General features: G+C 36.1%; 11 protein-coding genes and 1 non-coding gene across 19 annotated transcripts; 6 read left to right on the plus strand and 6 right to left on the minus strand.

Moving 5' to 3' along the window:
* Positions 1–17194: 17194 nt before the first annotated feature.
* LOC132186361 (MADS-box protein SOC1) lies at positions 17195–40839 on the plus strand. Its single transcript, XM_059600295.1, has 9 exons — positions 17195–17338; positions 17563–17641; positions 17724–17928; positions 37903–37984; positions 38890–38951; positions 39066–39165; positions 39245–39286; positions 39447–39488; positions 40434–40839. Exons 3-9 carry the CDS (start codon positions 17747–17749, stop codon positions 40575–40577), a joined length of 654 nt encoding a protein of 217 aa, XP_059456278.1. The 5' UTR covers positions 17195–17338; positions 17563–17641; positions 17724–17746; the 3' UTR covers positions 40578–40839.
* A 1376-nt stretch (positions 40840–42215) lies between these two features.
* Positions 42216–46688, minus strand: LOC132187300 (probable fructokinase-7). 5 transcript variants are annotated; one of them, XM_059601572.1, is made up of 7 exons: positions 46609–46688; positions 45455–45696; positions 44861–45073; positions 43649–43846; positions 43395–43535; positions 43048–43164; positions 42216–42478 (listed from the first exon to the last, which is right to left on the minus strand). In XM_059601572.1, the coding sequence occupies exons 2-7, from the start codon at positions 45593–45595 to the stop codon at positions 42332–42334; spliced, it is 957 nt and encodes a 318-aa protein (XP_059457555.1). In that variant the 5' UTR covers positions 45596–45696; positions 46609–46688; the 3' UTR covers positions 42216–42331. The 5 variants fall into 5 exon arrangements, with proteins under 5 accessions (XP_059457555.1, XP_059457552.1, XP_059457551.1 ...); XM_059601569.1 differs by lacking the exon at positions 46609–46688 and adding an exon at positions 46475–46577; XM_059601568.1 differs by lacking the exon at positions 46609–46688 and adding an exon at positions 46472–46577.
* A 929-nt stretch (positions 46689–47617) lies between these two features.
* LOC132188331 (agamous-like MADS-box protein MADS3) lies at positions 47618–53531 on the minus strand. Its single transcript, XM_059602753.1, has 8 exons — positions 53174–53531; positions 49775–49850; positions 48911–48972; positions 48649–48748; positions 48464–48505; positions 48250–48291; positions 47976–48127; positions 47618–47897 (listed from the first exon to the last, which is right to left on the minus strand). The coding sequence occupies exons 1-8, from the start codon at positions 53359–53361 to the stop codon at positions 47792–47794; spliced, it is 768 nt and encodes a 255-aa protein (XP_059458736.1). The 5' UTR covers positions 53362–53531; the 3' UTR covers positions 47618–47791.
* A 16990-nt stretch (positions 53532–70521) lies between these two features.
* Positions 70522–74815, plus strand: LOC132186043 (histone deacetylase complex subunit SAP18). The gene is made up of 6 exons (XM_059599823.1): positions 70522–70685; positions 70795–70827; positions 71026–71136; positions 72637–72732; positions 74214–74285; positions 74547–74815. Exons 1-6 carry the CDS (start codon positions 70569–70571, stop codon positions 74577–74579), a joined length of 462 nt encoding a protein of 153 aa, XP_059455806.1. The 5' UTR covers positions 70522–70568; the 3' UTR covers positions 74580–74815.
* Positions 74816–76085: 1270 nt separating this feature from the next.
* On the plus strand, positions 76086–84320 carry LOC132186042 (polygalacturonate 4-alpha-galacturonosyltransferase). Of its 2 annotated transcripts, none has more exons than XM_059599822.1 (11): positions 76086–76410; positions 76502–76657; positions 77647–77681; positions 79677–79736; positions 79864–79992; positions 80121–80184; positions 80333–80379; positions 80546–80880; positions 80998–81355; positions 82856–83443; positions 83636–84320. In XM_059599822.1, the coding sequence occupies exons 2-11, from the start codon at positions 76516–76518 to the stop codon at positions 83909–83911; spliced, it is 2034 nt and encodes a 677-aa protein (XP_059455805.1). In that variant the 5' UTR covers positions 76086–76410; positions 76502–76515; the 3' UTR covers positions 83912–84320. The 2 variants fall into 2 exon arrangements, with proteins under 2 accessions (XP_059455805.1, XP_059455804.1); XM_059599821.1 differs by having other exon boundaries at positions 76087–76410; positions 77638–77681.
* A 6965-nt stretch (positions 84321–91285) lies between these two features.
* Positions 91286–92695, plus strand: LOC132188021 (gibberellin 20 oxidase 1-D-like). Its single transcript, XM_059602441.1, has 3 exons — positions 91286–91821; positions 91955–92276; positions 92384–92695. The coding sequence occupies exons 1-3, from the start codon at positions 91286–91288 to the stop codon at positions 92693–92695; spliced, it is 1170 nt and encodes a 389-aa protein (XP_059458424.1).
* Positions 92696–100070: 7375 nt separating this feature from the next.
* Positions 100071–103002, minus strand: LOC132188749 (glyoxylate/hydroxypyruvate reductase HPR3-like). The gene is made up of 3 exons (XM_059603284.1): positions 102414–103002; positions 101210–101754; positions 100071–100870 (listed from the first exon to the last, which is right to left on the minus strand). Exons 1-2 carry the CDS (start codon positions 102903–102905, stop codon positions 101230–101232), a joined length of 1017 nt encoding a protein of 338 aa, XP_059459267.1. The 5' UTR covers positions 102906–103002; the 3' UTR covers positions 100071–100870; positions 101210–101229.
* A 1230-nt stretch (positions 103003–104232) lies between these two features.
* LOC132186913 (glyoxylate/hydroxypyruvate reductase HPR3-like) lies at positions 104233–107039 on the minus strand. The gene is made up of 2 exons (XM_059601031.1): positions 106452–107039; positions 104233–105032 (listed from the first exon to the last, which is right to left on the minus strand). Exons 1-2 carry the CDS (start codon positions 106923–106925, stop codon positions 104508–104510), a joined length of 999 nt encoding a protein of 332 aa, XP_059457014.1. The 5' UTR covers positions 106926–107039; the 3' UTR covers positions 104233–104507.
* A 1837-nt stretch (positions 107040–108876) lies between these two features.
* LOC132186365 (UTP:RNA uridylyltransferase 1) lies at positions 108877–117462 on the minus strand. Of its 2 annotated transcripts, XM_059600300.1 has the most exons (7): positions 116134–117462; positions 115399–115767; positions 112815–113038; positions 112473–112536; positions 110519–110715; positions 109383–109641; positions 108877–109237 (listed from the first exon to the last, which is right to left on the minus strand). In XM_059600300.1, exons 1-6 carry the CDS (start codon positions 117370–117372, stop codon positions 109431–109433), a joined length of 2304 nt encoding a protein of 767 aa, XP_059456283.1. In that variant the 5' UTR covers positions 117373–117462; the 3' UTR covers positions 108877–109237; positions 109383–109430. The 2 variants fall into 2 exon arrangements, with proteins under 2 accessions (XP_059456283.1, XP_059456281.1); XM_059600298.1 differs by having other exon boundaries at positions 108877–109641.
* Positions 117463–121349: 3887 nt separating this feature from the next.
* Positions 121350–121422, plus strand: TRNAA-UGC (transfer RNA alanine (anticodon UGC)). The gene has a single exon. It is a non-coding gene; the product is annotated as a tRNA-Ala (tRNA).
* A 12175-nt stretch (positions 121423–133597) lies between these two features.
* On the minus strand, positions 133598–134308 carry LOC132188022 (uncharacterized). The gene has a single exon (XM_059602442.1). The coding sequence runs from the start codon at positions 134306–134308 to the stop codon at positions 133598–133600; it is 711 nt and encodes a 236-aa protein (XP_059458425.1).
* A 4459-nt stretch (positions 134309–138767) lies between these two features.
* Positions 138768–143632, plus strand: LOC132188166 (L-type lectin-domain containing receptor kinase S.4-like). Of its 2 annotated transcripts, none has more exons than XM_059602569.1 (2): positions 138768–140779; positions 143419–143632. In XM_059602569.1, the coding sequence occupies exons 1-2, from the start codon at positions 138778–138780 to the stop codon at positions 143550–143552; spliced, it is 2136 nt and encodes a 711-aa protein (XP_059458552.1). In that variant the 5' UTR covers positions 138768–138777; the 3' UTR covers positions 143553–143632. The 2 variants fall into 2 exon arrangements, with proteins under 2 accessions (XP_059458552.1, XP_059458553.1); XM_059602570.1 differs by having other exon boundaries at positions 143422–143632.
* Positions 143633–144179: the final 547 nt, after the last annotated feature.

The raw sequence follows: 144179 nt of genomic DNA on the forward strand, positions 1-144179 counted from the left end.
TGATATATATTCATTTTAATCTTGTTATTATATATATATAAAACTTGTATCTAAACCAATCTATTAAACTGACATGTGTCTTTAGAGTATGTGATTCTCACATACATTTTTAATAGATTATCCACAATTATCTCACAATGTTGATGTGACATTTTCATTATTTATTGTTTAAAGAAGGGGAAAAAAAATCTAATAATTGGTTGTGATTGCCACACCGACATTGTTTGATAGTTATGTGATATAAATGTGGTATATAACATTACTCTTTTTAATAATGCATGTGAGAACCATATTGTAATCCTCCCATGATTAACATCTATATTTCAAATAATATATATTCAATGATGGCGAAACCTAATTAACTCAATCTCTTACACGATTTAAATCCTTTTCGAAACCATTTATTATTTAAAAATAGAACTTCTATTTCACTAATAATATTATTTTAAAACTAGTCATGTGAGACACTTCAGTCATCCTTATCCCTTAGCTTGCCTATATCAAAGGCATTACGTCCATTAGCCACCATTTTCACCCCTTGCAGTCTAGAAAACCCTAGACCTAAAGAGAGAGAAGAGGAGAGAAAGAGAGAGATTTTGCCCCTCAAAGCTTGAAAAACCCTTATTGGTAAGGAGCTTAAACTATGCTTCTAATCTTTAAATTTTTCTTTGCTTGTGTTTAACTCTTTTTGCAAATATCAAGAACTTAACATGATAATCTACCTTGAACATGAATCCCATTGTTCATCTTCGATTTTATCATACGCATTATTACACAACCTAGAAAAATTCTAAATCGCTGAGAATTGTGACATCCGACCTTTAAATAATAAGACATAAGTAGAAATATCTAATTTCGCATGTGGCATGACGACATCAGAGATAAAATCTCACCGCAATTTTTTTTTTTTTTTTAAAGTAACCCTTACACAACACATTTGAGCTGACCGGATATACCTCAATTTGAATAATTATTTTACATTGTATGTGTTACATAATAAATACACACTAAGTGCATCAAGTAAAAATAAGTGTCATAGACGTTATATAAGCAAACATAATTTACACGATACAAAATATAAACTAAAAGAATCATATTATACATATCTAGAGGAAACAAATTCAAACATTTAAACAACAGAGTTATGATTCCAACCCCATTCTCTCCCTTTACTAGCAGTACTGGGGACTCCAACTACTGGACGACTGGGATTAATTACACCCACCTATTATATTCAGAAAAAGCTTTTTGAAAAAAAAGCTTCATTTTCAAACTTTTTTAAAAGTACGTTTTAGTTAGTGCTAGCAAAATAGATACCTGACACGACCTGATTACGACCTGCGAGGACCCGTTATACGATTAACTTATACACGAACACAACCCATTTAGCTAAACGGGTTAGCAGCTCTGACACGATTATAACACGAAAAATAGCCGAGTAACCCGACACGACCCGTTTAAAATAACTGGGTCATATCGGGTAAACACGACCCGTGCTCTTAAAAGGTAACCCAACCCGACCCTTTAAAAAAACCCTAAACCCTAAACCCTAAATTTTTATTTATTTTTTATTTTTTTTGTTTTAAAAAAAAAAATGTAATAATAATACATTAATGCCAATGCAATTGTTAATAAAAACATTCACAAAATTAGCAATTTTCAAAAATTAATTTTCAGATTGTTATTATTTTATTTCAATAGTATTTTGTGCATCATTCAACTTATTTCCAACAACTTAAACTATACAACTTATTCGCATCAAACCACCAGTTTAATTTGAAGGAATTGGACCCAATAATCACAAATGTCAACCACATAGAAGGTAGCTCTTAAGCTGACTTTGATACCACTTTAGAGGAGATTAACTCTTTGGAAATTTGGACTCAATTGAGTTATATTAACCAATTACTCTTATAATATGTTTCCACATAAAACTTAATTAATTTTCATTCGCATGCTTATACTCTACAATTTGGATCATTAATTTTGTTAGCTATCAAGAAATCCCCATGAGATCTCTAATATCTCACCGCTCTTTATCTGCATAGGTACAACAGCAATAAGAGGAAAGACAAAAATAATAAAAAACCATGAAACACACACAAAAATAATTTGCGACTTTTAGGGTTTAGGATTTTTTTTACTTTTTTACTTTTTTTTTTTTAAAAAAAAAAGGGGTCTAGCGAGTACCTGTCAGACCTGAACAATAATCGGGTCAGGCGGGTCGACCCGCCAAACACAAAACTAACCGGGTCTTAATTGGGTAGATCCGATTAAGACCTGAACCCAATAAGGCCAAAACTAATACTTGTTTTTTGGTGTTGTGTTCGTGTCGGGTTCGCGGGTTGTGTCAAAATTGCCAGCCCTAGTTTTAGCTTTTTTTTAAAAGCAAAAAAATTAAAAAAAACGTTATCTTTTACCAAATATATCAATTTTTACTTTGCACAACTTTTACGTATTAAAAATACTTTTTAAGCTCCTTAATTATTTCACATCGACTTCATGTGATTATAAAAAACTTTGATAACAACTTGACTAATTATGTTGAATTAATAGTGCACGTGTAGTTAACACTTTATTTGAATCGTAACAAGTTAGATCAAAGAAATTTACTTTTATCCTGTTTGAAAGAAAATTTTTGTTTTAAAAAATAAAACAGAAAGGCAAACAAAAATCTTATAATAATTCATCGAAATACAAAATAAATAAATAAAAAAAGAAAAATAAAGCAGTAATGACTTCATCAAAAAAAAAACAAAAAACAAAAAAACAAAAAAAGAAAGAAACAAAGATTTAGCCACTAAGAAAAGCTGACGGCAGCGGAGTTCGAGGAAATTACACGTTAGTCAAAGCCAAGAGCTTCTAAACACCACAAACCCCGAGGTCGAATCTGGACCCTTGGATGTAGAACCCCCTGCAATATACAATGAGAGGGAGCATTGCACGCCATGTGGTCCCCTCACAACATACCAAAGCCAATGCACATAAATGGCACCAAACACCCCACTTACTGACAGGTGTCGGCCCGGCGTGTCCAATAAAGTTGAAGTTTGAGAGATATAAATGGGAAACTACTTTTTGCTCATTGAACTCCAACAAATTTTTACTTTGCCCCCATAAATTACTAACTCTTTCATCTGAACCTATGAACTACCATTTTGTGCACAAAACTCTCATTTCGTTAGTCAAATGTGTTAACTCAGACGGTTAGAGTGACAATGTGCTGTAATTCATAGGGGTAAAGTGATAATGCATTGTAGTTCATGGAGCAAAGTGACAATGAATTGTAGTTCATGGGAACAAGGTGATGGATAGACCGTCCGAGTTAACGTCTTTGACTGACAGAATGAGCCTTTAACTAACAGAATGAGGGTTTTAGGCATAAAATAGTAGTTCATGGGATCGAGTGTTACAATTGGTAGTTCATAAGAAAAAGTGCCAAGACGTTATAGTTCATGAGAGTAAAAAGTAGCTTTTCCCATATAAATTGTCACACATTATTTTAGATTGAATCTCTAGTAATTAGCTGATCCAACGGTAATAATTGGGACAATTAATGTGAGGGGTTTTACATGGGATTGACATTCTCTCACATATTTTAAAATTTGAGTCTTCTATTTTATCTAACAGTTTAAACAAACGTAAAAGTTTGTGTGTTAATGATGTAATTAATTTTAATTTTTAATATGTCAAATTCATTTGCCTTGATAACACAAACTTTTACATTTGTTTAAATCGTTAGATGAAAAGAAATGCTCAAATTTTAGAATATAAGAATCTCATATTTTAAAAAATATAAGGACATCCAAATCCTTTTACATGAGATTTACGTGTCCAAATATTCGAAGAGCTCAAAATTTATTTGGATAAATAGATACTATTTGAGACTTTTCATATTATTTATCTAAATTATTAGTAATTCGAGTACTTAATAATTATGAAGAGATTTTTTTTTTTTTTTTGCTTCCTAGCATTCATATTGCATACATCTATGTCGAGTTTGCATACTTCATCCACCTTTAATTAAAAGATAAATGGGTTTCCAAAAAAAAAAAAAAGTTCGGCTTCATTCTCCTATACTTTATAAGAGATGTGCAAATTTACCGTTGTGAGTCCCACATACTCAAGAGAAATTATTCACGTCAATACTTTTTTCATCTCATCTTATAAATTCAATAGATCAATCATTAAATTTGTAAACTCATGTAGACCATAGTCCCCACACAAATTTAATGGTGAAAATGATGGACAAGAGATGTAGGAGATAATTGAAACTTAAAAGATGGTTGAAAAATGAATGAATTCTATAATTCCTCCAAATTCAATGGTATAATTAAAAAGAGATGGACAAGAGATGTGGAAGACAATTGCATCAAACACATCTCTAATTAAAAAAGAAAAAAAAAATCAATGATAAATGAAATTTACTAACTCAACAAAAATGGGTACGAGATAAATGCAAGAATACAAAGAATCATATGTTACATATCCATCTATTAAGAGCATTATTAACAACCTCATCAAAACCATATATATATATATATATATATATATATATATATATTGTTATTTTTGTGAAGTCATTTGGTGAATATGCTTAAAAACTTTCATTTTCAACCTCACCAATTTTTTTTTAAAAAAAAGTCTTTAAAGCCTTATCCATATTTCCGTGCCACCAACCTGCAAAGCCATGTGGAAACTCTTTCCCAGTTGTCATTTTTCGGGCTGTGTTAAACGATTCTGTTCACTTTACACCACTAAAGAATTGTAACAGGAAGAACATATGTTTGAGAATATGTTTATCCGTACAATCGACCATGGAATCTATGATATTACAAATTTATTCATTATTACTTCCGGCTCTTTTTCATTATTATTATTATTATTTTATTTTATCAAATAAAATTAAAGGTATTTTCGAGATAAATTTATGAGTCAACACGTCAAAACAAATCGCTCAAATTTTTTTATTTTTTATTTTTAGTTTTAAAAGTCTAAGTTTATCGAAAATGTGCAATAGATCATTCCGTTGATTTTCTGTTTGAAATTGTGCCGTCCCTTACTGCTCTATGTAAGCATTTTTACCACATAACATTAAAATAATAATTTAATTACAAATTAATTTTTTAAAAATAAAAAACAAAAACTAAATTTTTAAAAACAAAAAAGAACAAAAATTGAAGGGGTGACCAATGGTGGAGTTGCCAACCCCAACTCCTATGGGATGGCAGCCGACCACCCCCAAACCTCCATCAGGGTGGCTTGTGGCCACCCTAACAGCCCTAGGGGTGGCGGCCCCTCGCTGGCCATTCTTTTAGTTTTTTTTTTTTCTTTTTAATTTGTTTGTTTCTTTTTAAATAATTTTTTAATTAAATTATTCAAAAATTATTATTTTAACGAATGACACAATTTCAGACAGAAAACCAACCGAAAGATCTATTGCACATTTTCAATAAACTTAGGCGGTTAAAAATGGAATAAAAAAAAAAAACCACTTAAGGTGTAATTTGTTTTAGCGCGTTGACGGAGGGATTTATCTAAAAAATGCCCTAAAATTAATTTTTGTTAAGAAAATATTATTTATGATTTATAAGTATAAAATTGTAAAAGTAATTTATTTAGTTAGCTTAAATGAAGTAAATAAAAAAATGGTCATTATTTTTAAAATAAAGTAAATGATGAATTAAGAAAGTTTTACAACAAACTTATAAATCTATGTAGTACGCCTATGTAACAAAATTAATGATTTATCCGTACAAATTCTAACCATTTTTCTCATAAAATATTTATGAACCAAAGAGCAATTTTGGGTGATTCGACCACTCCTGATAGTAGGTTTGGTAGGGATGATTTGGCTAGTTCCATAACAGACCTCGAAGGGTGGTCGATGAACCACTTTTAAGGCGATCACCCCAACAATGAGTCAAAGTGGTGACATGTCACAATTAGCACGCCACTAAAAAAAAATTAGTGATGTGTTAAAAATTAACATGTCACCAATATTTGGTGACGTTTAAAAAACCTACATTGTAAACACGTCACAAAATCCTCAGATTTTTGTAGTGTGACTAGCCACAACCCAAATTATTTATTTTTTTAAAAAAATTGATGGTAACTTTTTAATTTCATAAAGACTACGTAAAAAAAAAAAAAAATCGATTTGTAATTTTGTAGGTCAACCAACAGTTGTTTGGTTGGGTCTCAGTGAAGTCCCAATAGTGGCTTGGCCGGGTCTCGGAGGTGTCTTTACCAGGTCTCGACAATGTCCTGAATTTGGCTCGGCCAGCTCCCCACAAGTCCCATCCAAGTCTAGTGAGTCTCGACCGGGGTCCCGGTGAAGTCTCGATCGAGTCCCGGTGTTGTCTTGATTGAGTCCCTTGACTAGGTCCTGGTGGTGTCTCGAACGGGTCCTGGTGGTGTCCCAACCAGGTCCTGGTGGTGTCTCGATCAGGACAAGCCTGATCAAGTTCTGGCGGGTCCCGATGGTGGCCCGGTGAAGCCCTATCGGGGTCTCGGCGATGTCTTGGTTGGGTTTATCGATTTGAGAATGAAATGCTTAAACTCGAAAAGTTGTTTACGGTTTTCAAAAATATAAACAATTTTTTTAGAAATTAAAGAGGTATTTTTGGTCAAACCGAAAATATTTTTCATTAACTATTATTTTTTGTTGCACCAAATACCAAAAAAAAAAAAAAAAAAAAAATTCGGAAAAGGAATGCTAAGTTTACAAATCTAATTATATTGTGTGACTGTGTCTAAGCCTAACATTTTTTTTTTTTTTATAAATTATTTTACGTTAAAATAAACAAAGCAGTTACCCCACCACTTGGTGTTGGTTTGATCCACCTAAACAATTATGTTTAGCTGAATCTTTTCTTCTACGAGATGACAGTTTTCTCTTTCCTTAAATTAAAATGAAGGGTGTTGAGTAGAGTAGTTGAGTAGGTACCATAAATTTTAAAAAGATACAGTAAAAAAGTACCATTAATTAATTAAGTTTTGACTTAGCCTTTGCCTTACCGCTACACGATATAGGATTTATTTTTTTGAGTAATTATCTATAAAATATATTCTTTTTTTTGTTTGTTATGTTCTTTAAATAAAACTCATGGTCCCCTACAGTTACCTGCCCCAGCTCAAACCCAACCCAGTCATTACAAAGAAACCTCCTTTACTTTTGAGAAAGAGACAAAGCGTACTTGCCACGTGGCATGACTTGCACGTGTCTGTGATCTTACCCTTCAACATTGTCCCTAAATTTGTTCAGAATAATTTTTTTTAAAGAATATCAAACTATGAATATTGTATTTTAATCTATAATTATTAATTTTGACCTCGATTTTTTTCCTAATTAGTTTATTGCGATTTGTTTTTTCAATTATTGAATAAATCTTTCCATCGACATTTCTAATAGAATCTAATTTTAATTATGTTTAGAAAACAATTAACAAAAAAGAGTAAATAAGAAAAATTTTGGTTGCAACCATAGGTGAACTAGGGCCACCATAGAGGGTGGTTGGCAAATTAAATGCTCCAGAAATGGAACAACCTACACAACAATAACTGCAACAAGCCAAAAAACGCACCACAACAAATGAAATAGCACTGAAAATCGTTGGATCGGAGCCACTGAAGAGAAGCTTAACTACAGTGTTCGATAAGAGAGGTACCCAGTAGGGAGAGCTTGGTGGACACCAAAACCGATATTGCAACTAATTTTGGGATTCTCCAAAGACAAAAATAAGGTATGAGCTTCGGAGATCCAATGAGAAGGTAAAGGGGAAGCTTAACTACCATGTTCGATATTGCAACATGCCTCCTACTCTTAGCTTCCGATCCAAGAAATACAAGTTCATCTCCAAGCTTGGCTACCATGGGAGGATGGGAGCATCTCTATGCCTCCATCCTCCCCCTCCCGTTCTCCAATCCGTCGCGTCGTTCATTTCCTCCACCGCTCCTCTCTCTGTCTCCACTGCTATTGATATTGACTTGGTTTTTAAATATGGGTTTTTTTTTTAAGCTAGATGTGTTATCATCTGTCAGTTCAGTCCACCTTTCGTGCCTCTGCCTGGCACTCATGCGGCCCTACCTGACTCTCACGTGCCCATGTGATGCAACATAGGATTGTAGTGAATAAGAAAAACAGCAAGTAGAAGAGATAAATATTCATAAGATTGTGAGATTATCACAAGAATTTAAGAAATCTTCTTAAAAACTAAAGCATATTTAGGGTTTAAGGAAAAAACACAAAGAAACTCAACTCTGAGTATTATTATTTAACAAAACTCAATAATAATCATAAACTGAATTATAAAAGGCTATAAGCATATATTTATAGCCCAAGATTCCTAACCCTAAAATAACAATGAAATAAAGTTGGTTTAGAAGTCTATGAAAGAAGACTAAACCAAATAAAAGACTAGCAAAGAACCTAATTCAAAATGAAAGACTGAAAGATAATATAGAATAACAAACTAACACAGAAACCTGGTTTAAACAAAAGACTGAAATGTAAAATAGGATAAGATAAGATAAACTGTTCTAAACTGTATCTGCATCATTCTCCCCACGTTGGAGAGAATTCGTCGTCGAATTCGGCTAGTTTTTTCCATAGTTCTTCGGATGCCCAGTCAACTCATTCCACTCACCGATCCTCAAGATCAAGACGAGGTAACATTCCACAATAAGCGTGACGCTTCTCATCATCGAAGTACCTCGATGTTTGTCGTGAAATCCACACACACCCCTTTGATGTGTAGACTTGTCATGCTTCTCTCGTGCTTTGCTCTTCTCACAAGCCATGAGAATCCCCAAAGAACTCATAAAGACCCTTTCAATCTTCGATAGAAAAGTCTTCTCCACCATATAAATCTCATCACAATTTTGGTTAGAATAATTTAATAAAATAGCATCTATCCCAATGAAATCAACATAGTCAATTGGCTCAACACTAAAATCGATGATTTTATCTTCGGGGCTCTTATCAGGCACATGATATGTAGAATTGTCATCAAAAGTGCAAAACTATCCGAAAGATTTACCTCTTCCAAGGGTTCCTCTTCTTCATGAAAAATTGCAAAACTCTCCGAAAGACTTACCTTTTCCAAGAGTTCCTCTTCTTTATGAAAAATTGCAATACTCTCTGAAAGGTTTACCTCTTCCACTTCGTTCCCCAATTCTTCAAGCTTTTTAGGACTCTTGATGTCGTGCAGATGATTAGTAACATTAGTCCTCGGTACCAAATCAAGTTGAGGTTGAATGTCTCGCAATGATGGCATTGCTTTCAGTAATTCTGCTCGGACTATGTGTCGACAGCTCCTTTATCGGCCCCGGTACCTCTCCCTTGATGCCGCTTTCCTTGTCCGTCAACTCCTGCTTGGCTACAAAGGATTGACCATCCCCTTGTGAAGGTTTTGGCTCCGCCCATGGCTATGTGGCAACGTCAATTTGGTTTTACTAAACATGAAGTTGTATGTGTTCTTTGTTTCATCATGGATAGCAGCTCTATCATATTTTCATGGCTTTCCCAACAATAGGTGACACATATCCATGTCGACCATATCACACCACACATGATCCACATATTTAGCTCCAATAGAAAAAGACACTAGACAACGTTTAGAAACTATTACCTTGTTTCCTTTTGTGAGCCATTCCAACCGATAGGGAGTAGGTCTCAAGCCCTAGCTTCTGAACCGCTTCCTCCGAGACTACATTCATACTATTCCTTGGATCGATGACATCGTCGGTACGTACCTCCAATGTATCGGGACACTGATTGATGCTTGACCTCTGCCATCTCCCAAGACACCTTTTTTTTGTAGGAATTTTCTATTTTTTCTTTTTGGGTGTCGAGCTTGACGCTTGTGTCCTGTGATACAACATGGGCTTGTGCCGTTGAAAATTTCTTCCACACTCTATGCCCCGCACAAGGATTGACAGGTTCACCTTCGACAATAAATTTGTCTTCCGCCCCCGTGTATCTCGGTTTTGGTTGACGATGACGAACGCTCGGACCATCTATGTCAGCCAAGTGATCGGTAGGGACCCCATGTTGGGTGCATGTACACCCTTTTTTTTCGCACGGTTAGACCACCAAACCTCTCCTCCATATGTCGCAAACAAATCGCCGGTTGCTCCTTACGTGCTGCCTCTGTGCACAGGTGCACCTCGTTCATGTCTGCCAGACGGTCGCTCCCCCCCATTCATGGAAAGAAAGCTAGAGCTCTGATACCAACTAATGCAGCCTAGGATTGTGGTGAACAAGAAAAACAGCAAGTAGAATGGAGAAATATTCCTAAGATTGTGAGACTATCACTAGAATATAAGAAATCTTTTTAAAAACTAGAGCCTATCTAGGTTTTAAGGAAAAAACACAAAGAAACTCAACTCTGAGTATTCTTATTTAACAAAACTCAATAATAATCATAAACCGAATTGTTAAAGGCTATAAGCATATATTTATAGCCCAAGACTCCTAACCTTAAAATAACAATGAAATAAAGTTGGTTTAGAAGTCTATGAAAGAAGACTAAACCAAATAGAAGACTAACAAAGAACCTAATTCAAAATAAAAGAAAGATAAGATAGAATAACAAATTAACACAAAAACTTAGTTTAAACAAAAGACTGAAATGTAAAATAGGATAAGATAAGATAAGATAAGCCGTTCTAAACTATATCTGCATCACCATACGTCCCCAACACCTTCCTTTGCCAATGTTGTTGATTTATGAGTTTGATGTTTTATTTATGCTTTTTCTATGTATTTCTGTTGTTGTTGTTACCCAACATGGGTTTGCGTAGAGTTGAAAGATATTTTGAGGGTCATGTCAATTTATGCATTCCCTATTTTGGAGGTTTAGGTAGGGTTGAAGGGTCTTGAGATTGTCATCTCCCTGCCCGCGCAGTCGCACCTTCTGTTTTGATGCGCTTACCGCTTTATACAACCATTTTATTTTCGACCTTCATCAATGCCTTCCTTGCTGTTATGATTCTCTTTGTGGTTTGCTGTTGCAGCTGTTTCTATATGGAGGTTTGAGAAGGGTTGATAAACCTTTCGAAGTTTGTGTCCCTTCTCCTGCCTCTTGGTTGTGCCTCCCCTGGTACACCATGTCTAATCGCCTAAAAAGTCGATCATTTTTCTTGGTTTTTATGCTAAGAATTTATATGACCATGTCATTCATTTAATGCATTTCCTTTTTGACAAACGCTATGCAGGTGTATATCACACAATATGCGGAATTAATAGATAGCAATCTATAAACAATCAATCACCAAAATAATCAAAACAGTAAATCAATCAGACAATGATTTTGGTGACGAAGAGGAAACCTTTTAGAAATAATTCTAAAAGTAAAACCTCTCCGGGACAGCCAAGGGGAAACACTTACAACCTTTTGCAAGTTATTGGCTCTGTAAGATCGAGAAGCCTCAAACTCGTCTCCTTGCTCACAATCTTCTTCACTCATGATTCTCTTTTATCGGACCATTCCGATAGACTTCTCAATGAAACAAAAAATTCAAACTAATAAATACTCTAAGAGGGACGACTTAGCTCACAACATAAACTTTCTCTTAGCACAGCCTCTCGCGAACTCTCTAGTGAAAATTCGTACCTATACAGATCTGTAGAGATCTATGTATAAAGCCTAAAGACCCCTAGTCTAGTTCGAACCAAATTACATTGTAAAATAGACCTAGAAGCTACGGGCCGTCCGAACAGTAAGTGGGCTCGTCCGGATGGGGCTTGAATAACATGATAAAACTGGTTCTCGTACACTGCCGTCTGGACAAGGAGTATGTCCGTCTGGACGGGGCTAGGGCAACATCGCTTCGTAGCATCTCTTGGTGCAGCGCATCCAGACGGCTTGCAGATGAGATTGCAGACAAGGCTCTCGGGTTTTCTTGTTCATCTATCTCGTTCGAACACCATGCAGACAGTCTGGCAGATGAAGCTCTCGGGTTGAAGAACCACTTTGCGGCATTGATGTCTGTTCGGACGGCTATGCATCCCGTCTGGACGCCCATGTGATTTTTGGCACTTTGAACACCATTTCTCACACCAAATTTTAGCCAACAAATAAAACTAACAAACTCCCTCTTTGACAATTCGGTGACAAAATGTCTCATGTTTCTTGAAACACTCACAAAATACATCAAATATATGTGGAGCAAGAAAAACATAAACACAACTCATGATCACAGATAGGAAAATGCATGAAGTATGATGCAAGATTATGAAGAACAAAAACTCCCCCTCAATGTATGACCAATATCAACAAAAAACTTTTACGAAAAATGTTTCTCCCCCTCAAAAGTCAAGTAAACACATATGATGCATACATCAAAAACTCATATTTTCAAGCAATGAATATCCCAAAATATCTTAAAATATTTAAAATATACATGAGACTTGAAAAGACAAGAACACGTTTTGTTTAACCCAAGCAAAGAAAATTGTTCCATTCAACCCATGCTTGTGTGTTGTGTGTGTAAGCTATCCATTGAGTAGAATTAACAATTTATAAGTTGAGGAGAAGGTTTCACCAAAATAAGAGTTTTGACAAGCATATCAAATCAAAAGTCAAACCTTATCATATTAGGGCCTAGCCACTCTTATCCAATACATTCCTCTTTTGAAAAATAGCACAAGCTTGACACTGTGAAGTAAATTCATTTTAGAATATGATATTTTGATTTCTTGTTTCACAATTTTTCTTCATGAGAATGTGTCTTTAAACAATTGGTGCTTTCTGAAATGCTGAAATATTAAGCCCTATGTTCAACTAGTGTATGGTCAATTTGAAAGATACAACTAGTCAAAAATTCTCATATAGTTACCTTACACAACTCACATTTTAAGAATAAACTCAATTTAAGCTTAAATGTGCACAAAAGTTTAACCATAGACAGAACGTACCACTTAAGATTAGGCTTTAAATAACCACAAAAAATAGTCCATTGAAACAATTGGTCAACTCATGCATATTCAAAACATTCTAAGACACAAGGAATTAAATCCATGGAAGAAGCATGAGAAAATAATGGACTATCAAGGTGCATAAGACAAAAGAAGGAGGAAACTAATCAAATCAAAATATTTTTGTCTTTTTGAATTTTTTCAAAAAAAAATTGCACAAAATATATATATATGCAAAGCAAAAAGAAAAGTAACATGCTCTAGGATATGCAAAGATATGCAAGATAACCAATCCTAGGCATGTTATTGACTTACCTAACATAATGTGAGATCACTACCACTCCCCCTCAAAGGGTGAATGGTATCATCCTTCTTAACCCACACTTGGGTGATCTTAGGTCTAGGCTTATGGCCTTTTTTGAATTCATCTAACCTAGATGGCACTCATTTCATCATCATGACCAAACTCTCACTCTCTTTTCTAGAAAATGAATTTTCATTTTTATGCACATGAGATTTTAAATTAAAACAGCTGGGTCGAATACCAACTTTTCCACAATGATGACATTTAGGGACAAACCTTTGAGAAGATAATTTCCTAGGAGGATGCACGACTCTAGGCTTAAAGTAAGATGCATGAGGCTCAACCAAAATTTTCTTACCTTTCTTACCTTGTAGAGTCTGAGCAACTACTTGATGTGCATTAACAGAAACTTCTTCTACTTTCACAGGTTTAACAAAAACATCTTTGAAGTAGAAACAAGATTAGAAGACATATGAGTAGTTTTATTAAATCCTAAACCAGATCTATCACTAGAAAGCTTCTGAAACTGCAACATTTTATTAAGCTTTTCACTAGAGAATTTACTCAAGTGAGTTCTAGATTCAGTCAGATCATTTTGTAGGGATTTATTCTTAGCAATTAACACATGGTTTTCAAATTTAAGAGTATTGCAAACAATATGTGAATCACTCAAGGATTTCAACAAATTATCCATTTCAAATTCAAGATTCTTAACATCCTTAGCAATTTTCAAATTAGTGTTTCTAAGCATAGAAAATTTTTCCATCAAATTGTCAAAAGAGTTTTGATGATCACTTACCCTTTTTGATTCATTATCAGATGCAGACTGTACATTTGATTGTTTAGAATCATCAGTATCATAAGACACATTAAACGCTACATAATTAGCATTTTCCTCTAGGACTTCCTCATCGGTGTCACTCAAGGTAATATTTAAGGCTTTTTGGTCTCTTGGCTTATTACTCTTAAGGTTAACACATTCCTTGTGCATATGACCATAGCCAGAACACTCATAACATTTTGGACCACGTGGGTCACTTTCATTTCTCTCATGAGTACCTTCTTTTTGTTTTCCAAATCTCTTGGAAATTCTATATTCATTCCTATAAAGCCTTTTAACTATCGAGACAAGTTCCTCATCAGATAGCTCATCAGAGTTCTTCCTAAAACCTTTTATTTCACACCAGGCTAATGTAGCCATTGAGGTTGTGTAGTTTACAATAGTTTAGGCAATCTTGTGTTTTATAGAAGTACTTTAGGCCTTTTACATGGCTTTTTACTCGAAATGGGATCAGATTTATGCATCATCATTTGGATTAGTATTCAAGGAAGGGTGGAAATCAATATCATCTATCATGGGTAGCTAAGCATATCATTCTTAACTGGAATATGCAAATGATGTGTCAAGCTTTTCATGAAATGCACTTCTCTATGATTTTTTTTTATTTTTTTATATATATATATATATAATGAAATGTACTTCTCTAAGGGTAAGATCCTTATTTTTCTTAGGTTGAGACAAAGAAAACTCATAAGTTAGAAGGACACCAACTAACTCTTCTATCCTCATGGTTTCAAGATAAGTGCATGACTCAATATCAATTACCTTCATTCTGAATCTTTCAGGGAGCGATCTCATAACCTTTCTAATTAGCTTAGTGTCAGAAACTTTATTTCCTAAATTTATCATGAAATTTCTAATTTTACTAAGTTTACTAAAAAAACTCATTGAATGTCTCATCCTCTAACATTTTAATATCCTCAAACTAAGAAACTAACATTTTAAGTTTTGAAGCTTTAACAAGATTGGTTTGTTTATAAGTAGTTTCTAGGATCTCCTATGCATTTTTGGCACTATCACAATTTGAAATTCTAGGATCTCCCAAGCATAGAGCATTCAAAGCTTTGTCATTCGTCATACGAGTTTGTTTTTCAATATTAGACCATTCGACCGTTGGCTTATCTGGAGCTTTAAATCCATATTCAATGAGAGACTAAATGTCTATGGATTTTAAGAAAAATTGCGTATGGGACTTCTAATAGCCATAATTTGATCCATCAAAATTAGGCACAGTGTTAAGGGTTTGAGACATCTTGGACATGAAACAAAAATCACACTCAGGAATTTAATCCTTCACGGAGTGAACCCGCTCTTATACCAATTAAAAAACGCTATGCAGGTTTATATCACACAATATGCAGAATAAACCGATAGCAATCTTTAAACAATCAATCACCAAAATAATGAAAACAGTAAATCAATCAGACATAATGATTTTAGTGACGATGAGGAAACCTTTTAGAAATCGTTCCAAAAGTTAAACCTCTTCGAGCAGCCAAACCCAGGAAATCACTATAGTAATATATTCTGAGATTATAGACATGGGGAAACACTTACAACCCTTTGCAAGTCTTTGGCTCTGTAAGATCGACAAGCCTCCAACTCGTTTCCTTGCTCACAATCTTCTATACACGTAATTCTCCTTTATCGGACCGTTCCGATAGACTTCTCAATGAAGCACACAATTCAAACTAACAAATACTCTAAGAGGAACGATTTAGCTCACAACATGAACTCTCTCTTAGCACAGTCTCTCACGAACTCTTTGGTAAAAATTCGTACCTATACAGATATGTAAAGATCTATATATAAAGCCTAGAGACCCATAGTCTAGTTAGAACTCAATTACATTGTAAAATAGACCTAGAAGCTATGAGCCGTCTGGACCGTAAGTGGGCTCGTTCGGACGGGGCTTGAATAACACGAAAAAATTGGTTCTCGTACATGGCCGTTCGAATGGGGAGTATGTCCGTCTGGATGGGGCTAGGGCAACATTGCTTCGTAGCGTTTCTTGGTGCGGCGCGTCTGGACAGCTTGCAGAAGAGGCTCTCGGATTTTCTTGTTTATATATCTCGTCCGGATGCCATGCAGACGAAGCTTTTGAGTTGAATAACCACTTTGCAGCACTGATGTTCGTCCATACGGCTATGCGTCCCATTCGGACGCCCATATGATTTTGATACTTTGAACACCATTTTGATCATTGAATTTTAGCCAACAAATAAAACTAACACTTTTAATTTCTTGTTTACTTACACCGGCCTAATTATTTTAGGACTTATTGTTGGGCTCTTCCTTGCTATAATTTTTTTTTTTTGTTTTTTTTTTTTATGTTTGCCACACATGAGGAGAAAAGAGGAACAAAAACAGGGGACGTCTGACGCGGCACACACACAAGACACAATAAGTTAATGTGGGAACTGTCCCCCACACCACACTCCACTCCACTCCACTCCTTTACCAAAAAAGAAAAAATCTTCTTCTTTACCCACCACCACCCAAAAAAAAAAAAAAAAAAACTGACCCTACCAGCTACACCCCTCTCCCTCCCCTTCCCGTAATATTTTTATGGCAAAGAAAGTTAATGATGAGAGTGGTATGTGTTTTCGCCTCCTCATTGGTCCGCTAAGTACGTCATTGTACGGAAGAGGTTGACGTGTTTCTAACATTGTACTATGTTTTATCTCTCTCTCCTTTTTTTTTTTCCATTTCTATTTTTCTCTTCTTTGCTTCACGACTTTCGTTTCTCGTCTGTAGTTTTCAGTTAACTGTTACGCAAAAATACCAATAAAAAAGACAACAGTACCAATAATTATAGTCCCGCAGTCTCTCTCTCTCTCTCTCTCTCTCCCTCTTTTTCTTTTTTCTTTTCCTTTTCTATTTTAATCGATATTTCTTTTTCAGGTCCGTATTCTGGGTTTTACCAAAACAAGCAAAGGATGAGGTTTTCTGTTACCAAATTTCAATTTTATAATACTGTCTAGTATTACACATATATAGGCCAAGTGGGGCTGTAGAGAGAGAGTGAGAGAGAGAAGAGAGACGAATAAGGAAAGGTGGATGTGCGTCTGTGTTTCGCCTCTTTGGTGGTGACTGAGAAGAAGAAAAGGGCTTTAACGAGTCAAGCAATCAGGAGACACCCACCTCTACTTTTTTTTTTTGTTTTTTTTTTTTTTTGGTTTTGGTTTTTTGTTTGTTCTCAAGATTTTATTTTTTTAGCCTTCTTCTTCCTCTCCACTTGGGTAAAGCTTCCTGGGTTTTTGCCGATTTGGTAAGATTTCCCTTATTCCCCACTTTCAAAGCCGTACAGTTTCTTGGGTGGTTGACAACTGCTTGATCAGCTGAACAAGATTTTGGTTTTTTGTTTTGTCTTGAGGGATTTGAATCAAACCCCACACCTCTATTTCATCTCTCTTGCAACAAAAGCCTTCTGGGTTTTTTTTTTTTTTTGGCAGCTATTAATCTGTAATATATTTCTTTGGTCCCAAACCTCAGATTTGGTTCGTCTTCTTTCTTCGTCTGGAATCTTCATCCTTTGATTTCTCATCAAAGGTTTCTGGGTTCTACTTATTTGGTACGAATTTTTCATTTCCTGTCTTAAAATTTTGTACGCTTTTTAATATGCACTGAAGATTTTGTGTGTGTTTGTGGTCCAGTGAGCTTCATTTTCTTCTCCAAGATGGTTAGAGGGAAAACTCAGATGAGGCGCATAGAGAACGCCACAAGCAGACAGGTGACCTTCTCCAAGCGGCGAAATGGGCTGCTAAAAAAAGCCTTTGAGCTATCAGTTCTTTGTGATGCCGAGGTTGCACTCATAATCTTCTCTCCGAGGGGCAAGCTCTATGAATTTGCGAGTTCCAGGTAGAACTAATGTTTCATTTTTCATAAATTATTTGTGAAATTATGTCTTCTATGTTATTTTTAATTTTCCCTATATATATATGGGAAGTCAGTGGATTCTTTCACTATTGTTGTGTTCATTTAATTATATGTTATATAATCATAAGCCTCATGCATATGTTTGTGTGTGTTTCTGCACTTTAGGGTTGAATGATCTGAAGTATACTTTCTCTCTATACAAGCCATTAATGCTTGAAAGTTCTCTCTCTCTCTCTCTCTCTCTCTCTCTCCCGCTGTGTGTGTGTCAGACATACGCATCTTCTTCCCTTTTTCAAGTTAAAATGATCTTAAAAAAAAAAAAAGTTAAAATGATCTTATGAATCCTCTCTGCCTTCCACTCCCAAACTCGCTTTTCAGTTGTCTTGTCTATACTCACGGGGAGAGAGAGAGAGAGAGAGGCAACTAAACCCAGGAAGAAGATGATTTTTAATTTCCTGGCTAGAGTTTATATGAATTCAAAAAAAAAAAAAAAAAAAAAAAAAAATCATAAATGGGTTTTGGATCATAACACATCCCATTCTAATGACAAGAAGTTTACAATATGTACTATTTTTTTTATCGGGCAGGGTTACAAATTCAAATTTTACAATTTACAGAAGTGTAACGATCGAGGATTAAGTATTAATCAATATCTTAGGCTTATCATGAATAAAGTAGATAAAATAAATTTGTACTTTCTTTGCTTGATTAGTGGAGCATAGTACATGCAAAGTTACTTGGGTAGTGGGTCAGAGTGCATTAGGTGTTCTAATCACTACACTAGATGCTGGAGAGAGAGAGAGAGAGAGAGAGAGAGAGAATATATTGAGCAGAAATCCTCAGCAGTTAGAATCCAATTACTATAAATATCGGTTGCAATGGAGTCATGTCTTAATTAATCTCTCTCTTGAGAGTTGAAATCTCTTCTTTATATATCTATATTATGAAGGAGAAAAAAAATCAAAATATATCTATATTTTGATTTAGACCTTAGTAATAATACCTTTTGATTTATATCATGTGAGCTTGAAGTTTTAACATGTGATGATAAATTTAATAGAAATTTTAATATATATTAAATTTTCTCTGGTAGAAAGTGAACTCACAAATGTTATACTCTATTAAGATCAATAGATTGATTAGAAAAAAAATATTAAGATCAATAGATTTATCAGCGTACAAGACGCTAAAATAATAGCTTGCAGCCTCAAAGTGAATGCATTTATTCTTTCCTTTTTTCTCGTTTGAATTTAGTTGGGCTGATTATTACAGTGACTCAATCACAGCTTGTAATAATAATAGTATTAATGACAAAAAACAATGATAATAATACTCTTATTCTATTGTTGTATCAGCATCATTGATAAGTATGCCTTAGGTCTTCTCTCAACTTTGTAAGTTTGAAGCTAATTTAAGACCTGTATATACTTCTAGGGTCTCAAACCATTCTCACTTAACCTACTATGTTAACCGTTGGGAATATATCTAAAAGATACAACGAAAAAAACTCAAGAAAGAGCATCTTAAAAGCATAGCATAAGATCATGCAAAACAACAATTTGCAAAGGGTAGAATACCACCTTGCACAATGATGAGGCTGATTTGATTCCTCTTGTTTCTCCTCAATCCACATGTATAGGTTAGGGGTTTGAGATCTCTAAACCTTCTCCTCAATTCTGATTATGAGGCCAAGAGAGTGTTCTAATGCCTACACAAGCTCTCTTTAAATAGGCGTGTATTTCCAAGTCAAGGTGGGACTAAGTTTCATTGTCAAAGTAGGACATGGAAAACCTAGCTACAGTCACTATAATACATGGCCACTAGATTATTCTCCTTGTGTAATTAGGTCAAGGCCAATAAGGGATAAAAATCTGCTTGGGAAGGAATTTAAAAGGAACAATAAAACTAGCTCCAATACTCCTAGGACACTCATCATCTCATGACTTGTTCTAGGTTACTATTACTTACAATTTATTCCACTAAAAAATAATAATTACACTCTAGTATTGATTTTAGCTAATCAAAACTCTCAATGACATCTTATAATTGCAATTGACCGTTCATGAAATATTATAGTCGAATTAAAGTCATAAATAAAATGTCACTTTAATTTACTATTTCTTAATTTTTGAGTACCTGATTTAATCTTTTGATTATTCTTGTACTCGTGAAATCATATTTTATTTAGTACACTTAATTTTAATAACTCTTTACTAATGTATACTATGGACAATTTCCCATTAAATTTGTCTCAAGTGGATATTTCATGTCGCTTTGATTAAATCCATAGATTATGGATTCCATCTTGAGGAGTAGTATTCTTACAATGCTACATATGATTACTCAACACACCGAGATTTTGATCGTAAAATATCTCAATCCTGTATGTATCAAAGTGACATCTACTTCATATTTGAGTTTACATTTCTCTTAGGATTGAAAGTCAATGCTACAAGCGATCGTGAGTTCAAGTTATTTATATTGATAGTAGTTATAGTAGAATAACAACTCAATGTGGTCTGCTTAGTTCATTGTAATTGCACCAATCTATCAATCAGAAGTTTCCACTTCTATGATCAAGATAGAGCATCATGATTGATATGCTATATGATTTATCATGATTGATATACTATTGTCTTATCAAATAGAATGCTCAATTCCATTGACTACGGACCATAGTTTATAAGTTATGAGGTTTACGGTCTAGATATTTTGTGTGATAATCTCATTAGTACACTTCATATATATATATATATATATATATATATATATATAAAATAGCCGAATCACTCGTTAGAGGTAGTCTAGAATTGCGACATGTGGCGTGAACCCATTTTTTTTAAAGGCTAAACCGGTTTTTTAAGTTATAATTTTTGAACCGTTCATTAAATTAGCTTAATTAAGAGCATTTAATTATATTTCAATAGATTTCATTAAGCTCAAAAAGTTAATGCACGATATATATATATATATATTTTTAAATTAACTACTCTCCAAAACTATAAAAAGACAGCATTTAAAATTTAAAAACATACTACATTAACTACTCATAATCGGCATATCGGCCATAAAAAAATAGAAAAAATCAGCCAACAAGCCCATTTATTTAAAAGGTTTTTTTATTTTTTATTTTTTATTTTATTTTTTTTATACTTTTCATTTTAATGTATGCCTATGGGAACTAATTTTCATTAAAAAATTGTTTATTTTTCTATGTATTTTTTTTTTTCAAATGTGCAAAATTATATACGTTTGATTTGTATTGAAATATTATAGATATCACACTAACAATATTAAATAATCATGCTAATTTTCTATATTATAATTGATGTATTCTTCTTGCTAATTTGTTTTTCTTTATACTATTCATTTTAAATCATATATACTTATCGGAACAAAGATTTATTTATTTATTTATTTTTTAAAGAGGTGAGATATATTTTTATACGTCTTTTTTAACTTATAATGAAAAATGATGCATTTAAATTTTAAAATTAAATTATAATGAAGAATCTCGGGCGTAGCGCGGGTAATAAGCTAGTTCAATATAACTTAATGACTACATGTAGATATACAAAATAATATGTCCAATGTTCTCATATAATTTAGAAAATAAACAACTCTATTTAATAAACCAAAATATCATACAATAAGAACATAAACCCTAACAGTAAGTGGCACATTTCTTTCTCATGCATATGCGGCTTTTTCTAATTGCATAATGAAGACAAGTTTTTTAATGTTTAACACTTGAGCCTAAATTAGTGTATTGGAGGCTTTAGCCCAAATACGGGCACAATTAGTTATCATTAGTCATAGATGATTAAAGGTAATGACTTCTTTTCATTGCTAGGACTCTTCAATTTACAAGGTTGGTAGTGCGAGCATCTTATTTGGATTATCTTTTTTTTTTTTTTTTTTTTTTTTTTTTTTTTTTTTTTTTTTTTTTTTTTCTGTTAATTCATCTTGTTTTGATTATCATCAGTACTATTGTTAATAGATAGTTTTCTCATGAATTAATCATATTTACCCTAAAGTATACTGGATACAGTTTTTCTTATGATATGTTTATTATTAGAAAAATGCTAGTGCTATCTTACTCGAAAAGAGTTAGTAGTTAATAAGTATGGAGAATTGGGAGTATGTGTAGCATTCCTCAACACTAAATAGCTGAAAATGAAATAAAGTCTCCAAAACTAATAGAATATTAGGTCTAGTCTAAATCATCTAATATTAATTTCAAACAAAGCCAAATGGTAGTTTACCAATCATAAAAGAATTCTCTAGATACTTTATGAAGTTTCTAATAAGAAGGATTTGTTTTGGAGTAATTCTAGAAGGCCTACTTGTGTCCTACTAAGAATGATATGGCTATTAAAATCACCATTGAGCTTGCGATTGATCATTATTAAGTTTTAATCCAATAATGATTTTAATAACCACATCATTCTTAGTAGGACATAAGTAGGCTATTTAGAATTACTCTTTGTTTTGAGTCATTTGAAAATTTTAACACAAGTTTAATTATTTTTACCTCCATAAATAGAAGTCGTTCATCTAGGTGTGAGATATAGACATTTTATGTAACACTCTCGAAATTAATTAACTTGGAGTAGCACTTGCAGCTTCTCCAAATTAATTAACTTGAAGTGTCGCATGTATTAACAATTATCATAATTAAAACAACAGAATTGTAACATTGACCTAAGATGAAAGTCTAGATACCTTATACAAACCAAAGCCTTTTATGTTTAGGCGTGATTTGGTGATAAAACTCAAACACCAATAATCACCTTGACAAAACTCATAACATGTAACATTTATGTCCAGGCGTTCTCATGTAGGGTTCTTGATGAAAGCAACTAGAACCTTCAAAAATTCACATTTTTCACACCAAACCCTTTTGATATAAAAAGAATATCAAGACTATTTTTAACAAACCGAATTGGGCAATTTCTATAAACTAATAATCTCTCCCTTTGGCTATTCGATGACAAAACTCATACATCATAGAACCAAGAAAATTGCAGCAAAATCCATAAGATTCAAACCTATGTAGCCTAACTAAACGCAACTAGACTCATGGAGGATGTAAATGAAAACCACCTTTTTTTTTTTTTTTGGAAACATTAGCAAACTCATTACAAGCATTGAATTATAAAAAATAGAAGCACAACAAAAACAATATCACAGAACATATAATCCATGCATGAGTTTGAACCATAAAGAGAACGCCACTTCCCCTCAAAACAACAATTACTTCTCACCCCTTTTGTCACAAAAGGACAAAGGAAACCACTTAACAAATACAAACAAAAAAAACTTGAAACCTCCCCAAATACAATTCCAAAGAAGAGTAGCAAATGTGTAAGTCAAACTGATGTAAAAGCATGGGCATATGAACCAAGGAACATGCAATGAATTCATCACAAAACAAAAACCTAATATAATTCAATCACCTGAGCGAAAGTGATGCCCAAACCACAAGAGTACATATGTGTGGACAATTAACCATATACTTAGGTTAGGACAAGACTAAGTGTAACAACCTCTCAAACTAGAACTCATTCATCAACCCTAGGAAGGAATGCATGAGATGATCTAAAAAATGAGACCACAAGTCACAAGTTTTGAACTTGAATGAATGATCATAAAAGTTCAAATAACAACCACAATGAGACTCACAAAGCCAAAGGCTAAGAAAAAGACAATTTTGAATCCTGATGGATAATATCATGTCCTAGAATATAATAAATACAAATTCAAGGAAAAGAGAACCGAGAATCATTTAGTCCCCAAGGTTAACTTTGTAAACCTAAAGATATGCAAAACAAGATGGATGCAAACCTAGGTTCTAAATAGCATAAAGATGGATGCAAGGCATGATGAAAACTAACGCATGCACATAATTAACAAAAAGGTTTTGAAGTAAGAACACATTTTTTTATGAGAGAGACCAAAATTGAGGAGGGAGAGGGACAACTCAGCCATATTTTGAAAACAAATTTATCTCTTTTCATAAACAAGCACATGCATTTTTAAAGACACGCAATTACACATTTAATTTGTGACAATCATATACAAGGATGCACCAAATATTATCACAATGTGCACCAAAATATACAAAATTTTCTCACGTCTTTTTTCAATACACTCAAGGCAATTGTAGAAATTGCAAGTATAAGGCATGTCATCTGTTAAGTGTGTGACAAATTTCACAAGCAAGAACAACACAAACTTACATGAGCAAGAAGGTATACTTACATAATCCCCATAGCAGAGGGATTAATTTTCTTAGGCACCAAAGTTAAGATTGTAGCATTTACTTCCTTAAGAAACAAGCTAGTGTCAAAAAAACCCTTAATTACAGCCACCACCTCATCACCGACAATTGATCAGGAGGACTTGAAAAAATCATAAGAAAACCCATTAGGCCCAGGGGCCTTATTTGCTTTCATGTGAAACAATGTAGTCTTGGTTTCCTCAGTTGTGACTTCCTTTTCCAGCATAGCAACCTTCTTAGCAAGAATAGACACAAAAGCAAGCTGTCTAACTCTAGCAGCTTTTGCCTCATCAAAATGCATCTGATTAGAGCCCAAAAGCTTAATATAAATATCCTTAGCAAACTTCTTAATCTTCTCCACTTCTTCCTCTTCATTACCATGCTCATCCCACAAGTGAGTAATGGTATTCCTAGCATTTTGAGCTCTAAGACGACGATGAAAATAAATATCATTTTGATCACCTAATTGAAGCCATTGATTTCTTTCCTTTTGCTTTAAGAAGGCCTCCTCAGCTTTGTTATAGAAACATAGGCATGAAGGCACTCCATTTCCTTAAGCATACAGTCAGGTCTCCCAAATGAAGCAAGAACATCCTTTTTCTTGAGCCTGTATAACTCTCTGCTTCAGATCACCAAAACAAACCAGATTCTGCCTTTTAAAGACATCTTTAACAGGACGAAGTTTCATACACAATTGATACATAGGAACCCCATCAACCTGCAAACTCCAACCTTCCCTTACCCAATTCAAAAATTCTTTATGCTCCATCCAATAGTTCTAAAATTTGAAGGGCTTTGGACCAAAGCTCTTCAAAGTACCTATTGAAATGATAGTAGGAGAGTGATCCGAAATAATCCCCATTAAGAAAATCCACAATAGTTTTGCCAAAATTGCTTATCCAATTTTCATTAACCATCACCATATCAAGCTTTCTAGCCACAAAACGAGGCTCTTCACTCTTATTAGTCCAAGTATAAAAACAACCACTAAATTAAGATCAAACACCTCAAGGTCATTCAAACAAGCCCCAAACTCAACTTCATAGGAATTGAGCTTATCCGAGCCCCACTTCTCAGCCACAGTTTTAACAACATTAAAATCACCGCAAAGTATCCAAGGATTATTAGCCACTTTCAGCTTCAAAGAAGCCAAACTATGCCAAAGCTTCATTCTATCTAAACCTTTGTTAACACCATATACAAAAGATTGAAACTAACAAAGATTTTCCTTGGAGTATTGAATTACACGTACAACTAATGCTCTGATCACTCTTGTCAAGTACAGTCACTTCAAAATCAGACTGATTCCAACAAATCCAAATTCTACCCAAGACATGCTTCTCATAGTTAAAAACAAAACCCCAATCTGGAGCAATTGAGGTTCTAAGCATATCAGCCTTTGCTTCCTCCACCCTAGTCTCAATCAAGCAAACTAAGCTAATTTTACGAAGTTTTATCATTCTTTTTACCTCCCTTTGTTTAGAGGGGTGATTTAATTCCCTCACATTCCAAATGAGAAGATTCATATAGTTGGTGAGAACTCTCTCATCAACATTCCCCCATTTTACTCTTACCCTTATCCATTGTCCAGAATCCCAATACACGAGAGAGTGACTGTTTTCTTAGGAATCCTAGACCTAAGCAAGAAACAATAAGGTGGAATGTGACCCTTTGTACTACAAAAGTGGCAAGTAGGAACACCTGAAGAAGATGAATGATCACTCAACTTCGTCTCTAGTTCAATAGACCTATGGCCAAGGGATTCTAAGGCTCTCTTTCCTTTATTCTGTTTACTAGACACAAGACGTGAAATATCCACAGCAGAAGGGGTAACACACGGAGACTTCCCTTGAGAGCTAGGTGGGTTTTGAGAAGAACATGCTTTTTCTTTGAAATCCAATCTGCACCTCTCTTATGGGGTTTTTGAAACTCATAGTTTTATCTAGCTTGTTACTAGATTCAAGACAACAAGAAGTTTACCGCTTGCCTCCAAGCTCAACAATAGTCTTCACGTGCACTTTCTCACCGACCATTCGGTAGACTTTTCGGTGGATGAAGGTAATGTTTGGATGTGGTTCGATCAACGACAACAACACTTACAGAGAAGGGAAGCTCTTAGCTTAGTACATCATCTCTTGGAAAACTCAAAGAATAAGGTATGAAACTCAACGCCTCAAGAGAATGAAAGCTCGAAGCTTACAATACATCTTCTATTGGAATCAAGGAAGTAAGAGCGCCTCTAGAAGCTCACTCTAGGTCAAACTTAATCACCTTGCTTATTGAACAAAAGGGCATAATGTTCTATTTATATGGAAGCCCCAAAGTCACAAGAAACCCTTCAGATTTAGTGCAAATGGTGGAATTTCGTCATGACGTCTTCATGACAAAATGGTCTTAAGGCGTCGTCATGATGGTAGCCCAGCATCGTCCTGTTGAAATGCTAGGATTTCATCGCTAACTCTTTGACACTTGCCAGGACCAGGAGATTTTTGTCATGACGGGATTTTGACGTTGTAATGACGAAAGCAACCTAAGAGTTCTAAGGTCTTCCATGACCTTCTTCGTCATGCCAAGTTCATGAAGGCTTCTTGACAAAACCTCACAGAGAGCACACGTCCAGCCATGATTTGTCATGGCAGCCACATGATGGCTTCCTGACGAAAACATCTAGAACCCTAAAAAATACACATTTTTCACACCAAACCCTTTTGATATGAAAAGAAAATATTAGGACTAGTTTTGACACATGGAATGGGTCAAATTTCTATAAACTAACACTTGAAAGCAAAACCTAATTTATGCTTAAAAACTTGATTTACACATGCTGCCCTAAAACTTTTGAACATTCCTTGAGGGTTGGAACGGTGCTCGACATTGTGTGAATGATTTTGTCTTGGAGTGTTTTTTCCCAACTTTTACTCAACCAAAACCTGATGTACTACGCCCCCTTGCCTCCAAGAGGTTTCACAATCCTCTAAGGTGTTCGCAAAGCATGGACCAACTTTGAAAACAAGCAAGGTTACGTCTTACACCAAAAGCTTCAAAAACACAACTTTCCTCCCATGTTCACATCCTCTTGTTAAACCACCTAAGAAATGTTCTAGAAGGGTAGAAAGGTGAGTGTTTGAGCATTGACCTAGGGTCAAAACGAGATCTAGTTCTCTAAGTCCTAATCTTTCATGTAAAATTCAAGTACACCTAGCTAAAAGACCTAACTTTTAACAATATTAAGGAAATTAATACTTAAAGTATATAAACTTTTATGAAAATCAAAGCTTTAGCATGAAACACAACACATAAAATCTTTTTTTTTTTTTTTTTTTTAAAAAAAATGAGTAATTGGCCCCCAAGGGAAGGGGAAAGAAAAATTCAAATTAGTGACCTCTACTTCATGAGATATGGTTGACAGCCATTGAACGACCCCTTGGAAACACAACACATAATTTTAACATTGGATCAAGCTTTATACCTCAAAGGTGGGAGCTTTATGCCCTAAGTGCACAAAATCCCAAGGAAAAGCCCTTCTCCTAACTCTCTCTCACTTTCTCTCTTTAGGGTTGATTTGTGCAAGCCAAAATGGGTTTCCTTAAGCTTATATAAGCCCTCCCCCATGTTTCCTCTAAATTTGGACGTATTATAGTCGTTTGTACAATGTAACCGTTCAAATGGTGATCCACAACTACTAAGCATCGTTTGAACATTTTGACGTGGCAACATTGGGACGGTGCTAGGACCATTTGAATGTTGCACATAAAATTTAACACCCGTTTTTTGAAAATCCTAAATTCTCCATGCCCTTAAACCGAGCATTTCAACACCTTAGAACTAATTTGGGAGTTTTATAAAACACAACCCAATCTTATATATATATATATATATAGTTTCTGAAATATAACGATTACAATTTCCAATGACAAACCATTATACGAACTCAAAAGTATAAACTTAACAGAATTCGTAAACAATATTAGGTAATTAAATCGAGCTTTTCAAACAACAAAGTAAAATATTAATTTTCTTGGAATTTTGTAACATTTATTAAATATTGTTTTTGCATATAGATAACAGTATATTGTTAACAACAAACCAGATATAGCGTGACTTAGTGAGTTGCAGCGAAGAACATCAATAAGCAGCGGATAGGTATTTCTAGATCTTGATTCTATCAATGATCTAAGAAATCTTCTTGACAAAAGCTAGATACTCTCTAGGTTTTAAAGGAAAATAGAGGAATAAACTAAACTCTGAGTATTCTTATTAATCAAAATCAATAATAACAACAATTGCCTTTCTATGGAGGCTATAAGGATATACTTATACCCCAAAACCCTAAACCTAATAAAATATGACATAAATACCCCACAAATTAACCTTAAACCTAATAAAATAACGAATAAAGATTCTCAAAACCCTAACCCTAATAAAATAACAACATAAAGTCAGCTAGAAAATAAAATAAACTGACAGTGCCCATCCGGACTGCAACGACACTTAAACGACAAAAACATGAAATAACATATGGGTTCGGAATATACTCCGATCTACATCATTATCTCCAGGTTGGAGAGAATTCGTCCTCAAATTCGGCCAGTTCTTCCCACGGTCCTTCGGCTGTCCAGTCAACTCATTCCATCCCCCTCTTCTCAAAATCATAACAAGGCCACACCTCATAATAAACATGATGGCCCGCACCTCACCTTGCCGAGTAGACTTGCCAAGCTTTGCTCGTACCTTGCCCTTCCTAAATGCCATGAGAATCCTCAAAGAACTCACAAAGACCCATTCACTCTTTGATAGAAAAGTCTTCTCCGCCCCATAGATCTCATCACAACTTTGGTTAAAAGTTTTTGACAAGATAGCATCTACTCCAAGAAAATCAACTTCCAAATCAAAGATGTTTGTTTCAAGACTTTTATCAAACACTTGATGTATAGAACTCACCTCTTCGTCGGGATAGATGTTATAGATTGGTGGAGAGGCCCAATCTACCGAGCAATCTTCTTCAATAAATCCATCATCCTCAACCACAACTGATTGATTCCTAATCTCCCTCGCCTCTCTAGGCACCATCTCCGCCATCTTCCTAGGTACTTCTTTTTGTGGAATTTTTTATTTTATTTTTTGTCACCAAGAACTCTTTGGGTTGCAAGCAACCTTGGGATTCCGGTACATCGAGTTTGAACTTGCTCACCCGCCGATTGGCATGAGCTTGCGCAAGGTGCTGACGTTCGTGCGTTCGGCGCTTCGCAAACAGGTTTCTAGATCCACTCCCTTTGTGACCACACAGGTTGGATATTCCAATAGTGAGGTCTTCAACCTCATAGCCGTGAATTGATCATCCACATGTTGCCAACATTCAACAATAGATTTGCCTTCTGCTCCGCAAATCGTATAATTGGTTGGTGACGACAATTGTTCGGCCCACCACCCATATGCCGCAAAGGAATCGCCGGTTGCTCCTTACGTGCTGTCTCCGTGCGCATGTGCATCTCGTTCATGTTTGCTAGACGGTCGCTCCTCTCCATTCATGGAAAGTAACTTGAGCTCTGATACCAGCTGATGCAGTGTGACTTAGTGGGCTGCAGCGAAGAAGGTATTAATAGATCTTGATTTTATCAATGATCTAAAAAATCTTCTTAACAAAAGCTAGTTACTCTCTAGGTTTTGAAGGAAAATAGAGGAATAAACTTAATTCTGAATATTCTCATTAATCAAAATCAATAATAAACAACAACTGCCTTTCTATGTAAGCTATAAGCATATATTTATACCCAAAACCCTAAACCTAATAAAATAACGAAAGAAAGACTCTCAAAACCCTAACCCTAATAAAATAATAACATAAAGTCGGATAGAAAATAAAATAAACTGACGGCGCCCATCCAGACGGGACATATGGCCGTCCGGATAGCCACGACACTTAATCGACAAAAACATGAAATAACATATGGGTTCGGAATACACTCTGATCTACATCATTCATCATAATTCCCTAAATTAACAAACCTCATCCTTAGGTAGTTGCATATATACTCTCTTTCCTATGAATTAGTGGACTGATTTTCTAATCAGACCCTAAATCACATTACCCCTTGAATTGGAGCATTGGATTTTGAATCAGACTCTAAATTTCATCCGCACTTGCCTTGGGCTTTTCCAAACATAAATCCAAGTGTTCACACTGATATACACAATGTTTTTGAAGTATGCATATTCGATACATCAACACTAACTTTGTTCAGAATCATATATCCCTCATCAATATAATTTATAAAATCAACATATGAACTAATAGTTCCATAATTATGCATTAAATTGCATCTCGTTACAAAAATAAAGCTTGATTTACACTATTCTTTTGACATGAACACAATAATTATTTATTTTCACTCTATTTAGAAAGCCAACATTATAATAGGACATAAAATATAAAAAATATTCAATGATTTCTAGAAACTATACTTCTTTACAAAAGATCACATTTTGTATTTTAGAAAAATCCAAGTTAACTACATCTATTTATTCCCAAGCATGCTTAACAACCAAGATTTTTTTTTTTTTTTTTTTTTTCCTTTTAAACCAATTCAATTCGATCCTACAAAAAGATAAATTCAAATATCAATACCACTACTTTCTCCAATTAATTACATATTTCCCTTAATTTACTTTTTATCCAAACCTAATTTCCGTTCAAGCAAAGTTAGATTAGTAGATGGTCTTAATAACTCACTTAAGGGCTTAGATTTTATATGAATTAACTCCATTAAAGCTATAACTTATAGTTCTGACTGATATTTTAGTTTCCCATATTTTTCAAATTAATCACAATCTACTCAAATTAAACATCTAATTACACAATTTTTAGGCAAGAGCTGATATTATTTCCGCATTATTAGTTTCGTTCATGGTATCCTATCAGCTTAAGCTTTTGGGAAACGGGTGATTTAACATGATATCAGAACTAGAGGTCCTGGGTTCTAACATTGACTTCATCAAATCACTTCCAATTAAATTAAATATTTCACATGTTGGGCATTACCTATTAAAATGGAGTTTGAGCCTGCATGTGAGAGACATTGTTAAAGTAATGATTAAGTAATTAAATTTACATTTTCTTATAAGCTTAAGCTTTTGGGATAAGCGGTGATTTAATATAGTATCAATGCCAAAGGTTCTGGGATCGAACATTAACTCCGTCTATTCACTCCTATTTAAATTAAATATTCCACGTGTTGAGCCTCACCTGTTAAAAGGGAGTTTGAGCTTACACGTGAGGAGGAATGTTAAAGTAATGATTAAGTAATTAAATTTATCAATTCCTATAAGTTTAAGCTTTTGGGATAATTGGTAATTTAATATGGTATCAGAACTAAAGGTCCTGGGATCGAACATTGACTCTGTTAATAGGGAGTTTGAGCCTATACGTAATGGGGAGTGTTAAAGTGACTATTAATCTTAAAATCCATGACATACTATAATGTGGAATTTAAAATTTAAGAACCACACAAAAATTCACCAAATATAATGAAAGCGATAAATTAATCAACAAAAGCAAATTTGGTGACGAAGTGAAAACTTTTTTAAGAACTCTTTAAAAGTAAAACCACTTTGAGATATCCAAACTCAAGAAATCAATCCACTATAGAAGAATGAAAATACAAGAAGTTCACACTTACAAAAACTTTGAAGTTGACACTCTCTTTCATTAGACAAGTGACCTGCTTGTCTACTATCGTAGTAGTTACCTTAGACCGTTTGGACAAAGTCTTTTACTTGATCTCCTTTACTGAAACTCTTATAGGCTTCAATTGTTGTTGATGAACGGTTGTGATATATAACAAAGACTTTAAGAGAGGAGCAATTGAAAGCATAGAAACCTAGATTTTCTCTCTTAGCACATGAAGGAAAAAATCTTTTTTCTCGAGAAATAAAACCGAGCTCTAAAATCCCTTAAATAGACCTGAGAAAGTGGCCCTAAAATCATAAATTCGGTTACCCAAAAAGTGCAATTTTATGAGTCATTCGGACTAGTAAGTGACCCGTTCAAACTGGAGCATGTTTAATGCGATTTAGCTTTCAGTCTTTTCGTCAAAGCCTGTTTTGACCCTTAAAAGTTGGAATTGGAAACTTTTCACGAAATAAAAATTGCAACATTTTGAATTAGCTTTCTAAAGACACCAAGTTTGAGTTTGTTGGATTTCGGAATCAAAAGTTATGCTCGTTTTACTTCAGCTGGGTCAATGCCAAAACTACATGTTCGAACTTAAATAGATCGACACAACAAATAGAACCGCCAACTTTGGAAGACTTTGGTTCAAACTTGATGCAATATGACTTAGTGGGCTGCAGCGAAGAACATCAATAAGCAGCGGATAAATAATTCTAAATCTTGAGTCTATCAATGATCTGAGAATTCTTCTAAAAACAATAGATACTCTCTAAAGTTTATAGGAAAAGAAGAATAAATTCAACTATGAGTATTCTCATTAATCAAAATTCAATAATAAAACAACTACTCCTCTTCTCTGGAGGCTATAGCATATATTTATAGCCCCAAACTCAAAACCTAATAAAATATGACATAAATACTCCCAAAACCCTAAACCTAATAAAATAATGAAATAAAGACTCTCAAAACCCTAACCCTAATAAAATAACAACATAAAGTCAGTTTAGAAAATAAAACAAACTGATGACTACGCAATCTGCATCATTCTCCCTTTATTAGAGAGAATTCGTCCCCAAATTCGGCCGGTGCTTCCCACTGTCCTTCGGCTGTTTAGTCAACTCATTTCATCCTCATCTTCTCAAAATCACAACAAGGTCACACCTTATAATAAACATGATGGCCCGCACCTCACCTTGCCGAGTAGACTTGCCAAGCTTTGCTCGTACCTTGCCCTTCCCAAATGTCATGAGAATCCCCAAAGAATTCACAAAGACCCTTTCACTCTTTGATAGAAAAGTCGTCTCCGCCCCATAGACCTCATCACAACTTTGGTTAAAAGTTTTTGACAAGATAGCATCTACTCCAAGGAAATCAACTTCCAAATCAAAGATTTCTCTTTTAGGACTTTCATCAAACACTTGGTGTATAAAACTCACATCTTCGTCGAGATAGATGTCATATATTGGTGGAGAGGCCCAATCTACCGAGCAATCTTCTTCAATAAATCTATCTTCCTCCACCACAACTAATTGACTCTTAATCTCCGTCGTCTCTCTAGGCACCATCTTCTCCATCTTCCTAGGTACTTTTTTTTGTGGAATTTTTTTTTTTTGTCACCAAGAACTCTTTGGGTTGCAAGCAACCTTGGAATTCCGGTACATCGAGTTTGAACCTACTCACCCGCCGATTGGTATGAGCATGCGCAAGGTGCTGACATCCATGCGTTCAGCGCACCGCAAACGGGTTTCTAGATCCACTCCATTTGTGACCACACAGGTTGGATATTCCAGTAGTGAGGTCTTCAATTTAATCCCTCATAGCCATGAATTGATCCTCCACGTGTTGCCAACGTTCAGCAATAGATTTGCCTTCCGCCTTAGCAAATCACGGTATTGGTTGGCGACAACAATTGTTCAGCCCACCACCCATGTGCCACAAACGAATCGCCGGTTGCTCCTTACGTGCTATCTCCGTGAGCAAGTTCATGTTTGCCAGACGGTCACTCCTCCCCATTCATGGAAAGTAACTTGAGATCTGATACCAACTGATGCAGCATGACTTAGTGGGCTGCAGGGAAGAACATCAATAAGCAGTGAATAAATAATTTTCGATCTTGAGTCTATCAATGATCTGAGAATTCTTTTAAAAATAATAGATACTCTCTAAAGTTTATAGGAAAAGAAGAATAAATTCAACTATGAGTATTCTCATTAATCAAAATTCAATAATAAAACAACTACTCCTCTTCTCTGGAGGCTATAGCATATATTTATAGCCCCAAACTCAAAACCTAATAAAATATGACATAAATACTCCCAAAACCCTAAACCTAATAAAATAATGAAATAAAGACTCTCAAAACCCTAACCCTAATAAAATAACAACATAAAGTCAGTTTAGAAAATAAAACAAACTGATGACTACGCAATCTGCATCATTCTCCCTTTATTAGAGAGAATTCGTCCCCAAATTCGGCCGGTGCTTCCCACTGTCCTTCGGCTGTTTAGTCAACTCATTTCATCCTCATCTTCTCAAAATCACAACAAGGTCACACCTTATAATAAACATGATGGCCCGCACCTCACCTTGCCGAGTAGACTTGCCAAGCTTTGCTCGTACCTTGCCCTTCCCAAATGTCATGAGAATCCCCAAAGAATTCACAAAGACCCTTTCACTCTTTGATAGAAAAGTCGTCTCCGCCCCATAGACCTCATCACAACTTTGGTTAAAAGTTTTTGACAAGATAGCATCTACTCCAAGGAAATCAACTTCCAAATCAAAGATTTCTCTTTCAGAACTTTCATCAAACACTTGGTGTATAAAACTCACATCTTCGTCGAGATAGATGTCTTATATTGGTGGAAAGGCCCAATCTACTGAGCAATCTTCTTCAATAAATCTATCTTCCTCCACCACAACTAATTGACTCTTAATCTCCGTCGTCTCTCTAGGCACCATCTTTTCCATCTTCCTAGGTACTTTTTTTTGTGGAATTTTTTTATTTTTATTTTTTGTCACCAAGAACTCTTTGGGTTGCAAGCAACCTTGGAATTCCGGTACATCAAGTTTGAACCTACTCACCCGCCGATTGGTATGAGCTTGCGCAAGGTGCTGACGTCCATGCGTTCAGCGCACCGCAAACGGGTTTCTAGATCCACTCCATTTGTGACCACATAGGTTGGATATTCCAGTAGTGGGGTCTTCAATTTAATCCCTCATAGCCATGAATTGATCCTCCACGTGTTGCCAACGTTCAGCGATAGATTTGCCTTCCGCCTTCGCAAATCACGGTATTGGTTGGCGACGACAATTGTTCAGCCCACCACCCATGTGCCGCAAACGAATCGCCGGTTGCTCCTTACGTGCTGTCTCCGTGCGCACGTGCACCTCGTTCATGTTTGCCAGACGGTCACTCCTCCCCATTCATGGAAAGTAACTTGAGTTCTGATACCAACTGATGCAGCATGACTTAGTGGGCTGCAGGGAAGAACATCAATAAGCAGCAAATAAATAATTTTAGATCTTGAATCTATCAATGATCTGAGAATTCTTTTAAAAATAATAGATACTCTCTAAAGTTTATAGGAAAAGAGGAATAAACTCAACTCTGAGTATTCTCATTAATCAAAATTCAATAATAAAACAACTACTCTTCTCTGGAGGCTATAAGCATATAATTATAGCCTAAAACTATAAACCTAATAAAATATGACATAAATACTTCTAATACCTTAAACCTAATAAAATAACGAAATAAAGACTCCCAAAACTCTAACCCTAATAAAATAACAACATAAAGTCGATTTAGAAAATAAAACAAATTGACAGCTATGCAATCTGCATCAAAACTGAAATGGAATGGGACTTAGGATGGAGCTCTCTGGAAGTCTTCAATGTGCTCCTTACATTGTCTCATTCAAACTGATAAATGGCCCATCTGAACTGAACTATGTTAAACCATAAAACAAGATTTTTCTAGAGCGGCGCGTTCGACTTGCATTTGGAACAGAACTTGGAACGGATTCCATTCGACTGTAACTTGGAACGACCAATAGAATGGAGCTCTCGGTCAAGCTTCATTTCATCCATTTGGACTTGGAATAGAAAGGCATTTGGAACAAATCAATCTGTGCTTCAAGAAATAGTCTCTTCTGTCGACTTGTTCCAACTGACAAAGTCTTCGTGCTTAGTCTTGATTCAAACTAAGCACTGAAAAACTTGATTTTACAAAGATTCCTAAAAACATTTTGTCTAAAACCAAATTACATCAATGTATTTTGGGCATCGAATTAGCCATCACTAAAAACCTAACAAAAAATATGATAGTTTTTCTATGGCTGATAGATTGCCCTAGGTTGAAAAATTAGAGCTGGTTCATACATGTACGTGGGCCTGCACCAATTTCATCTCTTGGAGGCTCATCTTACTATGTTACCTTCATTGATGACTCGACCAGGAAAGTATGAGTTTATTTTTTGGAAAATAAATCTGATGTCTTTGATACTTATAAAAAGTGGAAGGCTATAGTCGAGACTGAGACATGGTTGAAAGTAAAGTATTTCAAGTTCTGATAATGGAGATAATAGGTTCAAAGAATTATGTGCTGTTAATAGAATCAAAATGGAAAAGACTTTTCCAAGGACACTGCAGCAGAATGGCGTTACTGAACATATGAACAAAACTATTAATGAGTGCCCGAAGCATGAGGATACATGCTAGATTGCCCAAGATGTTTTGGGCTGCTGGAGTTGACATGTTGCATACCTAACTAACTGTGGACCATCTGTTCCTTTGGATGGACGAATACCAGAGGAGAGTTCGAGTGGAAAGTAGGTAAGTCTTTCATGTTTGAGAGTGTTTGGATGTCATATGTGTATATATAGACTTTGATGCTAGAAGTAAACTTGATCCAAAATCCAAGAAATGCACTTTTATTGGGTAGGGGCCGTAGGGCAATGATGAATTTGATCATCAATTTTGGGATGATGAAAATCCAAAAATCTTTCGAAGCAAAAATGTCATATTCAATGAAAAGGTGATGTATAAGGGGATCTATAAGGACAAATCTACACAAGATATTGAAAAACATGAGTATATTGAACTAGAAGACTTTGGGAGTGATGTGCAAAATAAATTTTAGAGCAGTCCAGAAAGTGCGGTTCCACCAATGGAACCAGGCACACCTACTACTGAGCTTAAAAGATCCTCCAGAGTTAGTAGCTACACGGTGGTATTCTCCTTCCTTGTATTATTTGTTGCTATCTGATAATGGTGAGCCAGACTGTTGTAATGAAGCATTGCAAGTTGAGAATCCATCCAAGTGGGAGCATTTGAAGATCAAAGAAGAACATGATGGCAATAAGCGGTACAAAGTTAGATTAGTTGTGAAGGGTTTTCAACCGAAGGAAGGCGTTGAATTCAACAGTGAGATTTTCTCTCTAGTTGTGAAGTTAAGTACAGTCAGATTGGTCTACCAATCTTCGGAATTATGGTTATATATATAGGATTTGCATCTTGATCAGTTAGATGTAAAAATTGATTTTCTCCATGAAGATTTGGAGGAGGATATTTTACATAAAACAACCACATGGATTTGAAGTATCAGGCAAGGAAGGATTGGTATGTAATATCCTCGTAGAATAAACACATCTACAATGGGAGGCATGGTTAATTATGTTTTGCTATGCTAGATGTTAGTGCCGCCCAAGTGAGTAGAGCAACATTGTTGCACCTCAACATTAGATACTTGATAAAATTGCATCACATTAACATCATGATATGTAAGTTTGTTTTTAGCATTATACTTCATATTTTCAAATAGACAACTATGTTTGTATGAAATATTAGTTGATTGTTATAGTAGAAGCTAGCCTGTTTTTATTACATAGATATTAATTTTGACATTCCCTGCCTCTCTTTATATATATAATTCAATTGATCCTAATTAGTATCAGCAAAAGTAGAATGAATAGGCACTGATTACAGTCATGGGTTTATTCTTCAGCATGCAGGAGACCATAGATCGGTACCGAAGGCATACAAAAGACACTCAGAGCAACAACAAATCGGTTGAGCAAAACATGCAGGTGGTGCCTTCTTTTCCGCGGATGGTACCATTTTTCTGAAATTGTTTGGGAAGGAAATGAACATTCAGAACAGCATCTTGAAGAAGTAATATGAAACTGAAAAAAATTCCAATGGCATCTAACTTAATGACATCTGCATGTAACTTGGTTGGTAGAGATATGCATGCATGTAACTAGCTTGTCGTTTTCTTTCTCAGCAAAATCATTTGAGCTGGCCATGTCTTCCTTATATATGTTCATTTGCTTTTAAGATCATATTTTGAAATCATCACTTATTTTAAAAACTTAAACATACAGAAAATGATTAATTTAATCATTTAATTTATATTCTAACATTTTCCTTACTTGTGTTTAATTGAAAAAATAAAAGAAGAATTGACGGAGACAAAGTTCGAATTTAAGATCTTTGCTTTGATATGATGATAAATCACTATCTAAAAAACTTAAGCTTATTAGAAATGATAAATTTAATCATTATAAAAAATAATGAATTTAATCATTTAATTTATATTCTAATATTTGACAGCCCCAAATAGACTACTATATCAATGTTGCACCATAAAAGCTACAAGCGAACATGCATCACCTCTGATATATGCTTTGAGCTACAATCTCTTCTCCTGTGATGCCTATGATTATCTGCTATCGTATAGAACTTGCCTTTGAGAGAATATGAGATAGTTGACATTGCCTGTGAACATGTTTTTTACTATGTCTTTTTGTTTTTGTTTTTATTTTTATTTGTTTAAATTTTTTTGCAAGTTTTATAAGATTGATACGTTACATTATCCTGTATTTTTCATCAAGAAGATACCAGATTTTCTGTTCTTTTTGTCCTCACTACATCTTGGCATGTGCTTGTCACACTGCTTTTCTTGAACTCTTGACTTTATTTACAATGGCAGCATTTGAAGCATGAAGCAGCAAACATGATGAAGAAGATTGAGCTTCTTGAAGTTTCAAAACGGTTCCTTGCCTAATTTAATTGTTTTTGTACCTTTCGACATATTGTTTGAATTCATTGAAATACTATGAATAGATTCAAAGGGTTTTATGAACCTTAAATTTTGCTTGCCCTCAGGAGACTCTTGGGAGAAGGTTTGGGATCATGCTCCATCGAAGAACTACAAGAGATAGAACAACAGTTAGAGGGGAGCGTCAGCAAAATTAGAGCAAGAAAGGTTAATTTCTAAAGCCATCAAAATTAAGTTTTTATAAATTTTATGAAATAAATGCTTAATCTTGGTCTATACTTTGCAGACTCAGGTTTTCAAGGAACAAATTGAGCAGTTAAAAGAAAAGGTAAACTGTTAGATTGATTGATATGTGGGCCTAAATATGATTTTGTTCTTGGTTCTTTTCTCTAATTCTCAGCTCCCAAATTGAGCACCACAAGATTTTTCTCAACAGAATGCTTCATTATTTGATTACTTAAATGCTTTATTTTGTAATTAAAATTCAGGAGAAAGCCCTAGAAGCTGAAAACACAAGGCTTTGTGAGAAGGTAAACTTTACAAATTTTTACTACTAGTACTATTATCATTATTGTTCTTAAATTGAACTTCTAGTGCTTTTTTTGGAGACTCTGCTGCATATTGCTCCTTGTGGTAAGGAAAATCACAAATAACATAGATGTTGAGATCGCTTAGACATTTTACAATTTTAGCTAAAATTAATGGCTAATGATAAGGTCAAAAAGCACCTCCATCAACTTATTCAAAAGCAAATGCAAAATCTGTTCAAGAACAATGTCACGCCACATTGTTCGTGAACCCATCTTCATTTTATTTGTTTCTCTCTCCATCTCTCTTTCTTTAACATTTTTTTCTTCTTCCTCTTCTCATTTCTCATTTTCTTTATGTTGGATCGGGCATTTGACCATCTTATCTAAAAACCAATATAATTGGTGTTTAGTGAGGAAAGTCAAATTTTTTTATGACATTCGAAATCGCACTCCATAAGGTATGTTCTAAGAGCCATCCAACTAAGCAGAGTGACATTGTTTCATCTCAACACTCTACACGGCGTTCCTGAGAAGATTCAATGGAGGACCACGAGGGGCACCGCTGGCTGAAGGCCCCGGATTCCAATGTGATTTTTTTGGTGGTTGGTGGAAATCGTTTGATTTTCGTCTGAATAAAAAAAAAAAAATTTAAAAATTTAAAATATTATCTTAGTAATTAGAGAAGATTTAGATAAGCTGTTGGATGCATGTTTAAAAAAGTGATTAGCTAAAGTAGAAAAAAATAGATTTTAGTTAACCATTTTTAAGATTGAATATTTTGAACAATTGAGTATGGAGAAGTAAAAATAAACCTCAGCCATCTGCTTTATAACTTTCTACAGACAAGAACCAGATGCACTGCTCACTTGAGAAACTTGGAGCAATTATTGTCAAACTCTTTAATATGGTTTTTCTCTTTATAATTTTTTTTTCTTCTGTTTGCAGTTTGGTGTCCAGCCGCAGCAAGGATTGAATGAGCAGAGAGAAATTTTACCTTACGAAGAAAGTAGTCCAAGTTCAGAAGTGGAGACTGAATTGTTCATTGGACTGCCAGAAACAAGAGCAAAGCGCTTTCCCTCAAGAAATTGATGGTGTTCTTAATTTATGCAAGGTCTTCCAAGAAAATAATATATTATTATCATAGTCAGACAGACTATTTCCAATAATCTGTATTAAATTGTTGAACAACTGAAATATTATTGCAGTCCCTCAAGGCACAAGCAATTATATACTGGTTACTGTAAGAGTTTGATATTTCGTGTGCTGGAAGTAACAGCTCTTATTGTGATCAACTTTTTACTATCAGGATATTGTATTATGGTGTATATTTCATTTTATTACAATTGTCCAATGGTCTTTTTGTGTGTGTGTGTGTGTGTGTGTAGGTTTTCTTGTTTCCTTGAGTTAGATGGCATTTGGCTTGATATGCAGGGGTTTTTTTCTCAGATGAATCAAATGGGTGCATGCATCTAGCTAGGGTTGCTGCCATGCATGTATCCTCTCTGAGGCCGGTAGCAACTATAATTGAAAGCAAATCCCGGAAAGTTTTATGAGGTTTTACTGCAAAAATGGATGTTTCTTAAGCTTTAGGAAGTCAGCTAAAACATGTTTTTGAGAATTTTGTTTCCAGAAATGAATTAAAATGGCCAAATATTCAAAACTCTTCATTTTAACATCCATTCTTCTTCCTTTCTATACTTCAGATCAGAAGATGTGGCAGTTGTCCATGCAAATGGTCAAGTGGTATTTTCAACTACCACTTGACCCCCACTTACTCTCCAATACTGTTCATGGTGAAAATCCTTTACTTGAACATAACTCCCATACTTGTACAGTCGGACTGGCATACCTTGGATTCCTTTGCCCATCAATTTTCCCTTTTTATTTATTTATTTTTATTTCTTTTCAACGAACATACAACAACTAGGTGTGAGACTAACAAAAAAGTACACTATCCTTAGCAGCAGTACAAAGTGGCTTCTATCAAAAGCCCATAGGTGATCCTCATGATGGAGCAAGTGAGAGGGAATGCTGCCGGTGGAACTGGTTCTAACAGTCCTATGTGTGTAATTGTGAGTGCGGCTGAAAGCACTCATATTCTTCTTGGTTTCTGTTAAAGAATATGATAAGGATAATTTTGAAGGAACTGAGAGTACTTGAAAAAAAATTGAACTATCAGAAAAGGGATTCCCTACAAGAGTTGAAAGAAAAATAAATTATGGATAGTATATAGAGTGGTCGTAATATGGATCTAGAGGTCTTCATATGTGATAAGGAGGAAGGCGAATAGTTAGAGGACACTAAGATTTGCCGCATAATAACAAAAGGAGCGTCGGCGCGTGCAATTCACGTGCACCACAACGGTGTAGGGGGGCACGCTCAGAAGTAGAGTTAGTCGGAGGGTGAGGAGAGCACACCTAGAAGTAGAGTTAGTCGGAGAGTAGAGAGGCGGGTGGTAAGAGGTGGATACAGGAAATGCAGTAGATCTGGCTATTTAAAATCATGTAGCATGTGCAGTCTTTAGTTTTTAATTTATCCTGGCCGGATTATTGTAAACAAGCATTTTTTTCCACAAACACTCTAATAAACATACACATCATCCAAGCTAAAGACTTAAGTCATGCAATGGGTACAAAACAAGATTAGCCAATCATCAGATCAATCCGATCTCTCTCTCTCTCTCTCTTGCACAAAGGCAGTACCAGCAAACTTCAAGGGACTACTAAATATTATTAATTTTTTTTATTTGGTTTTTTTTCCTGGTCTGAAGAATTATTACCAAATAAATATATACAAAACAACTAAAAGATCAAATGATTGCGTCTTGAGAACCTACACGTTCCTCAATGTTGAATCGAGTTCAGACTTTTTGATATAGTTTGGAGAACGGCTTCTTTATAGGGCAGTGCAGGTATAGCTCCTCTCTTTGTCACTGTGATACCACCGCAGACATTTGCAAACAGAAGAGCCTCCCTCAACAGCTTTTCATCCTGCAGAAGAAAAACCAAAGAAATTATGTTTGTGTGTGTGAGAAAGCGAGAGAGAGAGAGAGAGAGAGAGAGATAAATCTTGTAAAAAAAAAATGAAGAGAGCCCTTTCTATCCGGATGTTGTGTAAAACCCTATTAATTTTACAGCATTCAATAGAAATTTAACACATCAGCTAAAAACACTAAATACAATAGAGATGAAAACACTGCATCTTTAATTCAAATCAGTTCCATGGACTTTTCTATTCGTTCTAACTCAACACCCATCACCGAACCCTCTCACCCACCTCCGAGCCTTTAACACCGAAGTCACCAAAACCAACCAAGACGGTGGCTCCGATGATTTTATTAATAGGTATTTTGTCTATGAAGTATTTTGTTAAGAGAATGAAAATTATTTGGTGTGAAGGATTATATTATTTTTTGGTGTTTTAAGTTGATGTGTCTACTTCCTATTAAAGGCGTGCAAAATACCCAGTTTACACTACAACCTAATTGAAGTTATTCTCAAAAAGGAAACAAACACTAGACATGTTATATTACTCAAAATCCAAAGACATTGAATTGTACCTTAAACAGATTTGGATCTGAAGCCAAAATGTTCACTATCCCACCGACAAAAGAATCTCCTGCACCAGTTGTATCGATAGCATCAGCTTTAAAACCAGCAACCTTGCCCTTGAATTCCTGCACAACGGTAAAAAGGAAATCACTTCTGTTGAGATGGAAAAGCAAAGGTACAAGCTAGCAATCTGTTTGATTAATATGGCAACATATGTCATCAATTAGGATCTAATCTTACATCACATGGTCTTGTAAAGCACATAAAAGATGCTGAAGGCTTAGAGAGACTTGATTATTAGAAAGAGAACACAAAAGATTTATAATCGTTGTTAACCTAAAATCTGGATGCTGACCTTTGTATAATATCTGCAGCCTTCTACCCCTTCAGTTACAAGCAAAAGCATAAGGTTTGGGTGGAAAAGCTTCTTTACTACCACATCATCATCATAAGGATCATCACCTCCAGTCAAGAATGCAGTTTCTTCCTCATTTATCTGCATTTTCCCCAAATAATTCCACAGTGCATATGCACGCACGTACTTGTAAGATGAGAATTTAATTTAATATAAGACATCAAAAACTAGTGACCAAATGTTGAAATATGTACCTTTATAATGTCAGATTGGTTCCATATGCTCATAATTCCTTTTCGAGCAGCCTCTGCAGATGGCCAGAGTGGCAGCCTCAAATTTGGGTCATAAGATAGAATACAACCAGACTTCTTAGCTATGTCCATGGCAGCAAGATGAGCAGACCTACAAGGTTCCTCAATCAAACTAATTGATCCATAATGAAATATGCTTGCCTGCATCAAAGATTATCAGAAAGAAACAATTTTCATATCAGCTGCAAGTTATCATAAGGATGTTCCATACCAATTTTCAGATTGTAAATAAATAAAAAAAAAAAAAAAAAAAAAAAAATCATGAGGTTCTTTACCGAACATTTAACAACCGATTTCTATCTGAGAGTAAGGAATATGTTCGGGTTTAATAAGCTCAGCAAATCCATTTGATGGAGTAATTGAAAGAAGACAGTATTGAAAAGTTCCAAACAAGTCATTTTGAAGTTGAACAATGTTATTTTGCAAATGACTAGTTTGTTGATATGCTTGGTAGCTAAGGATCTTGGGTTGTTGTTTAGCGTTGGCAGTTTCTTCCCTGTTTTGTTCTGTTGGGTTGTTGGTTTTGTTTGTGTTGCTGGCCTTGGTTGGATGTTTTTGTAGCTGGATAGTTTCTTGGTTGTCATAAGTTGAGGGGTTAGGGAATTGTTTGCTTTGCTTCCCCTGTGCTTCTGTAGTATTCTTTGGTTTTGATTTTGTTAGACAGAAAGGGACAAGTGTCCCTATTCTAGAAGGTAGTGAGGTGTCCATATGAGATGTCCTAAATTTAAAACATTTCATTTACTCCTTACTGTTATATGAATGAAAAGATTATGAATTTTGGAAACACTATATTTTCTTAACAGTTATAATAAAGCTTACCTATCCAAAAAAGAAGATGAACATCTATATTATGTGCAAGCCTACTATATTTTCTTAACATGTTTTTCTTGTCATCCAAAAATACTTTTAAAAGTTTAATATATAAGAAAAGTATTGCCAGTAAAAGACACTATACTTTGTTCCAAATTGATCGTAAGAGTTGAATCAAGACCTCACTTCCTACTCAATTGATGCCTTTACCACTATGCTGCTACCTAGTAATGGCAAAAAAAAAAAAAAAAAAAAAGAAACTAAACATCCAAATGAAAGAAGTGATAATGCAAGCCATTTTCATTCTACATACTTTTAAGTAGAATGCTGGTATAGGTGTTATACCTCCTTAATTAAGTTTCCTTCAACTTCGTCTTCGCGAAGAAGCATATCAGCACTTGGGTTGCGATAGAACATGAATTCACGCTCACCATCATTTTTCAGAGTAACAAATGCTAGTGCCGTCCTTGCATGTGGGTCAAAACGCATGCCAGAATTGTCAACATTATTTTGATTCAGAATGTCAGCCAACATGAAGCCAAACTCATCTTGACCTACCTGTGATGCAGATGGTGGAGAATCCGTGGTGAAAAAATTGATTTAAATAAAGAGCTGAAATGCAGAAAAGAGTACAAAGCTATAATATGTCAATGTAATTATTATGGATGAACAATTGGAAGAAAATGATGCCAATATGAGCCAAATTGTTTAAATGTGGTCTCTGTACACAAACACGAGTCTTGGAGTATAATAAAAAATCAAGATACAGAGTCCTGATTAGTAAGAACTTAGGTTGAAGTCTTCACAAAATTTTGAAGTAGGTATCAGACATAATATATATCAGCACATAATACTCAATGAAAAGATCTTTAAATGATGAGGATTAAGCTAGAAACTAGCCAACAAGGAATCAAAAAGCCATGGAAACTTAAAATGCACCTTGCCAATAAAAGCTGCTGAGCCTCCTAGCCTTGCTATCTGAACAGCAACGTTAGCAGGAGCTCCACCGGCAGCTTTCTTAAAACCAACTGCTTCTGCTAGGGAGACTCCAGAAACAGTTGGCACAAAATCAATCAACATCTCCCCAAAACAAACAATCCGCGGTTTTCTCTCCTGAGCCCCTTCATTTTTATCAACAGGTTGCGGTTTAGATGAAACCTTTGAAGAAACTTTAGATGAACCTACACGAGACAAATTGTTGTAGATGAACAAGGGATGAATAGAAAATGGTTCTAAATACCGATATTAATATGAGATTGCAAATAGATATGAATGAGATAACATTTAATTGAGATCTAAAACTGATAAATTTATAAAGGAAAGTTGATAAGAGACCTAATTGAGATATCAAATTTAAATGAATGAATCAAAGCCCAGAAACCATTTATCAGAATAATTATAGACAAGATCCCAGTCGAATATAAGGGTATAATTAAGAATCCTGACAATTTACCCACCTAGAATTTTGAACAGAATGGTTTAAAACTTATTCTTAGATAAGTTCATTTACCCACATAAAAAATTGTGAACTAAAACTGATTCAAAACTAACAAAGTCCATCAAGATTAACCATTTAGCTGAAGAATCATAATGGGTTCAAACCAAACTCAAGAAACATAAAAAAAAATTGTGAACTAAAACTGCCTAACAAGGTCCATCAAGATTAACCATTTAGCTCAAGAATCGAAATGGGTAAAGTGAAAATAAAACAAAAACCTATACAATTGCTAACGAATACTGATGGAAGCCCAATAAAGTTCATCAAGGTTACCTCATTTTACCAAGGAATCAAAAAAATGGGCAAGAGTAAAAAGAAAAAGAAAAAAAAAAAAACTGGGGGAAAAATGTAAGATATTCACTTGTGAACCAAAACTGATTCAAACCCAAGAATGACCATCAATCTAGTTCAAGAATTTAGATTGACATGAATGAAAATCAAAGGAAACAGCTGGATACCACCATTAGAGGAACTGTTACGGGACTTCTCACGTTTCACAGGAAAGCAGCAAGCTGACATCTTTTAGCAAAAAAACAAGTATATAACGTAGTACTACAATTACTTGAATGAGATTATGGGAGACAACGAGTAATACCTTTAGTGCCCCATGTTTCACTTTATACATCATCAACAATTTGTTGTCAGTTTCCTCGTACGCCGCAGAATACTGTGGAGAAAACAAATAATATCTCTCTTATATTTCTGATGTTCGTTTGGAATTTCGATTCTTGAAGCTATTCTTCTGGCCGATTCTTTTCGTCTCGCTCCAAAGTTTATGGGATTACAATCGTATTCCTTTTTTATTTTTATTTTTCAACATATTACAATCTTATTATATTTCCACATCATTAAGTGGGTCTAGACACTGACATTTTTCATATTTTATGAGGCACACACAAATATCTTACGTTTTATTGATGGAAAAATAATAAGATACGGTGGATGTAGTAGGAGAGATCCATGATAAGCCAGCTCGATATATTTCTAGGCCTGAGACCATAAATTTAAGTAGATTGTAGAGTGTAGATCGATCAACAGTGATGTGCCACCCTCTTCAAGTGATAGCTTAATTGATTGAAGATCAGTCTCATGAAATGGAGGTCTTTAGTTCAAATTTCTTTTCCTTTCCTTTACTTTGTACGGACATGTTAAAAAAGAAAAAAAAAAAAAAAAAAAACTAGAAATTTTATGTTTTTGTTGAATAATAAAATTGTTTGGAAAAAAATTAATTTTTTGTCAATAAATTAATACTAATTATATAAAATGCTACTAGCTAGCTAGTCAATTGTTACGTACGTTGTATAATTGGTCAATGATTACTAATTATTAAGAAAATTTGTTTTTGCTTGTGTCGGTTGAGACTTGAGAGTATAAAATGATCTGATTATAAAGTGAATTGAAGCTGAAAGTCTTTGATAAATCAAGTTCTATTGTTCTTTTATTGTAATTTTATATCATAGATGATGTTTCTTTAATTTAAAAATATTTTAAATTAAATGTTTACTAGAAATATGCATATGGGTATATAAAAAAACTTTAAGAAAGAGAAGAATAGAAAACATTTTATGTAGATCATTTACTACTACTACTAGCAATTAATAGAACACTGAATCTCAAAAGAGTGCGCGCGGCCCACACTCATGATCGATGTTTACAGTCATGCTGATTAGTGTATGCTAATCCCCATTAGAGGGATGGCAGGTAGACTTTTGTAACAATGCAAATCCCAATACAAAAAGCCACCATTACCAAGACAATTATTTGATCAAATTATACTTCTAAAACTTAAAGGGTGTTGAAAGAGCCCATCCTGGAATGAAGTTATCCCCACCAGCCATGCTCTTTGCAGCAGACGATCCCTCAGATGGATCATAGTGATTGTACCTGTTCAAACATCATCAGATGCATGCATGCATGTATGTATGTATGTATGTATTTGAAACGAAAAGAAAGTAAATATACCCTATTTGTAAGATAGGCTCATGAGGATGGTACTCCATGGGGTTGGTTTGAGAAGGATGCACATGCTGATGATGAAAGTGGTTATTCCCAGCTGCAGAACTAGAGATCCATAAGTTTTGGATTGCCTTGAGAGTGTATCCTTCTGCCTCAAGCTGAAACATAGATTACAAAATCACTTTTACTTTGAAGGGTGCATGTAATTAATTAAGTGAAGTTTCCTTATATATAATTTATGCAACAAACAAAGGGATGATAGAGTTGAAGTATATATGACCTTGGTCTTTAGCTGCTGATTGAGGTCTCCAAGGTGCCTCTCCTGCCAAATTGAATGAGAAGCCCCAATAATAGAAAAAATATTGAATGTTAGGGCAAGTTTCTTTCTACTATATATGGGTAAGATTAGTGAAAACCCTATTCTTCAAATAAGATAATCCTCATTATTCTTATCAATCATTTGAAGAAAATTATCGACTCTGCTTAGTAATTACCTTTCTGCGGAGATCTTCCATTTGTTCTATCATAACTTGTGTCTGCAATTAAGAACAAAAGACATGTTTTGAAAAACCTCCTACGTACTCAACTTTTTCTTTATCTTGTGTCCACCAATATTGCAATCACTAAAAGAAAATTAATGCCACAAAAGTCAAGAATTTAACTAAAGATATTTAATTACCTTCCTTTGCCTAGCAATTTGCAGAGATCCTTCAAGCTGTTTCTCAAGGTTTTGCAACTCTTTCACACTCAATGGTCCAAGATCTTCTCCAAGCAAATGCCTTTCAAAGCAGTACAGAAAATCAAATGTTAGCAGGGTGGTGCTTGTAATTATGATCAGGACTGTCAACAGATTTGTTGAAAATCCAAATTGAACCCACAAAATTAAAGGTTAAGATTCTAGTGATGAAGATATATTCACATGTAATTAGAATGGCATTAACCTTTGAGTTCGCTGAAGAGATTCATATTTAACCTCTAGTTTTGATATTTCCTGGTACCATTTCTGCATTAACAAACAAAAATATAAAATAATGCATAAAGAAAAGAAAATCTTACGTATTTGATTTGATAGAGAATAAACAACAATAAGCCCCAACTCTAAATGCCTAGTACTAGTGTATAATTTTGTAAGTCTCCAAGTATAAGTGCTGTCGCCTACATCCAAATGTAAGGAAATCTAGATCGGATAGGGTTTAAATATTAAACCCAATTAGGGATGAAAATTTGTGTTCACGTGTTAGATTCGTGTCAAAATATATATGGTATAAGATTATATAGTTCAATTATAACTTGACCCATTTAATTAAATGGACAAACCCTTCAACCCCAATTTGTTAATTTCATTTTGGTTGTTTAATTCTCACAAAACAATGACAATGTACCCCCAATTTTAACAAAATGACAAAATTACCCTTACTAAAATAAAAACAAAAATACTAAAAAAATTTCTTTTCAAAATTTTAAAGGTATTTTTGTCTTATTAAAAATTCTATAGGGGTAATTTCGTCATTTTGCTAGCATTGGGGGATACTTGTCATTGTTTTTATAGTTTCGAGGGTAAATTGTCGTAATTGATAGTTTGGGGGGTAGATTGTCATTGGAGTGGTAGTTTGAGGGGGTTAAGTGGACTTTACCCAAGTAAAAATGAAGAGGAAATAATATAAGGATCAAAGAGCAAAGTTCAGTTTAGTTTTGACTTTTTTTTTTTTTCTTTTATAAACAATAAATATTTACAAGATCATAGAAAAGATTTAATAAACTAAGAACAATTAATATAAGTTGAAGAGAGAATTTTCGTCACAAACCTGTGTTTCACGTTCAATGCTGTTGTCCTGAGGATTGAAGCAACAACCCTGGTATCGCTCTAGTGTTTTGTTTATTCTGCAAAAATCAAATACTAGGTAACTGGCAACCTGTGTCAGAACAAGGGTTTGCTTAGAGCCTTACCCGTAACAACATTAATGGTTAAATCACCGCTTTAATTAAACTTATCAGAAATGATAAATTTAATTATTTAATTAACGTTCTTAATGATTAAAAGCTACAACAACTTTGGGGGATAAAATTATGGTATATAGGTCTAAACTCCCCCTTAAAAGTATGAACCCAATATATAGAATATTTAATTGAAATAGGAGATAAATGATGAAAACAACGTTCGAACTCAGATACCATGTTAAATTAATTACTATTTATCTCAAAAATTTAAACTTATAGAAAATAGTAAATTTATTCATTTAATTAATATTTTAACATTCATTAAGAAACAAGAAAACTAAAAGGGCCTTATATAGATATACCACTGTTACTATTTTGGAAACAGCAAGCTGACTTTTACTAGATTGATCATCTTTTAAATTTTTATTTTTTTTTTAATTTTTTTTATAAGACCTGACCTAGCTAGGAGCTGACTTTCATGCATAGCTACATTATTAAGTTATATGGCGGTCGTATAGCATTAATAGTACTCTTACTGTAATGTCAGTTTAATTTGTCATATAGAAGTTTTTTTTTTTTTTTCCTCAACATTCTATATTTTCTAATGCCCTAATTTTTTATCACCAAAATCAAAATAAAAATCTACTTTTTTTTTTTTGGTATGTCCACACAAGCAGAGTGAAAGGGGTGAGGGAGATTTAAACTAATGAACTCTGTTTTATAAGAAGTAATTTTCAACCGATTAAGATACCTCCCCTTCGGGAACAAAAGAAATAATATCTTCTATTATACAAAGGTGTTTCGTCTATTTCCAACTACATATACAAGGTGTATTGTCTATTATCATTAACTAGCTTATAACCCGAGCAATGCGCGAGATTCTTCATTACAATTTAATTATAAAATTTAAAAATATTATAATCGTACTTTAAATAAGTATTATGAAATTTACTTTTCATAATTGCAAGAGGAAAACTTAAATTTTGCTTAATCAAAATATTAATATAAAATTAGAAAGAATCTCTAATATTATTGGTGTAATACTTATTAGATTTCAGATTTCAACACAAATAAAACTCAAAATTATGAACATTCGAAAAAGTACTTTGGTTGTAGAAAAAAATATGCACGAGATTCTTTGTTATAGTTTAATTTCAAAATTTAAACACATCTCTATCGAACTTTTCATCATAGGTTGTAAAAAATAAATAAATAAATAAACTATCACGCCCTTTTAAATAAAAAGACATACTAAATGTTATACACCAATATATTACTCACCATAATGACACACAATCATACACAGAACATTGTATAAATGTATAAGTTATACAATAAACCGGTTCACTCTTAAAAAATCGGTTCACAAATTATGCCTTAAAAAACGGGTTTAGCATTAAAATAAAAAGGGATCACGCCACATGTCATAATATTAAAGCACTTCTAAGAGTGATTCAGCTTATATATATATATATATATATATATATATATATATATATATATATTCAAGAACATTTTCTTTTTCTTTTTTTTTTTAATTAAAAAAAATGCCTGATCATATATATTCTTTTCAATGGTGATAATTTACCTCAAATTAAATGAGGATTTTTCTTTTTTTTGGGGATAAATTAATGGATAGACCGGCAAAACTTTTTCTTTGTTATATAATCTTCAGAAAAGAAAAAAACGGATAGACCGGCAAAATTTTTTCCTTGTTATATAATCTTCAGAAAAGAAAAAAAGAATACTTTTTCCTTCTTTCCTTAAAAATCAATTTTGGAAAATCCAAACCAAATATTATACATTTTTCACTAGAACAACCTTAATGATGGGAAGGAAGCAGGTAAAAAATATGAAACAAAATAGAAACCAAGAAACGAAACATGCAAAGCCTTTTTGGTGCTATAATAGGCTTAATAGCTAGCAGCTGGCCGGTCTCATCTTCACTGAAAGGTTAATATTGAGAGAGAGAGAGAGAGAGAGATTTTTTCACCAAAAAAGAAAAAGAAAGGAAACTTAATGGGAGCTGTGAAGCTGATGTAGCATACATCAGAATGGAACATAGAGTACTCAGACCAACATCTGGACAAAATATTAGCACCAATTTTTGCTAAGAACCTGAACTTCAGTACTCACGACATAGAAATTTAAGGTAAGATTTGAGTGAAGCTATGGACTAAACGTAGTCTCCTAAAAACTATGATGACTTCACCATGACTCCGGCCGTCACCCTTTGTTAATCTTTTCTAAATTCTAATGAAGAATTAGGTAGATCATCACCATAACTAGAGAGAGAGAGAGAGAGAGAGAGAAGGAGGTGAAAGAAACTAAAAGATGTGAGAAATTAGATATATAATGAGAAAAATTCAATTTCTATACCTTTTTCTTTCTTTTGTAAGTAATATCTATATTCCCAGATTTAGCGAGAAAATTAGAAATAGCTAAATAAACCCCAAAAATTAGGATGTTCTTGATTTACAACTGTTAAATCATTTGGAGAGAGAGAGAGAGAGAGAGAGAGAGAGAGCAAAAAAACTCAAAAGAGCTGAGAATGATCAATCATGGTAAAACCAAAGGATCAAAGGATCAAAAGGTATGAAGACAAATTGGCATTCATTGGACACTGGGCAATCCATTTGATTTGCCACCCAGCGACAAAGCTTTAACCTTTCGGAAGAGAGAGAGAGAGAGAGAGAAAGAGACATGGAAAACCCTAGATCTTACACAGAGGTCCAAAGAGAGAGTTTCCTTGTCAGTAGTTGAATCATATGAGGATATTTCATATGAAAGAAAGAAAAAGCTTCTACTATTCCATCAAAAACTTCATGAAAAACAAGCACACAGAAAGTGAGGGTCTGAAAGAAGGGTGAAACGTGTCGATCTGTGATTGGAAAAGAGCTGATAATCTCTGCAAGTCATGAACCCTGTGCAGGAAGGTTAGAGAGAGAAAGCAAGAACAAGCCGGAAAACAAGTTTGTTTCGACATAGGTAATTAATGGAAGAGAAACGCATAAAAAAATCTAAAAAATATATATAGAAACGAGGACAAGAAATCTAAAACAATCTTTAAAAAAAACAACAAAACATTGCTGAATGAAACAGGATTTAGAGTACTATCAAAAATGTGTCAACCAAAATGACAAGGAAATATGTTGAACAAAAGAAAGGGAAAATCCAAGAGAAACCCAGAAATCAATAAGCGAAAAAGAGTTGATGAATGCATGAAGATTGAGAAAAATTGCAAGAGAAAGCTAATTATTAATTACCCAGCGTTGCAGCTTCCAAACTGATAAAGCTTGCCATGGTTAGAGAAAATGATGAGAGCAATCTCAGCATCACAAAGCACAGAAAGCTCATGAGCTTTCTTGAGCAAACCAGTCCTCCTCTTTGAGAAAGTAACTTGGCGGTTGATCTTGTTCTCTATCTTCTTCAGCTCAACTCTCCCCCTCCCCATTCTCTTCACCCTTCTCTCTGTCTGCAACTTCTCTCCCAAAGAAGAACGAAACTTGTATTGCTTTGAAGTTTACACAAAAATGGAAAAAGTAGTGATAAGGGGACCAGTCTGAGAGAAGTGAGAGTTTGTAAGAGAAATGAATAATGTGACACTGAGATCTTCTTTTACCACAAAATGGAAATCCTTTTTTCTCTTATTCTCTTTTCTATTTTAGTTTTTGCTAGCCTGTGAGAGAAGAGTTGCCTCCTGTTTTAAGGTAATGAAAACACTCATCCCCCACGCGCTTTTTTTTAGTGAGCTTCACGCTCCCAATCCTTGTGGAGGTGCTAGCTAGATTTATTAGAGAGTAGGGGTTGCAATTTTGGTTTTTGTGTCAAATTTGAGTCTTATATAGACCAAGGGTTAAATACACTCTACTTTCAAAGTTTGATATTATTTTTAATTTGATTTTCAATGTTTTAATTTCATAATGCATTTCATCAAAGTTTCAAAATTTTTCAACGTGGCACATCCGTTAGCCACAGTCATCTTTTATGACAAAAATAATAAAAAATACTAAATTGTCCCTACAATTTTATTTTTTATTTTTTAAAAAAAAAAACAAAAAATGGGGTGGCTGCCCTTTGGCCATGGGGGTGGCTTGGCCACGTCCCCCATCTAGTCAGATTGGGGGTGGCCAGATAGGGGTAACTAGGGGTGTAAAAAAATACTAGGAAACCAGAAAACCAATTGGGAAAAACTCGTAACTGGGGTGCCCGATTCCTGTTGCCGGTTTTGGGGTCTTTAAATATCTGGTTATAGCCGGGTAACCAGGTATGTGTGTGTGTGTGTGTATATATATATATATATTTTCAAATTTAGTATATTTATTATTATTATATTACTATAGGGTTCACAAAAATCGTAAATCACTTCTATATTTTGAATTTATTATTTTTATTAATATTTTTGAATTGTTTTTCTTTTTTAAAATGGGGCACAAAATGGTTAAATTAAGCCCAAAAGTTAGGCCAAATACCTAAAATAAGCCCAAAATGAAAAAATTAAAAAAAATTAAAAAACTGGTTATCCGGTTCGGATAACCGGGTACCAACGGGAACCAGCTGGTTATTGTATAACCGGTTAACCGAGTACCTGGTTCCGGTTTTCAAAAATGAAAAACTGGGTACCCCGGTTTCGATTCCCGATTTTAGCCAATAACTGAAAAACGGGACCGGATTTACACCCCTAGAGGTAACGGATGGGCCACATTGAAAAATTTTGAAACTTTGATGGAGTACATTGTAAAAATTGAAACATTAAAGGTCAAATTGAAAATGAGCTCAAACTTTGGAGGGGTAAAGTGTAATTTTCTCATAGATTAATCATAACCTAATTCGTTTAATTAAACGGGGTAGACTCATCAATTGTAACCCGCTAATTTCATATTAGGTTCACATATTGTGTCAAAAATAGTTAGTCCCAAATATCGAGTGGCGTGTCAAGGTTGGGTCATATTAAAGCATGAGTATAAAACTATATATATATATATATAGGTCAATCATAACCCGACTTCTTTAATTAAATGAAAAAAATATCATTTGGTCCCTTCAAGTCAATTAACAGCTAGACTTTTTTATTTTGTCCCATAAACTAGCAGCTTTGACGCTTATATATTTCAAACTACTAATATATTGCAGTTAAGCCGCTTTGTTACACTCGGCCATCTATTTGGATGGAAATGTGGTGGATCAAATTCTGCTCATTTTGCCCTTGTGATCTCCATCATCCTTTGTTAAAAACCGCGTGCATATATGGCTTTTAAAAACCATGTGCATGGTAACAAAACAAATCCAGGTCTCCATTTTTGAATCCTTGTCTTTGCTGTTGGAGCTGCAACGATATGTCAAAGTTCTCGAGTGATGTGGTCGACGAAGCTAAAGAAATTACACCGATTGTGCGTCTTCTCTAGTAAGCATAGCCAAACTTGATCACAAAAAAATGTATGCGGTATAAAAGAATCAATGAAGACTTCATTGACGAAAGAAAATTTTGGAAGAAAATAAATACAGGCCAAGTAGAGATTAATCCTTTCTTTTAATTTTAGATTTTGTTAATGTATGTTGGTATATGGATTGGGGTTTATGTGGTTTTGTGAATAGGGTGTTATTGTGCATTTGGGGTTTTTTCGAATTGTGTTTTCTGCAAAATGTTTTTTTTTTTTCCAAATTAGGATTGTAATCGAATTGGGGATTGGTCATTGTGATTATTTTCTTTGGCTTAATGAAGACATCTATGAACATTGTAAAAGGGTAATGTCCTGTTCGGGATTGCGTTTGAGAAATAGAGCTTTTAAGTTAAAATGAGTTTTTGGCTAAAGCTTCATTTTTAAGCTTTTAACAAAAGTGTTTTTTTTTTTTTTTTTTTTTTTTTTTTTACAATTTTTAAGCTTTTTGGACGGTTAAAAGCACTTTTAATTAATTTTACCAAACGAGTACTTCTTCAAACAGACTTTTTAAGTATTAAAAGCACTTTTAGGCTACTCAAACGTAATCCCATGCAAACAAGCCCGAACTCGACTTAGAAGCTAAACTTCGTATGCCAAAATTTGATGCAGAAATAACTCGGCACAAGAACACAATAGACATTGAATTGGCGAAAATACATATGCAATTAGAGCTTGAAAAGAGTAAATACAATGCACTTGAAAAAAAACACACGGATAACAGGTGTGACCCTTAAATACATCAAACTATAATTTTGTTGCAATTAAAACTTAAATCAATCGACAAATTCAAAACTGAAAACTCTAATAAGTCCACTTTGATGAAAATATATAGTCCAATTTAATAGACTAATTAACGATCTATTTTAGCCCAAACCGTTGAATTTGCTGGATTTCTCTTTTTCTTGATGAAACCCACCTTTCAACTCATAATTGGTTGAATGTCACCACCACTTTCCACGCGTTTCTATTCCTTGGTCAAATTTTGTTCCGTCAAGAAATCCAATTGGTAGATATGAAAGATGACGTCCGAAATTATAATTTCCACTGCTTTTGTCCATTCCTCTCTTTTGACATTTTATATAGAAAAATGCTATTACGGATCGACAACCGAATTCTAGCAATCGGTAGGCAGAATAAAAATATTGTTTCGACATCGGTTCGATATGTGGTATTTTTTTTTGTCGGTTAACTGACAATTAACCGATTTTTTAAATGAATTTTAAATTTTATCTGGTAGGTTTATTTATTGTGTTTATCTAGTTGATTTGTGGTTATCCTTTTATAAGATAAAAGTAACATTTGGTTCTTTCATTGTGAATGCTCTTAAAAGAGAGCGAGATATTCATGCCTTAGTATTATAAAAATTCTATATTCAAGTCATTGGTGGTATTTATTTTCTATATTCTTAGTATTATAAAAATTCTATTATACACTTTGTATTATTATTTATCCAAAACAAGAGCTTAAATTGTGATTATTTGGTGTGAGCTGATTGCAATATTAAGAATAATTGTTTTTTTTATAATTATTTTTTAAATTGCGAAACCAACACAGGGGATAAAAGATTGAAATGCAACAACACAGAATAATAATAATCAAGAGGGTAAAAGTCAGAGACATGGATTATTAGGCTCAAAGCTTAGTTATTCTCTATGATTAAGCTAAATAAATTAGAGAGTCATCCTTTAAAAAATTCATGACAACATATGGTAAAAGGCTATTTGTTACTGAAGTTCCAATTAATTTTTTCAGAGTCCAGAATAAGTCAAATGAGCAGAAAAATTGCTCGAGAATACGGTAACAATAAAAAATATTAATTTACTATATGAATTGGAGTTGTTGGCAGATTTTTTTTTTCTTCATTTATAAAGCATATTCTTTATTGATTCTATAGTTACAAGGAAGTTGATAAATCTTAACATAAAAACTTGTAACCAACAATTAACACCACCTATTAATCGAAAAAATCGAAACTATTCCCTGCAGTCGGTATGAAGTCGGTTAATTAACTGACTTAACCGACTTTCACAAGGTGGTAGGCGAAAATGTCCTACTAATTAACACCGACTGAACAGATATCCACCCCTAGGAACCATAGCAATTCTCTTACATATATTCTTATTCTGCTAATCTTATGAAGAAACCTGCGGTAGCAATTCCTATTATCTCATGTGTTTTTTTGGCTTTTCCTCTCTAGGTAATGGTTTTTATATATCTATTCTCAAGTTTGAATATCTTAAGAGATACTAACCAATATGGCAATTTCTAAGGTGATTATTGAGACCTTTTTTTCTTCTTTTAATTTATTTGTATATCGATCCCTTTCTAAGAACTTGAAAAGAGAACTACGATCATCCAAGGATATACAATTAAGAAGATTAAGAGTGCATTTAGCCTCACAATTTGGTAGGTCAAACATGTGTTTTTAAACAAAATTGCAAAAAATGTCATGTTTGGGAGTTCATTTAATTAAAAATGTGAAAAATTCACATTTTCTCTCAATAAGCAAGTAGGGGGTGCATTTTAAAAAGCGCACAATTTTAAAGGAAAAACTACGATTGTCCTAAGTAATTAACTGCATTATGAAATCATTATTTTTTCAAACTGCGTATTTTGAAATGGTTATTTTTTCAAACTGCGTATTTTGAAATCGTTAAACCAACCAGATACTAAAAACCTCAAGTCCCCCACTATAGTAGCTAGCATAGTCTTTTTTTAATAAAGATTTTCCCTAGAGCAAGGTTAACTTGTGAGTTAAGATACGCAATAATCTATCTCATGTAACCATTTTCTTATTTAATTAAATAATAATAATAATAATAATAATAATAATAATAATAATAAAATTTTTTTAAAAAAAAGCGGAATAAGCATCTTCTTCATACAATCTTTGGTTTTTTTTTTTTTTTTTTTAAGGAAAATCATTCTTATCTCATTAATAGAGGAATCAAGAGCATTAAAACTCTTACAATCACAGAACATAGCGTTCTGAAAGATCCTAGCCGAATCTAAAAGATCAAAGTCGTAACTAAAAGATTACACATCAAAGACGCAAAACATCCACTAACCTATAACTAATCTTCAGTTGGAATAACAGATTTGCACTAGGCAGACACAAACTAATGCATAGGTAGTTCTTATTCCTCGACCCTGGGATCAAAAGGACCCCATGCCGACACACATCCTCCTGAACCCAAAAACCAGGATATCGTTCACATCCACAACCCCAGGGGTCTGGACCAAAATAACAAGCGAGGAGATCAAGAAAGAGGACATGGTCTTATTACAAGCAGCAAGAAAAACAAGAAAAATACAAGGAAAATCAAAGCAATATAACTAAAAATTTAAAAATAGGAGCACACTAGGCGGATGACGGCAGCCGAAAGAAAAGCCGATCACGTGCTTGCCGGAAACCAATGCGTAGATGGCGTTGGAAGCACATCGCGGTGGGGACGCGTGAAAAGACCAAATAGAAGACAGTAAACGGCAAAGCTAGCGCGAAGGAGATCGGCAGCGCACTCAAAGAAATTGGGGGGAAGTTTGACTGAATCCCCCATGAGCGGCACCCACAAAGTGTGCCCAAACAAATACCTATCAAGAAAAAATAAACAAGCAAACAAAGAACAACAACAGGGAAAAGAAAGCGAAATCAAAAAACAAACACAAAAAAGAAAAGAAACACAGATCGGGGAAGAGAGGAGGGAAGGAAAATGGGGAAGGGAGGGGGAACAGATCAAGGAAAGAGAGGAGGGGTGGAGGGGGAGAAACCCCTCCCCCTCAACTGTGCGGCACTTCCTTAAGCTCTGCTAGGATTTTTTGAATATCAATCTTTGGTTTTTTAATATATAATCTTAGTCTTAGTCATGATTATTAAATGTTGCATGGTAACAAACTATACTGTTAGTTGTATTTTTTCACCAAACAGATGGAAGAGTTTGCATGTCAATTAGAAATCCATCAATCAAGCAAAAACGTCAAATACCGAAATTGAGGTTGAACAACTAGTTAATTAATTATATGATGATTGTTTATTAATCCAATAAAGAAGGTTTAAAATCATGACTTTTTTTTTTTTAAGAAAATTTCAACTTTTATTAATGAATCAAACAGGAGAAGTAAAAAAACTCCTCCTGGGCTATCACGTGATTACAATCCAGAAACATCATCATATCCAACATCTCTAATTTCTCCCAAATGGTCTACCAGATAACAGAATAGGCCACCTCTAAGGCTACCCATTCCACTGCCCCCATAAGGTTCTTCAAAATCAGAAGGTGGACAATCCTAATTTCTCCTTCGCAGCAGAAAACTCGAGCATAGCGTCTCTGGCCTGTCTAGCCAGAATATTCGGATGAAGGAAAGGCCCCCCAAACACAACTTCATTCCTCCGGAACCACACTCTTCGTGCTATCCCTGCAAATAGACACATCTCCTCCTCCGTCCAATTCTGGAATATATGCTCCGCCACCTTCCTAAATGTTGGTTCACAACAAGAACTCTTTTGAAATTTTTTCAGGCTCCCACCTCGGACATCTCTGGTTGAAGGACAGTCCCACAAGATGTGGAAACACGTCTCCTCACCTAGGCCACAAATAGGACATAAGGCATAAGTGGTTACCTTCCTTTTAAAGAGACTTGCTTTTGTAGGGAGAATTTCATGGCAAGCTCTCCAAATAAAATTCTTCTCCACATTGGGGATTGGTAGCTTCTACAATGATCGCCATACCTCATTATATTCTACGCTATTAGAACATCCGGTTTTCACCTGTGATTCCTTTGCATTGGCCGCATGGTAAGCACTCTTGATTGTAAAAATGCCGTTTTTCGTTCCCCTCCAAATTACACTATCACTCTGGTTTGGCCTAATAGAAACCGACAGAGTTGTGTTAACCTCATCAATGGAAAACAGGCTCTCCAGCAAAGCTTTGTTCCAACCATTTAAATCTCTATCAATGAGCTCAACCACCTTTGCATCTTTGTCTAGCACTCGTGGGGCAGATTGGATGGCAAAAGTTGTCGGTATAGGGACCCATTTATCACCCCATATCTTTGTATTTTCCCCATTCCTGATCCTCCAAAATAATCCCTCCTTTAGGAGGTCACATGACCCCAGGATACTTCTCTATGCATACGATGGTTTGTTCCCCAATTTTGCCTTTAAAATGGAACTATAAGCATAATACTTCGCCGTCAAAATTCGGGAGACTAAACTATCCGGCCTATCCCATAAACGCCAACATTGCTTGGTAAGGAGGGCCTTATTGAAACAGGTGAAGTCTCGGAAACTCATCCCCCCTCTTGACTTCGAGATGCCCATTTTGCTCCAATTCATCCAATGTATTCTCGTTACACCCCACCAAAACTTTTGCATAAGAGAATTAATCTTCGAACACAAAACTTTGGGAAGCATAAATATACTCATACAATATGTGGCAATCACTTGTATCACTGCCTTAAGCAAGATTTCCTGCCCCGCCTGAGATAGGAATTTAATTTTTCAATCCTGAAGCCGCTTCCACACTCTATCAATAATACCCTTGAACTCCTTGGTGCGAGATTTCCCTACCAAAGTTGGCAAACCCAGGTAAGTATCATATCATTGTGAGCTCGTAATTCCCGCCACCTTAAGGATTTGTTGCCTCGTTTCCATAGGGGTATTTTGACTGAAATAGATGGCCATCTTGGAATTGTTCAATCGCTGTCCAGAGGCTCTTTCGTACATCTTAAGGAGAGTTGATAATTTATTCCAATGACCCAAGTCCGCTCTGCAAAACAATAAGCTGTCGTTAGCGAAAAATAGATGATTTAGGCGAGTGTCTCTTTTTGAAGTAGGAACCTCCTCCCTATCCGCTTTTGCAAGTAACGAACTCAACACTTCTGCACAAAGTAAGAACAAGTATGGGGATATAGGGTCGCCTTGTCTAATACCCCTAGTTGGGATAATCCTCCCCGTAGGAATGCCATTCACCAATACCGCATAGTGTGCCGAAGACACACACATTATAACAAGTTTGATCCAAAGAAGAGCAAAACCCATCTTGTCCATAACCGCCTCCAAAAAAACCCCATTCAACCCTGTCATAGGCCTTGCTCATATCAATTTTGACTGCCATATAGGCCTTCTTACCCCTCAATTGGGTCTGCATCGTATGAAGGGTCTCATATACTGCCAAAATATTATCGGAGATCAGACGCCCCGGGATAAAAGCGCTCTGGAAAGGGGATGTAATATGGGGTAATATCACCTTGAGACGATTAGCTAAAACCTTTGATATAATTTTATAAAGAACGTTGCACAGGCTAATCGTACTGAACTCCATGACAGATGTAGGATTTTTTTATCTTGGGAATAAGTGCTAAAAAAGTAGAATTCAGTTCACTATCTAGAACAACATTATTGAGAGAAAAAAGAATAGTTTTGCAAACCTCAAGTCCCACTATGTCCCAATTTTTCTAAAAAAAGCCGGCATTGAAGCCGTTCGGTCCAGGGGCTTTTAGGGGGGCCATCTAAAAAAGCACAACCCTCACCTCATCCTCCGCAAAAAGGCTTCACAAGAGATTCATTCATAGCATCCGAAATCCGCCCCTCCAAAACTCCCAAGCAGTCATCATAGTCCGCAATACCTCAAGAAGAGAATAAATTGTCAAAATAATTTTCAAAGGCCCCCCCAATCTCCTCTTGAGTCTCGCATAATCTATCCCTTTCATCCCGGATTTGGCTAATTTTATTCACTAATCATCTTTGGTTAGTGCAAGCATGGAAGAACTTTGAGTTTCTATCCCTGGATGTGAGCCAATCTAATTTAGCTCTTTGTCTCAATTTTAACTCTTCTTGCTCCATCAGGATTGCTAGTTCCTTTTGGAGTTTGAAGGCTTGCCCAACAGCCCACTCATCTTCTTCCCCTTGCAAGACCGCCAATTTTTTACATTGCTCTAAGTAAACGGTTTGGTTTGCCCACTCATCACGTTGCCACCTCACCAATGCGTTTTTACACTCCTCCATGGGTCTACTTGGTTTGATAGCCCCTTCCACGTATTTTCTATTATACCTTGGCATTTTGTATGCAATTCCCAGCCGGCTTTAAACTTAAATTTTCGTGGCCCCTGCTGGCCTTTAAACTAACCATTTGGGAACACAAAAAGTGGAGAATGGTCAGAACTTAATGAAACCCCAACTAAAACCTCCGCCCTTTGGTACAAATCACACCACCCCCAGTTGGCCACCATTCGGTCTAATTTTTCCTTGGTGAAATCAGCCCCCACTTTTTCATTGTGCCATGTGTATTTTGGTCCCTTATAACCCAATTCCGACGAACCACACACCTCTAGGGTGTTTTGAAAATTTTCCATTAAACCCCTTTCGGCGTCTGCTCCCTCCACATTTTTCATCAAGGCTAAGGATCTCATTGAAATCACCAAGACAAACTCAAGGTATGGGGTCCATCTGAGCAACATGTCAAAGTAAACTTCATGCCTCAGTTCTCTTGCTAGCCTCGGCGTGGCCGTAGAAACCGGTGAATTTCCTTGGCGGGTTAATCGAAAGGGAACACACCGTCGCATTTATATGTAGTTGGCTGTAGTTTTGGATTTGTACCCCAGAATCTGTCATCCAAAGTAAAGCCAGCCCACCACTTTTGCCCACACAATCAACCCCCAACATGTGCTCAAACTCCAACTGAATCCGCATCCTTTCCATCTTATTTGCACGTAACTTAGTTTCCATTAAGAAAACTATTGTAGGCTTCTTATCCTTCATCAAACGGCGAAGTTCCCAAATTGTCCGAAGGTTTCTAAGCTCTCAGCAGTTCCAACTTAAAATACTCATTATGGTTGGCGGGGCTGATTGCCAGCCTGCGCCACTTCCGATCCATTTTTGTCGTGTTTAATACCACACCGCCAAACTTCAAAGAACGCCCTCCTTTCATTCGTACTTTTTTCGCCACATCCTCCCCCCCCCCCATTAAAATCCCTTATCTTCCGCTTACCATAGTTCTCCCCACTTGAAACCACAAAGAACTTCAAAAGCCCCACTCGTTCACTATGTTTCCATGTGTCATCATTGGTCTGTCTTGGTAAATTTATGTCATCACCAATAGCACCTTTCATTTTTTTCTCTACTTCAACCATAGTAAAAAAACTACTCTCCGATCCTGTTGACCTTCCTGCCCCCCTTCTTCCATCATCACCTTTCCAGCCATTAGAATTACTAGCTTGCCCTCCCCCATCCACGTGCTCTTTTACTAAAGCTTCTTGTCTTGCCAACTCATCAAGGAAAGCATTATGGGTGCAATAGTCGGTCCATAGATGTGCGAATTATCTCCTTCCGCCAAGCTGCCCCCTAATTTCGTGGGATTCTTCTTTGACCGATCATCATCATTAAGGCATCCATGATTTTCTTCCCAATCTCCTCTCATCTCATCGCCCTGATTTACGGCATTCAAATCCCTATCCACCTTGCCCTTAGCTGGCGCTTTAACTTTGTTTGTGGAAGAAAATTTTGATTTTTGAAAATTTCTTTCCATTGGTATCCTACCACTGCTTTCTGCCATCCCTAAATGCACACCACCCACTTCCGGGCTTCGGTACACTGATCTTTGCCTACTTGGTGAGTAGCAGCGCCCGTAGTCTTGTCTTCCAAAACCACCTCTGTTGTCACGCTGGGACTGGGGAGGGTCTCTTCTATTAGTCACTTGACCAAGCCTTCCACCAAAAACCCTTTTAAGGTAACCATGACCCATTGATTTTTAGCATTATCCCCCTCATCAAAGGTTTGTGCAGGTTAAGAGTAATTTTAACCCTCAGGGATTCGCCTCATCCTATTCCCTCCTCATCAACATCCACCTCTTCAACATGACCCATTGAAGACCCGATTTGTTGTCCTACAGTCAGACTCATGCATGCCAACAGAAGACCATTCATCCGGACCTAGAGCACTGCTTTATCAAATGGGAATTTTGATGGAGGAGTTAACCCATCATAGTCCTCGACTGGAAGTAGGTTACCCTAAAAAACCCAAGGTCTCCCCTTCAGCACTCTTTTTTTGTCTCCCTTATTTGCGAAATCCACCAAAAACAAGTTGTCCCCCAGCACTTTGAATGAGGGTGTTCTTGACGGCTTCCAAATCCGGGTTAAAGTGGTTTGTATAAACTCCTTGCTCACCAGATGATCCGCAATCAGTTTCCCAACCAAGCAGGTTTTTCCCCGATTGGCTCCATCCTCCCACGCTTGATTTTGGATCTCCATTTCAGCCCCCTCCACCTCCGAGAGGGAGAGACTCCCCCACATCCGGCTGAGGTCATCCACCATCTTTGATTCATTCATCGCCGAAAAAACAATAACAACGAATACTTCCATAGCCGTAGACTCGCCTGGAAAACTAATCCTTCTGCCCTAGGTTTCAGACTCCTAGAGAGAAAACGATATCAATGATACTTTGAAATAAAATGCCAAACAATCGCCAATCTTCACTCTTCAGACAACGATCTAGGCAACCACATGCACTTTGTCGCCATGGCAGCGCGAAAAAATCATAATCAAGATGTTCTAATTGTTTGTGGAAGCATGTCATATTCATTCATTGATAAAAGTCGCGAGTAAAAAGCTCTTGAGTTCTTCCATTTCTAAGCAACAGTTATCGTAGGGGCATCATTAGGTTCTCATGACTTTCTAATACCATGCTAGACACCACTTATATCAACAACCTTAATTAAAAATGGAGACAAACTATAGAATGCAGGGTCGAATTGAGAACGTGATCAATTTTGATACTATGTTAAATTATCAATTATCCACAAAATTTAAGCCAATAAAAAATAAAAAATTGGTTAGTAACAATCATTATGATATTGTAAATTATTGTGCTGTTACTTGCATTGAATAACCTAACATTATAGAATCAAGATTATTTGCATCGAATAACATTACAGTATTGAATGAAGATTGTTTTTTCTTATAAATGATCGAATAAGTATAAGAACAACGTTATAGATCTCGATTCTCATTTGCTACTAAAAGGACGAGATCATCGATTACTTTTTTTAGCATTGAAGAAGAGATGCTAATGGGGAAATATAATGATGAAATTTATTTAGTATAAAATATCATCTTTTTAAAAGGTAAAACCCTTTTTTTAATAGATGAGTAAGAATAAGTATAAACAAACAACACAGTTACAAAAAAAGAAGATTATAAAATCTAAAATACTAAAGCTAAAAAAAATAATAAAATCAATCTTGACAACGATCGAGCCACATCTCTGGAAGGAATTCTTGAAGGCGCAGAAGGTAATTGAGAATGATGTTAGTTAGTTGTAGCAGTCCATATATGGTGGACACTATGGGTATCAACAAAGAAAACCCATTTTTACTTAACTCCTGACCTGCTTATGAAAGAGCTTGGGGGACTAAAAGGCAGTTGTATAGTGGTGGAGGATACACCATATGGGATGATGGCGTAGAGGACCACCAAAATCAGATATTTTTGGGTTCATATTTAGATATGAAATTTCAGGTGGACCAAAAGGGCTCTACAAAGGAGAGCTAGATGTATTGTGATGGAGGAAATTTGCTGCAGGAGATCAAAAGGAAGGAGAGCCAGATATATTGTGATTGAGGAAATATGTTGCAGGTCTTCAACTGGCTGGAGGGGGTCGATGGATGGTTGAGCGGCGACCAGCAATGGAGGAGGAGGAGGCTCGCGTGGGTGGTGGAGGTTATAGGTTTAGTAAATCTAACCTCTAATAAAACAAACGAAAGACTAGAAAAACTAAATGAGAAGAACAAAAATAAAATAAAATAAAATAAGAGAGGAAGTAACAAAGATGAGATGGTGATCAAGAGGAAACATGAGGGTTGTGGTAGGGAGAAGCTCTTCCCTCGTCCGTGATTGAGATTTGAGAGAGAATGAGGTTTTTGCATAGAGCTTTTATTTTGAGGGAGAGGAGTTGATGTTTGGTCTAATGTTAGGTAAATAAATGTAAAGAGAAATGCTAAACATATACCTAAGTGTTCACTTATTGATGTAGCAGTGAAAATTACCACTGGATGTTAGATGTACTTTCATTTGTTATTTCATCCGATGGTAATTTTCATTACTACGTTATGGAGTAAACACTTAGGCTCTGTTTGTTCAAACGTACGCACTCTTTCTTGTAGTTCATTCTCTTTCACTGCTGGCCGCTAGTCGCCAAAGCTTTTCGAAAGCTGTCATCACTGTTGCGGTTGCTGATTTATCATATGAACCGAAAGCCAAAAATTGCTGAAAAATAATTTCACTAAAACACAATTCTAACAAAAAAAATATTTCAAGTTGAAACAAACAAAACCTTAAGAATATGTGTTAGCAATCCTCAAAGCTAAAACCTTAGCTTCTAAATATCATATTTTACTGCAACATAATTAAAAATGTGTTTGATGCTACTAAATTAGAGAGAACTATGGCGGTAATAGTAATACAATGAAGGATATTGGAGTCAAGGCTGTGGAAAGACTGACACATTGTCCATATGGAAGAGACTTACCAATAAGTCCCCAGAAAGTGTTCACAAAATCAAACATGTGGCCTATGGGGCCGGCCGGCATTCCAGCACTTACAAATGTCAGACTACTTTGTCCGTTCGGACAAAACAAGGTTACATCATACATGGGAATTGTTACAATATATCACGACCAAGTTATGCTGTGGTGCATGCATATATATATTTTTTCGAGAAATGTAATGAGTTAATTTTATTTTATTTTTATATATATTTGACCTATCTTATTTTATAAATTAATTATTAGATTTATGGACTCTACATAAGTTAATGGTAAATCCTATAAATTTAATGGTTGATCTATTTAATTTGTAAAAAAATATATATCAAATATAAAAAAATTATTAACCACTAACATTTCTTTTTCACCAATGGCATTGGCCTTTTTCATGGTTGCTAAAGTGTCACCATCATTATTGTCCCTTTTATATATATATATATGAGCTACCAGCTGCATGCATGCTCTATCACATGAATGGTTATATATAGGTGATAAGAAATTACAAAGACCTGCAACTTTGATTCAATATTTATGGAAGGAGTTAAAGGTCCTTTAATTTTCATTCAAATGGTGTAATCTCATTTGCACAAGCAAGATATCTCATCTTAACCGACATACAACAAGTAGAAAACTATCTATGATGCGCGCGCGCCCACACACACACACATATATATATATATATATACCGTGTAAGAAAATACCATTACAAATTTCTTCAAAACTATTAAGCAAATCGTACAAGAAATGAAAAGGGGATAAACTTAGTAAACTTGTGACTAATTTTAGACATTCTATGCTGTGGAATCAACTCCCCTATGCTAAAGTTTTGGTGGGCTAGCTATAAATAAAATGAGTCCAAGGTTGTTTGGATGAGATTGATGTGTAATCCTGATACTCAGGTGGCCAACATTTTTCAGAAGAAATATTATATGCGGGAGAGTTTTCTTAAATCTAGATTATTGTATAAGCCTTCTTATACTTGGATAAATATTTGGATCTTCTTAAAGAGGCGACGGAACTATTATCAAAACTTAAAAGGACAAGTAGTAATTGCTTAATTACTCCTACGAAGTATATACTGTCCAATCATCGGTCGTAGGAGCTGGTGGGATTTGATATCTTTTGGTCGTAGGAGATTGTTGCATATATGTGATACGGACATGGAACATCCTTTTGTCAATGATGCATGTTATCTGTATGAATGAGCTAGAGACCTGTTATACGTATCATTTTTTTTTTTATGAATTATGATCGATCAAATTAACTAATTCACCCTGCTTTTCATTCATGACCATTTGGTTTATTTCAGATACTAGCTAAATCATGATCATCAAAAAATCAGCATATTAATTTGACCTTTTGTTTTGTTTTGTTTTGGTCTTGGCTTTTTTGGTTAAGAGTTTGAATTTTAACGTTGTAATCACGAAAAGGACAGCCCTTGGTCACAGCATATTCTCTCTGTCACTCTCTCACAAGGGAACCCCACAACCTGTCATGGTCCTCACTGCACTGCCACCTCCATTCTTTCAACTTTCTGACCATTAATTGTTGCCAATCCATTGGAGCGTGCTGCTCAAGCATGTAAAGGATATTAATTGATTTACAGAAAAAGAACATTTGCCCAAAGAAAATGTCTCAAAAGAAAAGGAAAAAAAAAAAAAAACAGGAGTAAAAGTAGCAGTAGGCATAGGACAGGTCAGAAAACCTAAATCCTGGGAGAAGAGCTTTGGTACCATATATCTTTTGTACAGTGTACTCTGATTTTTAGTGTGCTTTGAAACCTTCATTGAAGATCACATGCCAATTCAATAAAACTTAAATGCCTTCAAAATATTTTTTATTCGACTTAAAAAAAAAAAAAAAAATTATCTTCTTTATTTTAATTATTTATTTTTTCGAAGCACTTAGATTCCGCTCCTCAAACTAGATATGTCCACTTCTACTCTTCTATTTAAATATATATATTTTTTAAATCTTTTATTTGTGAGGAGAGAGGATGTCAAACTTGTAAGAAGAAATAATGTCATACTTTTAAACCTCGGTTGATTTGCGGAATAGACCTTGTAATGTAATTATTATTTTTTAGAATAATTATTCTTTCGTTTGGTAGGAGCATATTCCTAAGAATGTTAACTATTCCCTTACGAAGAGGAATACATAATCCTCTAAATTGAGAGAGAATGAAACGACCCTTCCCAAAATAAAAAAACAAAAAACCATTTTTTTTTGTTTTTTTAATTTCAAACTTTTAAAAAATAAAAACCTAAAAAATAAAGTGGATGACCAACTATTGGGATGATCGGCCACCAGCAAAAGAGGCCGGAGCGGGGGTGGTGTGATCACCCCCGTCGCCTTTCAAGGTGGCCTGGCCACTGCGGCCACCCCAAACGGCTTCAAGGGTGGTCACGGCCACCTGCGAGTTGTTGGGGGTGGTGCAATCACTCATGGCCGCTCTATGGGTGGCTGACCACCCAGTTGGCCACCCATGTTATTTTTTTATTTTGTTTTTGTTTTTGTTTTTTAAATTAAGTTGAAAAAAAAAATAGTGTGGGTGGCTTATTAGTAATTGTCTAATTGATTCAATTCCACTTAGAGCAGGTGTATTGTTACCAAATTAAAGAATAAAAATAATTATTCAATTTCACTCTCTATTTCTAGTAATAACTATTCACTTTTCTAATGGAATGCTAATTTTGCAAACTAAACGAGGCCTAAGGAATAGAAATAACTATTCTATTATACCATCGTTTTTTCTGAGTAATAACTATTTTATTTCCTAATGGAATACTCATTCCATGAACCAAACAATGCCTTAATATATATTTTGTTAAGATTTGAAGAGTAAATAGTGCTTTCCAAATTTTTCAGCAAAATAAAGAGTCGGTTAGAGAGTAAAAAAGATGCATTTTAACATTTTGACTACTTTAACTAAGATTCCAAATGAAAATGCTCTTAAAACTGCGAAAAATTCTTTTCCCATGAGCTAGGTAAAACTCTATATCTTAATTAGAATGAATTTAATCGATGACATATGAATTATCATACATATGAAATAATTGTCACTAATGATAGAGGCAGCGAAGAAGATTTCGTTTTGCATTACACTTGTAATGGAGATGGAAAAGCAAGAAAATCAATCACGGTCTAGTTGAGAAAAGTTTGAATGGACCGAGTAGTGGCCAGATACGTGATTCGTCAGAATATGCTATAAATCTGGAAATTGATTGGGAAAGTGACATTTAAAGAGTTAAACAAAGCACATACCAAATTTGAATAGAATAAATTTCTCATTTTATATTGTGTCGTTAGAGCAACGTGCTCTATTTTTATAAAATGAATAAATACAGAGCATTGTTATATTTTACATCATCTATATATACCTAGTGAAAAAAAAAAAAAGAAAAGAAAAGAAAAAAGAAACACCAGATATATTCATCCAATGAGTATGTATGTGCATTTCTTTGGAATGGAACAATCAGAAAGTTCTGGTCTGGACGACAGCAAATAGTGAGTGGTATGGTATGGACTGTATAGTTGTATAGGCTAGTGGGGCTCGGTCGTTGAACAAAACCGGGCTTTTAATTTTTGGGTGGGCTCAGACCCTCAGGGCCCACCAACAATACCACCTCCAACATAAAGGAAGGCGGCGCGTGTGATTTGTGCCTGCGAGAGAGGGAAAGAGAGAGATGGCGGGAGTAAGAGAAGCGCAATGGAGACAACAAAGAGGGAGACAACTGGGCCCACCTCCAAGAGGACCTCCGGGTCTTCATCGCCCTCGCTTTGAGCCCGTCGACCGCGAAAAGGTTCCCTCGCTCTCTCTTAGGGTTTCTGATTTTGCAATCGCTACTTCTGTATTTCTCTGCTCTGCCGTAAAATTTTTATTATCTCTGAAATCTTGAATTTCATTTGCAGACTTGCCCGTTGCTGCTTCGGGTTTTCACTAGGGTATGCTGGTTATTCACACTGTCAACTGCATTTGTTTTTTGTTTTTCTTCTTTTGTGTATGAAATTGGTGTGGGAAACTCTTTTTTTTTTTTTTTGATATCCGGATTAAAAAGGACATGCTTACTTATCGAAGAACCAGTCTTGATTGTTATCTTTGGCACTGATTCATGTGGAAATGTTTCTTCTAACTTGTTGAAGATTGGGGGTCATCATAGCGATGGAGACTTTGCAGTGAGAGGCAAGGAGCCCAAGGATGAGGTTCAAATTTATACCTGGAAGGATGCTACTCTTCGTGAGTTAACTGTTTTGGTATACTCTCTCTCTTTCTTTCTCTCTCTCTCTCTCTCTCTCTCTCTCTCTCTCTATACATATATATATGCTGCCTGTGTGTATTTATTGATGTATGTATGCATGTGTGCTTTCCTTTTTATTGGGTTAGGTGTGTATGTGCAGTTTGGACTTCTTCATATCTAAATAGAAGAGGAGTTACAAATTTATTAAATTTGATTCCAAAACTTTTATGAGAACCTTCAGCATTCATCACCCACAAGTGAAAATCTTAGGTTAGTCAATAGTCTACTGTAGACTGCTATGAAGTTCGTACAAAGTCCTAATGTGTACTAAAGTTTTCAGAATTGAGAAGATGAGAAGAATGGGAGGGATGAATCAGAGAGTAGTTCACTGTGAAATATTGCTGTCCTTGGAAATGTTGAAAGAGGATACCCAAAAAAAAAAAAAGAGAGGGAGAGAGAGGGGGTTGGAAAGCAGTTTTCTCAATGGCCAAATAGTTGTGGCATTCTCAGAATGTGATAACTTTACCTGGGTTAATTGGATTCTGTGGACCTGGTAGCAGTTTCAGCCAATGGATGTGTTAGGCCTGGTCTGAACTAGATGACCAGGAACAAGATTGGAACTAGGAATGTGGGGTATTGTACTAGAAAATGGTTAGGTATTTTGCGGTCAATAACCAGTGAGTATAAGTGGCCTGTACCAAGCATTAACTTGGCTCATAGGGATGAACTTGTTATGCGCTGTGGAGCATAGAAGGAGACCAATATGTTTATGATGGACTCTGTTTATTGCAGAGAAGGACCGGGTGGAATGTTTGTTGAAACAGGTTTCTGTTGGATTACATTTTGTACTAATTACTGAAGCAATTATGAACTTGCCACTTTTCAAAAGAAAAAAAAAAATCAAATAAAAAGTGTCCCCAGAAAAGATAGAAGGAATGTGCACCACGGTAATGCCATTGAGAAAGTTAAGTCAGTTGATATTGTTTATGCTTCAGTGCATAATGTCTGAGTGCATTTAATGGTAACTGATTATAATGAAAACTGCCTAAGATGAGTGTCTTTCTTGATGGTTCTCTCTATATTGGTTTGAAATTATTTTTGATAAGTAATTGCAAATTCATTAAAAAGCGCAAAGACACAACCCAAGTATATAGGAACAATACAATAGATCTAACTAATCAGTAAAAGAAAAAAGATCAAGAAAAACTTGAAAACTAGAAAATATTAAAGTCAAAGGCAACTGTCCTGTGGTAAAGTTTGTTGAAGAAAAAAGCCTTTAATTCCACAACTGTCTGCGCACTGTCTTCTAAACTCTGATCATTTTTGTCCCTCCAAAGACACCACATTAAGCAAGATGGAGCTTATATCTGACATATTTATTTCCCTCCGATCACTTCAAAAGTGGATATTGATTTAAAATTATATCTGACATATTCTTATTTCTTTCTTTATAAAAGTTATTTCTTCTTCATTTTTATTTTTTTGGGTTCTGTAGTTTATTATGCTTCTTTTACAGGTCAAAGAGGTAGCTCCAGCTGCAAGGAGAAAAAATGCAAAACTATCCTTTGCTTTTGTATATCCCGATAAAAATGGCCGTTTTACAGTAAAAGAGGTACTCTCTGTGTGTGAGTAAATAACACAGCCATTATTCCGTCTCTGTCGATTTATGTGTTGTCATTTACATGAGAGTGAGTTCTGAAACTCTTCTAATATGTGCATGCATTAATTAGTGGGTAAATGATTTTAGTTCTGTAGTATGATGAACATAGTTGACCAGATATATCTTTTCAGATGCATAATTTTCTATTCTTTCTCCTACAACTCATCTCATATTACTGTCAATGGTCAATGATTTATGCTGAAAAGATTGGAACCAAGGTGATGGAAATTTTTGGTATGTGGAGAATTTGCTGCATGAATTATGTTTTTGTTTCCACTGTGGTGTATACAATCTTAATCATTTTCACATTTGTCAAATAGTTTATAAATTTTTGAGTAATTTGTAATATATCTGAAGTGATCTTAAAAACGAGGAATGTCATATGTATGCTAGGAAAAATCTTGGGCCTGGTTGTCTTTTGCTAGTAGAGAAAATAGGACAGGGGAGGGGGACATTGGGAGGACGAGGCCCCTAAATATGCATGAGATGCTTATGACATGAAATTTGCAAAATGTTGAAAACACTTGTAAACATGTATTGCTTGTAATTCAGATGCTTATGATATTTTCTCAATTCTGGACATTCACAATCACTTATTATTATTATTAGGGAAAAATCCATTTTACCCCCCTGAAGTTTCAGGGATTTTTCAATTTGAACCCCAAAGTTTAAAAAGTGGCAATGTACCCCCCCAATGTTTCAAAAATTTTCAATTTAAACCTTCCGTTAATAATTTCCGTTAAATTGGACGGAAATCTCTAAAATTATATAATTCCTCTCAGGCTTTTTTAAAAAAAATTTCCGTCCAATTTAACGAAAATTATAACGGAAGGTTTAAATTGAAATTTTTTGAAACATTGGGGGGGTACATTGCCACTTTTTAAACTTTGAGGTTCAAATTGAAAAACCCCTGAAACTTCAGGGGGGTAAAGTGGATTTTCCCCTTATTATTATTATGGATCTACTACTAGAAACTCAATGCGTAATTCCCAAATAATCTCCACTGTTGACTTATATCTAACTTTCCTCTCTCTTCCAAAATTCTGAGTGTTTTTCTTAGTTAACTAAATGCCATGGTAATGACTGATGTCCTGATGTTTTTCACAATGTTGACCCAGCCAATTTCTGATTAAAGGTATCCCCTTTTCAATGTCAGCACCTTTCTATGTTTTAACCTTTCTCTCGGTGGATAAAAGTGGATTTGCATCATGGCATATTTAACGTTATGGTTTATTTGAGGGCTGAAATGGTTATGATATCTCTATCAGAACTCAAATATGTTATTTGGTTGTGTGGATTGACATCTTAGCTTTAAAGTGTGTGTGTCATAGAAATAATATTGTATTTGTATTTGTAAGTATGCTTTACTGGTTGATGCATGAACAATACCTATAATGAGGTTTGACTCTGGAATACTCCATTGATTCATGAAGGTGGGGATGACCTATTCTTATGGAAATGGGAGATTAGATGATGGCAAGACATTGGCTGAACTTTGCTTTCAGGTAAAACAGTATGCTCTTTTGGTTCCATGTATCTAGATTGAGTAATGCTGTTTAGTAGATTGTTATACGACTGTCATACAATTAGATGATGTGATAGTGAAAATCAGTTATTAGATTAGCATTTGTTCAAAAAAAAAAAAAAAAAGGCTAAATTCTATAGTCACGTTATCCCAGTTATATTGCATTTTAAGTATACCAAATAGCAGTACTCTTTTGGAGTATACTTTTAATTCGTCACTAATTTGTGTTTGGCAAATGTAGATTGGAGATTACTTGGATGTGGGTATTATGTAAGGAAGCTCTCTCCTTAATCTGATGTATTTGCTCATAAGCTGTCTTGGGAGGGTCTTGCAATACTGTTTACTTGAATTTTGCCCTGAGTTGATGCTTCCTTATATGTGTACATAAGTGGCTAGTTTCTAGTTGTTAGACATGATGTGGACGTCAGTTACACCCATGTGCATATATAGTGTTGGAAATTGAAACCTTCTGTGGGTTCGTGGAATATATTGAATATCATTTTGAAAACTGATGGAGATTGGTTGATGTGTGAGGGAATAAATAGCTCTTTTGTATTTTTGTTTCCAAGTAGTGCATGCCAAAATCATGATGTGGGGACCGTTTAAATATTGAAATTACATTTTTGTTTCACAACTATTTTACATTGTTGACATGGAAGTTTTAACTAACCCTTGAATTAATGATTATTGAAAAAAAAAAAAAAAAAAAAGGTTTAATTGGGATTGCCACTTTAGCAATTACAGTATAAAAGTAACTCTTCGATTTTTATTCCATAATGCTTGTTGGCTTGACAATTTTAATTTTTTTGGATTTGGTTCATGTGTTGTAGTTTTTCAACGGTCTATATTTAATTTCAACTTTTTCTTTAAATATAGACTATTGAAAAACTATAGCAGTTGCACCTAAACAAAAACTGATCCAAGTATTTGTTGAAATTGTTATGTTTGCATTGTGAGATAGTTATGAGATAAAAATGTAAATAAGAATTTTATCTTAATTTATCCATCAAGTGTGATATATGACTTTTAAAATTATCATTGAATCAAATTCAATAGTAATGCATAACAAATTTAGTAGTGATTTTATAAAAGTCTCAATACTTTCGGGAGATAAAAGTCATACTTACATAATTACTTATTTCTGTTATTACTCTTCAATGAATGATTAAGTAAACAAAGAATAAAGTTTTTTATTCTTTTAATTCAGTCTATTCAAATTACGACACATGATTTATTAATTTTATTAAAAATGCATAAGAACATATCGAAAAAAAACAAAACAAAACAAAACAAAAACAAATTCTCTAATTTAGTTTGAAATAAAATTTTGTTCAATCTAAATTGAGATAAAGGAGCGTTTGAGTTTTAAATTTACATTTGTGTGTTATAATAGTTGATTTAGAGAAGCATTTTTAAAATGCATGTGGAGTTTCAAAGTCGTCTTACGTAAAAGATAAAAAAGACTTAGAAATTAAGAAATCGTCTTGGATTGCTCGACCGATTTAATAATAATAAATTAATAATCAAAGGTCGGTTGTCCATTAACAAAGTCTCAAACAGACCCCACCCACCCGGCCAACATGTTGCTTAATTCAAACTAATTAATAAATGTTTTGATATTTAATCTCTCGCTCATTAAACTTTAAAGATAAGGGAAGTGTCGATAGAAAGAAATAGAAGCCATGAACACGGTAGTAGTCGTAGTAGTACGACTATGACGCCCTTATCCAGCTAGGTGACAACGACGTCGTAGTAGCAATCTTCGTTCCGTTATCGAAGCAGCACTAATCGAAGAAGACAAACACGGGGAAAAATCATAATCAAAATCAAAACCCCCAAAAAGTAAAGATACCTGTCTCTCTCTCTCTCTCTCTCTCTCTGAGTCTCTCGCTCGCTGGGAGGGATTTAGGGCAACGGAATTAACGCATTTTTAAGCAGTTTACGAAAAGATATCACAGTCTCTCTCTTCACATTGAAGCTTCGTGACCTTCTTAAATTCTTCAATCCCAATCACGCCCTCTGCATTCTTCATCTGATGGATTTGGAGTAGGAAGAAGCACCATAAAGCCTCCCAATTCACCGGTACATCCACGCAATTCCCACTCGTAAATACACGCACTCTCTCTAGTGGCAATGTTGTAATTTCCTGCTCTCTCTCTCTCTCTCTGAGTTACCTTCTTTTTGTATTAACTTTAGGTTTTCCTCGGCGAATGGCGATGAACCGGGGAATTTCCGGCGCGGGCCTCCACAGAAGCAGAGGCGGTGGATCTCGATTCCCTTTAGCAATTCTCATTGTCTTTGCGTTGCTCGTGCCGTTGGTTTTCTTCGTCGGCCGAGGACTCCGCGTCACTGGTCAGTTCTCAAACCTTTGCTCTACTTCTCAATTGTCTATTTCAAATGTGGGAGGTTAATTTCTAGATCTCACTTAATCAAACTCTATTGCATATTAGGGGCTCAAATTAGTATTTTCGTACTGATTGTGTTTTCGTATTTTGGTACTTTCCCGAAAGGCAAATTGAATAACGAGAAAATTATGCTCTAGCTCTTTGAGTTGAGAATAATGCTGTATGTTTTTCAGGTAGTGATGCTCGAAACAATGCTCAAAGTTTTGGATAGGGGATAGGATGTATTTGTTTTTGAGTCTTAATAACCATGAATGCTCATTGATGGATATTTAGCGCTAGATATTTCTGAAAGGAGGCTATTTTCAGTGCATCGATGGCATTAAGTTGATTTAGGCAGTCATTTTATTGATTTTCACAGCTAAGGGTGGGTGGGTTTTGCTTTCGATAGATGAAAAGTGGAATAGGGTTTTCACAACAATTATGTATAGGGACCTTTAGGAATGTCAATGTGGCGTGTTTACTAGTTGCTACTAGATGTCATGCTGATGGTGTACGGTGGCATTTAGGTTATGATCCCCTATATTTATCTCACCTATGTGGTAATGGTAAAAGTGGAGGTAATGAGTCTTGTAGCCAACCTAACTTCAATCAATGATAAAAGTACGAGTAGAAAACTTTGTGATCAATATTATTCTATGATGAAGTTCACATGAGGTCCAACATTATATTCAATAATTGAAGATCATTTATGCAGATCAGTACACTCGCTAGTAAAGTTACCATAATATGTACTACTGCCCTTGCAAACTACATTCAAGACCCGAAGGATTAATTTTGTGTCTTCACTATGTAATTTACTAAAATCATGAACAGAGTAGCATGTAATAGTATACAAGCCTTTGCATGAGTTTGGATTTCTGTTCTGTATGTCTACTCGTCTCTAATTGTGTATATATGCATACTTAAAATGATTATTGTTGTTATTAGTTGTTGCAGATCGAGATGATGTTTCAATTGGTACCAGTAAACAGGTAGTAGTCTTTTCCGATCTTTGTCCATTTCTAGTTTTTTTTTATAAGTAATAAGAAGTTTTATTAAAAAGCGTAAAGGCGCCCCAAGGTACACTGGAAGTATACAATAGGATCACCTAACTAGAAGGAGAAAAACGAAGAAGAAAATCATCATAACTAATCGAAACAGGAAAGACATGCGCAACGGTCCAAAGATACAAAGTTTGAAAGCAAGAGGCTAAAATGTCTTCCCAAGTCCCCTCCATATCCTCAAAGCACCTATTATTCCTTTCCCTCCATAGACACCAAAAAAAGCACGTAGGCACCATTTTCCACACCGCGGCACTCTCCCTCCTCCCCGAAGACCACCAACAAGCGAGTAAATCCGAAACCCTCTTTGGCATCACCCAAGACAACCCAAACCGACCGAAAAAGGTGCTCCACAAAGTATAAGCTACCTCGCAATGAAGGAGAAGATGATCCACCGTCTCCTCGGACTTCTTGCACATACAACACCTGTTTGTCACAATCACCCGTCGCTTTCTAAGATTGTCCAGAGTCAAAATTTTTCCCAAAGCCGCCGACCACACAAAAAAACTCGCCCTCAGAGGAGCTTGGGTACGCCACACACTCTTCCACGGAAATCCTCCCCCAACAGGACTCGCCAAGGCGGCGTAAAGGAGCTTGACCTTGAATCGGCCTCTTTTGGAAGAATTCCACCACAACCTATCTTCATACCCTCGCCTCACTTGAGCAGCATGTAACACCTGGAAAAAAGAAGCCAACACCTCCACCTCCCAATCATGCGCTTCTCTAGAAAAGCTCACATTCCACTGGTTAGTGCCACCCAACACCTCCAGATGCTCCGCCACTGAAGCATCCTTAGCGCAGGCAATGCTAAATAAACCTGGAAAGGCATGCTTGAGAGCCAAATCACCACACCACAGATCGTGCCAAAAGCGCACCTTAGACCCCTCCCCTACCTGAAATCGAGTAAACCTTTGGAAATTGGCCCACCCCTTCCTGATGTTCTTCCATAACCCCACCCCCAGAGGACCACCCGGCTCCAAGGAACACCACCCTCCCCAAAGACTACCAAATTTCGCATTCACCACAGCCCTCCACCAAGAATCTCTCTCTAACCCATAACGCCACAACCACTTCCCTAAGAGGGCGCGATTGAAGACCCTAAGGTTCCTGATACCCAAACCTCCCTCCTTCATCGGGGTGCAAACCTTCGCCCACTCCACCAGGTGGAACTTGAACTCATCGCCTAGACCCCCCCATAAAAAGTCCCGCTGCAACTTCTCAATCCTCTTTGCAACACTACCTGGAATGGGAAAGAGTGACAAATAGTACGTCGGCAAGTTGACGAGAGTATTCTTAATAAGCATTACTCTCCCCCCCTTAGACAGATAAGATCTTTTCCACCCGGCCAACCTACGTTCTATCTTCTCAATAACTCCATCCCAAATATGTGTAGCCTTGCAAGAGGCCCCTAACGGCAAACCAAGGTACCTAACAGGCAATGAAGCAACCCCACACCCCAGAATCTCAGCTAACCTGTCCACTTGAACCACATCCCCCACTGGAATTATCTCCGACTTGGCCAAATTAACTTTCAACCCGGAAACAGCTTCAAACAACAGAAACACACTCCTCAAATACCGAAGCTGGGCAGGCCTAGCATTACAAAAAATCAAGGTATCGTCCGCAAACAAAAGATGAGACGTAGTAATATTACCGACCTGAAATCCCTCAATAAAACCCCCGTTCACTGCCGCTGAAATCATTCTGCTTAGAGCTTCCATAACAAAAACGAACAACAGAGGAGATAAAGGGTCCCCTTGTCTCAAACCCCTGGAGCTGCTGAAGAATCCATTAGGCGAGCTATTGATCAGAATCGAGAATCCATTTGTCCATTTCTAGTACACTACTGATTGCATATTTTTTTCTATAATGGCTTCTGTCTGCTTCTTTTTCTTTACCTGAACTTTTTTCGAATGAGTGGTGCAGAATGTGGATTGGAGAGAAAGGCTGGCACTGCAACATGTCAAATCTATTTTCACAAAAGAGGTAATTTAGCTATCCACGTCTCTATTAAAATAAGTAGTGGTAGTTTTTGTTTTTGTATTGTATTGCAACATGTCAAATCTAGTAGTTTTCCTTACTAGCTGACACACTGATCATATCTGCTGTTTAGGTCATTCATGCTGTCACAGCCAGCACAAGTGACATGGGGCCTTTGAGTCTTGATATATTTAAGAAAAACAACTTGTCTGCTTCATGGAAAGTCTTTGGGGCCAAGACTTCAGTTGTTGACACTTCTGAGGTTAGGATGACTCTTATACTTCTGCTTGAAACCACTGTTATCTCTTGTACACTTTTTGTGCTGCTGAAAGCTTGTCAATTAATAGCTTTTGCTTTATTAATGTTTTTGGGTTGTGATTGTGTTCAAAGCCAAACCAAGTGGCTGCAGATGTCAAAAAGGAAACACCTAAGGAAAAAAAGGATCATTCCTCAGGTGATAATATCTTTTTGTCGTAGGATCTGGATATATGTAATACGCTTTTACTTTCCTTTCAATCTTGAGTTTTCAATGTCTTTCTAGTGGCATCTGCATATGGCTGATATACTTTATTATTTACTTTTGATTTTATTGTCCTCTGCAGATGATCGTGCTCAATTTGTTGGTAAACCTGCAGACCTAGCCCGGAGGGTAATCACCATCCCTCGATACTTGCATGTTTTGGTCACCATGTTCAACTTATAAATTATAGCAAACAGACTCTATTGTTTTGATTTTGCACTTCATGGGCTGTACCAGTGTATTAACTGCATTGCTTCTTGAGTTTTGATATATACTCCTTTAAGCTATTCTGCAGCAATTGCGAGAGAAAAGACGTGAAAAGCGTGCATCAGAATTGGTGCAAAAGGATGATGAAACAACTGTAAAACTTGAGAATGCAGCCATTGAACGCTCCAAATCAGTTGACTCTGCTGTTCTGGGAAAATACAGCTTATGGAGGAAAGAAAATGAGAATGAGAACTCTGATTCGACAGTACGCTTGATGCGGGATCAAATGATAATGGCAAGGGTATATTTAAGTATCGCGAAGATGAAGAACACAGTTGACTTGTACCAACAACTACAAGTTCGACTTAAAGAGAGCCAACGTGCCCTAGGGGAGGCCACTGCTGATTCTGATCTACATCAAAGGTAACAGTATTGGGCATTTAATGTCATTGGGAATGCTTCACTGTCTGCATTTATTTTGTCCTGTATATTGATAATTTTGGCACCTGTTACCTTATTCCTTCTTCAATTTGTTTCTAGTGCACCCGAGAGAATCAAAGCTATGGGCCAAGTTCTGTCAAAAGCAAGAGAGCAACTGTATGACTGCAAGTTGGTGACTGGGAAGCTCAGAGCAATGCTTCAGTCAGCAGATGAACAAGTTAGGCTCTTGAAAAAGCAGAGCACATTCCTGAGTCAGTTAGCTGCCAAGACCATTCCAAATGCAATCCACTGCTTATCTATGCGGTTAACCATAGAATACTACCTCCTTCCTCCAGAAAAGCGACGGTTCCCCAGAAGTGAGAATTTAGAAAATACAAAACTTCATCATTATGCTCTCTTCTCAGACAATGTCTTGGCTGCATCAGTGGTTGTCAACTCAACTGTCATGAATGCCAAGGTGATGTGCAATGTCTTATTCTATTCCACTGGCTTAAGTGTGTGTGTGTGGTGGGTGTGTGGGTATCTCTCCAAAATATTGAACACCCTGGTTGATGCTTATTAAGTTATTGTCCTGATTGACTTATATGGGATTGCCATTTTAGGTATATGTGGTTTCATATTATAAGATCTCCAGTTGGTTGCTCTTCAGATGGATAATTATTTCTGTTTCGAAGTGCACTTGAGATATATACACTAACTAATAATTAGGTTCTTTAGGTGATTTTGCAATTATAGAGTTTTTGCTGAAGATGATTTATGGATAGCTTTTGAATGAGATGATTCTAGGCCTGTGTTGGCATTTCTGTGAACTTTCCATAATGTTTTCCTTTTTTGAACTTCACAAGATCAGATTTCTATAAATGCGGGTGGAAGATTTTTTTGCAATTTACGTATCAAAAAAAAAAAAAGAAAAGATTTTTTGCAATTGCATGGCAGAAGTGTTGTTAAGAATAGAACTTTTGATAAGTTCTATTCTTAACAACACTTCTGCCATAAGAATAGAACTGCTCGTTAAAAGTATTTGGTTACATGCCATATAATCACTTATGTACTATTGAAATGACTTAAAAGAGGCACTGAAATCGTTGCTTTTCAAGCACTTTTTGACAACTGAACCTGTGTAATATATATTTTGTATATATATAAAATAAATAATAATAAATAAAGAGCATATATGTGACCAATCCATTAGAGTTTATGGTGAATCTTGTTACATTAGATAACAAAATTTATGCAAAAGCTTGTTTGGTGATACCACCAGGGCATTATGGCTCCATGTGCATTCCCTTGTTGATACCACCAATGTGTGCAATTCCCGAAATGGTCGTTAACCTTGGACATGTCTGAAGTAGAAACAAAAAGGCCTAGTGATCTCCACTGATGGCTCTGTTTCAGCTTAAATCTGCAACATCAAGCCATGAAAAGTCTATTCATGGGAGTTTGTGTTTGGGTTTCCTGTTTTAGAGATTTTTGTAGGAGTGCTTTCGTTCTCTTCCTTTTGTTCTTTTTTTTTTTTTTTGGAAGAGAAATTGTCAGGGAATCTGGGAGTGAATTATAGGTGGTGCCTATGGTGGTAATAATGAGTCGGTCAATAACAGTGGTAGGGGGTGGGGGGGGGCGGCGGTGGGTTGAAGATATAGATCGGTGGCTTATTGTGGGTCACTGGAGTGCACAATTAAAAAGATGTGATTCTAAACATAGGCTAACGGCTTTGAAACTGCTGTAAGGGTCTAAACTTGCACATAGGATGCTGAAACACAACATTAAACAGGCACTTAAAAAATTTGTTTGATCATGATTTTGTAATATTGAAATTATTTGAAGTGGGCCCTCTCTTTTGGTGGACCTCACATATTTGGACAGATGCCATGTAATGGGAACTTGCTTTACTGTACTGAAGCTCAGAAGGGAGTTGCTTGCTCTTTCGTTCTTGACTAAAATATGCTTCTCATTGCAGGACTCTTCAAAACATGTATTTCATGTTGTCACCGATAAACTCAACTTCGGAGCGATGAATATGTGGTTTCTGTTGAACCCCCCTGGAAAAGCCACTATCCATGTTGAAAATGTTGATGAATTTAAGTGGCTTAATTCATCTTACTGCCCAGTTCTGCGTCAACTTGAGTCTGCTGCAATGAAAGAATATTATTTCAAAGCCGCCCATCCAACCACTCTTTCATCTGGTGCTTCTAATTTGAAGTACAGGAACCCTAAGTATCTCTCAATGCTCAACCATCTGAGGTTCTATCTACCTCAGGTTTATCCAAAGTTAGATAAGATCCTGTTTCTTGATGATGACATTGTTGTCCAGAAAGATTTGACTGGACTCTGGTCTGTTAATCTCCGTGGAAAGGTTAATGGTGCAGTGGAAACCTGTGGTGAGAGCTTTCACCGTTTTGACAAGTACCTTAACTTTACAAATCCACATATTGCAAGAAACTTTGATCCAAATGCATGTGGGTGGGCATATGGGATGAACGTTTTTGATCTAAAGGAGTGGAAAAAAAGGGATATTACCGGCATATATCACAAGTGGCAGAACATGGTGAGGCTTTGAAATCTTGCATTTGTCTGCCTCAGTGTTTTGTTTTGTTTCATATATCATATGACTTATAAATTGACGTAAATCTGGGGTTAATCAGCATGTTTGTATCTCAGAATGAAGTTTTATTGTAAAAAATCTGCATATCATAATTGTTTATCTATTGAGTTTTTCTTTTTTCTGCGGTGGCTTTAGAATGAAGATAGAGTACTTTGGAAGCTTGGGACATTACCTCCGGGACTAATTACATTTTATGGGCTGACACATCCTCTCGAGAAGTCATGGCATGTGCTTGGTTTGGGTTACAATCCAAGCGTCGATCGTGCAGAGATTGAGAATGCTGCAGTCATACACTACAATGGCAATATGAAACCTTGGCTAGAGTTGGGAATGACAAGATATAGGTCATACTGGACTAAGTACATTAAGTTTGATCATCCCTACGTTCGCAGCTGCAATCTAAGTGAATGAGCTGGCTGAAGTCATATATGGTGAGATCCTCTCTCTCTTGCTGGCTGCCTCGTTATTTCTAACTAAAGGTTGCTTTTAGTTTAATTTTTTTTTTTTTTGGCCCTAGTTTCCCCTGTTTTCATTCTCTTTCCACATTGTTTATTCTTCTTTGTGATTCATTCAATTTGTTCCAATCATCTGTCACCACCATTGGAGCAAGGTAACTAATTCTATGCCTTGTTGACCTGTAAAACCGCCCTACTGTATCACATTCTGGAGCTAAGTCTGATTTCGACAGGAATAGGAGTTGAGTGTCATTTTCTGTATTCTTTGAACAACTTGCACACCTTGAAGAATTCAATGTGTATGGGTTCTGATATATATGCTGTCTACTCAGATGATAAGCTAGCCATGTTGTGATAACTTTTTATTTAGTAGTGTTCTAAATCATTACGAATTTGATTTTCCCAAATGTATTGTGAATAGGTGTTTGCTCCAGGCTCCATGTATTCGTTTCCTAAACAAATAAAACTTGGTTTAATCAGAACAGTTGTCATAATGAAACCGATGATGCAATAACATCATTGTTAAAAAATCATATAATATCATAAACAGTCCCCTCTGCATACTTGGCAGTGCATGAGGGAAATAATATACAGTCTACTATGCAGACTGGGTAGTGCATGAAAGGCGGGCAAATTAATCGTTTACCATCTACCGACTGACAACTGACTTTTGGCGGTCGGTAGGCAAAATAAAAATATTGTTTTGATATCGGTTCAGTAGGTGGTAGAAATTTGTTTTTGTTGGTAACCGACAATTAATTGACTTAACTGATTTTTCAAGTGAATTTTGAATTTTATCTGGTACATTTTTCTTATTATTTTATCCTATTAATTTGTGGTTATTCTTTTGGTCCGTGCTCCATGGATTTTTTTTTTTTAAAAAAAAAAGCATGTGATTTACTGATTCTGTAGTTGATAATTTAACGTAAAAACTTATAACCAACTTAACTGACTATCTATTAATTGATTAACCGAAAAAGTCGAAACTATTTCTTGATAGTATGAAGTCGGTTAACCAACTTTTACGGTTCGGTCGGTGAAAATGCTTATACCGATACTGACTGAATTGATACCCACGAGTTAGGCTAGGTTCTTGTAAATCAAATTTAGGTTATAATAGGTTTTTTGGCCCCGTATTGACTAGGTTCATTTTCTTGGACCCAAAGCCTTCATGGGGTTAGGGTATCGGTCTAGACCCATAAGTTTTGGCTCTTTTTGATATTGAGATGTTTGTTTCTAAGTCGATGAAATTAAGACTCATATTTTGTCTATTTATAAACCGAGATTATCTATTTATAAATCAGATTTTGATATTGACAGAAATTGTTCGTACCCATTAGCTGAAGAACACTTTATGGCCGGCCATCCATACCCATTTATTTGGTTCAAATTTGAATTAAGCATGCTTGGAAATTGTTTGAGAAGAGCTAAAAAGTTGTTTGGACTTTGGAAGAAGAAGAAAAAAAAAAAGAAGGTGTTTTGATAACAAAGAAAAAACCTAAAAGCAGAAACCGCATTAAAAGGAAAGGTTGAAAATGGTAAGAATACTACTGCAGGCTGCAATGGAGAAGTGGGGGAGATAAAGAAAAAGGAGAGTCAACCAAAGGCCGAAAAGCATCTCCTCCTATTGTTGTGGGATTGATGAGTCAACGAACCACTCTCACTTTAAGTGACCCACAACCACAAGCTGCAACCCTTTGCTTTGAACCACCAATCTTTGATTTTCTTTTTTTTTATTTTTTTATTTTTTTATTTTTTTAAATTGTATTTTATGTTTTTTTAATCCCACTGCCACAAGACTCCTGAATCTTCCAATCCAAAATCACATCAGTATCGTCTCTGCCCCCCATTATGTTGAGGCCTCAAGTTCCCGACCGCACCCACCAAAATCAAATAAATCTCTCTTGTTTTGTCGTGATTGTGAGAATATTATTGTCTCGATACTAGAAGATATTTTTCACAATAATATTGTCTTCATGTCATTTCTTCTAATCAAATCCCTTTCTTTTACTCTACTTTCTTACAAATATAATGAGTTTATTCAATAAATATAGAATATGTGTTCCTATAAGACACTTTTCAGTCGTGGACCGATGTAGGCTTCTATGAATGAATCACTCTTCTCCTTCTCCCTTGCTATTCTCTTATATTTTCTATTTTATTATAACATTAAAAAATGCATGTTCTGAAACAAGTGGCAGAACTACATGTAGACCGGCGGGGCTATGGCCCCCAAAGGTCAGTATAAACCATGATCTTCTAAAATGTCAAACTCTTTAACCACAAATGCTTAACAGTTAATATTGTGTTTGTTTTGATGTAAAATATTTTTTATTTATTTTCTAGTGTTTGATGTAGGGAAAGGATTCTATTCAAACGGAAAATAATTTTCATTTCAATAGCAAATTTGTCACTATAAGGAAAAAAAAAATGGACGTACGCTAGTTTTTCTAAACCGCTATAGAAGAATGCAGCTACCACACCCATAGAGGGATCTTGTTGACACCCCCCTTCGCCTCTTGTTGATTATCCCTCCTATGTCGGCACAACCCTCCCTAGGATAACCTCACTCCTCTACCCTAACATCACTTTTTTTCCACCTGTCATTAAAGATCTCCCCTCCAGCCTCTTTCGTCATCTATATAGGTTTTGTGAAGTAATTCTATATGTCTCTTTTGTGTCCATATAAAAATGAGGTAGCTTTTAAAATCACAATTTAATCAAAATTCAATAATGATCAATCACAAGCTCAATGGTGGGAGGTGGCCACACCCCACCAAAGAGCTAGGGTGGCTTGCGTGACCGCACCTCAATAGTGAGGGTGGAGTCACCTCATCCACTATTGTAGAGGAATACCGACCACCATTGTAAAATCAACTCTCCACCCATCTCTTTTGTTTCTTTTAGCTTTTTTACTTTTTATTTATTTACATGATGACATAACTTTTTTAATACACACAACACAATTCCATTGATCTTACGTGGAGAATAAACCAATTGGTACTTCTACCATTAAAAATTGGACAGAAAATTTGACGGAGTCAAAATTCATACTCTTAATTATCAAAATTAAAAACTTAGGTTCCTAATTGTCATAGGGTCAAAATTTAGGTTTAAAAAAACCTTTTCCTTTTGAAATTTCTTGGTAGCCAAGTGACCTACTGTCAAGTCTCAAGAGATGTAATTATCATGCTAACCCCTAAAAACTCAAAGAGGTCAATAATAATAATAATAATAATAATAATAAGGCATTGCTTTGGCTTTGACTCTTGTGTTTCTATCTCAAACTTTTACACCAACACCTCTTTGAGTTTTTAAGGTACAACCTACTCGGTGTCATGACACTGTCGAGTTTTGAGCAACTCCCAAAATCTTGACTTCTCTTCATCTCTTGACACTTGCACCCATTCTCTTATAAATTAATTGGTACATTGCATGGCCGGCTCTTCCATTAGCAGGCGATTTAGACGGTCGCTTAAGACCTAATGAAATATGACCCAAAATAGTAATGAAAAGTGCTAGGCAGCCAAACAAATGAATCTAAATTTTTTTTTAAACTGACGTTGCAAAGGTTATTAAATTAAAATAAAAAAATGCAATTCTATCTCCCTTGTCTGTCATTCACGGTCTGCCATGTCAGTTTGAAATTTTTTCTGAGTTCACTTGTTTGGCTTCTTAGCACTTTTCAATGGTAATAACACAATTAAGGCCCTAAAGAGCATCTTAGCTATTACACTATCCTTTTCTAGTCATGGGTTAGCTTTTGACAACCCTTTGATTCCATAAATAAGCAAATATTATAAGTGGATGCTATATATATATATTAAAAAAAAACTATGTTCATCCTATATATATACTCTCTTTTCTTTTCGAAGATACATTTAATCTAATTAACAAATTGTGCAAATTAATTGAATTAACATGGTCAATGTTCTTGTAATGAATGACAAAACAAGATTTGATTGATCATGAAGTTTATTAAATGAAGGGATTTGGTGATACGATTTATCTTCTCCACAAGATTATGTTGGAGGAAGGCAAGAACCCCACTGATTAATGGATTCTTAAATGAAAATTTTTTAGTGTAACTTTGAATAATGTTCAGGAAAAAAAAAGGATATTAATTTGTTCTGGTTATGTTCAATGTATAAAAATATCATTCAACCCACCATAATATTCTTAAGGACCCCAACTATGGGGGTAAAAAGGTCCTGATTTTATACCAATCTGAAGGCGGTCACAACCTTTTGGGATGCTTTTAGATTGTCTCATCTCAGATTAACCGGACGTGAACCGTCCTCCGGTCGGCCAAAACGATAAATGATAAATGATAAATCTAAGAGCATTTTCAGCAGCTACCTTAAAGCTGCTTTCCTTCCTTATATATAGGGAAAATCTAAAAAAAATCACAAAGACTCACCTACAGTAGTTTCTCTATATTTTCCATAGACATTAGGATTGCTATAGTTGTATTGGGTTCAACTGTAGCAATTTACATGGTTTATTATAATCATAAAATGACATTCTCTCTTCTTTCACACTTTCCTATGCAAAATAAATGAATATAAAAAAAAAAAACAAAAAAAATAAAAAAATAAAAATAAAAGTAAAACAAATAATATTTTAATGTTATAGGGAACTATAAGGGTGAGCTATTGTGGAGTGTATTTGAATAGGGAGGTAAAAAGTAGTTTGGTTCTTTAAACAAAAGAAAAATGACGAGAAAACTGTTGGGAATGCCAAAAATGGGAATACAATTGTTTCTTTACCATTTACAGCAAATGCATTTGATTCTATTTTATGTTGTCTTGCAAATTAAGCTTCCTAATTTGGTTCCAACATGGTGTATGTTTGAGTTTGTGGAAAGCACGAGTCCTTTACGATCTGACGTGACACTTATCTAGTCATGTTAATCATTAAACAATTAAATTTTTTTGTCTATCAAATTTTGTCGTTTAATTTGTTAACCCGTGATGACAGTGATGTGTTGCATGCCACATAAGTCTATGAAGAAATTATGAAAATAATTTTTGAGAAATAGTATAGTGTAATAAAAATATCATTTTTGGCCCATAAAAGTTCTAGGTGGCAAGAAGCCATAGGCCTCATCCGTAGTTGTTGTGGCCCCACCCACTGATAGACATGTGGCCTCTTGCCACTTATGACTTTTTATGGGCGAAAAATGATCTTTTTATTGCACTATAGCATAGGATCTTGGCAAAAATCAATTTTTTTGTGCTTTTCATTGGGAGGATAACACATCAGCATGGAACAATAAAAGTGGGCGTTGTGAAAACTGGAAACACTAAATCCATCCCTTATCAACAATATTCCCCACCCCCCCCTCCAAAAAAAAATAATAATAAATAAAGAACAAATCAAAAGAGAAATATAACGATTTGATGTTTTCACAACACCTACTTTCATTGTTTATCATCCTTTTAATGGATGATACAAAAAACTTGATTTGTGTCCGGTCCTTATAAAAGTTATTCTTAGATAATATAATAAATTCATTAAAAAGTCAATTATATAGCACTCATGTCTCCTAATCACTGAATTCTGTCATAGATATTGTGAAAAAAGTGGGGTTAAAAAAGTAATACCATTTTTTATTATTATTATTGTTTTTTGAAAAAGTGCATAAATTAAGTCGGTAAAACATTCTTAAAACATGATAAGACTTTGAGATAAATAATACTATTTATAGCTTCTGAGCATAAGCTTTTTTCTGTGGGATCACATCTCTCAATTGTTAAACGCTAACTTTAATTCAAAATCAATGGTACGGATAAAAAAAAGTGTGTACAAAAAAAAAGTACATAGAAAATTTACAAATAGTAGTTTTTTACTTTTTTTTTTTTTTTTTTTCCCTGGGCAAAATAGTATTTTACTATTGAAATGACACGTAATGGAGCAAAATGGTCCCTGATAAAATCTGCTGAGGTCAACCTCGTACAATTTAGTCATCGAAGCAAAATTGACTACTCCATTTTTCCTTGCTTTAAGTGACAATAGTCAACGTAAATGGCCACCCAATGTTGGCTTCATATATTTTTTTTTTCCAAGTATTTAATGTTATATATATATATATATATATATATATATATTGTTATATTATTTAAAAAAATTTTAAAAAATTATTACTTTTATATCGAAAATAGCGTGTTTTTAGTGACTTATAATGTTAATTATTATTTTTTTTAATTTTTTTTTATTTTTTTATAAAAAATGTAAACCTCATGAAACATGTTATATTGTCGACTGGTATAATATAAATATGATAAATAGATGTAAAATGTTGCGTTATTCATATGTATGATAGTATATACATTATTATATACATACGAGAAATGGACAAAACCAAAATTTATTGGGTGGGAAGTGATATATCCAACCTTTTTCCTCATGGGTCTCCCACTCAATTAAACACATAATCATGTTACATAGATAGTGCTGCCAAACGTACTTTTTATTTCTCGTTATGGTATAATTATAGGCGACAAGATTTAAGACCCGACATTCACATTCACAATTATATTTCTACCAATAATTAAGTAAGAACCCTATTAGTTTTTCAATCAACAATTTTTCACTCAATTTTTGAAAACAGTACCCTAAATGAAATCACCTATATATATATTAACATAACATATAAAATAGAGAAGTGTTAGAGAGCCAAACAAATAAATTCAGAAAAAATTTTAAACTGACGTGATAAGGGTTTTTAAATTAAAAAAATGCAAGTCTCTCTCCCTTGTCTGCACGTTAGTTTAAAAATTTTTCTTGGTTCATTTGTTTGGCTCTCTAGCATTTCTCTATAAAATATAGGGAAAATTTCACAAAAACTCCATTGAACTTCTATTCGTTTTGAGTCTTTTGATACTACTTCCAAAATTTAAAAAACTCTCAATTAAGGGTATCGAATTTTTAATTTTTTTCAATTACCCGATTCCGTTAAATTTTGTCAAAATTTTCAAAGTACACTTTTCTTTTATTAAAAAAAAAATGCAATATGCAAAGTAGATAAGAATTTTCTGAAGTTTCCTAAAATATTTATACATCCTTTGCCACTCTTCCCACTCACTCACCCATCTCCACTTTTCCTCTTCCTTAAATTTCTCTACTCTTTTTAAGATAATTAATTTTTTTTTTAAAAAAGATAATTAATTTGTCAAACAGATTCCATATCTTTGTGTTTACCTGTCTTCCCAATTGAACAGCCTTGGCTTTTCTCTCTCCCAAACTTCTTTATAAAGCTGATCTCTTTCCCTCTTTCCCCCCCAATAACCAACCCATCTCTCTCTCTCTCTCTCTACAATATTCAAATATGCCAATGCTTCCTCCTACGCCTTCCTCGCCGGCAAACCAAAAAAATGAAGAGGAAGCTCTGGTTTTTGATGCATCTGTTCTTCAGGGTGAATCCAACATACCTTCGCAATTCATATGGCCGGACCATGAAAAGCCATGTGCCGAGTTGCCGGAGCTTATAGTCCCTCCGATTGACTTGGGCGGTTTCCTCTCCGGGGACCCACAAGCAGTCTCAAATGCTTCTCTGTTGGTCAACGAGGCATGCAAGAAACACGGCTTTTTTCTGGTTGTAAATCATGGGATTGATACGAAATTTATAGCTAAAGCACACAATTTCATGGACGACTTCTTCCGCATGCATATCTCAGAAAAGCAAAAGGCTCAAAGAAAGATCGGCGACCACTGTGGGTATGCTAGCAGCTTCACCGGCAGGTTCTCCTCCAAGCTTCCGTGGAAGGAGACTTTTTCTTTCAGATATTGTGCCGGCGATCCCTCATCGAAAATTGTCGAGGATTATATCGTAAATGTGATGGGCGAAGATTTCAAACAGTTCGGGTAAGACCCATGTTTAGTTATCCACTGAGATTCAGTCTTGTGTCGTTTCGATTCGTAAAAGAACAAAAGTCATATATATATATGTTTTTGTTTTGCTTTTCTCTTATGTTGTACTCTTTTGATGTGCATATAGGAGGGTGTATCAGGAATACTGTGAAGCCATGAGCACTCTCTCCCTTGGGATCATGGAGCTTCTGGGAATGAGCCTAGGTGTTGGGAGAAAGTTTTTCAGAGAATTTTTTGAAGGAAACGATTCAATAATGAGATTGAACTATTACCCACCATGCCAAAAACCAGATCAAACACTTGGAACGGGGCCACATTGTGATCCCACATCGTTAACAATCCTTCACCAAGATCAAGTTGGCGGCCTTCAAGTGTTTGTAGATGAACAATGGCACTTCATTAGACCAAACCCGGATGCTTTGGTTGTCAACATTGGCGACACGTTTATGGTGATTATCGATACTAGACTGTTATACGACTATTTTCAAATATCATTTTTCTATCGATATTTGCATGTCGCATGAAAAGTAATGAATATTAATGTATGCTATTTCAGGCTCTGTCAAATGGGATTTACAAGAGTTGCTTGCACAGAGCAGTGGTGAACAACAGAACAGTGAGGAAATCTCTTGCCTTCTTTCTATGTCCGAGGATGGACAAGGTGGTGACTCCGCCAAGAAGCTTGATCAACGCTGAAAATCCAAGAACATATCCAGACTTCACATGGCCGAATTTCCTCGAATTCACGCAGAAACATTACAGGGCCGACTCGAAAACCCTAGATGCCTTCTCGAATTGGCATCGACAGAATCACAAGAACATCCAAGAAAACAAAAACAAGGATTTTGAAGTGTCCGTTGCCCGTTAGTTTGGCCGGAGAGAGAGAGAGAGAGAGAATTGGTGCTTTTGGTGGGTCTATGAGGAAAATGGTAACAGAAACACCAAAAGGAAAGGCCCCCGCCCCCTTTGAAATTTGGTGTTAGTGTTGGAGGGAATATATCATCATGCAAGTGCAAGAAGCAATTTGGAGGAATAAAGAGACACGTCTAGTTTTCCTTTCGGCAACTATAATTAGATTGATTTTTGTTCTCTTTTCTTCATGTTAACATCATATTATGTAAGATCAAAAGTGTACGTGTCCAAATCTTTCAAATCTCTCTTTTATAGATATATATATAAAATAATCATCTCGTTTTGGTTTCATAGTTTGATGTAATCATATCAGAAAGCATGTGAAATCAGCTTATTTAAATGCTTGTGGTGGAGTTTACATCTACCATTTTAAAAAGGCACTACTTGAAAGTTGCATGCATGGCTTTGCTCTTGTCCGTACAAAAGAAAAAAGGGAATAAAAAAGAAAAAGAAAGAATGTGCTTTCAGAACCAAAGATCGATGGACTATTAATTGTTCTTCACAACTAATTAAGAGAATCTCCATCAAGGCCAAAGTGAAATTCTTGCTTGATTACATTCTAGAAAAATTAATGCAAAATCTCTCGAGAATCAGAAATTTTTTGATAATGGCCCTTGCATATACTAGCTTAAGAATAAGGAAACTAGCTAGCTATATTGATTTAATATAATTCAATGTATGTAATCGAATTAGTTTAACTTTTCTGCCTTCTTGGTCTTCTTTACGACAAGTACTGTGATTCTTTTAACTCTTATGGAAACTACACTTACCCCTTCGAAATGCAATTTGCAATCTCTCCTTAATATTTTAATTTTTGTAATATGTACCATTCTTATCTGTCATTCAATTTGCTATGTCTCATCTCTATTAGGATTTCTTGTTTACTCAAATAGCAAGTGCATCAAGTGACGTAAAATGTTCATCAGTCTGACCGTGAGCTAGCCGACCGTGACCCATGCACAGATTGACCGTGAGTTGCCTTTTTTTCGTTTTTATTTGAAGTTTGTTTTTTAATTCGCTCTCCTAGCTTTTGTCTCTCAGTGTCAATGTCGGCACAGCAAAGTGCTTTCGCCGTTGGTATCTTTTGCAAGGTATATATTATATGATCGAATTTAATATTTAATGGCCTAGTTTTTAGGATGATAAGTACTTGATGACAAATCAACTTAATTACAACATACATCCTGTACGCAAACAAACCGAGATAATTAATTAATGATAACTAGATGAAACCTTATCCCTTAAACTCTTGGAAAGTGTCTTTTGTGGAGGAGGGAGAGGCATAGAAGCTGATGATCATGATATAGAAATCATGACTTTTCTCCCAAGAAAAGTTCCCTATTTCTACCAAGAGACGCCCATGACATGTATATAGAAAGCTGCATGCATGACTCAAAGTTGCTTGAAAAGTTAGAAATTTTCCACATCAATCAACATCATAAACCGAAAGTCTTCAACCTTTGTAAAACCATTACGTTCTTTCCACATGGATTATGGTGAGTTTGGCAAATAGTTTCAAGACGGGAACGTAAACAGAAACCGTTACCTCAGTCGGTGTAAAATTGATTTTTTTTAAGAGAGAGAATAAATCTTTGCCAATCAAGCTCCCTCGTCACGTTCTTTGCTAATCAATTATTCCACTCTTCTTTTATGCTCCACCAAGAAATTAAGGGCTAGAAATCACTCTTTCAAGCCATAATTAAATACATGTGGTGTATGTGATTAACATTACTCCAAATATGTGGGAAGACATGAGTGGCTACATGCTCAAACAAAAAGGTTAATTTGCCTGACTCTCCTTGTGCTAATTATTTGTTTTTTGTCTGATATAGATAATTTTTATTTTTATTTTTTCTAATTTGAAAGGTGGGCAAGGAGATTAATTGTTACTATTCTACTTGAGCGTAACTATATAGATTAGCACCTACCCACTGGGAGCTATACATGATGGGCTTAGACAGTGAAAACCGCAGGTGCTCTCTTAAATCTGACTGAGTCATATATAGCTTAATCCAGTCCCACCAAAACATCAATAAGAACCAAGATGATTACATTAATCAGGTATAGAAATTCTCATTGCGAAATTCGAACCCATGTCCTAATTAATATATACCTAACCACTTTAAGAATTTTTTTTTTGAACCATTGAACTACCACCTTAGATGATTGTTTAATATAATTAATTTGGCCTGCGCGCACGCTATATGGTTACGACATGGGATGGGCAGTGTCTGGACAGTACTGCACTAAGAGTAGTAGCACGCACTTTATCATATGATTTTCAAGAGGAAGAGAGTATATATATAATTATAAATCTATATAGATACGCCCTATCTATTTGTTTAATCAAATGTAGTCGTGGCAATAAATTAACTTCATTATATTAAAGCATAATTAATTAATTAATTAATTAAATAAGCATGTCATTGTCATGACTAATGATCTCTGTAGAATCAAAATCGATTTAATATACCTTGAAATCATCGCCTCCAATAGAATGTCCATGTCAAAAAGCAAAGAAAATTAGTTGATGGAAGCCAAGTTTTAGAATTTTTGAAACGTACTGTTCATCCTGATTAATGATGCCATCATTTAAGCTAATTAATTGACATTTTGCATGACTTGATTGGACAAGAAGCTTTAGTTTTTCTATTATAACAAAAATCACTAAATAATTAACCAATAAACAAAATGTGTTTGGCCACCAAACCTGTCATCACCTGGCATGATTGATACTTTACATGCCTTAATTGGATAAGAAACAAGATTGCTTTAAGAAAAATAATTGTTTGTTATAAAGAATATACTCTAAGTTTGGCATTTTCTAATCGCTCTCGCATGAGCTAGCTAGCCACACCAATCCACAAGACTACAACAAAAGTGCCTGTTCGGGCACTTCCATGTTTCTTTTTCATCCGACTTGGCAAACCTTGTTTTTTTTTGGTGAGAATAAGACGGATTAATTTCCTCAATATAACTATGACCCAATCAATTTTTTAAAAAGAAGAAGAAAAAAAAAAGTCATAACTTGTACTGCGTATGAAAACCAACTTATAAAAATGACAAAAGGGATCGAGAATAGGACCGGACCTGTAAAAATCGACTTGCAAGCAGAAAGTGTATAAGGGCTTATATGAAACACTTAGGATCGTAACGGGCCTAGGGCAAAGAATTCAGACATAACTTTCAAGAAAATCTCAGAATTATCATATACGTAGATATTGCTTCTTTTTCTACATAAAGAGATTTTATTTATGTGCACATGAAATGGTAAGATTTTGAACTTTTCTGAAACATATATATAAAATGTTGTGATCATAAATCAAGGGGTAGTCGCCATTCGGCTTGGCCCTTGTGCATGCGTATACGAAAGAGACAAGAAACATTGTAAGCACACTAGGTAGGGATTGTCACAAAAGTTGTTCCTTTCTCAAACGTGTCGAATGACGGTTAAAACGTAACACACACTCTAATCGCTATCCAATAGTTCAATCCCGCCAGCTGATAGATCTCTAATTATATTTTATTCTCTCATCAATAAAAAATAAAATACAGAAAAACCTATGACATAAACGAAAATAAAGAAATAAGTAATATTTCCCCACATGATATATATATATATATATAGGGGATCGAGTTTGACATTTTAGTAGAATTCATGCCTTCTCTTAATTATATCATGCGTCTTGCTGTATTGGGAATCAGTCTCAAACTGGACTCTTAATTAAGACACCAATTAAGCATGCATGCATGCCACATGGACCAATCAAAGGGCCGTTTATTGAAATCAAAACTTGAGATGTGTGGGCGTGGGCGTGGGCGCGCGTGGGCGTGGGCGTGGGCGTGAGGCTTGGAGGTGTTATATATATATATACTTTGAAAACTAATATGGTTCTGAAATGTGTCACACCACCAAGGGGCAAAAACTAGGAGAAGACAAAAACTAGGAGAAGATATTTCAAGTGAGAAATATATATAGAAATGAGATAACTTCTAGCTACTGCATGAATCATGGAGTAATCATGAATGAGCTGTTGACGGCTGGAGTCAGTGTGAATTGTGGACGGCTCAGCTACGTACTCACCTTGATTCATGGGATTTTATCATTCACAAATATGACATCAGAGAGAGCTCGATCTCTTTAGAATATAGATTTTGTGAGGATTGCTTTAGTAGCGTGGTCTACCTCTAGAGATTTCGAAGAAAATGCTGGAGATTCAAAAGTTAAAAGCACGTGGAACAACTTTCCAATCAAATCCTATATATTTCGGATTTGAATTTACATGAACATCACATTATCAAATTCAATGATGATTTTAAATGTCACATCACATTTAAAATGACTCTAAGACAACTCGAATTCTCCTTATATCATTACTCGTAGTATCTTGCTTTCCACTTGGGTCCTTGTGGATTGTGCTTCGAGGCTTACGATATTCCTAGACATTTATAAATTATGATTTGTTAGAGATTTTATGTATTATCTGATGACTTAGCTTAACAATTTGTCTTTTTTATTGCTCTAATGACAGACCTATGTGATATTATTAAGCTATGTTTTAGTTATGGTTATTATTATTTGTAGAGTAATAATATAAGGAGGATTAAAGTCATCTTAAATGTGATGTGACATTTAAAATCACCATTGAATTTTGATCCGTTAAATGTCACATCACATTTGGGAGAACTCTAGGAGGACTCTAATCTTCCTTATATCACTACTTATATACTACTAGTACAAAACCAATAAAGGTGTCATGCCCTAATCTCTGCCACATGCCTCCATGTATAGGCCACTGACTTTGGGTTTGACCCAAATTTCAATCTAACAAGATTGTCCATTGTCAATCTCTTGGGTGGATCCAACTTTCACATTGTTAAAGTAATAATTAAGTGATTTAATTTATCTCTTCCTATTAGCTTAAGTTTTTGGAATAATTGGTAATTTAACATGGTATCAGAGCTAAAGGTCATGGGATTAAACCTTGATTTTGTCAATTCACCCCTCATTTAAACTAAATATTCAACGTGTTGAGTCTCATCTATTAAAATGGAGTTTAGTTTGAGTCCACACATGAGAGGGAATGTTAAAGTAATGATTAAGTGATTAAATTTATCTCTTCCTATTAGCTTAAGCTTTTGAAATAACTGATAATTTAACATAACTCTACATTTTCCTTTCACCAAACTCTACACATGGTAGCCTAAATATAACTTGCAGAGTATAAGGCTCGACTTTGGTCTCATCTAGTTTGTTTAAAAGGTATCTTACCATAAAGCTAGGCTTTTTAACCGATGAGAGATTACCTTGTGTTTTTCAATTTATCCTATGTGGCTTCCCGCTCCATTGCCGATCAATTAGCAGGGTACTTTCAATCGTATCAACCGGCAACGACAATGGCAGGTAGCCTTATGATGGACTTTTGTGCGAATTTGCTAGTTGCAATCACTTTGTGTAGGCTAAGGGTCTGTTTGGGTATGCGTTTGATAGGCTTAAAAGTACATTTAACACTCAAAAAGTCCATTTGAGAAAAAAGTATCCATCTGGTAAAAATAATTGTAAACGCTTTTAATTGCCCAAAAAGTTTATAAATAGCCAAAACACACTTTTAACAAAGCTTAAACATGAAATTTTTACCAAAAAAAACGCTTTTTTAACTCAAGTTCTGTTTTTTGAATGCAATCCCTTAAAGGGGTGGCAATGATGGTGAGAAGAAAGTTTGGTCAAACAATTGGGCTTCAAGTAGGGTTTTTTCTAAACCCATAAGGCCCGAACCAATTAACAATATTTTTTTAAAAAAAAATGGGATAATTTTTAGTGGGTTGACCCGTTTGGACCAGCCTAGGCCAGTAGGCCTGATGCCCAACCCGTGTGACCCGAGAGTTAAAAAAATGCTGGAAGGCGAGGTTCGAGTTTCGAGTTTGGTGCCTTAGGCTTAGCCATTGGGTCATGACACTAATTTCCTTAATATTCTCCCACTGTTTGTATTATTAATTATATCAAGGAAATGAATATGATTAGCATGTAACAATTATAATTGGAATTTTTCCGTGCGATTATTCCTTGTAATAACATGCATGAATATTTTAACACCCTACAACTTTTTTTTTTTATTTTTTTTTTTTTATTTTTTTTTTTTTATGCATCTATAAATACCATGAGGCGCTACTACTATTTCTTGACATTAAACTCGCAGCGGAAAAATAATTGAACCATAAACGGTAAAGATAACACCAGATTACAAACTGAAACATAATTTACATTCATTTACATACTTTGTTCCATATGTAAAATTGTTCAAACCTTCAAGAACTATACACAAAATCAAAAAGATACCATAGTAGACTAAACCCAAACAAAAAGCCTTTGTCTAGGTCACCAAGATATTAAAGCTTTCTCAAATCTATGGATCGAAGTCCAAGTAGTTGTTGGGTATTCCTGCATCCCTAGCCTCTATATTTGTAAATTTTAACAATTTACAAGTGGAACTGTGAGTCTACAGTTCAATAAGTAATACAATCCATCACACCGTGTGTGTAACATGAGTCCTTTTTGTATTAACACATTATTAACTTCAACACTATCATAGTATAAACTTTCAAAACATGTGCATACTAGAATTTCAGTTGTGCCTTGGAGTGAAGGACAAACAAAACATGCTTATAAACACAATTCATATGGATAATCTGAATACTTGGCCTACGTCGAACTTACTACCTTATTCGACCTAAAAGTGTTGAATGTCTTCCCTCCATTCAACTTAAAGGGTTGAGTATACCATTTAGCTCAACTAGACTCTTTTGATTAACCCCATACAAATTGGGCTTGCCGAGCGTAACACCCGGCTCAACCTTGGGCTTCGTTGATTAACTCCATACAGATTGGACTTGTTGAGCATAACACCCCGTTCAACCTTAGACATCAACATCTTGAGTGTACTATCCACACTCAAACTTAGGATTTGAAGGTATAATCCCCGTTCAAAATTGGCATCGCCTTGGGTGTACATTCATATTGAAAACTTTATATCTTTGAAAACTATCATTAAAAACTTACTTTGTAAAGATCAAGTTACAGATATCTTCACTAAACCATTGTCAATGACCTCGTTTTGCTCAACTTCGGGACAAGTCCTCTAACCTTGAGCTTGAAGGGGCGTGTTAGAGATAATGATCAAGTCAATCCAACCCAAATAGCATGCTGCAGATATAGATCAGACTAATCACTCAAAACAAAATTGTGATAGACTACAAGCTAAGCACAAAACATAATCTGCTGCATTGGATAAGGAGTGTATAGTTATAGTTCTTTTCAACTTCAACAAGAACGATAAGCGCATGTAATAAATATTCTTATAAATAGAACAGCCTCCACCATATGGTGGTAAGATAGCCGTAGCATTTACTATCTAGTAGTAAAATCTTACACATAGTACTACCAAAATGAAAAATATTAAAAATAATTTAAACAGTTTGCTAGAAGTAGCACACGCTAAATTTGCCACTCTACAGAAACAAATAAGATTGGAAGAGCCTACCAAAGTAGCTTATGACCAGAGCTTGTGTAATGAGATAAACAATTGAAACATGCGGATTATGCAGAAGAAACTGGATTCCACAAATGGGATTCCACAAATGGAGAAAGTACGGGTTTATTTGAGAAGAAAGCCTTGGAATTCTGAATCACGAGTTCATACAGAGCCTTGAAACATTCCGCCATAAAAGACAGCTCTTTGGAGACAGCACAACACCCAAACCAGCAATTCCAATCTCTCATTGCACAAAACACCAAACAAATTCCTTCTCGACAGATATAGCCCAAAATACCGAGTTGACTAGGCTTCATTCCTTCCCCATTGCTGGAAACACTTCGTTGTAAAACATCTTCTATAGCCCAGCTACTCTGTTCGAATAATTTTTTATGGAGGCACACTGCTAATTGTGCAGTTTGTGAACCCTTGCTGAATTGTAATATATAGCTAATATCTAAGAGCAGTTTTCCTCAGTACTTCATTCGCCTATTAAACACGACCAGAACTTGTACTGCATGCTCCTAATCTTAGAAATACAATAGCTCATAATCTTTTTCTTAAACATTGACTTCTTAATTCAGTACACCAATCCCAATATCCTGCATCCAGTGAAAAAAGCAGCAATCACCAAAGGGATCAAGCAAACTTGCAATTTAGGCTCCATTTTGCAACATGTTTTTGCATTAATCAGGATGCGCAAGAAAGACAGCAAAAATGTGAACTATAATAGCCACTGATTTTGTAAAAAAAATTTCCACTAAATATGAGGTTATATGAAAATTATACCCAATGAGAAAAATTTAGAGTCCCAATGAAGATCTATGTTCAGAGCATGTACAATGAGTTATAAAACTGAACCAATACACACATCCTGAAAATCACTTCCACAAAACTAGAGCCTTAGTCATAATGTTTCACAGAAAGATTAAGAAACGTACCTGCAAATTAAATCCATTACTCATTCCTCCATGACTGGAGAGAGCAAAGGTTTGTTTGAAAAGAAAGCTTCCAAATTTTCAATCATTATATCACGCAAAGCCTGAAAAGATTCTGGCGTAAAGACAGCCATGTGCGGCGCCATGACAACATTGTCTAATGCAAAGAGCTCTTTAGGAACATTAGGCTCATTCTCAAACACATCCAAGCCGGCACCTCCAATCTCTCCTACCGCCAAACACTGCACCATTTCCTTCTCATGAATAATAGGTCCACGTCCAATATTGACAATGACTCCTTCCTTCCCCAATGCCAATAACACTTCCCGATTAATCATGTGCCGGGTTTGCTCAGTCAATCCACAACATATAATAAGGGCATCGCTATTAGCTGCAAGTTCACAGACATTTGCATAGAAAGGGTATGACACAAATTCCTTCCTCTTCCTCGAGTTGTATGAGATGCTGCAACCAAAGGCCTCAAGCCTTTTTGCCACTTGGGAGCCAATTCTTCCCAATCCAACAATCCCAATTCGCTTGCCTCCTAACTGTAATTACCCGTCATCACAAGAGGATAGAATAGAATTTATTCATCTCACAGAAAATAAATAAGAGAAAGCACTAATTTTTCTTTTGAAAGTCCCTTCTATCATAATGCCATTTTACACCCTTCAATAGAAATTTGACACATCAAGTAAAAATACCAAATACAATAGAGATGAAAACATGTATCCTTAATTCAAATCAATATCATGGACTTTTCCATTCATTCTAACGCAACATCCAACACCCACAACCGAACTCTTCACCGAACTCGGAGCCCTCGACACTAGAGTCTCTAAAACCAACCAAGACATGGGTATTTTGTCTATCAGGTATTTTGTTAAGAGAAGGAAAATTATTTGGTGTGAAAAATTATTTGGTGCGAAGGGTTATATTATTTTTTTAGTGTTTCAAGTTTAGGTGTGTGCTTCCTATTCAAGATTGCAAAACACCAAATTTACACCAGGTCAAGTTATTCTCGAAACGTTTTCTTTCTTTGGGTCAGTGTAAAATAAAAGCACCATAATATAGAATCATAAACATAAATAGATGCATTCAATTGCAAGTTGATTCATTGAACATCATAAGCATCAAATCGAACATTAGAAATCGCAAGAGAAAATTGAGGAAAATATATGAGAGATTTAAGTTTAGAGAAGAAGACCTTAGACCCAAGTGGGTAGTCCCCCTTAGCAGCCCAAAGGCCTTGCCTCACATACCGATCAGCAGCCGAAACCTTCCTCAGCACATCAATCAACAGCCCCACCGCCATGTCCGCAACATCCTCGGAGAACACATCTCCAGCATTGGCTACAAGGATTCCAAGCTTCCGGCACTCGGCCAAGTCGATGTGGTTGAGGCCGGCGCTGGTGGTGACAATGAGCTCGAGCGACGGGACCAGCCGTAGAATTTCAGCGTTGATGCGAGGGCCGGTGCCGGAGCATAGCACGGCCCGGACTGAGCGTGCATGGGTGGCCAAGAATTGGTCTATAGGGAGTGGAGACTCCGTCGCTTTGAGAAATCGGAACTTTTTCGAGAAATCGTCCCCGAAATAGTTGAGGACAGGTGGTGGTTTCAGGACTAGGACTTCAGGGAGATCGGTGGATTGGTTTTCATGTGGGCCATGTGGCGCTTGAGGAGGAGATCTTGCAGCCATTGTTGGTTGGTTAAGCTCAAGGAAGAAAAAAGTGTGGGAATCTCTCTAGCTCCCTCCTCAGGTGAAGCTGACAGAAATTTAGACAGCAACCGAATCCGTAGGAGTAGGACCATATTGCTTTCCAAAAATAATAATTGAAGAATATTGAAATAAGAAAATAATGAATTTTAATTATATAATTAATTTATTAACTGTTATTCAAATTATAAATTAATTTATTAACAAATTCACTAATTTTCTACCTTAAAACTAATAACAAGGAATCTATTATTAGATTACACATGCTTGAAGAAAATGTTGCAAAGAAAAATCAACAAGTGGTTGATTGCTACGTACACTTCCTTCAACTTGGGACCGAATAGTTGAATGGAGGCAGAGGGAATCTTTTGAGTACTTTTTTATAACAATACAAAAAAGAAAGAGAGATACACAGAAACTAAATTAAAGACAAACAACATAACATTATTCATGGAACAACTCATTCCACATCCCTAAAGAAGATCCTTGAGATGGAAGAAGGATACAGAAATGCTGCCATTGGTACCAATTGTAGCGGGTAATGGTAAAAATTTGTGAGTGTCATGAACAACGCCCGAAAGGTTCTTAGTTTTAAACCAGTTATAGAGTAAGCTATAAAGACTAAGAAAAACATCTACAAGTAAATAATGAGGCTCCATCTTGGATTGCGAGACGGATGACAATAAAGTCTGAAGTCCATATCTAAATTTTGAGTTTTTTTTTTTTTTTTTAAAAGGCTTCGCGAAAAAAGAGTTGGAAGAGTAAAGATAAACATCCGTCAAATCTATCCAGAGAAACAAAGGAGAGAAGTAGTGCTTGTAGCTCGCACGCGCAATGGTTTACACACCCTGTAACGAAGGACTTCAATGGAATGAGAAGTAGCTGAAGATGGTGTAAGGGTAATGTAGCTTGTGTGAGTGGAAAGGTTGCGGTAGATCTAAGATCCAAACCCCCCCAAAAAAAATTAAAAGCCGTAGAAACTAAACGGAAAAGGGATAAGAGTAAACAAAGGAGGCAAGGAAAATTTTGTAATGGTGGGTAGTGTGGAGTAGAGAAGATCAAGGAAGAGCTTCCCTCTTCCATGGCTAAGAATGGGAAAATTGTTATGTGGGAGTGTTTTTTTTTTTTTTTGCTTCAGAGAGCTGAGAGCAACTTTCTGAGCACCACTGTTCATCACTGTGGAAATCTTTGATCTATAAGGTATTGACTGTAAATTTTAGGAAAATCAAGTTAGGACTCCCTGTCCTGTCTATAATTTTGATCATTTTAAGATTACAATTTTCAATTTAATAGATTCCATTTCAAGCTCTGTTATGTAGAACAGCTTATTTGCAAGCACACTACAACAAGATTTCCTCAAGTAATTTGTTCAGTATGCATGTATGGCAAATACACTATGCTTAATTTTGCGCCAAGAAATAGAAAGACTTGTTTGAAAAACACTATTTTGCATTCTGCCTGCAGTCCTTCTCCCAGTATACTCGGCTGACGTAGCATGCTCAATAATCCACCCTAATAAGCCAGATCTTCTTCTGAGTATGGTGGGAGAAGGCGCAGAGAGTACAAAATAGCATTTTTCTATTTTCAATCGTTCGTGATCAGAGAAAGTAAGGGCTTATTTGAGAAGAAAGCTTCAAAATTCGCTTTCACATGGTCACACATTGCTGCTAAAGTTTCTGGTGTGTGGACAGCTCTGTGCGGTGACAACACAACATTATCCAACGTGAGAAGCTCTGTGGGAATATTTGGCTCATTCTCGAACACATCCAAACCAGCCCCTCCAAGCTCTTGTTGCAGCAGGCAATGCACCAGCTCCTTCTCATTGATTATAGGCCCCCGTCCTATGTTGATGATCACTCCTTCCTTTCCTAATGCTAGCATAACATCCTTATTAATCATGTGGCGTGTTTGGTCGGTTAAACCACAGCAGACAATCAGTACATCACTGTCTGCTGCGAGCTGAGAAACATTGGAATAATAGGGATATGAAACCAGTGACTTCTTGTTCCTCGAGCTGTACGAGATTCTGCAGCCAAACGCCTCCACCCTTTTTGCCACCTCTTGGCCAATGCTTCCAAACCCAACTATCCCAACTCGCTTGCTCCCCAACTGGAATTTAGAAAAAGAAACATTATGGTAAGTAATTTTAAATGTAACAATTAATATCTATCATGTTGATATTATCATTTTAAGATTAATGGCAAGTGGTCGTGGTGACAAGTGTTGGAGTTGGAGTCGTCTGGTTGAGTGTGTGTCCAGACAGGCTGCTATAGTGTCTGGACAGGAGCCACCGAGAGTAACTAAAAGACAAGCATGTACATACGGGCCTTGAGGGCATCCGGACAGGAGCCACCGAGAGTCTCAAAGTTTGTGCATGTCCAGACAAACCAAAAGAGATGTCCGGACGGGAGCCACCGGAGCATCAAGTTTGAAGCTATGTCCGGACATTGTGTTCATCTATCCGAACGCGCTGGGCAATGGGTTCACTAACCCTAAGCGTGTCCGGACAGCACCAACTTAAAACCCACAATTTCTACTGCTGCCTATTTAAAGTCTCTTTCTAGGACTTTGGAATTATGTTATTTAGAGAGCAAAATACTAAAAGAAAACATAAGAGAGAATTGTGAGGTTTTCTATAGAGGTTGAACAGTTTATTCAACACTCTTGTTCTGTAATCCTCGGGCAACATTCTCTACATAGTAAAATCTGTTGCAATTCTATGTCCGTAGCCCTTAGTGATAAACCACGTAAATCTTGTTGTTTTTGTGTAATTACTTATCTTGATTTTCGGCAATCTTTCGTTCTTTTCATGTCTCATGGGTCTTTGGGCGGGATAGAGTGGTTTTATCCCCAACAACAAGGGTTAGAATCCTCTTGAGAATTATCTATTTTATAGTTCATATTAGATTTTATAAATCCAAGTATATATGTTGTCCAGTCATTTAAAGTTTTAAATCGTGTGGCACCAACACTATATATATATATATTTTTTTATGCCAGGAAACCTTTTTAAGGTAGGGCCCTTCAGACCCACTCTTGCAAAGTAAACCTCGGTCCCGTGCACCGCACCCTCGAAAGTTTCTCTACACAGAACTAATTAAATTGCTGGCTTTTTACAAGGGAGTGTGGTCCCAAGAGATTGTTTACATCTATGAGGTGCTAAACCTTGAACCTTGAAGAGAGCAAACCTTAAAGACCAAAGCCTCCACCACTTGAGCCAACCCCTTGGGGTTCTATATATACAATCGATGTAACAAAACAAAATCTTTACCATAAAATGAATCATCATGTTAAGGATCCTAAATATTTCAAATGGCTTACTTGTAACCTTAACTATGCATACTTATATAAGTTTTGGGTGTACCCTTCCCTTGTAAGCTAGATTTTAATAGCACTTTACCCAAAATTTGTATCATTTGGTATCACATCCAAACATCACGTCTCGGATTTGATTCATAAAGGGCAACCTATGAAATAGAGTCTACTTTCCCTATAAACAGTGAAGATCAAACAGAGATGATTACTTACCTTAGAGCCAAGAGGAAAATCTCCTTCAGAAGGCCAAAGCCCCTTCCTCACATATCTGTCAGCAGCAGAGACTTTCCTCAACACATCAATCATAAGTCCTACCGCCAGATCTGCAACATCTTCTGAGTAAACATCCCCGGCATTGGCTACGGCGATGCCAAGCCTCCGGCACTCCGGCAAGTCAATGTGATTAAGGCCGGCGCTGGTGGTAACCACAAGTTGCAGCGAGGGAAGCAGCCGGAGGATGTTGCCGGTGAGCGGATATCTTCCAGGAGAGAGGAGGGCTTGCACTGAGTGTGCGTGGATGGTCAAGAATTGGTCTAGAGGAAGTGGTGACTCCCATGCTTTCAACAACCGGAAATTCTTCAAGAAATGGTCCCCATAATATCTCATGATCGGCGGTGCTTCAAGGACTAGGATTTGTGGGAGCTCATGCTCATCATGATTTACTGTGTGATTATGATCAGTTGCCATTGATTTTTGAATTTTTGAATTTTTGAATTTTTTTTTTTTTGAAGATGCTGGCTAGGAAAATAGGAGAAAGCCCACATCACATTGTTAATATCTCCATCAGGTTACCCTTTTCAAGGTGAACAACATGTCTTTCGTCTTATCTTATGGAATAAACGTATATCATTTGTTTGCTTTTTCTTTTGGTAATATTCGACAGCTGTTTGGTTGTCCTTTTTATTTTCAATTTCTCTTTTCCCCCTTCTTCAACTTATAGGGAAATGTTAGGTGTTCTTTTAATGTTCTCTCGGTATTCTTTTAATTGTGATGTAACTTTTAAAATCACCAATAGATTAAAAGTTAATAATAATAATCTCAGATTTAACGATAATTTTAATTTTTAAAAACCACATCACAGTTGAAAGAACATCAAAAGAATACTTAACATTTCTCCAAATTATATAATATCTTTTGATCATTACACAATCACACGTGCTGTTGTGGTTCTTAAATTATTCATATTGTCGCTACGGACTCCTGCGGTTATCGTTGAAGTCCATGTTGTGCTGGTAGCATTTCAAGATTGGACCTTTTTTTCCCTTTTTTTTTTTTTTTTTTTGCTATATGACGTGTGTATAGTTGGCAGGTTTGCAAAGTTTATAAGAGTGTACTTTTTTTAGTCAAATTGGCTGCGTTTAATCTAGTGTTCAAAAGCATTTTCGAATGGTCTCTCATTCTTTCTTCCTTCCAAATCAAAAATGGAAAAGATCTCCTCTTGTAACATTTTTGTTTTGTAAATTTGTAAAAATTTAGAACGTTCACATTATGTCCAAATGAAAAACGATAAATAAGAGTGTTTTATTTATCTTTTTCTTACTTTAAAGTTGTGAGCGATGAAAAATCATATATTTGTGGCCGGAGAAAAGTAAGAATTCTTACCAAAGAAAGCTGGGCATGTTTGAAGGAATTTTTGTAATTCCAAGTCCGTGGATATTTTATAGTCCAACTCAAGGTAGACCTAAAACCTAAATCTGGGTCACAGCTGAATAATATTCTATAAGGAATGGATTTTTCTCCATTTTTCCTCTTTATATAATTGCCATACTTTTCATGGTTTCGTATGAGTAATATACGGCATATTTATCATAATGTTGTCAAGCATTTGAGTCATATATTTCATTCACCAAAAGCAGTTTGCAAATGATTTTAACAATTGTGTATATGATTATAACGATGAAGACAAACTACTACTTGCACGGGATAATATGCTTAAGAAGTAAACCTTACTAATAACAAATAGTTGGATGATATATTTGATATGGAAGAAAAATGGGCTACAATATGTGGTCAACGTATGTATGTCGATATGAAAAGCACCCAATACAGTGAGTCCATGAACAATGTGTTGAAGTACTTAAAACCGATATATAATATTTTGCAGTTTTTGGAACGTTACTCTATAGTCTTAAGAGTCGTGGCTGATAAGCAACATCAAGAACTACAATGAGTCAACATAGAGATGTTGAGACATGCTATAAATTTGTACACCCTAGAAGTGTTCCAAATGTTCTAAGATTTATGCACCAAGATGGGCAATTGTACTATTTACCAAGCTAGTAAATCTCATAGCATAACCGAGTACAAAGTTAAATATAGGTAGAACATTCAAAAACACCTGGTTAAATATACGCAGAAAGAATATTCAAATGGTACAACAACAAAATAAAAAAGATAAAGATATTTAGTGTAGAGTATATTTGAATATGAAAGCAAAAAAAAACTTAGGTTCATCCATCCAAAAAGAATTTCTATAAACATATTAAAATGAAAAATAACAAGACCAAGCAAAGTATTTTCTCGTAATAACGTTTTCCATTATTTAAACTTTCAGATTCACCCACATTCAGGAAAATGATTCCGGCAAATGGAAGAATATAAAAAAGCAAAACTTGAGAAATCGTTTCAGGTCACCATGGAGCTCAAACTGCAGCTATTTCACTATAGGCAACAAATGGCCCCTGTCAATAAAATGGACACCACAAATACAATGCTTATTCCTTACACACACACACACACACACACCAAAATAAAAATAAAAAATATTTCCTGGATATCATCCTTCCAGGAAACTTTTTTTTATCTGATTTTTAATCAAATCCAGAGATTGATAAGTTTCAAACATATAAGTAGTTTAAAGTTCCAATTCAGCACCCTCCATCCCCCTCTCCCCAAAACTCCACACAGGACATGCATGTTGCCAGCACGGAAAAGAGAAAGCCCCTCACCTCCCGCAAGGGGGAAAAGAAGTTACAGTAGTCCACTGAAATACCTCTGATCTGAAATGAAAGATCCAGATCAGAGGTCTACAGAACCAAAGTTTTTTACACTTTTGGACATTTGAATAAAAACCTAGAAGACTAAATACATTCTATGGACAAAATGCCATAACCAAAAGGAGGAAGATGGGACAAGACTGGTTACCTTGACCATAATTACATCTACATTCTGCTCAAACAAGCAATCAACACGTCAACTATGAACGTAGGGTTCAAAGAGCTTCACACAAGGATTTGGATCATACTGCATAATGTCGGCTGCACGTTCAAACTCCTCCCTCAGAACTTTTATGCTGTACTTATCCACCACTCGGCCCAGGTCATGAGATACCTCAAATGGATCCTCTATGCATATTAGATGACGATCGTTCCCAATTCTCCTTGTCCAGTCTTTTGTTTGCTTGCTGAACATATTAACAGAGTGAAGGACATTTGGTTAGTCACAGGAACAGCCCCAACTAAAGTTTCAATTTCAATGAAATCAGACATGTTTTAGATTCAACCAAATTAGACAACTATTTAACAAGCCATTTCAAAACTTTCAGGCTCTGAAAACCTAGCAGTTACCTCCTTTACTATCACCCCATCAACAAAATAACATTTTTTCTTTTGATAAGTAATAATGCATTAAATAACGCAGAGGGGGCGCAACCCAAGTACACAGGGAGTATACAAGAGAGCGACTAAGAAACAAAATAACATTAACAGGACAAATAACATTAATGCCAATAACTGAAAAATAATACCGTTACCTAATTATGTAAACAGATTATCCAAACCCAATTTTTCAATGTTGAACAGTGGCTATTAAAGCAATCAATGATATATATTATTGTAATGCTATATACCACATTTTTATCCTACAACATTGACGTGTCATTCCCCAACTAACCCTTGGATTTTTTTTTTTTTTTTTTAACGAGGACTGGTCCAACTGTTTGTTAGAACTAACACATCAATATTTTTGAGATAATTGTAAGATAAAAATGTAATTTCTAGAATTAGTCATTATAAAAACGCACCAACAGCATATGTATGAATCAGACCTTCAACATGTAAGAAAGACCTCAAGGATAAGAATTAGGGGCAACAATCTGGCAACAGCTTTTGGTAAAATGGCAGACGTATACATGTTCTGATTCTTGTTTATGAGGACAGAAGCCACAGTATTAATAATTATTAAACTTTCCATAATCATTCCTCTTCTATATTTCTGATAAGTAAATTCACATATTTGAGTAAACCAGAATTCTAACAAAGCCACCATAGTTTACATCCAACCTGATTATGCTTCCTGTACGGACAGATATAACAGAATTTGCATAATCATGACGATATGCCCAATAATTGAAAAATGCCCACACCAGCTGGGCAATAGTTTCCTTGTTCCGGGATCCAAAATCACATAATTTTCCAACTTGATCAAAGAAAGCACATTCAATATCATCTACAGTCACAGAGTAAGTAGGCTCCATTTCCTGAAAGTAAATAAACCAAGCAACAAGTTAGAGAATAGGCTGACTAAGCCCATGAGAGAAGGTACTAAGTGAGACAAAGGCAGAACAAACATGTCTAATACTAGAAGTCTATGTACACCAATTTAAGGCCATAGTAAGCCACAACTGAGCAACAACCATGTTCCAAAACCAATTCTTGGTACGATGTTTAATCATATGAAGGCCTAAAATCTAATAGGTAATGTAATACAAAAATTCAAACAAATTATACAGAAGTTTTTGTAGAAAATGATGTGGCAACCACCATTCGCACATAGAAATGCATACGAGAGGAGCTGTTTATTCTCCACCGCATGATGATAAAGCTCCATTTTGTTTTAAAATTTTGTCCAGCAATATTATGTCTAAAGTACTTTTTGTACTTCCTTCAATTCGGGTGGGAAAAAGGGGGCCAAACTCATACAGGGCGAAACATTTCTTTTTCAGAAGGTAAGCCCAAAGGGATATTCTTCATTATATGCAAGTAACAGACCACCAACATATATGTTTGATTGTACAGAACACAGTAGTTTGAATCAATAAGGTTTACACGTTTCAGCCTTTTAATGACATCATCCTTTCTAATTTGCCTCATCATACTAAAGCAATTTATTTGTTGCTGTTATATTATCAATTGTCCAAAAAGCTTAAACTGATAAGAAATTGTGAATTTAATTATTCAATTAAAATTCTAGCACTACCCTCAGGATATAATTTTCCTCCAAACTAGGTTGAAGGAAATCTAATCCATAAAAATGACATGTGTCCATTTGCATATGAGATGCACATGCATTTTTAAATAACATGTGAAAATCACATGTTTCTTTAATAAATTTTCTTCTTCGTGTATGAGCTCAAACTCCCCCTCAATAAATGAGGCCAAACACGTGGAATATTTAACTGGAACTATGAGTAAATTGTGAGTCAAGGTTCAAACTCAAGACCTTTACTCTAATAACATGTTAAATAACCAATAATCCTAAAAGAATAAGCTAATAAGAAATAATGAATTTAATCATTTAATTAATATTATAATAGTTGCTATGCAATCAAAGTATTCTTTTTTGCATTAAAGTTGAATCCTCAACCTATGAGGTCAAGTATCTTGACCAGGGAGCAAAAAAATAATAAGGAATAACATACTAATTAAAAATCAAATCAGGAGTTTACCAAATGATCAAGAACAACTTTAGGTACATCCTAAATGGAAACCCAAAAAGTACTTATAGAATGACAAAGAAAGTTCGCAAAGAATGTTTGCTTCTTGGTGGAATGTTGGCAGCACTCGGAGCACTGTAGTATGGAAGACGGTTCCTTCATGCCTTTTGTAGTGTCTATAGAGAGAAATGAATGATAGGTGTTTTGAGAACTACGAGAAGACTTTGGAGGAGTTGATATCTTTGAATACTTTGTATCTTTGGACAATTGTTTATGTTGCTCCTTTAGTGATTAGTTATAACAATTTTTTTGTTCTTTTTGCCCTTACTTCCTAGGTGGCTTCTCTTGTATACTTCCCATGTACTTGAGGGCACCTTATGCTTTAAATGATATTTCGATTAATTATAAAAAATAAAAATAAAATTAAAAAGCATCATTTTATGTTTGTTATTTTGGTAATTGGTAACACATTATCATACACTTTTACAACATACACCGCAAGACAATAGAAGCATGTTAGTAAGAAAATGTGGGATGACAGATGCCTTCCATGCTTGCAACAGAACCAGATTAACACACACCTGTAAGCAAGGCAGGATAGCGGGCCTGCGTTGCTGTAAGAAATGTATGCACATTATGACATACCTGAAAAGAAAATAGCAGTAGTTAAAAAAGATTGTAATGAAGGGCACACAAAAAAAAAGATAGGAAAAGGCACATCTTCATCATAGGCATGTTTATGAACTGTGACTTTGAAAAAAAAAAAACAATTGATTGTGAAGATTGCACCAAATAGGTAAGTTATGGTGATTCTATTTTTATTCACAAGGGTCAAGCAGTCTCATTATACCATCACTGGCAAATGTTGCTCAATTTGTAAGTGTTAAGTTTCAGAATACAAGTAAATCTTATGCCTAACTTACGCATAGCTAGACAGGGTTCCTTGGTAAGTTTCATTGACTCCTCTTGACTTGGCCCAATGTTTCACAATAAAGGCCAACTGTCGTAATCTCGCATCTATTTGAGCGTAGTCTCGAAGAAGCTTAGTATTTATGACAGCCAAAACATTGTTAATGCATATGTCACAAGAAATTCCAGTCACTGGATCCATAAGCTTTACTATGGGGACCCTAGCACGTGTCAGCGCCTGTAAACAAAACTTAAATCAAGAACCCATAAACAAATTTGCTTTAAATTCAAAACGAATGAAATAATGATGTACTATACATGAACCTATGAATGTGATTTCACAAGCCGCCCTACATGAGGCAAAACTTTGGTTGACACTCTTATAGTATGCTTTTCTAGAGCATTTTCTACTTCATAACCTCATGCAAGAGTAAATGTCCAAGTACGACTTTAACAGGCAAAGCCTTAAAAGAACAGATTTAGATGGAAAGGCCCATGCAGAAGAAGAAGAATATTTTTAAGGAAATAACATAAAATAATCTGCAAAACTTATCACTACTTGATTTAAGGGCTTACGATCTGAAATCACTCAAAGAGGAACATGAATGTTATTTTGGAGATGCAACAGGAGATAGGAATCCAACAACTTAACAATTTTGCAGAATAAATAAGAAAATTAGAAAATGATTGACAAGCATTAATTAATCACTTTTTTGGTGAGTCAAAGTCCATATGTTAGAATGCAGCCTGCATATTTATAACAAGGTGTTAATGTCTAATAGGTTAATCCAAAAACAAAAACTTCAAAAATTAGAAGAAAATGCAACTGTTACCTAGCTCAAAGGCCCCCAGAACGTGGTATTCTATTAAAACCCCAGTATGGAACAGATTCCTAATTTATGAAAGCAGAACCTTCCACATTTCATGCAATTCCACCCCTTCAACAACCTATGGTAGTCAATGCATTCAGAGTTCACTGATCATCTAGCGCATCAACATAACCAATAAGCTCCCCATGCAAGATCTAAAGCTCCCACATTAGGACAAACTGTGTTCATCACGATATGACAAAAAAATATACAAACCCTTATTGGCGTTTCCATAGTTGGCCTTGGCAATTAAGAGTTATCTTGAGAATATAGAAACTTCTTTAATACATATAAGCCACATTTGGCACTGTATAGAGGCTGGATTGGATAAAGATATCCATATCCAATGTTTGGCATGTCATTTCAGACTGGATATAACAATTACTTTGGATATTTTTATACTCCATATGGGGTATATAACATTAAAATGGGGGAGGTGGCATTATTCCATACCACCAATAGGGATAACATGGGTTTCTTGTCAGTTTGTCTTAAAACTGCAATTTATCACCTTGCCCATCAATGCCAACGGTCTCAAGATTACCACATGCCATTTAATCTTGCCATCGGCAACATATTTCCAGCCACTCATCAATGCCCAACTATCACCCACTTAAGCTTATCAGCAACATTAAGCATCAATTTTTTATTTATTTTTATTAATTATCCTTGCCACCACCACAGATCTCTTAACATCGACGACAACCAGCCAACTATAAATAAATAAAGTTTCCTATATTTAATCCAATCCAGGTATGTTCCAAACTTGGGGTAGGATACTCTTTATCCAACCCATTGCAATAAAATACAATCCAGCTCTTTATAACCACGTGCCAAACATGGACATAATTTATATAACCTGACGGACTATACAAAAAAATAGAGCAGAAGGAATTTGGTCACATGCTACGAAAGGCCAATTATGTTTAAAGCATCACATAGTGTATCAAATAGCAAGTGTTTTATCATCCCTCCCCATAGGCATTCCCTCAAGCTTCTGCTAGTAGGCCTTCAACGACCTTTTAATTGCATCACAATATCTAACTCCTGGCCGGAATATATTAGCATACTGGTCTTCGGACTATCACACAGAAAATCCAGTTCCCAAGAAGCAGCAGCAGTTGGCAAAAAAAAGGGGAAAAAAAAATAAGGGGCATCCAAGAGAATTTAAGAGTATAGGCATGCAAGAAAGTCCACAACTAGCAAATGTGCCAGGGGAGGCGCAGCTCACATGGCTAATAAACTCAACTGAAAAAAATATATATGAAAGAAAGAAAAGACTTAATCTATTTCGCACCATTTGCTTTTATACAATCCACCATGAACTATGAAGTTGATGGGCCAAACATTCATGGAGTTAAAACCCAAAGCAGCAATAAGACTGAATTGCTGGGCTGAAATCTACACTTCTAATATAATAAAACAACAAAAATTCACTACTTACATTTATGTTCCCCTCAACAACAAAATGGACCATGAAAATATGGCACGTTAATTTGAGTTAAGAAGGTGACATTCAATTCAGATTCTTCTGCCATGCCCGATGGTCATTTTTCATCATCTAACTTAAGAATCAAGGCCAATGTAAGCAAACTACTTAATCTAAGGGTCTAAACTGAAATACAAATGCAACATCAAATACAGTGCTAAACACACTGCAAACAGTTTCAATTAAGTAAACTTTAAGAGTGTCTACTGTTTGATTATCAGAAAGAGCAATCTGATATACCTGCACGTTTTGGAGATTATCTGACTGCAAAATATCCGCCAACCTTAATAAAATCTCAGACTTGTTAATATCCCCATCCTCAATTGCAAGACAAACATCGATATCACTTCTAGAAACTCCAAAAGAGCTTGCACATGATCCATAAAGATAGAGCCGAGCTTTAGGCCATTCTTTGCAAACTAATCTCTCCAATAATGCTAACAATTGTTTCTGTTGCGCCTTCTCTTCTTCTGCAGGTACTAGGGACTCGTAAATTGCAAGAAAAGGTGCATTTAATCTGTGTATGTCACTTCGACATTGCATCTTTATTTTTAACGTCCTCATCCTTTGGCTAAGCAGCCGTTGCCCTCTGCTATCTGACCTTACATCCTGATGATAACAAATACAAGTGAATCCCACATTTAAACCGTTTGTTTCTTAATTAACTTTCCACAGAAAATTTAATCTTCCAACGCTAATAATAACTTCAACCTCTATTCCATTAAAAAATATGTCCCTTGAGAATACACAATGATTGACATTTTTTCACTAACAACGGCCAACTAGCACCTGAAAGTATATGAACGCTAAAAGTTGAAAACCTTAAGTATTCATAGATCATGTTTATATCATAGATCTCTATTCAAATATCAGTTCCTTCGGGATCAAAATTTATTTGTAAATTTCAAATATTTTAAGCCTATTTAACACATCATATAAGAATAGAAAGAAACAGAAGCAACAAAAATAATCAACCTTCTCACGAGAAGTGCGATGTTGGCTTGCGCCATTCTTGCCATCAGATTCATCCTCAAGCAACAATGAATCGACAAGCTGTTCGCCAATATCATTTAGTTCATTACTTCCATCCTCCTTGAACTTGTTTCGACCCTGAAAACTATTGCCATCACCAAATTCATCAATCTCACTATGCAAATTTGATATGGACTCATCGATATCCAAAGCCGACACCGAAGGAAGGTTACTCCCTGCTGGCATCCCCCGGCGATCAAGCTGTCCACTGAGCCTCAGCTCACCTGACTTTTCACCTTCCATTGATAATCTCCTCAGTCTCTCATCCTCAGCATCCGAGGAAACATCGCTACTACCAAATTCAAGATAATATGCCTTTTGCTTATCCACATTGTGCTCTAACCCCCTCCTCATATTCCCAGAATCCCAATTCCCTTTTCCCCTAGGCTTGCTCGGAAACCCCGGGGGTGGACTAGACCGATAGTTCCCACTGTGGTACTTCTTTCCCAACTCACCCCCTCGTCGCTCTTGCTCTCGAGAATCATAATTCGCACGCCGGAAAGCATTTGAATTTGGATTCGAATTCGAATTCGAATTCGAATTCACCCGCGGCTCGAATTGCCAATTCCTATCCAACCCATTATAGCTTCTGGTACCCAAACCCGCTTCGCCCTCCTTCTGAGTATCGAACTTCGTAGTATCCAAAGAATTCTGAGAAATAACATTTGACAAAACCTCAGGGCTCCGAATTTCGCTAGCGAAAGAACCGAACTTGAGCTTCGGCTCATGATGCGTCTGCTGCACAGTAAACTTGTCGATTCTACTGTTGTCTCTGGCGTCAATCCCAGGAAACCCTACTTTCCTGGAATCGTCGCCGAAGAGAATGTGATTTGGTGGAATTTGATTGCCTGGATACTGATTCCGAGGAGGAGGGAAAGGGTTTTGCGGAAACCCTAGGAAGTTTGAAGGGAAAGGTTGAGGAGGAGAGAGCGAGTGGGGCCAAGGAGGCAGAGGGAAAGGAAGATCGGGGCCGTTGGAATTGAACGACCATGGTGGTGGCGCGAAGGGAAGGGTGGGGCCAACAGCTGCAACGGCGGGATCAACGGTCGGAGATTGTTGTTGTGGCGGAGTTTGGCGCTGTTGGTGGTGGTGCTGCTGCTGCTGCTTGTGGAGCAGAGACAGCAGGAACTCGCCGCCGTTTGTCGCCGGACGAGGCGGAGCGTCACCTCCACCGCCGCTCATAGCGCGTGGCCTTGGGTGAAGTCCAACTATTGAGTGACGAGAGAGGTAGAAAGAGTAATTGGAAGGCTTAACGAGTTCTCTTTTCTGAGTTGGACCATCTGGTTTCCATTGGATTCGAATATTAATTCCTCATTAAAAGGCGTGGAGAATCTCCGGTGTAAATATTCTGATCCCATACTCGGGTGCGAGTGTTCGGATTGCCAACCTTTCTCCGTTACGTACACGATGTTGTGGCAGTTTACGGCCGTTGATTTGGATTACACGATCGTAGAGGGTCCACAGTTAATAGTGGCGGCGCTTTTTTATGTCCGTTCTTTCCTTCATTCCTACGTAATGTTAAAGGTTACGTTTGTTTTCATTTAAATTTTAGAGAAAATTATATTTTACCCCTTTAAAATTTGAAATGATTTACAATTTGATATCTAAAGTTTTAATTTTGACAATTCACTCTCTTAAAGTTTCAAATTTTTGTAATTTAACCAATTGTATTCAAAACTTCCAATATTTCCCCTAATTTTTTATTTTTTTATGTTTTATAAAAAAATAAAATAAATAAACAAAAAATCGAGGTGGCTAGCCATCTGGCCATTTTTACACTTCCAAATTTGTTTTTTTTTTTTAAATAAAAATTATGGGCAATATAAAAATTTTGGGATAATATTGGTCGAATTGCAAAAATTTAAAACTTTGGGGAATGGATTACCAAAATTGAAACTTTGGAGGTCGAATTGCAAATCGCCCTAAACTTTGAGGGGTAAAATGTAATTTTTCCTAAATTTTATTATCCTCCTCTTATTTAATTTATAAAATAATAATAATAATAATTATTCTACTCAAAAAAAAAAAATTTAATTAATTATTAACTTTGTAGGATTTACAAATTCAATAATTAATTTTTAAAATAGTTAGATTGAACTTTGATCTTGGAACACATGGAAATCGTATTTGGACTAATAGGTTTAGGCTTCAAAATGTGGTATTCTTACGTAGAGGCTAGAGCCCAAGAGCCTCAGAACGTAGTGACTATTATATTCTGAATTAAATTTTGTATGTTAATATGTTTTGAGGGGTTTTTTTTTTTAAAAAAAAAAAATGTTCTTACATAAGGGTAAAAGTTGGTTTTATGTTTTTAAAAATGTTTTGTGCTTAAATTATTTGTTAATTTATTTTTAGAAGAAAAAAAACAAAAGCCAAAGAGGCAGTCAAGCGATAATTCAATTACATTTGTCATTTAGGTTCCGTTTGATTTGCGGAATAGGTATTCCAGTAGGAAAATAAATAGGTATTACTATGAATAGAAGAGGTTGGAATTGAATAATTATTCCAATTCTTTAGTTTGATAGCAACACACATTTCATAATTGGAATTGAACCGAAATTACTAAAAAGCCCATATAATTTCTAATTTGTTCAAAACTTAAAAAATAAAAATAAAAAATTGTGGGTGGCTGGCCACCCAAAGCAGGAACTAGGAGTGGCCTAGCCACCCCTGATTCCATCCGGGGTGGCCGCAACCACCCCCGAAGTCCTTTGGGCCCCTAGTTCCTGTGGTGGGCGGCCAGTCACCCACAAGGGTTTTTTTTTAATTATTTTTAAAGTTGGAGAGAAAATTTTAAAATATATATATATATATATAGTTTTTTGGAAAACTTTAGACATTCTCTTAAGAATATCTATTCCTCTCATTTTTTTTAGATAAATGGTTATTCCTATGCAAAGGGATTAGTGATTCCCATGGGAACAACTATTCATAGGAATAGACACTTACCAAACAAAATAATGACTATTTCATATGAATAACTATTTCATTACAAGGATCTATTCCGCAAACCAAACGGGCCCTAAAAGTTATACTATAGGATAGGAGGGTTTATACAACGGCACTGATGGAATTATATGGAACGATGGGAGGTATTTTAGGCATTCAGTAAAATATGATTTAATCAAATGAAGAATTAAAGCAAAAGAAGATAAGCGAGCATATCTACATGGTTAAATCACTATTTGTCATAAAAACTTAAGCCTATAGGAAAAATAAATTTAATCAATTAACGTGGAATCAGAGCAAAGGTCCTGAGTTTAAAACTTGTCTTAGTCATTCACCCCTAATTTAAATTAAATATTCTAGGTGTTAGGCTCCACTTTATTAAAAATGGAGTTTACGCCCACATGTGAGGTGAAGTATTAAAGTATTTAATTAAATGATTAAATTTACCTCTTCTTATAAGCTTAAACTTTTAGGACAAATGGTCATTTAACGGCACCTCTCAATCGGTCCCTCTAATGGAGGCTCTAGTGGGATTCAATCCATCAATAACAACCAAAGCACAACTCCTCCAAAGACGATGTCGGTTGTCCATCGTAATTGCAAGGTCCTAGCGGTGGCATGAGCAATTAGAGTAGTGGAGCTAGGTGGACGCTAGGAGGAGGACCAGAGCTAGGGGTGGAGCAAGGCGGGCGAGCGGGTGCGAGGGGGAGGAGTTGGGTAATGGAGCTAGTGAGGGCCTTCAACGAGCTAATGATGACCTTGAAGAACGCACACACTCCTCAGTCTCCTTGGCTAAAGGCTCACGAGAATAGAGCTTTTTCATCGGAGGCCCAGGATTGTACATGGCAGTTTTCTGAACCCTATCAATTTAAATAATCCCATTTGATTATTTTTGACAACTAGTCTATCCCTTCTACCTCTTACCTCTTCCCTAGCTAGTATATGACGTTTGTTCTTCTTACTCCACCTTATAATATACAATCATTTGTGTCAGTAATTGATCTTTTAGAATGATTTCATTTTAGAAATGTCTATGCCTTCAATCCCTCGCATTATATGTTTGAGAAAATTACACTTCATCCCTCAAAATTTGGGGTGATTTTCAATTTGATCTCCAATGTTTTAATTTTTATAATGCACCCCCCAAACTTCCAAATTTTTGCAATTTGATCAATTTTATCCCAAAATTCCCATATTGCCCATAATTTTTTTTATTTTTTATTTATAAAATTAAAAAAAAAAATGGTGGTGCAAAAATGGCCAACCCTGAATTTAAAAAAAAAAAAAAAAAAATTATAAAAAAAAAAAAAAATTAGGAGCAATATGAGAATTTTGGAATAAAATTGTTCGAATTGCAAAAATTTGGAAGTTTTTTTTGGGGGGGGGATGCATTGCAAAAATTGAAACATTAGAGGTCGAACTGAAAATCGCCCCAAATTTTGGGGGGTAAAGTGTATTTTTTCCTATATGTTTCTAGTGCAATCCAGATATGTTTTGGAAATTAAAAATTTCTTTGGGACCAAGTGTGATGACGATATAAGCTGTAAATTGATGCTATCTTAATTGAACAAATGAACTATGTGCTTTATGAGCTTTTGAGCTCACTGAGATAATCTTGCAAAATGGAGGCATAAAATAAATGGAACTATCACTGAGATGTTCAGAATTATGTGGATTTCGATTATGAGAGCCTTCTTTGGGTATGTCTTTAATCTCACATTTGACATGTGTTAAATTGATTTCGGTTATATAAATGATGATAGAAAACCCTAATTAGCACTTTTCTGAACCATATAAATAACATTAGAACCATCCTGGTTATACCATTTGACTACATGACTACATGACTACGCTAAGGATTTGAGCGAGTGAGATTGATAGTCCATGTGAAGGAATTATATGGGCATGCACTGAACCACATATCGAGGGTTTATTAGGTTGATTTAAAATTATATATGCGATTGCAAGAAGCTTTACTATGCCTGTTGAGTACCTAAAGTTGATTGTCTGCAAATGATCTGCGAAAGACAAACAGGTTGATTTAATAATGGACCCTATGAAATCTCAGATACGCAAATAAAACACAGTTTCATATGAGGATGTTTTGTTTGGGATGGTTAGTGTATCAATAGTGATATTTACTACAGTGTTAATCATGGTTTGACAAGGATTAGAGCGCAAGGAGATGTAGCTCAAATGGTAGAGCGCAAGGAGATGTAGCTCAAATGGTAGAGCGCTCGCTTTGCATGCGAGAGGCACGGGGTTTGATCCCCCGCATCTCCATCTCTATTTGAGCTTTTTGAGCCGTTCGTTTTGTAATTAAATTGATATTCTGATTATATTTCCACGCAAAGGTAGCAATGGGTGATTCAAATCCATTCCAATCCCATCAAATCTTACATTTTAGTCGCCAATGTGTCTAAAGTGATGCTGTTTTTTGTTTTTTGTTTTTACTTTTTAGCTTTGAGTTGTTTCAAGCTTCAACAAGGATGTAAACATGGTTTAATTATTCATTCAAGAATGATGGCGTTGAGGAGGGAGAGAGAGACGCATGCAAATTTCCCACAACCAAGCAATTGCCAGAAACCTCTTCCTATAATTCTCCAGCATTCATTATATATGAATATTCAGAGGAAAATTAATCCTCTACACTCGAAAAATCAACTAATTCCGGAGTTCAAAAAATAAATAAATAAATAAATAAAAATAAAAATCAATGGCATTTCACATATGTTAGAACTAGAAGAAATATATGCTCTACCTAAATAAATCAAGACAAGAGATTCTATGATTTCAAGTATGTCTCCAACAAAGTTGATAAAGAAAAGTTGCCATAACAAAAATCAAGGAAAATGTTACACCAATATGCTCCAACAAAATTGAACGAACACTAAATATTAAAAATTTATTCCATAGAATAGATTTACAAATTACAATCTTTTCCTATATTAACAAGTGCCAAGAGCAAAACAGAGTTTTTGTTCTCTATTTTGATCAAAAGAAGCATTACAAAGGTCTCTGCCGACCCAGAATGACCCATTTGCACCAGAACATTTTGCTTGAGCTCATTGTCGTGAGAACTCAGCATCAAAAAAATCCAAAAAATGGACACATGTACCGACTGGCAGATGTACACCCTTAGGCATAGGCGGCGATAGAAAATTATTTGAAGCCAAAAGTTGAGAATCAGCGTCGTCACTGGCTGGTAGAGTCATGGAGGTTTCCAGATCAACTTTCCCAATGTCTACAGGATCTTGCGATGGTGTAAATTCAGACTGTGGCGTTCCAAATTCAGCTGGATATTGGGATGGCGTCTTAGTCGCTTGACGCACATCGCATTCAACATCGTAGCACATCCTCTTTCTCTGTTGGGTTCCTTCCTCGAGAAGCAGCATGTCTATATTAATCCAAGGTTGGGGGGTTTCAGTTTCAAAAGATATGACGGTATAAGGAGGAACCTGAACAATACAAGATTAATGATCTCGAAGGCGTCTTTTGATCCCAACTCTTGATTCTGATCTCTTCTTTTGAACGGTGCATAGGACCCAGTAAGTCTGTTCTTGCTCCCTAACGAGTAAGAACTCGTGCATAATCCAGTCGGATTTCTTCATGCATGAGCCATGTTTTACCTTAAAACAAAACGATTTTTTGGCCCCAATAACATCGCCCTTATAATCATATATCTTGTCAGCACAATTCTCATGCCAAACCCCACAACTAGCTATTTACCACACTCGAATTTTGGATAGTTTCTTCAGCCTTGTGAAAAAGTAAACCTTCTTCCTCGGATCAGAAATATCACCGCAGACTTCCCAAGGGAACTTTTCACAATACAAATCAAGCTAACCGATGCCATCACAGGAAAGCTTTTCACCCTTAACCTTCTTCAATAAATAGTCGGTTATGAGCTCATCATTGTAGGGCCTAAAGCAAAATCTCACTGACTGCATTGTTTGCGTTAATGGAATTGATTTCATCACTCCTTCACTCTCACCTTTCTTTTCTCATTGAACAATAAGGAGTTCTCTCATGCGTAAATTGGAAATCACGTCCAAGGACAAACATTTATATACAAACCATGCACCGACGTAGAAGGTTGGTTCTCTGATGTAGGACTAAGACTGACTACTAAGGCTGGCTCTCTCCGATATTGAACTAACGCTGGCTCCCCCATATAGAAGGAAGGCGGTACAAGCCTACTGTTGAAATATGGTCACTATTAAAATTGTATTTAAATGTTGCCATTGGGTCTGTACAGACGGCATGCCGTATTCCACTATCCATTGACTGAATTGCATACCGTACAAATGAATCATGATTCATGAACGACAAGTCGTCATTGGCCACCATTTCACTGATCGAGCTCAAATCCAGTGGCTATGAACGCCAGGTGGATCAGCTCTGAGATTTGGCTAGCAGGTGGGCCACTCCAGGCAGGGGGTTTGCAATAGCCATGGGTTTTCTCTCTTTAGCCATGGTCAGTAGAAACTGCTAAGAGGAAGACTGGGGGAGAAAAAAAGGAGAGCAATTAGAAGGGAATAAATGGCTATGGTACATAGTTGAGAAAAAGAAAAAAAATAAGGCATTCTTGGGAAGAGTATGAGATAGGGATTGAAGGGTGGATATGGAAAGGAGGGGATCCAATGCTTCAAGAAGAGGTGTGGCTTTTCATGAGCTGCATGAGTGACATGTGTATGTCAATTTAGCATAAAATGTAACGCCCCGTGGAAATTAATTAACAGTAATTGACTCCATGGTTCATCTCCCAGCCTGTATCCCTCAAGGGACAAGACTCAAGGACATTATCTCTCCTAAACGAGAGAATACAGTGGAAAACTTTAAATAACAGGAATAGAAAGCAATAACTAAATATCACAAGCATAACCACCAGAGTAAAAACATCATATCATAAATAGGTCATCAAATATATGGTCAAAGACCGATCATCAAAATACTACAACCCCAAATCATTGTCTTAAAATAAGATAACAAGATTAACGCATAATCTTAAGTAGTACAAGCACGATCACTATTTCTATCATCTCTCCTTGGATAGTCCCTCCATCCTCCCACATGGATTTCAGCCAAACAGGGTTCATGTCCTAAAAAATGACCTGAATCAGGTCCTGCACAATCACCACGATCCAATCCGAAGGTATCCTCCTCTATGCTAGCTAAACCGCACAATTTATATATAATGGGAAGAAAAATAAAAAAGGGTAAGTCCAAGGACTTAGTGAAAGATAACGCACACAATACCCATGCCATTTTAGTGATGACCTTCGTTTGGTAAAGAATATAGATTTTAGGTATGACAGTTATCCATGAATGCGATATAGATATAGCACAAGTTCATAATCATGGGAATTACTGATAGTTCAACAGTATGGTCTTCTCGAGATATTACTCCTTAGCAGGGTTGGCGCTGTCCCGAGGGACCTGTAATGCAATGCAGGTGCCCTGACCCTTGTACGCTACTGTCCATAAAACTAGCAACCGATCAAGTTCGACCTCGGGTGGTCCACGCTACTAATGATATACATCATGTTGTGACCGCCCATTAAGGCTGTGCCGGTCACAGAACAATCATTAGATCAAAGGTCCATATATCAACACACACATTTGACCATAAAGTTAACATGTATAGTAAGTCCATTACCATTATCCCACACATACCGGTGTACCATTTCATACAATGTAATTAATCTTGTCCGTATTTTACATGCATGCTTGTACAAATCTGCATGTCATTATTTTGTTAAATAGCACATTTTCACAAATGATAGAGTTCATGGTGCAGCAAAGTGTATATCGTAAGAGTTTTAAATATGCATGTTGTGGTACACAAAATAGTCATGCAATGCAGGAAAATAAATGGTGAGCATTATGTGAGTTAAAACTCAACTGGGTTGAACAAGTTCTCCGAATATTCCTCCAAACGATTCGGGTTCTCCAAATCTGTGACAAACCTCCCATTAGTCCTAAGTCCAACTAAAACGAACATAAGACTCAGTAACAAAGGCCATAGGGTGTTTAGCCAAAGAAGAGTTCCTCTGAATGTCTCTGGAGGAGCGCTCGTGCCTTGGGGTGATCGTTCGGCCAATGAGGTTCAAGTAGAACCTCATTTGGTCCAAATGCTCCCCAAGCCTTTCTTGACTAGTTCTAAGGCCATAAAAAGGTTTTCTAACACCTTTCAACCAGAACAATGTCTCCAAATAACAAGATTAAACCTAAATGGGAAGGAAAACTTAAAACTCCTAAATATTAACAACTAAGCTATTGTAAAACAAGAAGCTAACATAATAACCTAACAAAACAAAAAGGAAGTACAATGGTCACCTCAACAAAGCAAGCTCTTCAAGAACACCTCCTTCTTCTCCAAAAACACTCACAGCTTCACACACACTCAAGAATCAAAACAAAGGAGTTTCTCTAAGGCTTCAAAGGCTAAAATGAAGGTTTAAAGGCATAGGGGGTGGGTTTAAATAGGGGAAAAAGCCGAAGCCATTGCAGAAAATTTCATAAATTGTGCAAGTGCTCGTGTATTGTTTATCCAGGGTTTTTGAGTTGCAAGTGGCACACAGGGGCAAAAATCAGCGGTCAACAAAAAATCAAAGAGCGCTCGATACTGTAGTACACTAAAAATGTTCTTTTAAGGCAATGAGTAGGTGTGGAAGTCATTACTCACTATGCTCTTGTAACATCCCGATATTTCTTTTCTTTTATCTTGTAAATAAATCGAGTGTTACGCTGAAATAATCTTACATAGCAGAAAACTTGAAATTATCAATACAAAATAATACTCTTAAAAATATTTTTCTTTATACAAAAAACCCACAATTATGCTGAACAAGGAATTTATACAAATCTATCTGACTGTATAAACTCTAAACAAACTTCACCAACTTAGAATCTCTGTACATCTCAAATATAAAGCTCTAATTACAACTGCATAATTACCTTGACTTTCCATTACTGCAAGCACTACAAAAACTGTAAAGTAAAGAGTCAATTGATTCACGATAATTTAAATCATTGTTGAAGCAATTATATCAAAAGGCCAAACATTTAATAAAACTACAAAGATTTGTATTATTTAATATCAATATCACTCTCAGTAAGTAAGAATACTTACAGTGGATTACATAAATGGATCATCAAAGGTAATTACTTGTTGAAATCCATTTTGCTTCGCACAATCTCTTTCTTTCAATATCTCTCCCTGTCTCCAAAAACTCATTCTCAATCTCTAATTCTCTGTCTCCATCTTTCTCTGAGTTATCTTCGTCTCACTGCCTCTCCCTCTAACTCTGCCTTTCAGGCTCTCACCATCTTTCTGCTAGCTCTCTCTCTCGCGTATTCTTTCTTTCTTGCAGCGCTTTGTCTCGCCCTTTCTCTCTTTGCTCTGTGTAAACACTCTTAGAAAGAAGAAAGACCGAATAGAAAGCGAAAAAATGAAGAATATGTGAAAGAGAAGTGAGAGAAGTGGTAAAATTGTGAAGCGTTAGGAAAAAAACCCAATAATATTCTACCTTTCATTTGAAATTCAACCCTCCTTTTACTATTCCACCTACCAAATACTATTACCTACCATTAACTATTCTACCTTCCATTACTCTTCTATCTACCACTTACTATTCTACCTACCAAATACTATTATACCTACCATTAACTATTCTACCTTCCATAACTATTATATCTACCATATGATACTCTTTCTACCAATTAATATTCTATTATTCCACAAATTACCATTCTCTAATTACCACTTTCCGTAAATTCATATAACTCCATAGATTCCTCAAGAATTAAAATCATTGGCTACTATGAATATTAAAATAATCATCATCAAATAAATATCTCTAAAATAATACTTTTAAAATCTGGGGCGCTACAATCTTCCCTCCTTAAGGAATTTCGTTCTCGAAATTAAAACCCATAAATTATCACATATCTTCAAATTGAGTGACCCAATTTAAAACAAATCACACTCAAACCATAACTTACCCAAGTTACCATATAACTTTAAAATTCAATCCGCTCATAAAATAAATACCATAACATGTTCCATACCCAGGCGATGTGAGACGTCACAAGCACTCTTCTTGGGCACTAGTGTTACCATTGGCAATCCTTAGGGAATTTCTTCATTCTCGGCCCTTAACTTTTGGCCCTTATATATTTCATCATGTCTTAACTGACACTTTTATAATATAACCTACTTTTGGCATCACTAACGTATGTCCACTAGCGGCCATCATAGGCTTGTGCACGCTCCCACCATCTCAGGCTGGGCAATGCTCTGATACCGTTTGAAACATCCCGATATTTCTCTTCTTTTATCTTGTAAATAAATTGAGCGTTACGCTGAAATAATCTTATGCAGCGAAACATCTGAAATTTATCAATACAAAACAATACTCTTAAAAATACTTTTCTTTATACAAAATACCCACAATTATGCCGAGCAAGGCATTTATACAAATCTATCTGACTATATAAACTCTAGACAAACTTCACCAATTTAGAATCTATGTACATCTCAAATATGAAGCTCTAATCACAACTGCAAAATTACATTGACCTTCCATTCCTGCAAGCACTACAAAAATCTTAAAATAATGAGTCAATTGATTCAAGATAATATAAATCATTGTTAAAGCAATTATATCAAAATGTCAGATACTTAATAAAACTACAAAGATCTGTATTACTGAATATCAATATCACTCTCAGTAAGTAAGAACACTTACAGTGGATTACATGAATGGATTATCAAAGGTAATTACTTGTTGAAACTCATTCTGCTTTACACAGTATCTTTCTTTCAATATCTCTCACTGTCTTCAAAACTCCTTAATCTTTGAATCTCTGTCTCCATCTTTCTCTGAATTATCTTCGTTTCATGGCTTCTTCCTCTAACTCTACCTCTCACCATCTCTCTACTAGCTCTCTCTCTTGTGTTCTTTCTTTCTTGCAGCGCTTTGTCTCGCCATTTCTTTCTCTGCTCTGTGTAAACACTCTCAGAAAGAAGAAAGACCGAGTAGAAAGCGAAAGAAGGAAGAATATGTAGAAGAGAAGGGAGAGGAGTGGTGAAATTGTGAATGGGGAAGCTCTATTTATAGGAAAAAACCAAATACTATTGTACCTTTCATTTACAATTCTACCCTCCCTTTACTATTCTACCTACCAAATACTATTACCTACCATTAACTATTCTACCTTCCATTACTCTTCTGTCTACCACTTACTCTTTTTTTTTTTTTTTTTTGAAGGAATATTATGAATATTCATTATCTCAAAAGATCTACAAAAGATCACACAAGTAAGAGGGATAGCTCCCTCCGTACAATATCACCTACACTTGGTGGGGCATCCTCCAACCAAGTAGACATAGTGACATGGGTGGAAGCCAATTTTGCTAGCGCATGCACAGCATAATTGGCGTCCCTCATAGCGTGTCTGAAGCAAGAGCTTTCCAATACACGTAGCTATCTTTGAATACATTCTATAAATTCACCATAGCTACTAAGACACGGTCCCTCAGACTCAATATCCTTAACCACTTGCAAAGAGTCACCCTAAAAATGACGTTGTTGAGCCCTAATTCCTTGCAGAAGAGAACCGCATTCATCGCTGGTAAAACTTCGGCTGTTGTTGGCTCAGTTTGAATAGCCAAATACATACTACGCATAGTAAGAAACTTCCCATTAGAGTCTCTAGCAAGAAGTCCCAACCCCACACGCCCTTCCTTCGAATTAATCCCTGCATCCTAGTTAATCTTTACCATATTACGTGGTGGGGGCTACCATGTTGCAACATTAGAAACACGGTTGTTGGTCATGCCCATGTCCTCATTAGGGTTTACTCTGCGGAATTCTTCCAACACTTTAGTAGCTTTCTGTATTAGCCGTGTAGGGTGGAGAAATTTTTCTTCGTGTACAACCAAGTTTCTCCTCAACCAGATTTTCCTTGCCAACACAACAAACAATTTGACTTCTTTTGCATCACAAAGTTTAAGCATTGATTCGAAAATTTATGGAAAAGTTCCATTCGTACCTCCAGATTTTTGCAATCTAATCGGCCCACTTCCGCATCCTTCGTTGACGGGCAAGTCCATAGGATGTGCTCCATCGTCTCATCTTCGAGTCCACAAATGGGGCATCGGGTGTCTAGAAGCACTCATTTTTTTCTTAGATTCGTTCTTGTTGGTAGGAGATTGTGCATGGCTTTCCAAAGAAACAGCTTTGCCGCATTTGGTATCTTGAGCTTCCAACATTCTTTCCAGACTACGCCACTCGCAGGTCTTGATGTTCCACACTCTCTGCTTGTCAGGCTATCATTTTCCAAAAAATAGGCACTACAGACGGAAAAAATTCCAGTTTTAGTACCTCGCCAAATGATTCGGTCCTTTGATGGTTGAGGACTAAAAGGCATGCTTCTAATCATCTTTGCTTCATCCTCCAGGAAAACTTGTGCATTAAGATCATCTTTCCACTGTCTCGTATCTAGATCAATAAGCTTTGAAACACAGGCATGTCGATCAAGTACATTCCGCGGTGACTGGACCATATAAGCAGTTGTTGTCGGGATCCATTTATCATCCCACACATGAATGTCCTCTCCGTTCCCAATCCTCCAAACAAGTTCATTTCGAAGCACAGGCTGGGCTGCCATAAAACTCTGCCATACATAAGAAGGTCGATTACCTAAAGATGCCTCCAGAATTGAACAAGATGGGTAATATTTAGCTTTTAATATTTTTCCAGCCAAAGATTCTGGACACTGGAAGAGTCGTCAAAGTTGCTTTGCTAGTAGAGCTCTATTGAAGATTCTCCAATCACGAAATCCCAGAACACCTTGGGCTTTAGACACCCATTTTTTTCCAGCTCATCCAATGTATTCTGGAAGTGTTTTTCCTTGTGTCCCCACCAAAATCGTTGCATCAACCTCTGAATCTCCTCGCAGAGAGCGATCGGCAAGAGAAAAACACTCATACAATACGTTGAAATGGCCTGTACCACAACTTTAATTAAGATCTCCTTCCCTGCTTATGTCGGAAATTTTGTTTTCCAGTTATTGAGGCAGTTCCAAACACGATCCTTGATACCTGAAAAAGCCGTTATCCGTGACTTTTCAACAAGAGTTGGGAGGCCTAAGTACTTGTCGTAATTCTGTGTGGCTTGGAGGCCTGAGAGTTGAGTAATTTCCTGCATCTTCGCCTAGCTCGTGTTGTGGCTAAAAATATGGAAGTCTTCTCTTTGTTAAGCTTCTGCCCCGATACTGCTTCATATTTGTCTAGGAGTTTTGTAACCCTCCTCCATTCTACCGAATTTGTCTTACAGAAAATCAGACTATCATCAGTAAAAAAACAAGTGGCTCAATCGGGGTCCTTTTTTGAAAGTAGGCACACCTGTCAGTACCCCATTCTTCTCAGCTCGAGTGAAAAGTGCACTAAGCGACTCAGCGCACAGCCCCCCTACCGAATCCCTCTGGAAGGCTTTCTATGCCCAATTGGCTGTTCGTTAACTAGAATGGCATAAGAGACCGAGCTAACACATCCAATGATCAACTTTATCCAAATATTCGGGAATTCCATTTTGCGCATCACCGCTTCTAAGAAGGCCCACTCCGCTCGGTCATAAGCCTTGCTCATTTCAAGTTTAATCCCCATATAGCCCACCATACTCCACAATCACGTTTGCATTGAATGGAGAGTTTCATATGCCGTCACTATATTGTCCGAGATTAGACGTCTAGGATTAAAAGCACTCTGGTTGGCAGATATGATATGCGGAAGATTGAGCTTGAGTTGATTTGTGAGGACCTTTGCAATAATTTTGTAGACAACATTACAAAGGTTGATTGGTCTGAAATCAGAAACACACCGTGGGGCTGTCTTTTTTGGAATGAGGGCAATGTGTGTCTCATTGACTCTTTTGTCCATCTCAGATCCATTGAGGAAATGTAAAACAACAGTACATACCTCTTGACCAGCTGTCGACCACTGTTGTTGGTAAAATTCTGCAAAAAAACCATTGGGGCCTAGTGCTTTGAGAGGTGCCATCTGCATCAATGCTTTATATACCTCATCTTCCGTATATGTAGCAGCCAAAGAGAGCTTCATATTGTTCGACAATCTGCCTTCGATAGTGGCTATGCAATCATCTATGCCATGCGGGCCAGCCGATGTAAACAATTCTCAATAAAAATCTATAAAGGCCCGTTCCACTGAAGTTTGTGACGTACAAGTATGACCCAGGCTATTTTCAACTTGCTCAATTCAGTTTCTGCGTTGTCTCTGATTTGCACAGGCGTGAAAAAATTTGGTTTTGCGATCACGATCACGGAACCAATTTTCCTTTACCCTCTGTCGCCATTTGAGCTCCTCTTGTTCCAACAAATCATTTATTTCTTCTTTCAAGGCCTTTTCTGTATGCATAGATGCCGAAGTTGCCTCCTCTTGAAGTTTCTGTAACTCTATAGCTTTTGCTAGGATTTGTTTCTTGGTTGGTGGCTTCTGTTTTTGGACCCACTGCTTGATGACTCGCTGACAACCTTGTTGCTTGCTTCTGAATACCTTCCATGGATCTGTGCTCAGACTTCTAGTAGCCCACAAATCTTGAACCTTTTTAAAATTCGCACATTTGGACCATCCAGCTTTGTACCGGAAGGGTCGCCATCTTTTCGCAGCTGACGTCCCCAATTTGCTCATACTTAGAAGTAATGGAAGATGGTCTAAACTGCAGCAAGTTAGTACATCAACACCCGCATCCCTCTAGACTTCACTCCATTCCATATTAGCCACTACCCTATCCAATCTTTCCAATATGTTTTCTTTCCCGGGACAACCATTATTCCATGTGAATCTTGGGCCTTTAAACCCCAGGTCATGGAGACTGCAGTCCTCTAAGGCATGCTTAAACTCTTCCATTTGTCCCCTTGGTCGGGCTATCATTCCTTTTTTCTCTGACTGACTCACAATTTCATTAAAATCCCCGACACATACCCAAGGGGTGAGTTGAAAAGACTTAAGGTGTCAAAGCAAATCCCACTATTCTTTTCTTTTTCCGGTCATCGGGTGTCCATTGAACTCAGTGAATTTCCAATCGGGCCAAATCCCCCAACTAATAATCACCGCATTAATATGATGGCGGCTGAAATTTTGAGTATTAACAATAAAATTATCCTTCCAAAGCAAAGTAAACCTTCACTTCAACCCACACAATCCACACCAAACATATAATCAAATCCCAATTTTATTCGAATAAAGTCACATTTATTAGCAAACATTTTGGTTTCCATCAAGAAAACCATATCAGGCTTTTTTCCCTTCACCAAACGGCGAAGGTTCCGAACTGTCTGAGGGTTCTCAAGCCCTCGGCATTTCCAACTTAATACATTCATTGGGATTGGCGGGGCTGCAAAGCAGCCTCCGCCAGAACATTATTCTCATTGCTAACAGCAGAGTTTGAAACCTTTACACGTTTCCTTCCAGCAGATGCTCTCTAGTCCAAAGAAGCCTGCCCATATTCCATCCACAAGCCTTCGTCATTTTCAGCTACTGCACGTCCCCTTCGTTTGCCACCCTTCTACTGAGTTAGGCCGGGTGAAACTGCATGGGTCTTCTCTCTTTTTGGTGTGGGCTATGGGACAACTGTCTTGCCTTTGGTGCATGGCCTAGTTGAATGAGAGACAGCCACATGTCTAGAAGAGGGTGATGTGGTTTACTGAAATTTCCAGCTGGCCACGTCGATTCCTTGTTCCCCTCCACAAGATTCCATTCCATTTGCTCTTTAATGTGGTTCCATTGGCCCCATGTAAAAATTTCCATAATTTTTATGCTTCTCCTTCCTCATAAGGTGCTCCCAATTTTGAAATTATCTCTTCTTGACTTTTGCCAGAATCTACATTAGCATCTTTTTGGGTAAGAAAATTGCTAGCACTAAATTCCTTGAAGCTCCTATCTCCAACGCGTGCCTTCTTTCCTTTTTTGGAGATGTTTACTACTTCTTCATTTGCTCGTTGTGGAGCCGTTTGATGATGCTTGATTCCCATTATTTCCTCACCCTCCATTATTGGTGGATTTTGATCCTACAAGTCATCGCTTCTTCTTTCCTTATAAGGAGCATTCAAATTTTCTTTGTAAGGCAACTCCTCACTGTCTCTTCCGAAATCATCGCTATCCAACTCATTGACAAAAAATCTTACACCAATTTCGCCCCATCGGTAGCGATTCCAGATTTCACGTTGCATGCATGGCGGCCATCTAGCCCGTCATTGTTGCGTGCGAATTGTTTTCGTATTTTGTCATGGGCAGTAGGTCCCACCGACGCTGTGGCCAGTGATCGATAGTCTCATTTCCCCATCCCCGGTGCATAACGGCAGCCAATTCTCTGATTCACAAGCGTAGCTTTTCCAGCCAAGCTTGGCTAGGAGGGACTCGGATCCATGAACATTACTCAAGGTCTGACCTGTCTCCTTGTTTCCCCTTCCCGTCCCCTTTCAAGCAACCTTGAGGACCATGGCTAATGACCCCACAACTAAAGCAGAATTTTCGAACCTTTTTGTATTGGAAAGGCACCCAATAAGATTTGTCTTTCAGCTTCAAAGTACGTCCCCTCGGAATTGGCTTTGCTAGATTTACATGCACACGAACACGTAGATACTTGCCCCAGCCCGTTCCATCTACGTCGGTATCAACATCTTCCACTTTCCCAACTGTGGCTTCTAGCTTAAAACCCATCTCCCTTTCCGTACAGACCATCGGGAGATCGTACATTCTGATCCAAAATGCAGCTGAATCAAATTTCATACGACTAGGCGGTGTAAGCCCATCCAGCTCTTCCACCAAGAACAATTGACCCTCAAAAATCCATGGTTGTCCTTCCAAAACTCGTGATCTATTCCAAGAATGTTGAAAATCTAGGAGGAATAAATTTTCCCCTAGAACTTTGAAATGTAAGGATCCCGTCGGCTTCCACCCCTTGATAAGGGTAGAGTGAATATAGTCCTTCCCAATGATCTTGTCGGCTATAAGTTTGCCCACAAGCCAAGATTGGCTCCTTGATTCCAATACCTCAACAACACTGTCAATGGCTTCCACTCCAACACTCTCCTCTTCCGACAAGGAGAAGTTCCCCCATTTCCTTATTAGTTCATCAGCCATTGTTTTCAACGGGGAATAAACTTCGTTAACAAGAAGACAAAGCTTGCTTTGACCTCTCCTCCCTTCACGAGTTCCAGATGAAAAGTTGCAAAAATCTTCTTCTCCTCTAGGGTTGCAGCGGCGCCCTAGAGAAAAAAAAAAGGGGGGCGATATAGCAAATTTTTAGTAATCTTGTATCATTAGCATGGATATAAAAGACAATGCATTTTGTCCTATTGACACTCTCTTCTGCTTGTTTGACATAAGCCTTTGAATTTCACTCTTGAAAGTGGGCTTTAATTAGTACCAAGGGTGTGAGTGCACAATGCAATTAATCTAAATAAGACGTGTTGAAATTGCTTGAGCCATTTTTTGATGATGGGCCTGGTCCATTGGAAATGGGTCAAAAATAGTCGGCTAAGAGGCCATGCGACTCCCCTGGTAGCCTGGCAGGCTATTGCGTTAGTATTAATACCTCATCTACTTGCCACTATTTTCCACTTGCTGATGCTTGTTGGAAAGCAAGATGTAGCCCTTTATCCTTTTAATGGTGACATGGCTACCACTCTGGCACTGTCTCATTTGGTCGTATATATGTAAGTTGTTGGGGGTCTGGGTGAAAAATGCTATAATGGTTGGTGGAGGCCCAGAAATTAATGGACCCTGAAAAGGGCTCACTCTTCAGAAAAGTCCAACTAGTCCTTAGGTATCATGAAGGCCTGTCGGTTTTAGATGGCCATACAACTCAGTGACCCAATGACCCAATGGCCCAAATAATCGTCAAGATCTACCCTCCTAGCTAGCCACAAAGATCCGGACGCCCCTTTGCCAAAGGGAAGTTATTAAGCGGACAATTTTCCCTCTAACGACTTATTTAACCGAATTCTCATGCCTAATTGGCCTAATGATAGAGCCGCCCTTAGTTGGAATATCAGTTATACATGTTTAAAAAATGCATTAGATTTCACACGAAAATTATAGGCCATGGCAAGTGTGCCTAAAAGGTCAACACAACTATGACAATAGTAGAGTTTCTAAGCGAAAGATGATTCCTCATGAAGCAATAAAAGTTTTTCCAACTTTTTCAATGTAGGATAAAATGAAGAGTAATGGCTGTAATGCTACTCGTGCTATTCTGCACATTAGATTTTCACATCAGCTTCAAACTGGTTAATATGATGTGTTTTAAGTAATTTTTTATGTTAGCCACTTAAAACCTGTCACATTAACCGATATGAAAATCTAATATGAAAAATAACATTACACTAAAATGAAAATTGTTTTCTTCTTTCCTATTCTGTTTCTTTTGCATGTCGGGTGTGCTCCCAATTCTCATGTATTATGTACTTAAATCTTTTTTTTTAATAGTAATAAGAATTGATCAATGTGATTCAAAGGTAACAAGAATTTTAAGCTTTGTTTTGAAGAAAAAAAAAAGTAAAAAAAAAAAAAAAAATTGTTTATCAAAGTGAAAAAAAAAAGAAAAGAAAAGAGTTTGACAATTTTTTTTTTAATTTAAAATAAAAATAAAAATTGTTACCAAACATTACAAGGGTCCTACGCCCGTGTTTCGCAACAGGCGCCGCCAGGTGGGCAGTGTCACCCACCAAGATGAGAGTTGAGTGGACAAATCCTTGACGGGATTCTTGTGAAGAAATTTTGGGAATATCTGTGGACTATTTGTGCATCCACTATGATTTTGTGGGATATTCCACGAGATGCAATGATAAAAGGCAAGGATAACTTAATTTATCTATTAATCCACCAAAAAAAAAACTTACTTTATCTATTATATATGTAAAAAGTATGAATTAGTGTTTCTATACAAAGAAAAAGAAAAAGCATGACTTAGTTTATCTATAAACAAATAAAAAGCGAAAAAGGATTACTTACTTTATCTATAAATTTTTTTTTTTTAAAAAAAAAAGAATGACTTACTTTATCAGTTTATCTAAAAAAAAAATTAAAAAAATTAAAAAGAAAAAAAGATAATAACTTACATTGAGAAGCTAAATTAAAGGCCACTTTCCGTTTGTGTGTGATATACATAAGGTCGGCATTGGTTTGGTTGGTGTTAAGGGTATTTTTACCTATTGATTCGTGAAAGTTGGTTAAGTTAGTGATGCAAATCAGACCCTATTCGCACACCTCCTGGTACTGTGCTCGATCTTGCGATCGAGCGCTCGATCGCACATGTAACTGCGCTCGAGCATACACGGGAGGCTTATGTTATTTTTTCCCATTTTATTATTTTCTAGCCAACTTTATGTTGTTGTTTTATTAGGGTTAGGGTTTTTGGAGTCTTTATTTCGTTATTTTATTAGGTTTAGGATTTTGGGGTATTTATGTCATATTTTATTAGGTTTAGGGTTTTGGGCTATAAATATATGCTTATAGCTTCCATAAAAAAGCAGTTGTTGTTTATTATTGATTTTAATAAATGAGAATACTAAGAATTGAGTTCATTCATCTTTTCCTTCAAAACTTAGAGAGTATCTAGTTTTGTCAAGAAGATTTCTTAGATCATTGATAGAAAAAAGATCTAGAAGTATCTATCTGCTGGTTATTGGTGTTATTCGTTGCAGCCCACTAAGTCACGTTGTATCAGTTAGTTAGTTAATCAACTTCATATCGAAAAAAAAAAAAATTTCGACTTTTTTGGATTAATAGGTTAATTGGTGGTCGGTTAAATTATAAGTTTTTATGTTAAGATTTATGAACTTCTTTGTAACTACAGAATCATTAAAGCATATGCTTTACAAATGAAAATAAAAAGTAAATTCATGGAACACAAACCAAAATGAAAATTATAAATTAGCTAGACAAACACAATAAAAAAAACCTACAAGATAAAATTCAAATTTTACGTGAAAAATCGGTTAATTGTTGATATTACCTTCCGAACTGAAACGATATCAAAACAAGGGAGTTTTCACCAATAGGCACACGCAGTGGAAATGATCTATTTCTCTTTGTGCAAATTAAATTGTCAATGTAATACCAAATAACAACTCACCAATAAGGTAGAGAAATAAATCAAACAACCCACAATCAAGACACCACCACATATTTTTCATGAAAAATCCTTAGCTATGAAGGAAAAAATCACATGACATAGTCTAGTTAAACCTCTCACCATCCATAATAGTGAGTTTACAAGTGTCTTCTCAAGAACAATATCTAGAGGCTACCAACACATGAAGAATACATTATTTATTTATTTATTAAAACATAAATTTGCTATTCCAATAGTGAATTTAAACCAGAGCAATAAAAAAAAAATAGTTTCATTGAGCATAAACAATTGAGCAATTATTGAGAAAAGTCAACGACCAACACCATTCAACACTAAACTTTTATCGTAAAAAAAAAAAAAAAAAAAAAAAAAAAAAAAAAAAAAAAAACCCTAAAATGATCGTCTCTATTTCAAAGGAAATAGAGGCGAACCAATTAGGCAAAACAAGAAGGCAAAAATAGTCTTAAAAAACTTAAAAACACCATTTTACCCTCATATAATACACTAACCAATTCCTCTCGATTCCCAAAAAGATCATAATAAAATTTAGGGTTAAATACCTTATTCATTCATGTGATTTAATTTCTCTATTTTTTGATCCTTAGGATTTATTTTTTATCACAGAAGGTCCCTTTGATTTGCCTAAAGACAGAAATGGTCCCTTCTTGCCAAAATTTGACGAAATGTCACGTCAGTATCAATCACAGTTTAACACTAGTTTTAAAAAAATGATTGGGGGTGATTGTATCCTCCTTGGCCATTTGGGAGTGGGCTTTGGTCATTTTGGGGTGGTTGACCACCTCCTTTGGCAATGGAGGTGCCCGCTCCATCCCAAGGGTTTTTTGGCTAAAAATTTTTTTTCCACGTGCTAAACTGTGATTGGTAGTGACATGGCAAAATTTTAACAAATGGACCATTTATATCTTTAGACAAATCAAAAGGACTTCACATAATCAAAAGTAAACTCTAAAAGATTGACCGGAATAAGGTACCATCCAATCACCTTCGGACGTGACTATGTGTAAAACCTCAATTTTCTCTGTGGTCACACCTTTCAGATTGATTTTTGTCCCACCGTCACGGTTTTTGAATCTACTCCCTTAAATTTTTCTTCTTCGTCAAAACACAAAGCGTGTTTCTTCTTTTTCGTCATCACCAAATACAACTGACAACACACTGTGCGTCAGGCTACAGAACATAGGCTGACGCCTCTATTTGTAGCTCATGTGGTGCCTTCACTCACGTCACCCAACACATCGATGGCCATGGTTGTTAAACTCCCACCCCCATCTCCTCACATTCACCTAATTTTTCACTTTTCAAATACCACTTTTTTATTTTCTCATATAAATTATTATTTTATTATTTTCTTTTCTTTTACACATGAACAGTGCAACGGCGGGGTGTTGTTAATCTACACCCCTGAATTTCGTCTACCTCACAAAGGCCAAAGCTGAATTCTTTTTTCGCTCTCATGGCAGAAAAAACCATGATCTCTATCTGTGTTTTCCTTCTCCTCCTAAATCTAGTAAAGCCAGCTGATGTAGCTACATCCTTGTTGGACGAGTTCAGCGGCGGGTTCAGTGCTGCAGGCAACAACTTGACCTTAGAAGGCGTTGCAGCGGTTGAGAACAATGGCGTACTTCAGCTAACAGACTACAACTCGACCATGGTACTCGGCCACGCGTTTTATTCACACCCAATCAAATTCAAAAACTCCAGCGGCGAAGTCATGTCCTTCTCCACCACCTTCGCTTTCGTTATAATCCCCCAGCCATGGAGACAAGGCGGCGATGGTCTGGCTTTCGCAATCTCTCCCGTAAAAGGGCTTCCTGGGGGTAAACCAGGCGAATTTATTGGCCTCTTCAACGCCAGCAATAATGGGAACTTCTCGAACCATATCTTAGCGATCGAATTCGACACTTACATGAACCAGGAGTACAATGAAACCGATGACAACCATGTCGCCGTCGACATCAATAGCATAATATCCAAAAAATCTGCTCCGGTCGTGCAATTTAAGGGTAATGATGCGAACGGGGTACGCCTTAATTTGACGAGTGGCCAGGTAATTCAGGCATGGATCGATTATAATTCGCCTACAAATCAATTGGATGTGAGGGTTGCGACGGACTCTGCCAAACCCACTTCTATACTTTTGTCCTCTAAAGTTAACCTCTCACAAATTCTTTATGAATCCATGTACATCGGGTTTTCTGCTTCTATTGGTTTAGTCACGAGCTCGCACTATATCCTGGGTTGGAGCTTCAACATGAATGGAGAAGCTAAATCTCTCAATTTAGATAAACTTCCTAAGCCACAGCTCCCCGGTACTGCCACTGGGACCAAAAAGAGTCGGACAGGCCTAATTGTTGGCGTCTCACTACTTTCAGGTGCTTTGGCTGTGATTTTGCTTGCTGCTTTGACGTTTTACATCGTCAGGAGGATCAAGAACGCTGATGTGGTTGAGGACTGGGAGAATGATATTGGTCCGCATAGATTTCCTTATGAGGAGCTGAAGAAAGCAACAAGGGGTTTCAAAGAGAAAGAGCTACTTGGGTCTGGTGGGTTCGGTCGAGTTTACAAAGGAACTCTTCCAAACTCTGACACCCAAGTTGCTGTCAAGCGTATTCCCCAGGATTCTAAACGGGGTTTGCAAGCGTTCATATCGGAGGTTGCTACTGTTGGTCGTCTGCGTCATAGAAATTTGGTTCAATTATTGGGTTGGTGTCGTCGGGAAACTGATCTGCTACTTGTGTATGAATTCATGCCAAATGGAAGCTTGGATAAGCATCTGTTTGATGAGCCCAGATCAATCCTGAGCTGGGAACAAAGGTTCAAGATCATCAAAGGAGTGGCTTCAGGGCTTCTATACTTACACGAGGAGTGGGAAAAAGCTGTAGTTCACAGAGACATCAAGGCCGGAAATGTTTTATTGGATTCTGAGTTTAATGCAAGGCTGAGCGATTTTGGTCTTGCGAAGCTATACGAGCACGGCTCGAACCCAAGCACCACCAGGGTGGTGGGCACGCTTGGTTATATGGCCCCTGAGCTGACGCGGACAAGCAAGCCTACGACCGGGTCGGATGTGTATGCCTTTGGCGCTTTGTTGCTGGAAGTGGTTTGCGGTAGAAGACCCATTAATCCTACAGCATCGTCTGAGGAGCTGATGCTGGTGGGCTGGGTTTGGGAGAATTGGGCGGTAGGAGCAGTGCTTGATGTTGTAGACCCAAGGATGGAGGGAAAGTTTGATGAGGATGAGGCTGTTTTGGTGCTCAAACTGGGCTTAATTTGTTCAAATGATGACGCCGAGGCACGCCCAACGATGAGGCTGGTGGTGAGGTACTTGGAGGGCGAGTTGGCGCTGCGGGAGGAGGTGGCGATGCCATATCAGAAAAAACGTCGTGCTTCTGCTGTTGAATTTGAGGATTATACGCAATCCTTCCCGACTACGTCGTCGGTGTATGACATTGATGGTAGGTAGGCCAACGGTATGGTTATGGTAGTATCTTTGTCTGAAAACAGTTAGTTCGTCATTATTTATGCTTTTCAAATGGTGTTTTCTTTTTTTTAAAAAAAATGTTTTATATTAATTTTAAAATGAAATATTGAATGGATGTTCTGTAGTTTGAATTGTATGTTAATAATTTTGTTTGAAAAAATAAGAAAGTGTTATCAAAATTATTATTATTTTTGTAGAAACAATGAAACAAGAAGTAAATTTAGGATCGCTTCACCCACCCCGAAATGTCAAGGGTGTCACACCACCCCATATGTCTTGGGAACCATGACAAGGCTGCTTGGGGGTGGTGTGACTGCCTTCGGCTGCTAATGTGGGTGGTCGACCACGTGGTCATGTAGCATATTCCTTCAAGAATAGGTAGAGCATATTCAGCAGTAACTCTAAACTAGTTTTTTTTAGATAAATTTAGTTATTCTCACTTTTTTCCTTGCAAGTACTGCAGTAAACTTTTATATCTGAAAGTTTACTGTAGCACATGTAAGTAATATTATATTCTATTTTCTCTCTCTTTCTCTCCCTCCCCTCTATCTGTCGCTCTCGTCTTCCTCCACTTCACGGTGAGCTTGTCTTCCTCCACCATTACCAAAGAGCCCATAACCACCAACCCTATTTCGTGATCTCGGAAAATTTATTGTAACTCACCACTCACCAAGATCTCCTTTGCAATAGATTTGTGGATATGTTGGCCAATTGAAAAATTTTAGTTGCAAATTTGATTTGGGCTTCTTGGGTTTGCTAGGAGTGGGAATTTTGGAAGGGTTTTTGGTTGCCTAAATGGCCGAAACAACTCTTTCACGGTACTTGAGAACCCACAAGAGGCGTTAACCCAGCTCTGGGGGCGAGAGGGAGACGAGAGATGGGGGAATATGGTTTTGCTGTGAGAGAGAGTGAGAGGAGAGAGAGATCGACGAGAGATGGAGAAGAAACGAAAATGATAAAAATAATATTTAATTAGAATTGAGAGTTAAAATAGCTATTTTGGTGGAGTGTGTTGTAAAAAACTAGTACCTAAAAAATAAAATATGGTGTTTTGAGTAACTAAAATAAAAGACCTTGCCGGAGATGCTATTAGGGAATGATTATTCTTAGGAATAAGTCTTTACCAAACAAAATAATTCCTATTTTATAGGAATAGTTATTTTATTCCAAGTGTCTATTCTGTAAACTAAACAAAACCTTAGTTCTTATGGTCAATTTATTACATCCCATATCATAATACCTCTTATTTTTTTCTTGGGTTAAATACCTTATTAGTACATGTGTTTTCACGACTTTAATTTTTTTTCACTTAAGTTTTAATTCGTATCATAGATGGTACCTATGTTATCAATAAATAGTAGTTTAATACTTCTGTCACCATTCTGTCAGTCAAACTAATGGACTGACACTTGTACTAACAAAAGCATGCCACATATCCTAATTAAAAAACTAAACCTCAAAAAAAAAAAGAAAAAAAGTGTCATTGTCACCCCATTTTGGCCATTCGGGGTGGTTGAGCTACCCCTAGGATCGGAATGGGGTGGCCGAACCACCCCCAAGGGCCTTGGGGATGGTTTTAGACACCCCTTTTTAGCCATTAAGGGTGGTCAAACCACCCCCATGGCCTCTAAAGGTGGCTCGGCCACCCCCAAGGCTTTTGGAGGTGGTTTCAACCACTTTTCTTGGTCATTAAAGGTGGTTTGAACTTTAAGAATGGTTCGGTCACCCTAAATCAGCCGTAAGAGGTGGTCGAAATACCCCATGACGTCTAGGGTTGGTTTCATCCATTGTTTTTTTGGTCATTGGGAGTAGCTCTTGGAAACGGTTCGACCACTACCATTGGCCAAAAAGTTATGTCTAATGTATTGCCAAATTCACAATATTATCCCAATTATGTCAGATTCTACTAATACTTGTCTATCTTGTGTTGATCTTCAAAATCTAAGTTTCCACCTTCCCCGTTACCGATTGCTTGCACAGCCCTGCCCTATCGTAATTCACCCTCCTCCCTCCCACAATTGCCCTGTCCCCCAACAATGAGAATAAGATACTCTCCATTATTCTAGTTAGTGGTTTTAAGGATAAAATTGTTATTTTAATTTTTTGAATAATTTTATCCTCTCTAAAATACACTAATACTCTTCATTTCATTTGAAATAGAAATGAACATTTTCCCAACAATAAAGCCTCCCAAGAACTTTTCCCTTGCCCCTTGCCTCCTCCCCTTAAAAAAGAAAGTTGGTGGTGGTATTTGATATTATCATGTAAGTTTATGTAGTTTTCAGATGGTTTCCAATCATAATAGGAAAATATTTTTCTTACAAATCAAAAAGTAGACATGATCAATATTCTTTTCAAGGTCTTATAAACCTAAACAATGAGAAATTAATGATTTTCCTCGAAAAAGCATTTTACCCTTAAAATGTTTTCACTTACCAGATTACGAATTTACAAGTTGTGATGAATTTCTCAGAATGATTATATATCTTTTTTTTTTTAATAATTCATAACTAAGTGCTTACTATTTTTGGGCTTCTGATGTTAATTTTCAATTCAGTCAGTTTTTGGTACATGTATAAACTTTTGAATGATCTCTCCTTGAATTTGGAACAGCAGGAACAAATACAACCAGTACTGGTGAAGTTGCTATGGTTGCCACCAACTTTATACATGCAGAGGATCACCACTCTCAAGAGGCTCCGATCCTACAAAATCAATATCCACCATTGGATCATTCGATTTCCTAGCAAAATCTCAAGTATTCTCAATAAAACCTTCAACAAAGCCCTACTATGGTTCAGATTCTGCTTTAAGAGCTACTGCAATTGATGCCAATGCACAATTTTAACTCAATATTTTAACAGTAATTATGTTTATCATTTTCTATCGGTTTAAGTTAGGTGCAAAGATATAGTTTATTTCGATGGTTAAGCACAAAAGAATGGGGTGAACCCAAGCACGACGATCAGACAAGATTGGCCAATGTTGCGGTCCAAGGATTCAAAAATCTTCTCTTTCGATTAAGCTTCAATCAAGACTACAATTGAAACATTCTGAAAGTTTACTTTGAATGTTAGAACGACTTTTAATTGTAATTGCAATTGAGGCGCTATGTATAAATCTTGGTAAACAATTTGGTTCAAATGAGTTATTTTCATTCCAACCAGATCTATCCTTCAATTCCAGCCACTAAATAAACACCAACCTAAACCAAGGCCTAAAAATATGACAACCCAGAAACCATATTTCAAGCACATGAAATTTCAAATTTCACAAGCATCCTTTGATGGAAGGATTCAGATACCTACAATTCTCTATTCGGAGTCATGCTCTTTTGCTTCACCCCTCTGTTAGAATTGCAGAAATTCTTTACA

The sequence above is a fragment of the Corylus avellana genome, chromosome ca7 (assembly GCF_901000735.1).
Source record: "Corylus avellana chromosome ca7, CavTom2PMs-1.0".
NCBI lineage: Eukaryota > Viridiplantae > Streptophyta > Magnoliopsida > Fagales > Betulaceae > Corylus > Corylus avellana.

Coding starts and splice junctions, on each gene's coding strand:
- LOC132187300 (XM_059601568.1), bottom strand. CDS start 46,532: ATGTCAGCTTGCTGCTTTCCTGTGAAACGTGAGAAGTCCCGTAACAGT. Junction 43,536..43,648: donor ACCAATCTGACATTATAAAG/GTACATATTTCA, acceptor GGGAAAATGCAG/ATAAATGAGGAAGAAACTGC. Junction 42,479..43,047: donor CAGATCCAAATCTGTTTAAG/GTACAATTCAAT, acceptor TTTCTTCTGCAG/GATGAAAAGCTGTTGAGGGA.
- LOC132188331 (XM_059602753.1), bottom strand. CDS start 53,361: ATGGGGAGGGGGAGAGTTGAGCTGAAGAAGATAGAGAACAAGATCAAC. Junction 48,749..48,910: donor TCTCTTCAGCGAACTCAAAG/GTTAATGCCATT, acceptor CTGCTTTGAAAG/GCATTTGCTTGGAGAAGATC. Junction 48,292..48,463: donor TGGAAGATCTCCGCAGAAAG/GTAATTACTAAG, acceptor TCAATTTGGCAG/GAGAGGCACCTTGGAGACCT.
- LOC132188166 (XM_059602569.1), top strand. CDS start 138,778: ATGGCAGAAAAAACCATGATCTCTATCTGTGTTTTCCTTCTCCTCCTA. Junction 140,780..143,418: donor GTCGGTGTATGACATTGATG/GTAGGTAGGCCA, acceptor AATTTGGAACAG/CAGGAACAAATACAACCAGT.
- LOC132186365 (XM_059600300.1), bottom strand. CDS start 117,372: ATGAGCGGCGGTGGAGGTGACGCTCCGCCTCGTCCGGCGACAAACGGC. Junction 113,039..115,398: donor ATAATCTCCAAAACGTGCAG/GTATATCAGATT, acceptor TTTTGTTTACAG/GCGCTGACACGTGCTAGGGT. Junction 112,537..112,814: donor GGAACCCTGTCTAGCTATGC/GTAAGTTAGGCA, acceptor TTTTCTTTTCAG/GTATGTCATAATGTGCATAC.
- LOC132188022 (XM_059602442.1), bottom strand. CDS start 134,308: ATGGCTGATGAACTAATAAGGAAATGGGGGAACTTCTCCTTGTCGGAA.
- LOC132186043 (XM_059599823.1), top strand. CDS start 70,569: ATGGCGGGAGTAAGAGAAGCGCAATGGAGACAACAAAGAGGGAGACAA. Junction 71,137..72,636: donor TTCGTGAGTTAACTGTTTTG/GTATACTCTCTC, acceptor CTTCTTTTACAG/GTCAAAGAGGTAGCTCCAGC. Junction 72,733..74,213: donor GCCGTTTTACAGTAAAAGAG/GTACTCTCTGTG, acceptor TGATTCATGAAG/GTGGGGATGACCTATTCTTA.
- LOC132188749 (XM_059603284.1), bottom strand. CDS start 102,905: ATGGCTGCAAGATCTCCTCCTCAAGCGCCACATGGCCCACATGAAAAC. Junction 101,755..102,413: donor ACTACCCACTTGGGTCTAAG/GTCTTCTTCTCT, acceptor GGGTAATTACAG/TTAGGAGGCAAGCGAATTGG.
- LOC132186913 (XM_059601031.1), bottom strand. CDS start 106,925: ATGGCAACTGATCATAATCACACAGTAAATCATGATGAGCATGAGCTC. Junction 105,033..106,451: donor ATTTTCCTCTTGGCTCTAAG/GTAAGTAATCAT, acceptor TCTAAATTCCAG/TTGGGGAGCAAGCGAGTTGG.
- LOC132188021 (XM_059602441.1), top strand. CDS start 91,286: ATGCCAATGCTTCCTCCTACGCCTTCCTCGCCGGCAAACCAAAAAAAT. Junction 91,822..91,954: donor GAAGATTTCAAACAGTTCGG/GTAAGACCCATG, acceptor ATGTGCATATAG/GAGGGTGTATCAGGAATACT. Junction 92,277..92,383: donor ACATTGGCGACACGTTTATG/GTGATTATCGAT, acceptor ATGCTATTTCAG/GCTCTGTCAAATGGGATTTA.
- LOC132186361 (XM_059600295.1), top strand. CDS start 17,747: ATGGTTAGAGGGAAAACTCAGATGAGGCGCATAGAGAACGCCACAAGC. Junction 37,985..38,889: donor CGGTTGAGCAAAACATGCAG/GTGGTGCCTTCT, acceptor TTACAATGGCAG/CATTTGAAGCATGAAGCAGC. Junction 39,489..40,433: donor ACACAAGGCTTTGTGAGAAG/GTAAACTTTACA, acceptor TTCTGTTTGCAG/TTTGGTGTCCAGCCGCAGCA.
- LOC132186042 (XM_059599821.1), top strand. CDS start 76,516: ATGGCGATGAACCGGGGAATTTCCGGCGCGGGCCTCCACAGAAGCAGA. Junction 76,658..77,637: donor CCGAGGACTCCGCGTCACTG/GTCAGTTCTCAA, acceptor TGTTGTTATTAG/TTGTTGCAGATCGAGATGAT. Junction 80,185..80,332: donor AAAAAAGGATCATTCCTCAG/GTGATAATATCT, acceptor TGTCCTCTGCAG/ATGATCGTGCTCAATTTGTT.